The sequence below is a fragment of the Canis lupus genome, chromosome 21 (assembly GCF_003254725.2).
Source record: "Canis lupus dingo isolate Sandy chromosome 21, ASM325472v2, whole genome shotgun sequence".
NCBI classification, from domain to species: Eukaryota; Metazoa; Chordata; class Mammalia; order Carnivora; family Canidae; genus Canis; species Canis lupus.
In genome coordinates this window covers 44,616,217-44,750,550 of record NC_064263.1, presented here as the reverse complement: position 1 = coordinate 44,750,550, position 134,334 = coordinate 44,616,217, and the positions used below count along the sequence as shown (strand labels likewise).

Sequence of the window (134,334 nt, the reverse complement as noted above, 5' to 3'; positions counted from 1 at the left end):
TCCAGTTTCAGTATTTTCTGTAACAAGTGCAAAAAAATACATTCAAGTATTTTTAGTTTTTCACCTCAGATTGAGTTCGTGTGCAATGGGAAATATGGGGCTAGACAGGAGTGCTTGCATTACCAGAACACTGCAGTTTATTTTTACCCTTGGTTCTACGTTCAACTTCTAAGTTCCTGCCAATCAAGTTATGAAATTTAAAACAGCACAGTTATTTTAGACATTATTCATTCTATCGCTGGTCCAGCTCTATAGTCGTCATGTGAGCTTACTCATCTCAGAAAATGAGAATGCAAGCAAAAGAAGGAAATGATTTTTTAAAGTCATAGAGACTAACTATATTTTTTGGTGCCATATTTTGTTTCATCGTAGTATGTCCTTTCTGGAAATTTTTTTCCTTTCTGGTCTACACCACTAGGTTTTAAGCAACTTGACTACAGCTAATCTTTGATCCAAATTTTATATGTGATGTATATGTTTATCCCAATTTCTCCGTACGTTGGTGCTTACTAACATTTCCTTCATCTTGCTTGATTTCACTAGTTCTGGTTCTAAAGAGTGATTAAAAAAAGAATAAAACAAGACAAGACTTAATGTTGAAAAATCAACCGGACTTGCAGGGAACAGTGGCATTTCTGTTTAATGTCTCCTAATAAGAAGCCGTAGGCATTGAAAGAATCAGAGAAGAAGAACTACTTTCATTGCTAGCAGTTGTCCTGGGAAGGTATAAACAATAAAGTTGCCTTTATAATTTGATTTCCAGTGGTCTGGCATCTATCATCTTGTGTCCTCTCTCATCTTTCTGTAGGGTTTATCTTCAAACCTCAAGGACCTGTGGTTCTTTATTGAAAGACTGCTTTCAGGCGCAGGGGCCTGCTTTGTCAGCGCTTGTGGAGAAATAGAGATGTGTGGAGATTTAAATTTATGTCTTGCACTTCTCAGGGGTAGCTTGAAACCAGTGAATACAAAGCCAGCTCGCTCTCCTCAAGTCAAGACATCTTTGAGGCGAAGTTACACTCCAGGAATTTCCCGAAGATCTGGCTGGTTTCCTTCTGTGAGACTTTGCCTGCGAGCTGGTCCATCTCTGTTTGGCTTTCTCCTTGTCCCTTATCTGCTTCCCACACTCTTCCCTGTTTTCCCCGAGAAGAGCTTCTTTACTAAACCACCTTCATGGATCCTTGTCTCACCATCTTTCTGGTGCCCAACCTGACCCAAGATGACAGGAGATAAAAGCATATCAAATGCCATTTTTATGTTGTGTACACAGTTCCCATCTTCCCCATAAAACAGAGTGTCTCTGTATGTCTCTTCTCTAGCCCCTTTTCCTTCTTTATTTTACTATAAAAACACTGTTTTCCAATAATTAACTCCACATTACTGTCCGGTGTCTTGAAGTCTCTGCTTTTCATTAGTCTTGCCTTCTCACTCAGACCTACCTCTCAACCCTGGGCCTCCAGCATTTGCTATCAATTTCTGCAGGGGGCCGGGGGAATCAAATTTGGCAAGACTGGCTTGAGGTTTAACCTCACTTAGCCTGCAAAGACGTTTTGAAAGTACGATCTTAGGCCCGGGCAGGGAGAAAAATCATGAGAATGCACATTGAGTGCTTGCCATATGCTAGGCATTCTGCTAAACATTTGCAGACATTATTTCATTAAACTATTATGATGCCCACAAAATTTGATATATTTATCAAAATTTTTATGTATAAAGAAATTAAGGCATGGGGAAATTAATAATTTTCCTGGGTTTGCTCAGTTCAGAAGTACAGGAGTAAAATTTAGGCTCATGTCTCTTTGACTCCATTTCCAGTTTCAACTGTTATGCAGCATCGCTTCACAGAAATAAGACCCTTCGGGAGTGAGTGAGATCCTCATTTCTGAAAGTCCGGGCTGAAGAACAGCAGCATCTAAGTAGCTTGGGAGCTGCTCAGAAGTGCAGAAACCCCAGCCCTACCCTCCATCTCCTCAATCAGAATCCGAATTGTGACATAATTCAGGTAATCCTTCACATTTCTTTTTTTTTTTTTTTTTTTTTTTTAATCCTTCACATTTCTTTTGAGAGGCACTTGGCTACAGCTCTTGATGCAATCAATCTAGGTGGAAGGCAAATGGTTAAATTCATTCCACAAACTTCCATTGACATTTTACGGTGGCCGAGCAAGGCTTCTTCTTTGGCAGACGTGCTAAGATTGATGGTTCCCTGTCTTTAAGGTGTTTATGGATGAACTGGGATTCAAATGAGTCAACCGCTGAGATAGAGCAGGAATCTCAGCCAGAGCGCCAGTGTGCGAAGCACTGCAAACTATGGAGTTGTTCACAGTGAGTGGGGAAGTCTAGCATCTAGAAAGGTTTGAACCTGATCTTCATTAGGCTCACTTTTTACTTAGATCTACCTCTCAACCCTAGGCCTCCTGCATTTGCTATCAATTTCTGCATGAGGTTGGCCGAGTCTAACTTGGCAATATTTAAGCCCAAGATTTAACCTCACTTAACCTCTATCTATCTATCTATCTATCTATCTATCTATCTATCTATCATCTATCTATATATTTATCTATCATCTATTTATCATCTATCTATCATCTATCATCTATTTAACTATCTCTCATCTATCATCTATCTATCACCTATCAATCTATCCATCTATCTATCCATCTACCTATTTATCTATCATCTATTTATCTATCATCTATCATCTATTTAACTATCTCTCATATATCTATCATCTATCTATCTATCTATCTATCTATCTATCTATCTATCATCTATCATCTATTATCTATCACCTATCTATCTACTATCTATAAAATATCTTAAAACAATCAATGAATGATACATCTGATCTTGGATTCTAGACCAAAACTACCATGTTTTAGAGGACTTTAGCATTTTGCCATTTGTTTACAGTTGATAAAATGTACTTGGCCTATGAGGTATGTACCCTAGGTTACCAGTGGGGGAACTTGTTGCTACCTTGAGGTGGAAGTGGAAACTCAGTATCTATTTTGAAGGAAGAATTACATTAAAAATAATGAGAACTTGATAAAACAGTACTTTTTCCCAAGAAGTGAAGTAGTCCTAAGTTATTTCGGTGCTTGCTTTTACTAACTCCCTTGTGGTTTAAACGGAATACCTGACAGTTCTAAAACTATCTTTACCCAAGTAGGTCAAGGATTTATGTAAATATTATCTTGTTAGGTGTGAATATTTATTTTGGACACAGACTGATTCTTTCCATTTTATAGTTTTAAGGCAGGGGATGCCAGATGTCCAGAAAATGACTAGATTATCAGAAGAACAATAAAAAAAAAAACCAACCCTCTACTCCCTACTCCTCAGTCTAGTACTGAAGGCGAACTTTTTTATATGATCACCAGGAATTTGTGAATAACTGATTATTGCCTTGTCCATGACCCAAGAAGCCCCACAGAAACGTCCACATTCAAATAATAGCAGGATAGGTATTGTTTTTTTATTAACTCCTCAACGGCCTGCAATCACTAAATGTAGTTCAGTTGGGTCATCAGCTTAGATTTGAAATTGAAATAGAATCTCTATCTTTCATCTTAGTTCAGCTGAAAACTCACCCCAGCTGGCCTCTGAGTCAGAAGAAGTGACAGTACTGGTGCATGTAGCAGAGAGCACAGGGGAGATGGTTGAAACTGCTGTCAAAACCAGACTCAGTTTACCTCCCCCCCGCCTGACATGCACACGTGTGCCCTTAACTCTGCCAGTAGCCAGTAAGTAGTAAATGAGCCCAATTAGTACCCATAATCCACCTATTTCTTTTTCTGTCTGTGTCTGTAACTGTATTTGTATCTATATAGAAAACATTCCTTTGGAAGAGTGAAGAATTTTTCTTGGCTGGGAGGACAGCAGAGAATTCCCTCCCCATTCAAGGATTACAGCAGCCTTTTTCAAGTAGAATTTTTGACATCTTTACTCAGAGTATGTTCATTTGATCAACTCCACCAAAATCAGTAGGTGAATCAAGGATATTGAGTAGGAACTTAACCATGAAGCCATAAAGTGACCCCTCCCACAATTAAAATAATAATGATGATGATAATTATATTATTATTATAATCACTATTATTATTATAAATGATTTAATAAGGAGAAAAATATTTTATTTTACCCTTAAAGTTATAAACATCTACCAGTTTTAGGATTCTATTTCTGCTTTCACCCTTTAAAAGTTCAGGAATATTGAGTTTACTTTGAGCTAAAAAGAGGCTTAAATGGAGCTTCCATCTTTCATCTTCATCCAAATTGAAAATTTACTGCTACCTGGTCTCTGAGCAGAAGATTTGAACCAGCCTCTTAGGTGCTTATGAAATCACTACAAGGGCTAGAGGGGCAAGCTCTAGCCTTGATCTCTTAGGAAGGACTCCCAGAATGAACTACAGGAATGGTTTATTATGGGAATCGTTAGCTCTTCCACAATAAGGAAGCTGGGGAATCAGGAAACCGTTATATCAACTATTGGCCCTGGCACTACATTACCTCATCCACAATCCATTCAGGAAGGTGCTACACCTACTACATCATTGTCCCAGGAAATCGTTTCTCAGCAGTGATATGGACGTCGGGAGGAGCCTGGAGGAAAGATTGGCTTCTGGGCTTCCCATGCATGCTCTCTACCTGCCGATCTGCACCTGTAAAATGGATGCTCCAGGTCCTGATTCTCTCTTCAGGGTTCACCTGTTTGGCAGAACCAATATCACATCTGGAACCCTAGCCTCAAGGGAGGCTGGGAAGTTCCACTTTCGCATTTCCAGATTCTGTCTACAAGAAAACACTATAAAAGAAGAGATGTTGAGTAAGTCAATCTAGAGAATAGGACATGGTCCACTCCAGGCTTAGAGAACCCTGCTACAAAACCAAGAATGTCTTAATGACTAAAATATAATATTTCTATGTTTATTTTTTTCTTATTTCATTTACTATAAAGGAGGTTAAAATGACAAATTATTATTATTTTTTTAAATAATAAATGTATTTTTTATTGGTGTTCAATTTGCCAACATACAGAATAACACCCAGTGCTCACCCCGAAAATGACAAATTATTAAGTTAAAGTTCAGATACCTGGCAAAAACACATAGCATGGGAAATTTAAGTAGCAAAATAAAAGCTACAGAAACTGTCAGTGACAAAACTATAGAAACTGAGAATAAGAAACATGTTTCAAGTTCTAAGTATACTGCTTCCTTAGTCATAGAAAAGCGTATGAATGATTAATAAAAATATTTTTTATTCATTTTACTTTCCATGATGAGTTCTGGGCTTTTGGGAACATCTTTTCATTTTTCATGATTTAATGATTTCTGTAATGTTAACTATCTTAATGACTGGCAATGCTGGATAAATGTGGATCATATTTTAAGATGCAAATCTGAGCCATGAATCTGTTTTCTCAGATAACACCCTTACTAACCACCCTTACTCCACAGTTCTGAAATATATGGTATAGCCATGAATACCTAAACTGAATCTTTTAACAAAACTATCGTGTCTTCATTTTTTTCCTATTAAGCTTTCATTTTTCCTTTAATTAAAAATTCTTTGTATCCTATGCAGATTTCTAAGGAAGCAAAAAAAAAATGGATTTGCAATTCACTTTGTTCCCCTTTGGTAAAATGGCATCCATGTTCTACTATGTGAAAAATGAAGTGGTCTTCTAGCTGGATTATTTAATCTGTGGTTCCTCACCTCTTTAGAGAAGCTGTGCCCTACTATTTCCTACAATTTTGTATTCACTATAAGCTTAGCATGGTGGTAAGGCAAAAGTATCATACTCTCAAAGGATGTAACTGAAGCTTTATCAAGTCACACAGTCACGTAGTCACACTCTAAGATGTATACTGCCCTGAAGATTCTAGGTGCCCTTGCTTGATTCCTTGAGGTGGCTTGCCAGATATGGAACTTTGCTATGGGGGTGAACCTAACTATTAAGGCAAGGAATTAGAAAGGATGACCACCAGATCCAGGCATCATGAGGTTTCAAGACTTAGAGAGTCATAGGCTGTTATATGAAAAATAAAATGGTAAAAGGCTAACATAAAAGCAGAGGTGGAGCAAAAAAGAAGTATGCATAATTTATGCCCCCAGCTTTTGGCATATCTGGCTCTTCCTCAACATTTAGATCTCACTTCCGTCTTCATTTCAGCGAGCTCTTCCAGAAGTAAGCTACTCATACATTGACCACTTTATATTGTATCGTGTTTTATTTTTTCATATACCTTAGCACTGTCAGCAGTTCTCTTATTCATTTATTGCTTAGGTGTATATTATCCAATTCCTTCCAATAGAGCATTATCTATCTAAGCACAGATGCTTTGTCTCTCTTGTTCCCCATTTGTTTCTCTGGGGCCTAGAACAAAGTGTGACATACAGTGGTCACTCAATAAATATCCCTCAAATGAATGAATACATGAATCTTTAGCCAGGTGCTCTCACTTTCTCTGTGAAAGCTTTACATATACACCTTCATACACATGAATTTATAATATGTAGTTGCCAGGATTATCTTCAGGCTTCAATGGAAAATTCCATAGGGTTGTTCCAATACCAACTTGTATCCCCTGGCTATATTGAATCTGCTAAAACCAGTCTATAAAATCTCAAAACTAATAACTTGACACTTCTGGTTAGAGCCAAAGTTGCAAATAAAATATGCCTCATGATTAGATGCTCTGTGAGGGTTTGTGTCACAGCTGTGATTTATTGGATATTGCTAATGAATCAGGTCTTCATATCAAATCACTCTAGGTCCATTTTACAGAATATATATTTATACAGAAAATAATAGTAACATTATAGACCTTGGCGTAAAGCTTGGAAAATTCGCTCCCTAGATTCCACTTTTCTCATAACAGTGATTATTTTTCCTGCGTGATGTTTCTGGCCAAAGCAATGAACATTCCATTTTACCCTGGATTGATTCTCCATTGTTGAGTTTGGGTTCCACGTCTATGGCTTTCTCTGCCCACCCATTTCCAGTTTATCTTTATTACTCATCATTTTATTAAATTTCTAACAGAATAGTTATGCTTTCCAGATTATAAGGTGTTTTCATCGGGTGGATTTTCTTTTTTGATCAAGCATTGCATTAGTAAATGGAGGCGCATCATTAAATCTTTGATGATGGCGATTTTATAGTGTTGCAGGTCATTACTCTAAATATCAACTCCCATTTCAAGTACCTTAGATGCTGAAGAAAATGATTTGGGGAATTATATAAAGCATTTTTTAATGATACCTCAGAAAAAGGACAACTGACAGGTTGAATAGCTAATTTCTTAGAAAAATTGAAAGTGGGAGAAAAATCTGATCTATCAAAATGCTGGTACTTTGTAGTCTAAACCATAGACAGTTTTTTGGAAAACCAAATTATTTTAACGATCTGGATTATTTTTCTTAAAGATTTTATTTGTTTATTCATGAGAGATACAGAGAGAGAGAGAGAGAGAGAGAGAGAGAAGCAAGCTCCAGGCAGGGAGCCCGATGAGGGACTCAATCCTGGGTCTCCAGGACCAGGCCCTGGACTGAAGGCAGCGCTACACTGCTGAACCACCCGGGCTGCCCTAACAATCTGGATTTAATCTGAGAGAGAAAAATTATTCTTTTTTAAAATTTTTGTTTATTTATTCATGAGAGACAGAGACCTAGGCAGAGGGAGAGGCAGGCTCCTCACAGGGAGCCCGGTGTGGGGCTCAATCCTGGGACCCCAGGATCATGCCCTGAACCAAAGGCAGATGCTCAACCACTGAGCCACCCAGGCGTGCCCCCCCAAAAAATTATTCTTAACATCCATTCAAAGTCATTCATAGCGCGAAAATATTTAATATAATTTGTAACCATTTTAAAAATTCATTTGTGAAGCAAACCATCATTTCCCTCACGTTGTGAGACTTGGGAGGATCATAAAGTGGCTATCTGAGTACTCAGTCTAAAAATTATATATTGTCTGTGCAGGCTCAGTGTAAGCATGTGAGACACGTATCTATATACTAGGTCTTAGAAAGTTCAGATCTTACAGCAATATTTTAAGAGCTTAGATTTTACAGTTGGATCAACCTGGCTTCGACCCCAAGCCTGATAATTTGATTTTGAACACATTGCTCAACTCTGAGTTTCCTCATTTGTTCAATGAGAAAAATCATAGCATCTACTTCATAAGGTACTGTAAAGATTAAATGAAAACTGTTAGCACAGTAAATGAAGCAGAATAAACTCTCTCTTACATTAAGTATTGCTCCTCTAGGTTTTATTATTCCTTGGACCCAGAAAAAGTTGCTTCTAAACTATCCTCCCTTGTAAAAATGCAACAACCAAAATCTTTATGATGCATTGTAAGATCTGTGGATGACAGACTAAATATTTGAACCTGGGCTAATCTCAGCAGTTTAAGATCTGTTGGTAGAATCTAGTGACTTGTAAAATTCCTCTCCCTACAAATTTGTTTTATCTTCTACCTACCTGAGTCAATCATTTATATTACCGACCAGTCCTCTGTAGTCTTCTCAGTTTTGACCTCAGGTATATAAAATAAAACATCTGACTTAAGAGCATAATATACTGTTAGAATATCTATGTAGATAGGTGTAGATAGATAGATGTAATTATATATGACCTAAGAGTATGTCTCTATATGTACATATACACGCAGGAGAATATGTGTGTATACACTCTTAGAAATTCTAAGCCATGTGCATGTATTCGTTTCAATTCTAAAAATGTCAACAAAGGCAATGTGGATTTTGTGGGGTTATGGTTTTTTGTTTTGCTTTGTTTTAATTTTCCTAAGGTAATAAGGGAAGTTTATAAACTTATCTGATTAAAGTGGTGTCTCTTCCTATCTCTTCCTATTTCCTTTTCCTGGTCCCAAATATTAGGTCTAGTCATAATTTATGGAATGAACAGTATGCAAATATTAGTTTTCTATTATCTCAACTCTCATTGGTTCGACAGCCGCAGCCAATTGTTATTTTGCCTTGGATATGAGGACACCAGTTTAATTACAGTCTTACACAAAAGGGAATTTGTGAATGTGAAAACAGCATTCCACATAAGACATAACTGACTCTTGGAAGCTTTGTGCTGTGTTGATGGAACATACTAGGATTCCTCTGACGGAATCTGGCCGGGTGATGGTGGCCGATGGTAAAGAAACTACCCAGGGACTCAACCCAGATCTCATTCATTTAACACAGGAGCTATGGATGGAAATGCCTTGAAATATATTTTCTGGTCTATAAACTGTAATAAATCAACTCCAGAGATCATCTGAAACAAACTTCCAGAGCGCAATGTCATCAAAGGTGAAGATTTATCATTTTAAGACATTTGACAAGAACAGATTTTTCAAGAAGGAAGAAACACTGAAGAAACCTGAGTTATATCTAGTCTTAACTTCTCTGAGAAGAGTGGTCTGATGGAGTGGTAGGCATAGTTCTGTGCTTTGTGGTATACTTCAATATGGGCTATGAACAGACTCAATATAATTTCTTAAATCTCACTATAACTACCTTTCAAACCTTTATGCGGTACAGAAATGTATTTGGGAAAGATTCATCTAACGGGAAGGGGAAAAGGAGAACTTAGGTTTTCACTCATGCAAAAGTGAGCCAGGTAAATTGTTAAGGTGACATAATGGCCTATTGCCCTCATAGCAACACATCTCTTGGGATTTAACCGAGTTTTTCTTTAGGACAGAAAATGTGCCAAGTGTTCAATATGTCTTCCCATATTTAATGCCTTTATAAATTCTGAGGCAGGTAGTATTAATATCTTCATTTCACACACACACACACACACACACACACCACATATAGTTGAGGTTCAGAGAGGGTAAGCACCTTATCTTGAAGCTTGTACACGGCTAAACTGGAATTTGAAGCTAGCAAGTCAAATTTCAAAATACATGCTCTTAACCAGGAAGCTCTACTGACAAACGTAGAGCATTTAGCTGATGGATATATTACAAGATTTGACCGATCTTTTCAAGTATCTGATAACCTGCAAATAACCCTTAGTAATTTATAGAAACCTCAAATTAGGACCACTACAGGTGGTTTACCTGGGATTCCTGAACTTTTTAATTGAAACAATCTAAGCCTCCTATGTTCTAAAAGACTTTGATCTCTCTAAAAAGAATAAAAGGTAAAACATTTGCATGTGGAGGGACAATTAAGGGGAAATGTGCAATTCTTTGAGTTATGGGAAGAGTCCCCTTAATAATCGTTGCCACTTGTAAACTATCCGGAACTAATTTTAAATCTTGTCCCCATTACAAATTTGGATGGCAGGTATTATTTTACTGATGAGGATTTGAAGCTGAGAGAGGGTAAACAGCCTGCACAGAGTCACACAGGACTCTGATCATATGTCTCCTGTGGCTTTTTTCTCTGTAGCCTACTATTTATGACCAATCAGCTAAAATTTAGTGATTAAAGAACTCCTAAGGCATCTTAATTGGCCTTTCCAGGAACCTTTAGCCTTTGAACATCCTAGACATACAAGGAGTATGTGGAAAATTGCTGCACAATCTAAGAAGAGTTTTGATATGATCCAAAACAAACAGGAAATAATTGAAGCCAATAAAGAAGCACAGAGTTCTATCTGGCCCATGCTGGAGAACTCATGACCCTATAGAATGGAAGGATAACCACAAATCAAACACATGAAAGCCCTGGAGTAATATATCCCCCTCCTTCAACTACTTCAATGTGCTCGTAAGAGCCACTTTGAGCAGAATGATGGCTGGTGGGATATATGTTCCGCATTAACATGGCCCAAGAAAGGCTAAGTCATGAAAAGGATATGGGTAGAGTATGATGTTAAAAGTTTAACTCACCTAAATCAGTATAAAAACACAGGAGTAAAAATAACAATGACTTAGAATTAAGTATTAGCAGCAAGATGCAGCCTGGTGATGATATTAATTGGAAATATTCTACGTCCAGAGAGAGACCCTTAACATGAGATAAGTATAAAAGGTCAAAGATCCCTCAAGAAATGGGGTTGCTTCCAGCAGAAAATAATAAGGAACGCAAAGGCTGAGATGAGAGACCGTGGCTGGGTTAAGTCCCTCTCGTCTGCATTGGTTATCTATGATGGAATAACACGTCAGCCTCATAAGTACCTGAAAGCAACAATAATCATTTATTTATCTTGCAGTTTCTGTGGGTGACAAATTTGGGAGCAGCTCAATTGGTCAGGTCTGGGTAAGGGTCTGCCATGAGATTATAGTCAGATGTCAGCTGGGGCTGCAGGATCTAAAGATTTGGTAGCTGGGAGATCCACTTCCGAGGTGGGTTATCCAGTGCTTGGCCGGTTAGCGCGGGCTGTTGGCAGGAGGTCACTGTGTATCCTTTGCAGGATCTCTGCGGGACTCGTCAGTGTCCTCATAACAACGTGTCAGCAGAGTGGAATTCCAACAGACAGAATCCCAAGGCAGGAGCTATTCTTTATACGACCTAGCCTTGAAAGTCCCTCACCTTACAGTTGTTGTATCCCATGGATCACACATGCCAGCCCTGATTTATGCGGAGCAGAACTACAGAAAGGTGTGAACACAGGGAAGTAAGGCTCACTAGAGGCTTAGGAGGCTAGCTACCCTATTTGCTAACCTCTCCACAAGTTTGGAAAATGGCTTGTTATCTATTGCTGACTACTAATGTCAGCCAAATTCAGAGTTATGAAAATGTGACGCAAGAGATCTGTAATTGGTGGCATGGGCCTTCAGCAAATCTTGTCACTGTCTTATCTGTATTGTGGTAACGGTGAGGTAATACTATTTTCATTGAATACTTTTTCACTATGAAGAAGCTTATTCTATTCCATTAAAAATATCTGAATGATGATCTTTACCGGGTGTACCATTTATCGAACCCTTAACTATGTACCAGTCACATGCCAAGCACTTACCTGGCATTACCTAATTTAATTCTCACAATGATTATATTATCCTCATTTTGCAGAGCCCAAAAGACCCCAAAGAAGGAGAATTTCAGAAAGACACTCAAGGCATGAGATTTGAATTTATACTGATCTGAATCCAAAAAGTTGCATCTGCACTGTTCTTGTAGGTCCCTCCAGTACCCCGATCAAACTTTGTGTCCTAACATTAGTCAGGGGAAAGGGGTTACAGTGATAAGAAGGTGTACTAGGGTCGCTGGAGGAAAGATAGTGGAGGTAGAGAGAGTACAGGCAAGGATCGAGGTATCAAGGGAGATATGCAGCAAAGGGAAGCATGGCAAGTATAGCGATCAGATTTACAGGCCCTTGAAACATCCAGACAGAAATAAAAGTGAGTATCTAGGAATATCTGGGTTGCCAAGGAGATCTTGAGGGTCGCACAGTGCAACAGAAAAGGCAGGCATGTACTTGATTAATTCAGGCTGACCAAGGTTCAGGTCTTGACTGCACCACAGCTAGTCTCTGGTGATCTGAGACCAGTTACTTGAACTCTGAGCCTCAGTGTTCTAATCTTTAAAATGGGAATGATAATGATAACATTCAACTTATCGGGCTGTTGTATGGACTCAACTAATTGCCATTATTACTGTACCTAGGAGACTGTGTGGCACATCAAAAGCCAGTAAGAACTTTTACCCTGTTTTGGGTACTCTTCTCAGTGCTTTATATGTGTTATTTTATTTAATCATTAATACAAGCTTGAATACTCCCATTTAAAAGATCCCAAGGGACGAAAGGGAAGGTATCCTTAATGCCGGAACAGTTTTAAAATGAGCTCAAACAAACCGGTAACAGAAAATAACCACACAAATTTTTTCAATAGAAAATGAGTATAGATAGATATTCTTGTTTTTTTTTTTTTTTGGATTAAAGACTCTTAAATATACTCCTTTAGCATTGTGTAATTCCAAATCTATAGCACTTAATTTGCTGCTTCATAAATATTTGTTAACTAATCCACACCCCCTCTGCTTCCCCCAATGAGTCATGAATTCTGTGAGGACCAACATTTTTCTTTGTGATTATCCTTGTATCTACAACACTTGGTACAATACCTGGCACAGTGAAGCCTCAAATATTTACTTGATTAAATAAAAGAATTTAAAGGGTTATGCTGAAGAATAGACATGAATTAGCTTTGTAATGATAAGAAAACACACATATATACACGAGGTTTTATTACAAGTGATTTTTTGCATTATTATATTCAGATATCACTTAAGCTTTAATCCAGGCTTATAGGATGGATTTGAGCACTTCTCCAGAGGAGCTTTAGGCAAGAGTCAGATGATAAATACTATCTTTCATGAATAAAGCCATTTTTTTTCCTTTTAAAACCAGCCTTCTTTTATTAAATTCTTTCCCCAGCTTTATTGACATATAATTGACAAATGGAATTGTAAGATATTTAAAGAGTACACTGTGATGATTTAATATATGTACCCACCCTAATGATGTTTTATCAGTAATAACGACGTTGTTATGTTGATTGGAGAAATTGTCTATATGGAAAATTGATCTATAAGCCCGATGTATTTTAAGCAAACATTGGAGGAGCTTGCTATACACATATTAGTCCTCGAGTCCCTCCACAGACTGGGAAAAACAACGGACTGGTTTTTGTTTGACTCTCAATAAACACACCTTTTAAAATACTCTTGACTGGCTATTGTGCTAAACCTAGAGATATAAAGATGAACACACATAGGCCTTGTCTGCCCTCGGGGAACTTAAAATCCAGTTTGAGAGAAAGCATTGCCGGTTAAACCATGAAAAACAATCTATTTAGATGCTATAGGATTCTTAAGAAGAAGAATATTTTTATATAAAGAATTAAAGGTAGCCTAGAGAGAAACTAGGATTTTGAACATCAGAGAAGGAACAAGGAAAAAAACATTTATTTTTATGCCTATTATTTTTACATTATTTTAAGTAAAATAATTCTTTCTCAGTGCTGAGCAGTTATACTGATATGGAGAAGACAACCCTCAAGGGTTTTTTTTTTTTTTTAATGCTTTATATTTTTAGAGAGGAATGGGGGGCCAAGGGAGAGGGAGGGAATCTTAAGCAGGCTCTATGCCCAGTGGGGAGCCCCAGGTAGAGCTTGATCTCACCACCCTGAGATCATGACCTGAAGCGAAATCAAGACTCAGCCACTTGAGGGTCTAGACTCAGCCACAAATCAACGGTGCCACCCAGGTGCCCCTATCCTCCAGGCATTTAGCACTGAGAGGTCACGTATGTCTTCAAACCCTTGAAATGGGATGTGTCATTTGTATTTTCCTGGAACGACATGTTTGAAGTTCATGTTGTTAATGTTGAGATATTTATGTTCTTGTACAGAGAAATAAACCAGGTGTTCATAGCCCATATTGGCTGCAAGCTCTTTAACAATGGTTTTGTCAAGATTCACAATGCGAATGAATTTTTTGTAAAAAAAAAAAAAAAAAACAGTAACATTAGAATTTCTGACTATAAAAGCAATACACCCATTTGCTCGCTACAGAGCTTCCTCAGCTTACAACGGGGTTATGTCCAGATAAATCCATCATCAGTTGAAAATATTACAAGTTGAAAATGCACTTAACACCCTGAGCAAGGCACGTCACAGCTGAGCCTCGCCTCCCTTAAGCGGGCTTAGGACACTCAGCTGTTGGCCCACAGTTGGGTGAAATCCTCTAACACAAAGCCTATTTTATAATAAAGTGCTGAGTAGCTCAGGTAATCCATCGAATACCGAACTGAAAGTGAGAGAGATTGGTTGAATGGGTCCAGAATGATTCTAAATGTGTCATTGTCTATCCCTGTGACCATGTGGCAGACGGGGAGCTGCGCTGGCCGCCCTGCCCAGCAGCACAGGCTGCGGCCTGCCACACGCGTACCCTCTAGACCAGCAAGGGGCCAAAATCCAAAATTCAAAGAACGGCTACTACCGAGTGCATTGGCTTTTGCACCATCATAAAGTTGAAAATTGTGATTCCAACCATCTCCAATCGCGGCCTTGTGTCTGGACTCATTTTCTGAGGATTTGCTAGGTGGCCTCCACCAGAAGCAGCAACGTAAGCGTGGCGGTCAGGAGAGAGAGCTCGCTGCAGAAAGAGGGGACAGGAATGCAACGAGTCTTTGGTTCACCAGAGTGAGAAGAGTGGCCATCAGAGGTGAAGCATCCAGATACCCATGGACATGCGAGGTTATGTGGAGCTGCGGAAGAGCGTAGACATCCTTTGAAAAGGAGGGATGGAGGAGAGAAGGCAAAGGCTAGGGGTTTAGGAAATGGCCCTGATGAAGGAATGAGCTTGAACATTTTTCCCTTCCATCACTGGGACCCACAGTTTTCACCTGCTAACTTCCTCTGGCGTGGTCAGGGTGAAATGTGTTCCAGCTTGCTTCTGTTTCACTGCGCTTTGGGAGTCCTATCCATCTTTGTGCTGCTAATTACATTACATATTCAACAAATAGTCCTTAAAAACCTACCCTACATGCATGGCATGGAAATACGGTGGCAAACAAGGAAAAGGGCCTCTTTCATGGACTTAACAGTGTTACCGAATTGGCAAGTAAACACACATCTCAAGCTTGAAATACTGCTTTTGGCATGAGAGATTTATCAGGGAGATATGGATAGTAACGCCAGGTCTGTCTACAGGCAGCAATAAGTAAGCCTCTTTTATTTGAGTTTAATTCGTTAAACTGTAGAACAAACAGATGATATTATTCCTGTTTTCACTAAAGTGATTTTTTTCCTCATTGCAGATCTTGTAAGTAAGTGTTCACGTGGTATAGTTAAGTAATGATAAAATGTACGTTTCTAGCTATTTTTTTTTCCCCTATCAGCCTTCCTCCTCCAGACAAATGTACATTTAAGGCAGAATTTAAACGTAAACCTTCAACCAACTACTCAGAATTCAGGCAGCTCTTCTGTGTTTGCAGCCACATAAAACTATAGGAGAGTAAGGCCTGGGAAGTTGTTATAATAAAATGATTTGGTGATGAGAAGAAAATGAAACAGCTGGGGCAAAATGAAGCCATGGACTCCAGGGAAAATCAAATTCATGTCCACACGAATGCTCCTACTAGCTGATGCGTTGCAAAACAAATACAATTTATTAGATAAATTTTCTATAGTGAATGTTTTTGCAGAAGCACTGGTGCACCACTACTGAATATTATAGCAATAGACAAAATAATAAAGTTTTTAATCATGTTGATTACCAATTTTTTTTTTTGCCATTTACTTCAGAAGCTGTTAAAAAAGAAGCAATTACTTGTTGTTTCATTGGGATTGATGAAAAAGTGAAATCCAATATATAAAGAATTATGAGTTCATTTTCTTTCTTTTTCCTGGTGCAGACTTTCAACACATAATAATTTATAATGCATTTCCTTCTAATTAGACTGAACTAAGATTTCAGCCAAAGCAGCCATGAGTCCTCTATTGTTTTATTTAAATAATGACTGGATGGAAACTCAACTTTTCATCCAGGGCAGAATGGAAAGCAAGTCTAGAAGGTTGCCGTGAGAAGGGCAATGACTGTTTTTATTTAAATGGAAAGTTAGCATTTTGTGACCTTGCTGTCTAATTTTTTTTTTTTTTTGTAAAGTGTGCGTGCATTTTTTATTTTTTCACAGGGAGGTGAGACTGTGCTCTGGGGTTTTCTCTGGAGGTCTATTCTCCTGGCTGGATGTGTATGACAGGTTTAGACATTAAATGGCTTTAAGCTTGTCAAAGAAAGGTTATTAAAAATGTCCCTGCCTTTCAGGCTCCGTGCTCAGTAGGAGCCCAAATGCAGTCCTATGGGGCTGTCTTTCTATTTAGTCATGTCATTTGGATCTTTGCCTATAGCAAAAAATGAGACACCATCTGTTATTTCTCACTAATGGCTGTCGGTGCTGGGCTTGCCTGGCTCGCTGTGCTTCTCCGCTTCCCACCAGCCGCTGGATGCAGCTCTGCTAACACGATTCTATTGAGAAGTGTGCTTTATTATCGAATGGGCTTAGAGATGTGGGATCGCTCACTCATATGCTCTCAAACACTATTCAAATCTAAGGTATTGTCATTATTTTGTCACCCCTGTGAAATCTATCAATGTTTTCTGTATCAGGGCCATCCAGGTTATATGCAGACATTGCCTTTGCGCTGACAATCATAGCTCCTCTTAATTCAGGCTTCTGTGAGTTAGCCTTTGAATTTTCACAAAACCCTAGATCTAGGCATTATTAGAGCCGAGGGAACAAGGAAAACAAGTTTACGTAACTTCGTTAGTTTCATGGTGATAAAGAGCAGAATTAGGATTCACCCCACTTAAGTCTTGGTCTCAACTGCTGTACTCTTCCTTCTCCAGCTAACATGCTGGTCAATTCGGGGTCCCACTTGGAAATTTGAAGCCGAAAAAACACAATATGTTGGAAGCAAATTATGTCTCCTTGGGTGATTTTCAGTGTCTGCGTTTATAAGTGCAGAAACCCCTTCTGTTCAGCTTCAGGACCATCGAGGATTTCCAGCTCCGCAGTGAGCTTTACTAAAAATTCTCCTCACTTTCCAAATGGGTATTCAGAATCCAGGGAAGATCATGTGATGTCAGCCTGTTGTCAGGTTCTCATAAGCAGCACTCACTTAAGAAATATTGGCTGACACACCACTTATCATCTGGTCCCTGATGTCTTTTTCATTTCAAAATCTCGACATAGGACAGTGCTTTGGGGGAGGGGCAAACATTTGTTCTATAGCAACAGGTAACTCTTGTATTAGGCTAAAAAGTTGGTAAATTTTTCAGCTAGGAAACATTTTTATTCCCCAGGGTACAAATTTTCTTGGCGTAGTTTAAAAGACCTTATTATGTATTAGCTCTGATAGAAGGAACTACAAATGCCGAAAGAGCCAAAAGAATGAAGCTCATTTTGATTTTTTTTTATAAATTCCAAGAAGTATTGGCTCTTAAAGACTTTGCTGTGTCTCATGTGAGGCTGAAGAAATTGGTGACTACCTTGTTGCAATGCCATTTTCGGCAGTTTTTGTTGGGTATTTACTGATGGGTTGAGCAACTTGTAAGTTGTTATGAAGTGTCAATTGTTACCCAGAATGCTAGGTTTGCAATGTTCGTGGAGGTTGAGCAAAAGGTTCTATTGTCAAATATTTTTGGGAACTATTACCCTGAAAATATATGGGTCTCTTTTGGAAAAAAAAAAAAAACCAGAAAACTTTGATCTTTAATACATCGATGCGCATTGTAAATCTCCAATGGCATAAGATTCATAGTATTTTCTAAACCTACTCATCTGTGGAAACTGATTTTTTGAAGTTTTCATGTGTGTGGTTTTCCAGGACATACATATTGAAAAATAATTATCAGATATCCCAAACTCATATTTATGCTTTATCACCTCCCCAGATAGAGCCTTTTTTTGACAGTTTTCCAGAGTGAAAGCTCATAAGCTTCATTCATGTCTTATTTTCTTTAATCTCTCACATCCGTTGGTTACCAATTCCTATACATTTTACCTCCAAACACACCCTTGGAAGTGAACTCTCCATTCCATTCCCTCGGTTCATGCCCAGCTCATGTCATTATTGTGTCTTGTCTCCATACCGGTGTGATAGCTTCCCAACTGAGTTCTCAGCTTTCCATCTGTAGTTAATGGACAAAAAAATATTTCTAAGGTATAAATTGGGTTTTAAAATCAGGTCCTTACATGACTTCACAGGTTCTCCACAATGAACAATAAAAGTCATCCTCACTGGCATAGCTTTCAAGGTCTTCTGTGATCTGACCCAGGCTTCTGTCTCTCATTTTTCCTATGCTTCAGCCATATTGGCTCTCTTATGATTTCCCAAATACGGGGTGAATTTTGTCATGTAACTATGCTTTTCCTGCTTAATCTATTTGTATAACCACCTGCCTCTCTATCTTACCCACTGATAAAATTATCACTCTGTAAGGCTGTAATTAAACTCATACCTTTTGCAAAAGCTTTCTGGCTTCTCTAGGCACAGTGATATATTTGGCCCCCTATTAGTATAGCATTTCTTAGTTCAAAGTTTATGGTGTATTTTCTGGGAAGAGGTTCACAGAGAATGTGATAGTCACCTCTGAAGATGGCCCCCAAACTCTCTGCCTCCTGGTACTCAGGTCTTTTTGTAGTCTTCTTCCAATTTTTGTTAAGCTTGGTCTACAGACCAGTAGGATACTGCATGAGTGATGGTATGTCACTTCTGATGCTAGGTCACAAGAAACATCGTGGCTTTCTTTTCTGCCTCTTTCGTGGATCACTTGCTCTGAGAAGAGCCAACGGCCATGTCATGATCAATCCAATAAAGAGGCTCGTATGGCTGGGAATGGAGTTTTTCTGACATGGCCTATAGAGAACTCCTAGAGGTCTCCTTCCAATAGCCATAGTGTGAAATGAGCCATATTGAAAGTAGAGCCTCCAGCCCCAGTCAGACTTTCAGCTGGCAGCAGCCCCAACAGAAAGCTGGACTGCAAAGTCATGACATACCATTAAACCAGAACTGTCCAGCTAAGCTACTTCCAAATTCTTGACCTTTAGTAAATGCATGAGATAATGTTATTTTAACCTGCTAAGCATTCAGGCAAATATTTATTGTATAAAGCAGATAACTAATTCAGACCATTATGTTCTCGGAAGGGTCCATGACCCAAAAAGGATTGAGAATCCTGACATGCAAAATGTTCATACTTCTATTAGCGTTTATCACTGTATATCATTACTTCTTTGCCAGGTTCTCCTTACTGTAAGCCACCTCAAAACAACAAAATTGCATTCATCATTATAACTTCAGTACCTACCACATTCCTGGAAATACAATAGGCAGTTTTTAGAAAGATTTTTTCTAATTAAAGGAAAGCTTACCTTTTATCTGGAGCTTGAAGCAAATACTGGCTTATAGAAAAGATTCAAGTTACTGGAAGGCCCTCTTAGGGGCTTTAGATGCTGTGGCATGTTTACCAACAAGGCTTAGAGAATTCCAAGGTATCTGAAAATTTAAAGATGCTCTCCTGGTAAAAGATACATAGGAAAAACACATGAAAATGAGAAACATTGGCATTAAAGGGGGATGATGGCACTTTCTTTGTCCTTCAAAAAAATCTAGACCAATGACTTCTATGATATGAGAGTCAGGGAAAAAAAATCCCATAGTCATTTTGAGGTGAATGGCTTATCCATAAAAAAGGACATGATAAACTAGGGACATCCTCAGCCTACTGTGTGTGTGTGTGTGTGTGTGTGTGTGCGTCCGTGTGTGTGTGTTTCAGGTGTGTGTGGTTGAGAGACAACTAGAAAGTGTTATTTCTGTAAAACTCAATGTCTGGCTTGAAGACATTTTTATGAGAGTCTATAAAAGGCACACAGGGCTTTTGCATAGAGTTAACCAAAGTATGTCTGCCTTAAAAAAAAGGGTTCTTCATAATTGTCCAAAACCACTGATTAAGGTACTTCATATCAATTCTAGTTTACGATAAGAAACAGATATGAAGAATATTACTTCTTTTCCTTGTTGTTTTGCAAGAGAAAGAACTCTCTTATACAAAAATGACTGAGTGGGCCATCTAGCAATGACGACTATACAGTACGCTGTACACAAAGAAAATATAGAAATTCCAGATAATTCAAAAATACAAAACCAGAAGGAATTAGAAGAAAAGAATGGGTTTATCAGAAGATAGCTGCCTTACAAGCACCTTTGTCCATTTATAGTTTTTATTCAACAGTTGAGTCAAAGTTTACAATTTTGGAGGTAAAAAATTGGTACTATCTGCTCATACTCTTGTTTTCTCACTCTTCACACTTCAGCTGCATTCAGGTTACTTCACTAGCCACAATCAGCAATAGGGAGTCAGCATTTTCAACATTTTGACATCTCTAGGGGTGGGTGGGGGTGTGGTGAGGAACAGGAAAACAAGATAAAAAACAACTTTCTTAAAATGTAAATGCTGTACTTCCAGGACATTATAACTAACTTTAGCCAGGACTGAGACTTCTGAAAATCTTACTATTATGTCATCAGAAAGAAATCACTAAAACTTTGCTTTTTCCTTGGGCAACTTGTAATGGCATCCTTTCATCAGAACTTTGCCTCTGTGGAGGACTAGTTTGCTTTGCTCTTATTTGTTTTCTTTTGTTCTGTGTTGTTTTGTTTTAAAGAGGGAGGGGCAGAGGGTGAAGGAGAGAGAGAATCCCAAGCAGCCTCCATGTCTGGCACGGAGCTCCACCCCGGGCTCCATCTCACAACCTGAGATCATGACTTGACTTAAAATCAAGAGTCAGATGCTCAACCAACTGAGCCATCCAGGCGCCCCCGTTTGTTTTTAATTGAAAGTATGTCATTCACAAAGTCCTTTCATTGAAATGGACTTAAATATTCAACATCTCCAATACCCTTTTAACATCTCTGCAAGATTCTATCCAAAGTGTGATCTAGCTTACACTTACACAGCTCCAAAGACAGAAACTGGTTGCCTTCAAAACATTGACACAGGAAGTTCTTTTTTATTTTAAACTAAAATAGTTTTCTATACCTCCACCCAATGGTACTGTAGCAGGCCAGTTCCCCTTCTAGAAGACAGGGTATCTGGAAAGCTCTCACACTGCCCAAGTCTACCCCACTTTCATCCCACCATTGCCATCTGCTATTGAAATTAAGCATAAGACTTCTCTGGGTTCGCATTTCTTTTAGTCCAGGAATGGGCTCCTCCTTCCTGATGCAAGAGTTTAGTGCATGCCCTTTCCCAGCCCTGCATGTTCCCTCATCATTTACCTAGTTAACTGTTAACTCGTCCTCGGAGCTCAGCCCAACTGTTGCTTCTTCAGAGAAGCAGTGTCATACACTGCCCACAGATCCCCAGTTACGCCTATTTAAAGCACACAGCACATCTTCATTGCTTTTGTTACAGTCAGTAATTTTATATCTGTGCGACTGTTCGGTAAATGTCTGTGCCCCCCAGTGGACTCCATGCTCTATAGGGCAGAGAACTCTGGATCCCCAACACTGGCACATGCCCCACCTCGTACATAATAGGCATTCAATAAATAGTTGTTGAATAAATGAATGAAAGAATTCCTCATAGGTCATGGGCTTGATCATCTTAACAACCAAGGAGCTCTTCTCTTTAAGAGAAGAGAGTTGCCCAGGATTGTTTTGACCAGCAAACCATAGAATGGATCTGTTGCATTTCTTACTTAGATATATATTATGATTAGTTTAATGTGGCTCAGGACCTCTGGTAGTCACAACACCCTGCATGACCCTATTGATCTGCAGAAAGATTTTTCCTCCGGTGGTGCTGGTATAGCTTCACCCTTACCCTACCCCCCATTTTTGTTTTTGGTTTTTTAATCCAGGCATAGGAGCTGACACCAACCAGACTGTAACCAAAAACATCAAGGGCCTTGTCTTGTACATATAGGAGATTTCCCCAATCTTTTAGAAGCAATAAGAAGCTAGTTTTGGTCCAGGGTTTGGCCAGTATTAATCAACTCTGCTAGAATCCTAACTACTTAAAGACAGGTCCTTAGCCCTATAGAAGGTCTGAATACTAAACTAACTGACAGGAGGCGCAACCTAGTCAAAACTCAAGTTTCAAAGTTGGCCCAAATCAGAATTAGGAAAAAAAATGCAATTTGGTGTCTAAAGGGGACATTTAGACCCTATACCATTTCTGTACTAGATTTCCTGCCTCACTGGAAGTAAATAAGACTCTAGATGGGAGATTAAAAAGGACACTAGAACCCAGCGGAATTACTGGGGCCACAGAATTCCAATTCAAACAAGGATGATCACCAGGGTCATCATATGACTAACATTTGAGAGTGCAGGAGAGGGGGGTTATTAAGAATAATATGAAGACAGTGAGTGTCACAGGGGGCAATCTTTGTAAACCAAGATGTATGGTCATCGTAGTGATAGCTTAATTTTTCAGTCCTACCTGCTTCTGACGCTATTAACTATTTCCTGCTTTATTTTTCTCATCTGCAAAAAGAAAGCAGATCATATTTACTTGATGAGTAGTGTTTAACACACCATTGACACAGTGTAGATGCTCAAATTTAATTATTATTGATCACTCTACTCGCCCTAATACTGACTCAGAAATTGAGGTATTGCTTCTGGAAAGAGAGTCAAAGAGGCCCCAGCAGACATAGCACTGTGCCAGTAGAGACAGAGAAAAGTAGGTGTAGCAAGGCAGAGATTTGTTTTAGCTTAGCTGTGTGTGGGCTGGGGTGTTGGCTTTCTAATTGCCATCAAATGGTAGAACTCAAGAAATTGTCTTGCCTACTCCTGTGCCCAGTACTAACCAGTGAGGGCAGTACTCCTTCCAGGGATGTATTTTTAACAACTAACACTAGAGGCCTAAAGCAATTAGTGGAGCAGCTGTTTGATTTCTGAGCCAAGTACTCAGGAAAACCTGTGTATGAGGAGAAAAGAAGAAGGCATGATTCGTCTGTAGATTTAGAAGCCCAGGCCCCATCCCAGCGGAATACTCCCAGGCAATAACACTCAATTCTCCCAAACTCACACTTCATTTTCTTGGTTCATGTATGTAGGATTTCCATTGTTCTTCATTCTTTCTGAATATTTTTCCAAACATTAGAATCTTGAAGGCAAGTTTCCAGGGAAGGGAAAGAAAACACAAAACAGAAGAAAAGATAATGGACAATGGCTGGTTCTCTTTCTTTCTTTCTCTTTCTTTCTTTTTCTTCCTTTCTTTCTTTCTTTCTTTCTTTCTTTCTTTCTTTCTTTCTTTCTTTCTTTCTTTCTTTCTTTCTTCTTTCTCTTTCTTTCTTTCTTTCTTTCTTTCTTTCTTTCTTTTTTTCTTCTTTCTTTTTTTTCTGAAAGTTTTCAGGTAGTTTGCCAACTTCAAAACACAGTGATATGCTAAAGATATAGCAATCAGATAAAATAGGAGCCAACTAGCACAAAATTAGCATCTTCCTGGGAAGTCAGAGAATGAGGGAAGCTTCCAGGACTCGCTTCCAATTCCTCCTCATTATTCACAAGATGGAGCTGGCAGTAAGGCCGCGTGGGGTGGAAAGTGTTGGTGATCAAGACAGCTAAGTTCGCATTCACAGCTCCTCTGGAAGAAAGTGGAGGGGTTTCTGTCCTCAGCCTTGGGGAGGTGGGAGAGGAGATAAAACACTGGAAAACTGTCTCAACACTTTCTCTGTCTCTTGTAGTGAGAAGAAGAATGACATAGTGATGAAGAGTCGACTTTGGAGCTAGACTGTTGGGCTCCGATCTCTGCTCTACCCTATTAGCTATGAGACCTGGAACATATTATTTCACCTCTTTACACCTCGTTTTTCTCATCTCTAAAGTGAGAGTAATTCAACCTCATAGGATCTTTTTGAGGACTAAATGACTTAACACATGTCAGGTTTTAAGGTCTGGCTCAGAGTAAGTATTCTATGAGGGTGGTCTGTGGTGATGGTGATAATGACGATGGAAATCCTCTTGCCTCCCCTTGTCCTCACTTCAGGTGCATCAAGAGCCCATATCCTTTCTTACACAATTCAAAGTGTCTTACCATTGATTCATCCACTCAATAAGCAAACTTGTGCCTTATCATCTCTCTGTGCCCAGTGTCTACCATAGTGTCTAGGATATGGCATTTCCTAAATGTTTATTGAACTGAACTATTGTACATGCTTATGTACAATATAGAGCAATGCACACTTGGGATCCCAATTTGACAGGATCTTAAGTTTACTTAAGATGTCTAAATGAAAAAAGAAATCCCAATACAGTGCATACCCTAACTACATGAGATGCACTGTGACATTTTTTTTTTCCGCATTGATTTCTGTTATGTCCTGTTTTAGTCTGGTGGAGTTGATTTTATCACCACAATACGTGTTTTTAGGCACTCTCCCCTATTGCTGCTATCCTTGTTTGCATATATTGAGTTTCATGGTCCTCATCTGTGGAAATGCAAAGTTCGATCAATGTTCAAATGTTTGGTTCCAAAAGACATTGACGTTTCCAGTGAGCTAGAGGGCAAAAGTCCAAGAGTGGCTAAGTTACATGGAGATTTAGACCCCTAAAAAACAGTCGAGCATTGTAGAAGTAGTCAAGCTTAATGGGTTGCTTGAAACCAGTGACTGTTAGTTGAACTTTCCTAAAAAGTACCAAAAAGAAAAGAAAGGAAAAGAGAAAAATAAAACCAAGAGGGGCGGGGGGAGGGGAGAGTAAAACTCCAAGAGAACCTGAATGACCTCCATTTAAGAATTCAAATCTCAGGGATCCCTGGGTGGCACAGCAGTTTAGCGCCTGCCTTTGGCCCAGGGCGCGATCCTGGAGATCTGGAATCGAATCCCATGTCCGGCTCCCGGTTCATGGAGCCTGCTTATGTCTCTGCCTCTCTCTCTCTCTCTCTCTGTGACTATCATAAATAAATAATAATTTTAAAAAATTTAAAAAATTCAAATCTCAGTCTCTTTGGGTTAATAACAAAATCACCTTGGGTGGAGTCATTATCTTTCTAAAATCATAAATTTGAGTGTTAGCTAATCAGCTAATCTCAAAACATGGTACCTTTTATAAATTCGTATTTAAGTTTTATTCAGGTAGCTCTCTTACTGCTTTCACCCCTCTAAAGAAAGATTTTATCCACAGTCTTGGCAAATGGGGATCTGGAGCCCCACATGGTGACATCATTGTGCCAGGGCCCTTCCTTGGGTTAGGGTTGGAGGGGGAGTGTTGAGAGGGGGTAGATAAAGGGAGGGTGAGCAATTGCAGCAAAAGAATACTTTGAACTTGCTGATCTAGTCTGGATTGTATGAAGATGAGGAAATTCATTAATAGGTAGGGCACATCAGAATGAACCGGTCATCCATAAAATCCAAACATATGCTAAAAGCTTGCCTTTCCATCTGTACCTTGTGGATTTGGTTTTAATATCGTGCTCCATTTTGAAGGATTTGCTCAAATCAACAGTTCAAAAATGATTCACAAGGGAAAAGCTTGGATGAAGAATTCCTGTTCATGTTTTATTAATGGAATTTGCCATTAAAATGAAAAAAGCTCCCCCCCCCACAACAAAATAGCCCCTTATTTCTCAGATTGCTTTTATAATTGTTATTTTGGGTTTTATTTGAGGTTGCTTGAGATTTGTTTTTAATTTTGAACACAATCTTAATAGAATTCATCATTTTTGTCTGCTGACTAAACTCTGAGGAAGCATCATCTGGTGGTTGTCCCCTGTGCCTCTAATTGCTTAATTAACATTCAAATCCAAGGTTTTAGGAAAGGATTGGTATTATTATAAGTTATGAGATACTTAATTGCTGCCATGACACCTTTGAAGCTGTCATATAGTATCTATAAAGAGATTCGTGGGAGATGGGTCTAGCTTGAGATGAAATGAAAAATCACAGGTTTTTAAAGAACAATGTGAATAATAACTCAGAGATTAGCATTCCTCTTCTAGAAAAAGAATGCTTAACCATGAAATTTGTAACTCAATGCTGTTTATTCAATCCAATAAATGAATAACTTTCTAAAAATACCCATGGATTTAAAATTTTTTAATGTCCTTTTCAAGCAATATTTAAACCAGTTAGGTGCCAGTATATTTCATTTTATTCATGAATTTCAGAGAATTTCATAAATAACTAGTCCACTTGAGGAAAATATGGCACAAGAGAACTCATTGAGGCACATTTAGAGAATATGCCCCATAACCAAGTACAACTTCTTTGATGTGTACATGTAAAATATTTTATCTGGAAAATATTATTCCCCCCAAATAATTACAGGTACCTCTTCCTCCTATAGGAATAATTTAATTTGTAACATAATCTTTTAAATTTTGCAAAAGAAAAACAGAAGTAACAACTTATGGAATTGTTTACACAAACTCAAATCAGAAAAAAAAGTGTTTTGTTGGAAAAATACAAATCAATAAAGGAAAAAAAAGTCAAGATTATAGTGGATAGATGGATAATGAGCACACATAAATAATTCAAAAATGTGGAAATGTTAAATAAATATTAAATAAGAATGTGTAAACATCCTTAATAAACAATCAAAAATGCAAGTTGAGGGGCACCTGGGTGGCTCAATAGGTTCAGCACCTGCCTTAGGCTCAGGTCATGATCTTGGGGTCCTGAGATACAGTCCCACATTGCCTTGCCAGGCTCTCCCTCTGCCCTTCCCCTCCCCCGACTCATGCACTCCCCTCTCTCATGCATCTGTGCTCTCTCACTCTCTCCCAAATAAATAGAGAAAGAAAATCTTTTAACAAATTATTTTAACAAAGAATAATAATATTTAATGTCACAAAATGGTGGGAAACCTGTACATTCACCACTGGTCATAGAATAGATTGATATAACATTAAAAAAATAATTCATTAGTATCAATCGACTGTAAAATATTTTATATAATTAAGGTGACTAATCTTGTGTTAATTTTTCCAAAGAAATTTTTCAAAGGAAGTAGAAAACGTAGAAACATGCTTATGTTGGTATCATCTGTTAGTGCAAAGAAATTGGAGACTGCATTAGCACCTAAAACCAGGGGAAAGTCATTCAGTGGTTTCGTCGGCCAAGAAGGTTGAAAATTGTTAACAACTTTAATAATATTATTTATAATGTAATACTAGGTGAGGAGTAGGATAGGAAATTATATTTATGCCAAAATAAGAAGATATGCATGATGAAAGAGCACAGAAATAGAGAAATGGTTGCTGTGTTGGAGTAGTGGAATTATAGGCGGTATTGAAGAGACAACGTACTACTGGAGAACGAAATAGGTCAAGGTGGGGCTGGTGTTTGTTGGTTGTGCCATCTTTTAAAATTATAGCCTCTATGAGTCTCATTTTTCTCTATTGCAAAATGAGGTCACCCCTACTTCATAAAGTCGTCGGTGCTGAATGACATTATGCGTATACAGCGTACTATGATCACGCTATTCATGGCAGTCCTGGCACCAAACAGTATGTAAAAGTCCAAGAAGAACTTTCATAAATCATTATAGGAACGTCTTCCTGACTTTAAACACTGTGATTAGACACTGTCATAAATGCAGTTGTATCAAAAGCTCTGGTGATGACCCCGAATGGAAACACACACGCATACACACACACACACACACACACACAATCTTGTTGGATCTTGAAAGGTAATTATGAATATATCCCTTTCCCTGGCAGGCTGAGAAACTCAATGAAGGTATAACCACTAGCAACAATTATAACTGGACATTTACTGAATGCTCATATATGCTATGAACTGCCTATTCACCTCATAGCCATTAAGTCACATAAAACTCCGAATAATTCCATGCCGTAAATACTATTTTTATTCTAACTTCAAAAGAGAAATGGAGACCAACAGAAGGTAAGCGCCTTCTCTCAGCTTTGCACTCAGTAGCCAGAGCCAGAATGTAAATCAAGCCACTTGTTCTATAAACCCAGAGAGCAGACATTCAGAGAGGAATATGAGTCATAGCACAGTTTTTGATAGCTACAAAGACAGTGACTTTCTTTGCACAAAAGGCAACTCACAAAGTGGGATGTTTATGAATGGCCGAGGAAGATGTTTGCTCCATAGGGTTTCTTTCTGCTTGGGATGCATAGTTTGTAGGAAGATGCTTCACTACCTTGAAGGAAGTTACAAGCACCTCCCAGGTGAAATGATCTCTGCTGCGCTGCAGGTTTACCATAAAGGTCACCCAATTTTGTAATGGTTAATTATAGAATTGAATAACCAAAACTTTAGAAAGTAGGAACTAATTGGCCAGTGTAATGTCCTTGCCTACCACGTCTGCGAGGAGACAGATGCCGAGCACATAAACATGTGAGAAGGTCATAGTTCTCTGACCAAAAACAAAACTCCATGAACTTACAGTGGTCCTTAACCTCTTTTGGTGCCCTGGTGCTGTTAAACGGTTGAAAGCTATGGAATTTTTCACGAGAAAAATGAACATTTGTATCCCATTCACAATTTTATGCATGATTTCAAAGGACTGGCAGTCCCTGCTCAGGACCGTTCAGGAGGGGCCCCTGTATCCCAGGACAAGCATCACAGGCAGAGGGATGACAGTGACTGGGTGGTGATAATGTGGATAGATTGCCTATCCCAGGGAAGGCCTCTGCTAAAATAGCATTTTAGCAGAAAAGTGAAGAAGGTCAGAGAGGGAGCTCTGTGCGTATTGAGGGGAAAGTTTCCCAGGGAAAGGGAATGGCAAGTGAAATACCTTGGAGTGGAAACTTGTAATAGCTTTTGCTGACAATCACATTCATGGTAATAGCATCAGTCGGTACTTAACAAGCTTCTGCTAGCATCTCCTGAGTGCTAGGCCCCAGCTGAGCAAACTTTTAACACAGTCTTTCTCCTTGATGGGCTCAAAATACAGGATTGAAACCATTCACTTGCAGTCTGTCTGCTAACATCCCAAAGGGCAGGGATGTGCACCTTGTCCACAGTGGGAGAGCACTACAAAGATGCAGGGCAGAGGGTATGGATAAAGGGAGGGTAGGCAATCAGGATTTGGCAATTGAGACTTGGCAATCTATTGACAATAGGTGTATAGTGAAACATAACCCAATAGGTCTTGAATGGTGTACACTTTAATGGTGTTATGAGAAATGATTTTTTATTGTATTTGAAACAAAAACATTATTTTTATGTTACTAGTATATACTGGTTTTCATGAGTTGAATAATACAATAGGTTTTTTAATTGGATTTTACAAGCATTATTGCAAAAGCGAAGTTGAATTAAGTAAAAATAATGAGTCAATGTAATGCAAATTGTACCATTAATAGTGGCATAAGTGGAAGTGGCAGAGATGGAAGAGAAGTATCATCCGGATGGAGAAAGCAGCATGTACGATGGTCCAGAGGAGTAAAGTACATGATACGGAGTATGACAATATACCCCATTGATGGGACACCCAGTGGATCCCACCCTATGCTAGACTCCTGCGCGGTATCTCTAATCCCCTGGGTGGTCAGTGAACTTCAACTCTTGCCCTGGTACCATAGGCAAAGGATAGCACACAATAGGCCCATAGCCGATATCTGCTGGTTAATAGAATTACTCATAGACTCATTCAGAGAACTTATATAAATATCTTCATCCAGAACCCAAGTCTCTCAAAATCAAGTCTCATTTTCAGTATTCTTACTCCTTGGAAGGAACAATTTTACCTTTTTAAGGGCTGCCTCGATTTGCTTTTTATGGTGAGCGCTCAGATTTCCAAATGACTAGCTTCGCCCAAGGCTACGAGAGTTGAATGTATACAGACAAAGCAGGCCCAGATTCACAGTCAGAGAGAAATATTTATAAACTAAGATACTGGGAACTATATTCAGAAAAATAAATGGAAACTCTTCCCTTAAGCCTAAGCCTGAGGAACAGCTACCATCTGCCTCTCTTGGCCCAAGAGCCTGTGTTTGAATCATGCTGCTACTTTCCCTCAGAAAACCCAGTCAAAACAAGGTTTTCAAGGCAATTGCTCTTTTAAGTAGAGCTTGATTTAGTGTGGATCTGATATATGTATACTGTATGCATTGGAATTCCAAAACTGCCCTCTCTCCAGCGTTCACCATAGGAGTAAGTAGTATCACCAGTTATTCAAATACTCAGAACAAAAACCCTGGCCTTGACTCTTCTTTATGTAACACTCCACATTCAATCCACCAGGAAATACTGTAACTCAATGTACAAGTTATATCTGAAATCCTATTCCATTCCATCTCTACTCTTGCACCTTTTTTTCCAAGCCACCGTCATGGCTCACCCACACTAGAGTAAGAGCTACCCTACAAACTCCTTCCTTCTGTGCTTGCCACCATGTGATTTATTTTCTACACTGTAGCCATGGGACTCCTAAAATGCAGGTGGGACTCCCAAAACTCTTCAATGGCTTCCATTACGGTGAGTCTGTCTCTCTATAGCTCAGATAAAATAATGGGCTAGGTCAAAGGGACATGAGAACCCACTGAAAGAGCTCCCAATGGCTACACTTAAAACAAGCTGAGCAATGGATAAATTATGTAGTATTGGATTATAACGCACAATATAAAATCAGTATCCACAAGTCCACACTGATATAAATACATGGTTGATTAAATGAATGAATGAAGAATAAATAGAGAAGAATAGGCAACTCTCCTATGCAGACAAGTTTCAAATAAGTTATGTAGATATTATCCCCCCAAGAAGATGGAACATAACTTCCCACCCCTTAAGTCTGGGATGCTGATATTTACGCCCTTCTAAGGAAGAGTACTATATGAAAATGGGGGTGGGGGGGAAATAGTGATGGAAATTTGGCAAAATTACCTTAGGTGAAAGGTTATAGCAAAATCAGTGATAAGTCGTGTTAATAACATGTACCCGTGATATGATAGGAGGAGAGGGGCACTTTACTTCTGTGATTTTCCACTCAAGAATCCATAACCACATTATAAACAAAGCAAACTGAAGTGGAGGGACATTCCATAAAATATGTGGCCAATACTTCCCTAAACTCTCAAAATCACCATAAAAAAAAAAAAAACAGAGAAAATCTCAAAAATGGTCATACAGGGTCAAAAAGGATCCCAAGGAGACACAATGCCTAAATGTAATGTTGTATCTTGAATAAGATTCTGATACAGAAGAAATTATTGTTATATAAAAAAATGTGGACTCTAGTTAGTAATAATATATTAATATTGGTATATTAGTTATGACAAACACACATACTAATGTATGATGTTAATAATAAGGGAAACCAGGTGTGGGGCGTGTATGGGAAGCTATTCATACTCTCTTTGCATCTTTTCTAGAATTTAAAGCTATTGTAAAAAAGTTATTTTGAAAAGCTCTTCATGGCCTTCAAGACATCGCCTAATATGACCCCCCTGGCTACCCCTCTATACCCTATTTCCTTTTGCTCTCTATTTTGCTAACTCACTTCAGCTACAATGACATTCTTGATTTTCCTTGATCCCATACATGCATTCTCCTACCTCAGGGCTGATGCTCTGTTTCCTTTGCCTCAGATGCTTCTCCTCTAGGTATTCACATAGCTCACTTCCTTGCTTCACTCAGGGCTTGCTGTAAATGTCACCTCTGTAGAGAGTATTTACCTGGCCACCTTTTATAAAATTGCATCTCCTATCATTCTCTCTCCTGCCTTAGTTTTCTTCACAACACTGAATTTGTTATGTTCATATATGTTATTTGCTTATTTGCTATTATTTTCTCTCACCAAAATACAAGTTCTATGAAGGCAGAGGAGTGTGTGTTTTGCTCACATTATATTTATTTCCCATGCCAAGAAAAGTGCCTGGCACGTAATAGATGATCCACAAAATATTTGTCAATTAAGTGAATGAATGAATTCAAATGTTTCCTCTAAGGTTGTATCATGCATGATACCCCCAAAAGCCAGATGGTTAAAACAAAAGTTAGCTCTTAGAGCCCTGTTTTCTCTGCCAAACACTTCACATCTGTTGTTTCATTAGAGTATGTGTATTACGGTTCTACTTTGATAAATAACATACCTGGGACCTATGGATGAACCATTACTTGTCTTAGACCATGCGGTGAGTTGGTTGTAGAGCATCCACATCAGTTCTCTAGATTCCTAAACCTAGGCTTTTTCTACTGGACAACATAGAGGTGGGTGTTGTGCCCCTCTCACCCTTGATTATGCATATACTCACACACATACTTTTAAATTTTATAAGGTAATTTGGACACCAAGTTGTCTGAGTGAATTTCCCCTTCTCCCTTAAGGTATCCAAAGTTAGAAGATCCTGCTGGTCCCTTAGAAGGAAAGGAATCAGAGTGAAATTAACTCTTGTTGGCATGCCACCTGGTTCTCAAAGGGTAAAAACTGCGAAGAGGTCCAACCTCCCTGCCATCTAGCTTTTGGGACTGAGCTGGGGACTTCAGAGGATGCAGGCTTATGAATATAATCCATCATTATAATGAGTCTCTAAAACAGCAGGTCAGGATGTTCATAAATTTGTTCACTCATCAGATATTACCAAATGCCCATTATGCACCAAGCACTGTGCAGGGTGTTGGGGGATGTGGCAGGGATGATCAAGCACAGCTGAGTCTACCAGAAATTTACAATCTGTGGAGATACAAATGATCAGAAAAAGGGATTAGCAGCAGCAAGGAAATAAAATAAGAGGCACCCGAAGGAGGTTTTTGTGAGCCAAGGAGTGAATAATCAGAGATCTGGGAGTTAGAGTTGATTACAGAGAGGAAAAGCCAGGGGCATGATGGGGAGATAGGAAGAAACTACAAAATCATCTAAAATGAACATTTTTTCAATGTGTGTACAAATGTATAATTTACATTTATGACCACTGTTGTCCTATTTGCATGCACATACCCTAGTCCCTGGCAGCTTTTTATTGAAAAATACATCTTACTCTCCCAATGGGAAGATAACAATGAACTCCACTCGGTCAGAAATAAAATGATCACAAAACACAGGACGCCTTCAGCAATACATATTGTATTTCTATTTAAACGGAGGTGCTCTATTATTAAAGCCAGGTAGTCATTCTCCTCCCGGTATTTTCTGGGTGGGAAAGAACAAAGTTCCTATGTCAATTCTAGCTTTTATGTGAAACATTACTTTGGTCATGGATTGAGACCCACACCTGGAGGCACATTTTTCAAAGTGATAATCACGATTCCTAATCCTCTTGCACCTCCAAGTTCCCCAGTCTATCTCCTTCCACCACTAGAGTGCACCAGAATATTTACTACCAGCATGGAGAGCTCAGTGACTGTGGTTTGAGTATGGATTCTTATCCTTTCTTGCTATTTGACAATTCTATCACATAAACATTTACATGTGTTTGAGAGATTACACTAGACCAGGACCCCTGGCTGATAGGGGGAAAACAACAACAACAACAACAACAACAACAACAGTCGTTTGAATCAAACAAAGATTATGACTTCATCCAGTGACCAAAATGGTAATGAATCGCTCTTCTTGGTGTGTGTATTTTGAATTATAAGTTTGTACTGGAAGTGGAGAAGGTAGTCTGTTTGGCAAATGTAACAGAACAGCTTGAAATACACGCAATCCTGGTATGAAATTTGGCAAAAGATCCTTTTGACATGTCGGTGAGCCAGCAGTGTTCTGCAAATTCCTAGAACACTCTAGGGAAGACACAATTTAAAAAATCCAGACTGTGGTCAATATATTTTAATGTTAGTTCAGTCCACAAATATTCTTTTAGCCCCTACTATGTGCCAGACACTGCACAGAGTGGATTCTAGGGTGGCTTAGATTATTAACTCAGCATTCTGATGGAAGGCTACAAAATATCCTATTTCCAAGAGTATTTTTTCTATAGTAATTTTCCATGGCTGGGGTGGGGGTGTGTGCCTGGGTGGCTTAGTTGGCTGAGTGTCTGCCTTGGCTCCAGTCATGATCTCTGGGTCCTGGGATTGAGCCCCACATTGGACTTCCTACTCAGTAGGGAGTCTCCTTCTCTCTTTCCCTTTGCCCCTTCCCACTGCTTGCTCTCTCTCTCTCTCTCAAAGGAGTAAAATCTTAAAAAAAATTTCCATAGAATATTTGCCTTCACCTTAAATTTTATTACAGAGTCATTATCTTGGCAGTAAAGTAGTATTTTCAGGGTACTTTAGTCAAAAATAAAAATTTACCCAAGAAAGGTAACCCATCAAGCTGTTGATGATGATCATGATCATGATGGTGGTGGTCATATGGTGATGATGATGCTAGCAACCAGCACTTATTTAAGCTTAACACAAGCAGAAATTTTTCTAGATTCTATACATGTATCAATTTATTTACATAAGGTAATTGCTAGCATCATTATTATGGTTTTATAGATGACAAATCTGAACTACAGATAACATGCTCAAGATGACACGGCTACCGAAGCCAGATAAACTCAAGCAGTCTTGATTCAAAACCATACTTTTGACTCCTATTCTATATGATGGCAATTCCCAAATTTGTATCTCTAATCTATACATTTCCTCTAAGTTGAAGGTTTGTATATATAACTATTAACTTGACATTTTCTCTTGGATGTCTCAAAGGCATCTCAGTGATAATATGTCTCAAATTGATCTCTTTATATCCACAACCATTCCCTAGGGTCACATAGATATACCCCCAAGCAAATATTCTGTTCTCTCTATAGCCCTATTATCTCTTTCATTTCAGTTAAAATTACCAATCTGAGACATGACCATGAGAAGCCTACCTGACTCTTTGGTTTCTCATCCCCCATGTCCAAAATACCTACAAGATGTGTTAGTTTTACATCCACAATGTATTCCAAATCTGTCCACTCTCCCCAACTTAATCCAAGCCACCATATCACTCACTGCAACAGTATCCTGTCTTGCGTCTGTCTTTCCTCTCCCTATCTCTCCACCCATCAGATCCAGTTTCTACATGAAAAACGTTGGGAACTTTTAGAAACGTAAGTCAGAAATGTTGCACCCCTCTGTAAAAACTTTCAGTGTTTTTCCATTATACTTAAATACAAAATCTTTATTATAACACAAATGTTCTGTATCTTCTCTCCCTCTGCTCTCTTTCTAATATCTTCTTAGGACCTTCCAACTCCTTGCTCAGAACGTTCAAGGTAGAAAGCTGTTCTGCAGATTCCTAGAGCATGCTATATTTATACTGGCACAGGATATATGCATTTTCCCCTCAAGTATGTGTGATTTCCTAGCTTCTCACAAGGTTGGTTTCTTCTCATCTTTCAGGTCTCAGCTTAAGCTTTGCCTTCTTTTAGCTATCCTCCTACCCATACTACCTAAAATTGTCTGCATCCATTAATCCCTATCCTAGCACTTGCTTCTGGTTCCTCATAGGACTGAGCATAATTTACAACCATTTAGTTGTTTATTATTTGTGTACATATTTATTTTATTTCCCCCATGTCCTGAACATTCCATGAGGTCAGGGAACTTATATGTCTTATTCTCCATGGCATCTCCAGTGCCGAAACATGAATCTAGCTTCCTGAGGACAGTCAGTAAGTAACTGCTGAATATTCTATTTACAAGGAATGCATCTAAAAAGTAAGGACATGAAAAGGTTAAGATTCCAAGGATAATAAAAGATATACTAGTTAGAAATGAACCAAAAGGCTTTAAGTAACTGTCAACAATACAAAAATATACATTCAGAGACTTTCATAGAAAATAATATATAATCCACAACATTGACTGATTAAAGGATAAAACATATGAGCATGCTCAACAGATGAAGAAAAAGCCTTTGATAAAATTAAGTGCTTATTTCTGATAAAGACTGTTAGTAGACAAGGAATAACAAGTAATTTCCTTAATCTGATAACAGTCGTGTTCAATAAATTTTCAGCAAACATCGTTTTTAATAATACAAGTGTAGAAGCTTTCTTTTTAAATTTGCATAGAAAACACATTTGTTCACTATCACTGTTCCAGACAGTGTGTTAATGATTGAAAAAAAAAATTAGAGGTTTTAAAAATGGAAAGAAAAAACTTGTCATTAGCCACAAATAATGAGTGCTTACTTTATAAGTAAGTCAAAGGATCCCACATTGAACACTTAGAATTCATAGGAGTCAAGGAAGCCGTCCATCAGGTGAATATACCAAGATCAATTGCATTTCTATACAAAGAATGCGAATGGTTACTTAGAGATTCTTTTAATGTGATCCGACCTATTAAAATGCCATCTTTTTCCCTTTTTACACAACTGACTAAAAGTCAGAAGGCTATTTGAGTCCTCATGCTGTTCTCATCTAAGTCAAAGAAAAAGGTTTTGGATTATAGGGTCATTAATTTTCTTAAGAAAAGAACGAATATAAAGGAGAATAATTATATCTCCTAAAGATGAATGTGTTCTGCAGAAGGAAAATGAGAGCCTAATGCCATTACATTTAACTTCCCCGATTCTCCTTACTCTACAAATAACCACGATTTTAAATATTAATACTTCCTATGATGATAAAACTTGCATAAGAAGTTACCAAAGACAGGAAGACTAGGTAAAAGAAATGCACAGGGTAAGTCACTGAAACTCACAGACAAAATTTTGTTTTGAAATTTCCCAACACAAATCTTTTTCTCAACATTTCAACCTGAAATTGTTTTTGGAAATATTTTTGGAAAACGTAGAAAACATAATCATCCCTGTCTTTTTAGATACAACACCAAGACACAACCCATGGAAGAAATAATTGATAGGCTGGGTCTCATTAAAATTAAAATGTTTTGCTCAGCAAAAGGCAATTTCAAGGGAATGAGAAGACAAACTCTAAACTAGGAGAAAACATTTCCAAAGGCCACTTGTGATAAAAGGCTGTTATCCAAAATGTACTAAGAGCTCCTGAAACTCAACAATAAGAAAACAAACAACCTAATTTTAAAATGGACCAAAGACCTTAACAGACATTTCACCAAAGAATGTGTTCAGATGGCCCATAAACAAATGTTTCTAAGAGAAATGCAAATTAAAACAATACATACTACCACATGCCTATTAAAATGACCAACATCTGGAACACTGGCAATGACACCAAATGCTCACAAGGATGTGGAGAGACAGGAACTCTCAAACATTGCCAATGGGAACGCAAAATGGTACAGCCACTTTGGAAAATAGTTTGGGTGTTTCTTACGAAACTTAACACACCGTTACCATATGATCCTGTGGTTGCACTTCTTGGTATTAACCCAAAGGGGTTGAAAACTTACTTTCGCCCCAAAATCTGCACACACAAAAATCTGTTGATGCAAAAGTTTGGCTTTATTCATAATTGCCTAAACTTGGAAGCAATCAAAACGTTCTTCAGTAGGTGAATGGAAAAATAAACTGTGCTACGCATAGACAAAGACATATTATCTCGTGCTAAAAGGAAATGAGCTATCAAACCATAGAAAACCATGCAGGAACCTTAAGTGCATATTATTAAGTAAAAGGAGCCAATCTGTAGGATTCCAACTGCATGACGTTCTGGAAAAGGCAAGAGCTATGGAGGCAATAAAGAGTTCAATAGTTGCACCAGGACTAGATGGCAGAGAGGAATGAAAGGCAGAGTGAAAGGATTTTTAGGGCAGGGAAGACACTCTGTATGATGTTTAAAATGATGGACATGTGTCCTTATATATTTGTCCCAAACCAAGGAATATACAACATCAAGAATTGAACACTAAGGTAAACTATGTAGTTCAAGGGATTATGCTACTGTAGGTCCCTCTTTGGCAAACTGTACAAGGAAGAAGGGAATGAAGCTGATCTGGGGAGATGGTTCAGCCAGTTAAGAAGCTGTTGTGAATTAAATTGTGTCTCCCAAAGAGTCATGTTGAGGTCAAAACCGCGGTACTTGTTAATGTGGCCTTATTTGGTAGTAAGATCTTTGAGATACGATCAAGTTAGAATGAGGTCATACTGGATTAGTTTGGGCTCTAATCCAATGACTAGTGTCCTTATAAAATGAAAGAAATATATACAAAGACACGGATAAGGAAAAATATCATGTGACTCCATAGGCAGAGATTAGAGTGATGTGTTTGTAAGTCAGGGAATGCCAAGGTTGATGGCAATCCCCGGAAGCTAAGAAAGGGTAAGGAAGGATCATTCCTAGGGCCTTTGGAGAGATCATGGCTCAGCTAACACCTTGATTTCAGACTTCCAGCTCCCAGAACTGTGAGACAATAAATTTCTGTTATTCTAAGCCAGTTGATGGTCACTTTTAATGGAAGCCGTAGGAAACTAATACAGAAGCAATTACAGGGTTATGCATTGTATGTCCCCCTTGGTTTAGGTGTTGAGGCCTGAATGCACAGTACCTCAGAACATGACTGTATTTGGAGATAGGGCCTGCAAAGAGGTGATTAGGTTAAAGTGAGGCTGTTAGGGTGGGTCCTAATCCCAACTGCCTGGTGCCCTTATTAGAGGAAATGTCAACACAAAGAGACCCCAGAGGCATGTATACACATGGAGGAAAGACCATGTGAGGACACAGTGAAAAGGCAGCCATCTGCAACCCAAGGAAAGGAGCCCCAGGAGAAACCAACCTTGCTGGCACTTCGCCTTGAACTCCTAGCTTTCAGGACTGCAAACAAATAAATTTCCATGGTTTAAGTCATCCAGTCTGTGGTAGTTTGTTACAGCATCCTTGGCAAACTGATATACAAACAACGCAAATAAAAAGGCATGATGGCTTTGCACACAGGGTTGAGATTTAGCAATGGAGACAGAGTTAACACAACGGGGCGAGTCATTCAGTGTGCTGAGAAGGAGGGTGAGGGAAAGGAGGTGCCAATGGTGAACCCACAAACTCTGATTCAGCTCCCTGGGTTGCTGGTGGTGCTTTTCCCTAAGAGAAGGAGGAGGATGAGCTATAAGGACCCAAGAAGAAGATACAGACTTCACCGTTAGGCACATTGTGGGTCTAAGGTGTCATGCCTGGGTGGAGAGGCAGGTGTGGAGGTGGAAAGAGAGATCAGCTCTAGAATTACAGATAGTAGAGTCATTACATATGGAACGGTAGGATCACGGAGAGAAGGGAAAGCAGAGGGCCGACGATCTGAGGCCACAGAGATGTATGGAACAGGCCAGGGCAGACGAGACTGTGAAGGTGGCCGTCGAGTGATGGGGGGATAATGAGGGGAGCAACGGTAGAGAAAGAACCTGTCAAATCTGGCAGTCAAGACACCACTGGCACTCTCTGCCTGAACATTTTATTTGAGTCATTGTGGCAAAAGGAGACTCCAGGTAGGTAAGTTGTGAAGTACACGAGAGACAAGGAACAGTGAATGCGGCCGACTCAAGATAGGGAGCATATGATATTGCATCTGAGAATCTTTAGCATCAAGGGATGACTTAGTTTTTTTAAGGTTAGAGATAACTAAATATGGTCAAGTATTGTCAGCAGAGAAGAGAGAGAAAAGGAAAATAAGTAGTAGGGAAACACCTGCGGAAGGGGACAAGTTTTGAAATCAAAAACCCAATTGAAGAAATTAGCCTTTCATAGGAGGGATGACTAGTCCATTGGGAGAGCAAAAATGGAAGTAAGAATGCGGGGCAAGGCTGTGTTGGCAGGGGAATGCAAATAAATTGGTGGATGGGGTTGCAAAAACCTGGGTTTCTATTTTTGTTGTGAAATGGGAAGGCACGTCACACATCATGGGTGATGGGTAAAGGGAGGGAGGAGACAGAAACAGAGAGTTTGGAAAGAGCTGAGAGGGTTTCAAGAGCTACCGTGGGGAAAGGGATGGAGCGCTGCCCACGGGCAGATGGCAAGCTAGCAGGGCTGTGCGAGGGATTGATGCTTGCAGCCCCAGAACTCCTCCACTGTGTAATTTTTTCTCCAGCAATGGTCAGTGGTTCAGGACTGGATGCTGAGAAGACAGCTTATTCTGGGGAATTCATGGATCTAAATTAGTTCTTCAAGAATGTATGAAGCACCTCGCTACTGCTGGGCAGAGAGCTAGGGGATACAGAGGAAAATGAGGCATGGTCCCAACCCTAAGGGCTTTATGTTCCCTAAAATATTTGCTATGTAGCCAGAGGAGTAAATCATAAAATTTCTAAAAATACAAAATACCGGGGTGCAAGAAAGGAACAGATACACAACTATAAAGGTCCAAAAGGGGAGACACGAAAGAGGAGTTACTCTAGCACAAGTCTGTGTGTTTGATATTAATATGCCCATTTACCTGATGAGGAAACATGTTCATAGAGGAATATAATTCAGGAGCATAAAGAAATTCTTCATGGGGTGGTTGGTATTTAGAACAGGCTTCAGAAGTGAGATTTTTGCCAGGCAAGGATAAAGACCTGGAGATATCAGTTCCTGGATCTATTTTGGGAAGGGAAAATTATTCGGTTCAATCGGATTATAGGAAGGAGAGATGAGATTATTTTGTAGTTGGTCCTTGAATACTAACATCAAGAGTTCGGATTTATTTTGCAGGCATTGAGAAAAGATTGAGAGCTTTTAAACAGAGATTGATATTTTCGAAATTTCCATAACCTTAGGTAACACAGACTGAAAAAAGGAGAGATTGAAATGGTGAGACGAGCTGAGAAAAGCCAATGTAGATACTTAAGGGATGGTGTCAAGGAGAAATGAGACCAGGGCGCAGTTCCTGGCTCCCTCTCTGTCTATTTACGTGCTTTGGACATGTCACTTAGCCTCTTTCAGTCTCAATTTCTCATCATAAAATCTAAGAAATTAGAAGAAATAACCTCTATGGCCCTTTTGAAAAATATAGTTTCATGATTCTGAAGTCTTGAAAAAGGAGTTTTGGCAGTGAGAAAAGAAAGTATGAGAAAGAAAAGAGGATTTATTTAGTGATTTTTGAAACCAAGTACAATATTAATACAATAAATTATTTTTCACTTTACTGCCCTATATAACTGCCACTCCAGTTGGGTGAGTTGATTACTGGGTCACCTCTTGCATCAAAACACACACTGACATTATACATAGGCAGCCTCTCCTCCTCACATGATGATGATACTTACTATTTCCTCCTCTGGTTCAGTTTCTACTGGTGTTTCCACATTCAGATTCATCCCCTTTTTAGGACGTTTTCTCAATCTCAAGATATCCAAGGAAGAACTCATGGTTTCAGCTCTTTTCCCCATCCCAATAAGTTTTCTCTTCTTCTAATATTTCATCTCTTGATACTGTCTTACTAGCCACGCAGCTGCTGGAGTCCTTCATCATGACTGTCTCCATCCCCTGACCTTCCCGTAGCCAATCACCCTGTCCCACAGATTCTAGCTCAAGTATTTCTTGATTCAATCTTTCCCTTTTACTCCCCCTAGCGGAAGCTCCCATCACCTTCCATTTGGGTCATTTCAATTGTCACCTAATTAATTTGTTTTTCCATGTCAACCCATTTTCTATATTATTTTGCTGAAAAATTTATTTCTGATCATTTTACTTTTTAAAAAAGATTTTATCTATTTATTCATGAGAGGCACAGAGAGAGGCACAGAGACACAGGCAGAGGGAGATGCAGCATCCTTGCGGGGGGCCTAATATGGGACTTGATCCCAGGACCCCAGGATCCTGACCTTTAGCCAAAGGCAGACGCTCAACCACTGGGCCACTCAGGCTTTTCCTTTTTACTTCCCTTATTCAAACAGTTCAGATATTTAATTTAGAAGTTCATCCACATTCCACAATATATTTGTAGGTATACTCATTCTTTCTTAAAATTATTTTTAAGCAGACTTCATATGCATACTATGTATATCTCCAATAGAAAGACACATGTTGGAATGTTTATAGAAGTATAATTTGAATGGCTCAAGCTGAAAACACCCAAAATGTCAATCAACCCTTGAATGGTTAAGTAAATTGTGGCATATTCATACAGTGGAATACTTTAGATCAATGAAAACATTCAGACCACCACTACACAAAGAAACAATATGGATGAATCTTACAAACATGTAAAACTGAAGGTTTAAAAGCCAGACACCAAAGAATACATACTATATGATTCCGTATAGGTAAAGCTCAAAACCTGAGAAAACTAAAATGGGGATTAATGCTTGAGAAGAGGCTCAAGAGATGCTTTCTCAGTGCTGCTAAGGCATTTCTTCATCTAGGTGGTTGACAAATATGTGTATTCACTTATAAATATCACCAAGCTGTACTTTTTTCAGTGTGTATGGTTAATATAGTAAATAATGTATTTAAATGAATACATTTTTATGATTCTATAAAATATAGCAAAATTAAAGGCTGAAAGAGTCAGGCCAAAAGGAGAATGAGAGCAGGAAAGTAGAGAGAATGCCCGTGTACAGTGTGTAAATCATGAGGTCCGCATTAGTGGCCATAGTTACCTGGCAATTCAACTCTGGGTTTTCTAATACATCTTTTTCCTAGTGTTTCAAACCAAAGTCAGCAACATCATGCTCAATGCTCCCCTTGGTAAAGAATCAGTCTATTCAAATGTCCCACAATGCAGAGTGTTACCATCATAACCAGTGGCAATTTAGTAAGAACAACTCGGTGATGGGGTGAAACAATGCCATTCAGCTACACAGCCCTCTCAGACTCTGTCTTGATCCAAGAATCTAGGAGATAATTTAGAACATTCAGAGAAATTAGACTAAATATCTTTCAGATGATCTTCCACGGATGTTAATTATTTTAATTGGGCTGTAAGTAAGCGATGGATGGCAGTAAGTCTGAGGTAAAACCTTCTAGCAAGGGCCAGGAATACAATTAGATTTAAATTAATTTAATTTAATTGTCTAAATTAGACAATTTAGATTTTTAATTGCTAGCAATTCCATATATTTCCAAAGACTCTAGAATAGAGTAAGGTTTACATACAATATGAAAAGTTGAGGAGCTTACCTAGCACATTTGGCTATTTGGCCATCATGATTCTAAACAGAGGTTCAAAGGAATACCTAAGGGTTAGGACCAAATTTTCCTTAGGAAACAGATTTGGCTTTACTCTAACACAGAAATAAATCTGTAGCCAAGGTTCAATGTTCTACGCTATTAATCACAACTGGAAATTTTTTGAAACAGGTGTTACTAATCACTCACCACAGCCATAAAAAAATTCACAATAGAGCAACTTCCTGGCAATCTCTTAGAGTTAAATTAATTGCTAAATTGCTAAATGTACTTCCTTGGTAGCTGAGAGATTTGACCTGATGCATCAAGCTGTTAAAGGTAAGTGAAGTAAATATTGGGAGATTTCTGCCATAAAAATTATTTTAGTTTTGGAATCCTAAGGCATTCTTTTCTGAACATAATTAGAATGTGTATGTGTGACCCATTGCTTTCTAGGACACTCCTTAGTACTCCGCTTCATATCGTGTTTCTGTCACAGAGAAAAATATGTAGTTTCCTTTTTTCAGTGGCAGAATGGTAGTCATCTGTATGATCCAGAAATCTCAAGACATTAATATAAAAGTTCAAATGAAGAGTAATAAAGAAAACACATTCCTGGGTTTTGTACTGCTTAAAATTGTCATCCAAGGACCTTGACATTGTGGTACTAGGTGCCTCTGTAAATTTGGGTTAATAATGAATTTATTCAATTAATTTCATGTATGGAGTCTCCATCAGACTTGTATTTATATCAATCTATTAAATGGTATAAAAACTGGTTTTTAAAAAAATATTTTTATTCAGATATTTAGGACAAAATAAAGGTAGAATGTAACCATAATGGTTGCCTTGATCACATCTAGAAAAATGAAACAAAGTAAACATTTGCCTTGGGTGATATGAATTCAGTTCAATAATACATATCTTTCAGGTTATCCAGGGTCAAACACTCTGAATAATATTTAACTCTCTTTCTTACTCTATAAATGTAGCTTTTGCAAATATCCTACTTACTATTATTCCCAAAATGTCTTTGGCTTGGGGTAGCCTAGCATAATGTTTAAGAGCATGCTTTCTGAAGGCACGTGATCTCAGTTTTAGCTTTGAGCCGGCCAATTCCCTACTTGCACTTTGTCAAATTACTTAAACTCACTAAATTTGTTTCATATTTTGTAAATAATTGAAACACTCATAATACCTATTTTATGCATTTATGTCAGAGGATTCCATACAATAATTCATGTAGAAGGTTTAGTACAGAGACTGGCAGAGAAACAGTGCTTGGTATGCATGATCTGAATGAATGAGTAAACACATAAACTATTTTAAAAAGTCAACAGATTCCATTTTCTTCTCTATCCTTGACATCTCTGATTTGTACCAACACTTATTAAAATGGCAAAAGAAGGAAAAATCAGAAAAGTTATAATGAATAATATGTCCTTGTACACTGCAGTGGAAAGTTACATGGACAAATTATGCATGAAGAATTCAATAATTCTCTTTTCACTAGGTGACACATTTAATGGATAAAAGGTCTCCAGTTAATATCAACTTTTTGTGTTCTTCAAAGATATGTTGGCTCTAATGCTTAACACGTGCTACTTTAAGCAAAGCTATAAAAACGTGCTTAACAGTTTCCAACCAAGATGAAGAGAAGTCTACAAAAGACAAAGATAAATTTAAAAACTTTAGAACTTGGAACATCGATTTTTTTAGTTTAATAATTGTTTTCAAATGGTAATGATGATGCAATTCACTCATTAAATATTTATTAAATACTATATTTCCATTAATGATAAATATTTTCCAATATTTTTACATACTCTACATAATTTATCATTGAATCCTCACAGTAATTATGCAAAAAGATATTATCATCCTTTAAAAGTTTGATAAATTATGACTGGTACGCACAAGACCAGAATTTTCTTGAATGCAATGCCCTAATCATACTTCTACACCTCAGTCTTCAACACATGATGTTATTTTATTTCCTATTCTTATTTTTATTCTTATACTAGATTAGGTATTCAATATTGTATAGATGATTATGAAATGCATTCTTCCTTTTAAAACATTTCAGTTTACCAAATAATTCCATATATTATCATTTTTAATCTTTACCACAATTCAGTGAGACAGAAATTTTTCCTCTTCCCATTACACAGATAAGTAAAGAGGCTAAAGAGGACAATTAACTTCCCCAAGGATTCACATCCATTAAATGCAAAACTAAACCTCAACTGAGCTCTTCTTTATTAATAAAAAGCTAGATAAAATATTTTTATTTTTTAAAAAAATTAGGTATAATTAAAAAAAAAACAACATACAGCTTTCTCCTGTCAAATTGCCACATATAAGAACATGATAATGTGCAATATTTATAAAGCTATGTGGAAATCACTACTTTCATGTGCTGTGGTGGAAATGTAAACTGGTACAACCAGTCAGAAGGGCCATTTGGCAAGGTATTTCTCTCTATGGGATGATTATATTTTTCTACCTCCTTGAAGTCACATTTAACCAATGTGACTTGATTGGGCCAATTAATTTTTGTGAGTTACAGAGAAACTTGGAAAGCCAACAAGTGCTTCACTACTCTCCCCTCCCTGCCTCCATAACCAGCAATGTCTGAGATAAGGTCTACTCTGATGGCTTGGTCCAGAGTGAAGGTGACATGGAGCAGAGCCCAAGTAACTGCCAAAGAACCATTATCATGGACCGCTGACTTAAGCCTCTGGTATTTTGAGTTGCTGTTAACTCAATATAATGTAATATATCAGAAATTTTTCCACTAAGAATTTATCCCAAAGAAATAGTTAAGTATGTTCACAAAATTTTAGCTGACTTTATCTTCATGACACTGAACTTGGAGAGAAACTAAACTTTCAATAAATCAAAGTACATCTAAATGCAGCTAGAAATTTGAGGTGATAAGTGAAAAAGATCAAACCTTAAGTATTATATGATCATAATTTTCAAATTATTTTCAGAAACAATATACAGCAAGATAACAGGATTATTTCTAGATGGTTTGTGTTTAGTTTTAAATCTTTTTTCTTACTTCTATTTCCCCATTTTCTTTAATAAACTCTTTAAATATAGTAATGAGAAATATATAATGAGAACAGCAGCAAAAATAACAGAACAAAACATCTTATACATTCTGATCCCAAGCCCTGTTCTCTCTGTGTTATACCACGCTACATCATTAATGGTAAATCTATGTATTTTTATAATGAATGGAGAAAAATCCACAAAGTCTTGGTTTTGGCCACTGAGCTCTATTTCTCCTCTGGAGCCAATAATTGAACACTGCTTTGAAAGAGCCCATTCATATTGGCACGTTTTCTCTGGAACGCTTGCAGAGCTGCAATATGATGCCACGGCAAATTAAGAAAAGATTTTGCTTCTCTGACTTTGTTTATGGGCTGTAATAATAAATGCGATGCATACTGAGTAGTGGCAAACAGTCAAAAACACTGTCATTTGGCATTCTTAAAACCATAAAGATCAAGAAAGACTGAGGAATTGTCACAGATTAGAGGAGGCTGGGGACACATGACAACTAAATACATTGTGGTATACTGGATCAGACCTCGGAATAGGAAAAAGACACTAATGGAAACATTGGTGAAATCCAAATTAATTACAGGTTTAGTTTTTAGTTATGTACCAATGTCAGTCTCTCAGTTTTGAAAAATATACTAGAAAGGGTAATGTAGGATGTTAAAGGTTGGGGGAACTGGAAAAAGGGTGTGGTAGGCAGAATGAAGGTTTTCCAAAAATGCCCATGTCCAAAATTCTGGAACCTGTGAAATAAGCTCAATGTATATGGCAAAGGGGAATTAAGGCAGCAGGTGGAATTAATTTTGCTAATCAGTTGATTTTCTATTAAGGAGATAATCCTGGATTATGCAGGTGGCCACATGCAATTGCAAGAGTCCCTAAATGAGGGAAAGAGAGGTAAAAGAATTCAATGTCCAGGTGATACAGTAGGAGAAAGACTTGATTGTTCATTACCGACTTTGAAGACGGAAAGGGGCTACACCTCAAAGACACATGGCAAGTCTCCAAGAACGGAGAAGGCAAGGAGAGGGGTTTTTCTCTAGAACTCTCATGAGGAGCACAGTCTTGCCAGCACTTCCATTTTACCCACTGAACTTGATTCGGGACTTCTGACTCCAGAATTGTAAATTGTGTTGCTTGTGGTAATTTGTTACAACACCTACAGAAAACTAATTTAAAACGTATATAAGAGCTCTGTGGACTATCTTTGCAGCTGTTGTATAATCCTGAAATCATTCCAAAATAAAAATTTTATTTCTAAGTAAAACTACTATGCCTTCAAGAAAAGTCATGGTGCATTTTTTTTTTTGAGATTTTATTTATTTCAGAGAGAGCATGAGCAAGGGGGGGGGGGTGGGCAAAGGGAGAAGCAGACTCCCCACTGAGCACGGAGCCCAACATGGACTCCAGGACCTTGGGATCCTGACCTGAGCCAAAGGCAGATGTTTAACCAACTGAGGCACCCACGTGCCCCAATCGTAGTGCATTTAGAGAGTTAGAGTCATTGGAAGTATTCCTCAGCTGAACAGAATACTGAACTCTCAAGTATGTTTAGGCTTCCGGCTCATGGACCCTAGTTTTTGGTCCCAACCCTTGTTTAGTCTACCCTAGTTCTGACACCTAAGTCGGATACCAAGACCAGACATGCTTCCTACCTCTCAAAGAACTCTGACCTCTTTCCTAGTTCTGGTTTTGCCACTCCTGCTTGGGTGCTGACAGCTCAAATAGTTGCCACCACCTCCCACAAGGTTGGGCAAAAACAACCCTTTTTTATGTAACATATTTTACTAAGGGTAGAAATTTAGAAAGGAGCTGAGCTGTATTACCATAGCAACCAGATACAAGTGAAAACATGTAGTCAGCTTTGCCATTGAGACTACAAAATATCAGAAGAGTGTGGGATCATCAAGGCCATTTGAATGGTCCTCCTTCCCCACCAGACCCCAGCCAGTCCTCTGATTGTGTACCATGCTGTCTGTATGACGTTTCTCAGGTGGAGGACAGTGTTATCTTAGAGATACAAAGAGTTAGCATACCTTAGGAGGGATACTTTAGGAGTAAAAAGATCACCTTCCGGAAGGGGGCATCCTCAACCAAAGGCTTTTCTCAAAGGAGAGTTAGCCTTTAAAAAGCTGCCTTTTCCACAGATTCCAGGAAGCCTTCTCTATCCTGAATTACTGTTCCTAATTTTATGTCTAGGTACCTGGAACGTCCTCACTAATGCTTAGGCATTGTGTTTCAATCAATCTCAGCTCTATCACAAATATATACACATGCTGTGTGCAGGTTAGTAAATCTTGCAGAGTATTCCTGGGACATAATCTCTACTTCTAGATTTTTTATAAAGTATCAATGCCACATAACAGGTTCAGTTATTGTTAATTTTCCTCTTCCCTTTCTTCTTTTCATGGGTCTTGCTGGTCTTCAAATATACCCTATAAAGATGCAGGGGAAATAAGATGACTAAGTTCGTGAGCTTTGTAGAACTCTAAACATTCTTAGGGATGTGTAGTTCAAATCTTCACCATATAGACATGGAAACTGAAGCCTACATACACCGTGAGCTCTTCCCAAAAATGGAGCATCAATGACTGCCAAACCCAGGAACAAAGGTTGGGTCTTCCAACACTTTATAGTCCTTCCTTCAGCAGAAAAGGTACTAGATAACACCCTGAATATAGGGCTTATGACGGTAATTTTCAGCAAATCCCTAGATTCGGACAGAAAGGACACAGTCCTAAAGATTAGGCTGGGTTATGGAAAGAAGAATGGAAGACATCAAGTACCCAGTCAGTCTCCTCCTCCGCCTCCTCCTCCTCATCCTCATCCTTCTCCTTGTTCACCATCAGCCCTGTTCATACAATGAAGAAGAATTTGTCTATTCACCCCTTACTTCACTCATCATGTTAAACAATTACAATGCATCCAATTATCTGGTTTTTCCATTATTTTGTATGTGCCCTGGGTGCAGGGGGAGGGGAGGGGCGAGGGTGGGGGGGCGGGGAGGGTAGGGACAGAAAATATGTTAATCTTGATTCTTTTTCTAATGCCAATGCCTAGCAGTTTCTGTCCCATATCAGGGGCAAACATTTTACTTTTCTTTCTGCAGCTAATTTAAAAGCTTCTGTAGTGAAAACCTCCCTGTAAAGGGAATACAGCTAATTATTATAATTATAACTATGTATATGTATATATACATATATATATATACATTTTGATTCCCTAACATGGAAATTAGATGATTTATGAGATTATGTAAGAATGTGTATGACTAAGAAAATACCCCGAGGGCAATTAATAAAATAAATCTAAGAGCAGGACATTGGTTTTGGTAATTTTTCATCATTATTTGTCTGTTTTCTGTGATATTTTGAAATCTTTTTGGTCAATTAAAATAACCAGGCTATGTGGGATTAAAACTGTGAGAGATCAAAAGAATTCCTGTCTGGCATGGCCTAAAATTTGCAGCTCCTTAGATACCACAGTGTCTTGGAGGAAGAAATCATTCAGCATTCTCCAACTTCATCTTCTCAGGGTCAACATTAACGGGAAAAAGCACCAAGAACATTCATTTTATCCAATTATTAGTGGAGAAAAAATAAAGTATACATGAGAAAATTTCCACTGAGAATACACGACGTTGTTTCATAGGTGTAATTTTACAAGGAAAGATTATATGCAATGATCCACTTGACCCTTATTGTTTGTTCTAGATAATCACCTGCATTCTTTAATATGGTTTTATTTTTATTACCGTAAAAGGAAAAAAAATCAAGGTATGGAGCTATAATTAGTTTTTCACTCTATAATCTTTCCTAGAGTGTGGGGGATGGAAGAGAAGGAGGAATGGATTTCCACAGCCAAACTCACATCAGTCTAAATCTTAAAATAATATGTCCTCTGGCAATCGCTAAATCTTGTTACTGGTTTAAAGCAATAAATCTTCTGAGACATTGAAAAAAAAAAAAAAGAAAGAAAAAGAAACCGCCATTGTAGTAATGAGATTACACTGAAAATAAAGCGGTGGATTAGTAAAATCTAATTTGGAAGTGATGAAGTACATGTGATGTCCAAGTAATTATTCCTGCAGAGTCCACACTGTGGGGAGCTCAGAGTTATTGGACACTGCACTATGTTAATGATGCGACTGCCTGACATTTGGGCGAATGTGCTGACCGTCTGCTGTGTCGCCTCTCCTATTGTCAGTCCTCACGAGTGGGCCCAGCAGCTGCATGCACACGTGATGCTGCCACGGACACAGCCAGAGCTGGATGCACCCACCCACACGTGCATACCTGTGTGTGTATATATGTGTGTACGCATCCAAGAGTCTTCTCTTTCTTGGGCCAGTGCTTTTATTCGTGTTAAAATCTGGGCTGGGACCACAGGGCCTCCTTGAATACTGCTAAATATGGAATTGAAAATCCAAATACATTTCTTTGAGCCTCATTTAAATACTTAGACCAGCAGATTATTTGAGTTCTGCTTTACTCTTACCTTCCAAAAACACAAACCTGGGCCCACACTGGACCAAAAGCAGAGTGTCAGGGAGTATCACCTCACACGCTCAGTGGAAATATTTCTAATAGAATGTTCTGCTACTTTATACTTCGATAATGGAAATCTCAACTATGAGACATTGAAGGATGATTTTTCCGTTAGAGAATTCTTGGGCTTTAATGCATAACTAATCTGTTTTCAAGTTAAAGGTGTAAAAATTGCACAGGGAAGATGAAGGATTGGCCAGACTCAAAGTAAAGAAAACCCAGAATACAGAAAAGCCTTTTTATATCCAACCCATGAATAGTTTCATCAAGCAACCCATGTAAGGGAGAGCCCAGAAAACTGACATCAGACATGGTCAGGGGGCTTCTCAGAGGAGGAGACTTAAATGGGCAGATGGCAATAGGTGTAGACAAAGGACGCAGTCCCAGTCAGGAGAATGACCGTGATGATGACAATTTGCTTGGTGTGTTTAGTTGGGCAGTTTTTTATTACAGTGACCAAAGTTAGCATGACCGCCTTAAATAGAAATAGCTTATTATAAACATAAGGGACGTCTCAAGATTCCAATTTTGTCAGATCTTTTCCTCAATTTCACCATATTTTGTAATCCATTCTTCTCTTTCTCAAAAGATTGGCTTATTTCTTCTTGGACATGTCCAGGAAAGACCCTGATCATTTTTTGTATACCTCAAATCTCAAGTCCAAGAGCCCCGAAGAAGTTCTTTGGCCCAGTTTGGGTCGGCTTCCCTCTCCAGGTCAAATAATAGTGGCCAATGGACAGGAAAAAAATAAAGTATAGCTGCTGCCACTGCAAATACAAATTTGGGAGGAGAAGTGATTCCTAAAAATGTAGTATTGATCAAAAAAACCATGGGTGCCTTCTACACACATTATTTCTTTAATTGCTTCATTCCTAACCATTTGAAGGCCACAGGAACCCCAGAAAAACCACTGCTTCCATTGGGAAAGAATTGTTCTAGTCTGCACCTCCCATTCTCTGAAATATCTTTACTTTCCATTTTTAATGGGTCTCCAGAGAGACCCTGCAATGCTTAGCTTCATGCCCTGATTTCCTCTGAAAATCATCCTCCTTCTGATGCCAACTGATATGGAAAATCCCACTTGCTATGTCATTTGACTGAAAAACAGCCTGTTGGATGGTTTCAGCTTTATGCTTGACCCCAGGTCCCAGATGTGACACCTTGATTCCCTTTATCTGGAGTGTTAATCTACTGATCCATCAATTCCGGGGAAAAGGTGTTGTTTAATCAGAAGGATGGTCAAGATTGACAACCCAGAGAGGTGGCAACATATTGGGAGCAAAAGAATAAAGCGACAATGAAACAATAGAGAAATGAAAAATTGGTAACCAGAGAATTTAAGAAAATGTAGTGCACATGCAACAGTCAAGTTAGGGATTCAGGGAATCAGATGTCCACGTGCAGCAGGTAATCCCTGTTCATACTGAGCAAGATTTCTGGGGCAGGGAGAAGGACATTCAAAAGGCATCACCAATTCTCTGCCATGCACACAGCCCATTTTCTTTGCTCGTGTCAGTCAAAAGTGAGATTATCAAATGGATATTATGGGTGCAGTTAAAGTAAGAATTCAGAAAAGGAATTTCCTCCCTCTATGGGCAGAGGAAGTGCTACATCCTGGAAAAAAAATTACAGAAGAACGGTTGGTGGTAGGTGATGGAGCAGTAGTGATGGTCCACAAAGTCAAAATTGTCAAGGAATCTACTGGAATCCCTGTTATTGGGAAAAAGCACCCCACATTTGTTGATACAGGCGCTGCTCTAGTTGCATTATGTTTTCCATGTCACTTATTCATGAACCAACTTGGCAAAGCAGATATCATTAGTCCTATTTTATAGATGTGCAAAATCAAGGCTTGGTGAGATTTGGGAGTGGACCAAATGTCATGTGTGGTGGAACCGGGATTTTACACTAGGTCTGTGTGGTCACTAAATCTCTAAGCTTCCAAACATGTAACCCCGGAAGGCTAATTAAATTCTTACTATGTCTGAGGCGTAGTGTGGAATTTGTATCTTAATTATTCTGTAGCAATCCTGTGTGTGTGTGTGTGTGTGTCTCACTACTTAGAATCCTTGAAGTGTTTATGCCTAAATAATAGACATACAATTGCTTTCCTACCTCTGCTGTCTTTCCAAACAAGAATGTTTGGTCGGGGAGGGGAAGCTGCAAGGACACCTTGGCCTTCGCTGCTCATGAAGGAGAAAAATAAATAAATCAATCCTTTATTCCAGCCCAGTTCCTTTGTCCCATTCCTCAGGTCTCCAAGGTGTAAATTCAGGCCATGGGTACAAGACTGTTTCTTTCTTTGGAAGGTACTTAAAAGGCACACACAGTAGGTGCAAACTACTTCATCACATCGCCATCCTGACCTTCGATCCCTCCTACCTACCTCAGGGTCTGACTGATTTGCACACTGGCCAGCGTCAGAGCCCTGAGCCAGAGTCATAAACCCGGGACTGCCTGCTGACTGCCAGCCAACTTCTCACAGCACCTCCATGTGAGCAGAATAATATCCCACTCCTCAGACTGCACCAAGCACACACACGCAAGCACACACGCACACACCCTCCTGTGAGATCAACCTTTATTTTTAACAAGCTACACAGATCCTGCAGGTATCATGAGGGACCTACGATATCTCATTTAAATCTTATGGCAAGATCGGGAGGAGAAACCATGACCTACATTTCAGTGGCAAGGGATCGAAAACTCTGCAAGCTCAAGTGGCAGTAGCGTGACACGGTCATGTCCTAAATGACCTGGGTTTGCATTCAGGTGCCACTTATGACTGCCTTACTTTGACCAACTTGTTTAACCTTTCTTTCTAAAACTCAGTCTACGGAGCTGTGAATGGAATGGGAATAATAATAGCAACAAAACAATTTCTTGGCTTCTATGAGGTTGTTTTAAGAGTGAAATCAAACCGTATACACGTGTGCGCTGTGTCTACCATCTTATAAAGATTCAAAATGGTAAATACGCATGTGAGGCAGAGTCAGTGACTAAAGCCATAGATAGCAGTGTTCTATTCACTCTGTGCTATTGATTCCCTCCAGCTGTTTAACTATTCCAGAAAGATCTTAAAGCAGTGGAGTAATTTTGTAAAAAATGATGAGAGGCTGTTCTGCTCTCCTAGGCCAGCCTCAGGTTTCATCCTCCTCCAGGGCCATCGTCTCGATCTTGCCCATGGCAGGTCGCTTTGCTCCCAGCGTGCTCCATGCATCCAGCACAGGCTGCTCTATGAATGCCTCTCCACAGACTGGGCCTGCCAAGCATCCCATTCCTCTCCCTGCCTCTTACCTCATTTAGCCCTCGCCATTCATCTGAGCCCATTCCATATCTGAGGACCTCAAAGAGGTTAAAAACATCCACCAGGTGACAGGCTAGGATTAAGCCCTTCTTTTTCTGTCATACAATGCAGCACAATGCAACATTTCTAGCAAAGACTCTTTCTTCACGTCTGGAAGCATATAAAGGTATCAATCAATGATCCACTTGTAAAATATTCCAACTAATTTGACTGATGATTGCGTATTTTGAAAATGAGGGAGAAAAGCCATTCTACAAAATCTTATGGTATTAGACATTCTTGTAACACTTCCAAGTCAGTAATTACGGTGTCTAGCAGTTAATCATGGGGAATGTACCTTAATTAAATCAGATTCCTTGTAAATATTCCTCTTTAACACATTGAGACGTTTGGCCAAACCAATTTTCTGCACAGGAACATGCTCCAAAATACCATAAATCTTTGCAGTCCTAGAATCTCTAACAGCATTTGATGCCACAAATGCCTCTGTGAGGATCTGCGTCCATAACCAACAGGAAGATTTTTAGACTCTGGATAGTTTCTAAGAAACTAAAAAGCTTCCTAAACAACTATGTTTTAGGAATTACACTCTATTCAAAGGATGCCCGGGGTGACTAAAAAAATGATTAATGTTCTCAAAAGTCACTTTAAAAAAATTATTTATTTATTTATTTATTTGAGAGAGAGAGAGAGAGAGCTTGAGAAGGGGGAGGGGCAGAGGGAGAGGGAGAAACAGACTCTCCATGGAGCAGAGAGCCCAAGGGGAGGCTCCATCCCAGGACCCCCAGAGATCATGACCTGAGCAGAAGGCAGATGTTTGACTGATGGAGCCCCACAGGCACCCCTAAAAGTCACTTTCTAATGTTGGAGACCCACAGGTCAACAGGTAACTGCAGCAGAGAGCGACCAATGCCATGCAGAAGTCTGTACAGGAGACTGTGGGCAAAGAGGTAGGCCAGTGATTACGGGAAAATGAGGAGAGACTAGGAAGAACTCCATTTTCACAGTTATTTCTTAAGGCTCTGTGAGAATTCACCAGAAGATGGAGATGAGAAGGGCACAACTGAAAACCCTGAGCCTGGCATCAGCATGGCCAGCTTTACCAGGCAGCCTTCTCTGGGGTCTTGGGGTAGGAGCCAGGGCAGGCGCTGAGCCATGGGAGAGACAGCAACAGAGGCACGGTCTACCTGGGGGAGGGTGTAGGCCACTTAAAGAGTCTAGACTTCCTTGTCCATGGCAAAGTCTTTAAAACCCGGGTTCTAGTCATGAGAGGTTACGTAGACCCTCCAGAATTGCACAAAATCCAGCCTAGGGGTGTTGGGAGTCCTGAGCACGCTGGCTCGGGGAGAAGGAAAGAGGGTTCACGGCTTTCCTCAGGGTCTCGAAGTGTCCATGACTTACGAAAAGGCCTGATACAATAAGATTTATTTTCTACTCTTGGCGTTCCTTGGGGAGAGTAGATTCTTTTTTTTTTTTTTTTGGAGAGTAGATTCAAAAGAAGTTTGGAGTTGCAGGTATTGCTTTAATCTCTTTAAGCATCCTCGAATGTTCCAATTTATGACAAGGAGGAGAGGCCCCGTGAGAGTGGCTCTCTGCCAGGCTCACCCCTGGGTAGAGCTGCACAGGCGTGAGTTAGGGCCTCGGGGTCGTACAGCGCCAGCGGCCCCTGTTGGGACCCCCGCCACATCTCCTCAGCCTCTTCTGCAACTTGGCTTTTCACAGCTTGAGCAGCACGGAGGGCTCGTTCCCGCTCCACTGTAGCTTCGGGCCTGGAAGCAATCACCGAAGGCCAACATAAACAGCACCATTCTTCACGACAGTCTTTTAAAATAGCAGCTCCACCCTTCACCCTCGATTTAGGGGATTACCAAAACATAGCTGCACTGAGTCCATGTATGACCTGGACCTCTTGGCTTACCAGTGACAATGGACCCCAGTTTGTCAGAGGCACTGGGGACAGAGGACTGCCTTACTAGTATTTCCCTCGTTTCTTCCCAACAGATGGTTGACATTTCATTCCTGAATGAACAGAGGGCATCAGAGAGACGAGTACCTGGACTGTAGTGTCTTGACCCCTCTTCATAAAATATGGCTTTTTACAAAATTGTGATTGGTATTAAAGAGATTAAACTTTTCGGAGGGATATTAAGGAATCAGTCATAATATTGATTCTAGGAGTGTGCACGAGGACGCTGATCGCTGTACATCTTACCGAAGACCCCCTTACAGAGACCTCTTCATGTGCAGCTCCAGGAAAAATGCATCTTGGAACTTGATGCTGGCGACAATATACTGCTGAGAAACTGGGCAGTTTGTATCTCACGTCTACAGTGAATTTTGAAATTTACTTTAAGTCTTTGCTGTGGCTACCGGGAAGCTTAGAGTTGAGTATATGACCTACTTCCAGCAGTGATGTAAGATCGTACGGCATAGACTCGGGGAAGAACTCATTTTTGTTCTTGAATTTTTCTATTTTTTCAAAATTTCAAAAGAATATTCCTATTCTTTTGTCTCATATTTATTTTGCCCAGTGACATTATATGTATGTATGTAAACTGACATGTTGCAGCAGGTTGGATGTCACCAGAGTACACGGCAAACTGAAAATGTTTTAAAGTAGTCTGTTTTGCTTGAAATTTGTGAACTGAAGATGGACTAAATAAAACTCTAGGTGTCAGGCCTGGATATTATGTTTCATCTTTAAATTCCAGAAACCTTGCATCTGTAATCACTCCTCATAGGTGTCTTTCACAGTCCAGTGAAGCACCCAGGGGTCGTCACAAATGACCTGTGAATTGACATCCCCATAAATAATAATTCACAAGCAGCCTATGTCTCCGGTGCTCACCCCAAGCAGAGAGGAACCTTGCATGGGTTAAATTAACCAGCCAGGAGAACATGTGAGCTGAACATATGGTGAAGTGTTTTGAGGTTTAGAAAAGCAAGTTTCTGGTACAAACAGAATCCGGCCTCTGAGACCCCACTGTCAGCATGAAAAAAGATCTCCTTATTTACCAGCGTGAAAAGAAAGGGGCGCTTTCAATTACATCACCTCTGTAGCTGTGCACAATGCAATGGGAGGAGAAATCTCACATGAATGGAGAGGAAAACAAGTGTACGTCCCTCGGGGACCTCCGAGAAGGCTGCAGAAAGCGTGTAAGGAGTAGTTTGTGGCTCTGATTGAAAGTGAAAAGAGAAGAAATCGGAAGTGAAGGACCACAAATTAAAATTAAAATTGCAATTCCTGTGAGCTCTCTGGTCTTCCCATTACCAGACCATCCCCCATGCCACTCTAATTGTAGCACTCGAAACCTAATGAGTTGGGTTGGGGAAGTACCGAGGCCTGTAAGTGAAACCGTTTGTCACTGCAACACCCTTATTCAACATTGAATCGAACACTTGTTGTGAAAGCTTTGGAATAAAACATAGAAATCAGCCGTTGGAGGTATTACCTCCCATATTTAGAAAAAAAATGAGCACATGTGCCTGCCCTAAGAAACAGGGTGTTGTTCAAGACATGATTTAGCTGACTCCTTAATTTGTCTTTAGGAAGATTTCAAGTCGAAGTTTCAATTCCTATCCCATTAGCTGGGACTGGCATTTTACTTTGGTTGTTGGTTGATTGGTTTCAACATGTGGGAAATATGAGCAGCCTCTTCCTAACACAGGGAGATTAGGCAGGTATCTTATTTCCGCCATCCGTTACCTATGTCCTAGAGTTGTGGTGACAATTAAATGGTATGATATGAGAAAAGTGCTGAGGGCAGTGTCTGGCACATGGTAAATTCTTCTCAAGTGATGGCTGTTATTATTCTTGTGCATACAGTCCTCACATCCAACCTTCTGGAGCTGGAATAGCAAATCAGCACTTGTTTGATACCATAATATCATTCTTCATCATTCATAAAGAAAGGCACGGTCAGTCTTAAAACAAGGAACTACAATGCCTGTCACACTGGCAAGGATTTAAATGTCTGCGGTATTGGTGAAAGTAAAAATATTTTTAATAATTATAGGTAGGAATGTTTACTGAATCCTTTTTTGGAAGGCAATTTGTCAATATCTGCCAAAACACTAAATGCACATATGCTTGGACCCAGGAACTCTAGTTCTAGTAATACTGCTTAAGAAAAAAATTAATTTACACAAATGTCAGAAACGAGTTATAGAATATATATAAAGTGTATGAATTATATTAAACATTTTTATAGTACATACCTATGTAAATCACTCTAACCATCATATTAGCAGATTCAAAGTAAAAACTATATGATAATCTTAACAAATTCAGAAATACTATTTAACAAAACTCAATATCCATTGATAGTTAAAAAATTTTTTAAAACCCTCTCAGCAAGCTAGGAATAAAAAGAAACGTCTTCAATCTGATAAACCATATCTATGAGGGGTCCCTGGGTAGCTAAATTGGTTAAGCATGGCCTCAATTTGGGCTCAGGTCATGTTCTCATGGTTGTGAGATTGAGCCCTGTGCTGGGCGTGGAGCCTGCTTAAGATCCTCCCCCCCCAAAAAAAAGAGATCTATGAAAATCCATAACTAATATAATTATTAATGGTGAAAGAATGAATGTTTTTTCTCTAAGATTAGGAACAAGACAAGGTTGTTCTCTCAACTTTTATCCAACATTGTATTAGAAGTCTAAGACAAGAGGAACATACAAAATTGTATTGTATCCAATTGACATAAATATTCACATAGAAAACCCTATGGAACCTAAAAGAAAAAAGTTACCAGAATTAATGAGCGAGTTTAATGTTACTGGATATAAAGTGTATATACAAAAATCAATTGTATTTCTCTTTACTAGCAAAAAGCAGAACTTGACATTAAAATACAACACGGGTTATTATATAAGACTGATGAATCACTGAGATCTACCTCTGAAACTAATAATACATTGTATGTTAATTAATTGAATTTAAATTTAAACATTTATGAATACAATAACAATAAATAAATAGCAAAATTAGGACACATTTGGGTATACATTTAAGAAAATATGTGCAAAAGCTATACACTTAAAACTATTAAATATTACTGAAAGAAACTAGAGATCTAAATAAAGGAAGAAACACTATACTCAAGGGCCAGAAGATTCAATATTGCGAAGAAGTCAGTTTTCTCCAAATTGACCTACACAATACCAATTAAAAATCTCAGCAGCCTTTTTTTTTGGGTAGGAATTAACAAGCTGAATTTGAAATTTATATGAAAATGTGAAGAGCATAAAGAAATAAGTTTGAAAAAGAATTAAGTAAATATCATTGCTGGATTTCAAGACTTCATATAAAGCTACAGTAATCAAGACCGGGTGGTACTAATGGAAAGATGTAAAGATAGACTATACATAGATGGAACAGAGGAGATAGTCCAGAAATAGGCCCCCTTTTATGTCACCTATTGATTTTCAACAAAGTCACCAAAGCAATACGAGATATAATCTTTTCAACAAACTGTGTTGGAACAATTGGATAACAACACACTCTTCTTCACTCTTACCTCATGAGAAATGAAATGTCACTCTTACTTCATGGCACATACAAAAGGTATTTGAATTGGGTAATAAACCTAAATGCAAGAATCACACGTACAAAACTTGTAGAAGAAAATACAGGAGAAAATCTTTGTGATCTTCAGTTGAATAAGATATCTAGGGCACAAAAAGCCCTAGACGATAAATCAGATCACATTAAAATAAAAACAGGGGATCCCTGGGTGGCTCAGCAGTTTAGCGCCTGCCTTCAGCCCAGGGCATGATTCTGGGGTCCCGGGATTGAGTTCTGCATCCCGCTCCCTGCATGGAGCCTGCTTCTCCCTCTGCCTGTGTCTTTGCCTCTCTCTCTCTCTCTCTCTCATGAATAAATAAATAAAATCTTTAAAAATAAATAAATAAATAAAAACAATTTGCCTTTCAAGACATATTGTTATGAGAATCAAAAGGCAAGCCACAGACTGGGAGTAATATTTGCAAAACCTGTATTTTATCTGATAAAGAATTTGTCTTTAGAATATATAAAGGGTTCTTACCAATCAATAACAAGAATAAAAATAACCCAATTAAAAATGGGCAAAAATTTTGAAGAAACATCGCACCAAGAAAATATACGAATGGCAAATAAGCAGATAAAAAGGTGCTCAACATCATTAGTCATTAGAGGAATGCAAAATAAAAATATCACGATGAGGTATCACTACGTAGCCACTAAAATAGCTAAAATCACCAGGTTTGACAAGGATATAGATTAACTGGATCCTTCATGTACAGTTGGAAGAATAGCTTGGTGGAAGACAGTGTGGCAGTTTCTCATCAACACACACCAGCTTCCATGTCTAGGTGTTTACCCAAGAAATGAAAACATATTTCCACAAAGACTGGTGTGGAATGTGAATGTTCACAGTAGCTCTATTTACGATAGCCAAAAGCTGGGCAGCGTCCAAATGTCCATCAGATGATGAATGGATAGACACGTCTGGCATATCTACACAATGTAATAATATTTGGCAATAAAAGAGAATTAACTATTAATACATACAGTAACTTGGATGAACCTCAAGGGCATTTTGCTGAGGGGGAAAAAAAACTAGCCACAGAAGATTACTAGCTGAATGATTTCATTTTTTAATTTGAATTGCTAAATAAGGTAAAACCAATAGAAATGGAAAGCAGATCAATGGTTTCCAAAAGACTAGAAGGAGCTTGGTTGCCACTTTACACAGGGAAACTTCTGTAGTAATGTAAATATGATTATGTCAGTGACTATATGAACTGTGCACATATGTGGGGGCGCCTGGGTGGCTCGTTGGTTATGCAGCTGCCCTTGGCTCGGGTCATCATCTCAGGGCCCTGAGATCAACCCCTACATCAGGCTCCCTGCTCAGTGGGCAGTCTGTTTCACCCTCTCCCTCTGCCTCATGCTCTCTCTCTCAAATAAATAAATAAAATCTTTTTTTTTTTTAAAAAAAAACGTCAAAATGTGCACTTAAAACTGGTGAATTTTATGGTAAATTATATCCCAATAAAATTGATTTCAAAATAAGGTAAACTAATATGTTTTGATTATTGGAAGATAATCAAGATATAGAATCAAATGTCAAAATCATTGTGGAATAATATGTATAAAATGATCTATTTGTTTAAAAAAACTGTCTATATGCATATGCGTGTGCCTTTCTAAAAATATAAGCAAGTAATAGGTAGTTGACATCTAAAGAAAGGAAGTAGTGTTGGAGGGTAGAGAAAGGACCCTTTAAAATTTTTCATCTTGTTCTCTTCTGTTCTCTCATTGTTGACTTCCTTTTTACCATGAACATGCATTTCTTCAATAATAAAAGTATATAAATTAATGAAAAGTGAACAGTAAGTGGCTAGTTTGAAATTAAGACCATATATTTTAATAAAAAATCAGGACACAGGGACTAAGTAGAGAGTGTGGAGTTGAGACTGTCCCAACAGAACTATTTGGTTAATGAATATCAACTGGGTTTATTTTTATGATAATGAATTATGATTTCTATGATTTAGAAACTCTCTGACACAGTTGGAAACACCCCTGGATGATGCAAATGCAAGAACGGTAATCATTGATTTGTGGCAAGCCAATCATTTACTATAATAATGCTCATTAATTGTTGGCTTACTATACCAATAATCTATCATTTTTTGCATAAAGACTAATTCAGGGGGAAAAAGAAAAATAATCACTTGAATTTTAATTCTGGTCATAGCTGACAGCACACCGTTGTGAGATGTTCTAGTTTTCTCACTCAAGACTTGGCCTCTAACGCAGCATTTCCAAAAGTCCAGGACTAACTTAATCTTGGATCTTAATCAATCAATAATATTTAACAAGAGATCTTAGAGGCTTAAGAGACCAACAGACAAGGAGGATTTTCAAAAGAAGTATATGAGTTGCAGAGTTTCCTATATGTTTGTTGACCATTGAACCTCTCATCGGCCAATAAATTGAAGAGTTAGAACTTTGCAAAATATTTGTTAGTCAACACTGCTCTAAATTCTGGTCATGACGCCTGGAGAAATAAGAGTTGAAATGAATGGCTACTGACATTTTCAAGATAGGATAAATTGTTCTCTTCTCTGCTCCCCACAAGCATCGTGGTCATAGCTCGATTATAGTACTTATCATTTTGCAAGCAAGATACAGTGGAAAGAGCATGGGCTTTGTCATCAAATAAAGCTGTTTTATTCTTGTTTCCATCATGGAACAGGGGCTCTTTGAGCCTTGGTTTCTACACTGTAAAAGTGGAATGTAATGCTGACTGTGCGTGGATAAAACGACGTATTTACAGCACCTGTCACTGTGCCTGGACTTGCGTGGCTCTTATAAACACTGGTTGGCCTTCGTTTACAGCTCAGCATTTCAGCAGATGGTAAACCCCTTGAGACGGGCACCAGGTCTCATTCACCTGGGTCTCTAACATAGAGTCGTCGGCACCTAGTTGGAGTCTAATCTGTTCATTGGTTCCACACAGTTAACTTTAAGGATCAGGTTAAAAACAAAACAAAACAAAACCTCCCCCCAAAACCCAAGTTTCATCCTTTTCTCTTTCTCTGCTTTTCTTCCTGCTTTCTTTCTTTTTTTGTGTTCCAGGTTCTTTTTTCTTTCTCTTGGTTTCTTTCACTTCCTTTCTGTTTTCTTCCATTTCCTTTCCCATCCTGCTACCTATTTTTCTCTCCAACATTTTGTTGTTGTTGTTGTTGTTGTTTGTATGGCCTGGCTTCTGTTAAATAACTAATCTTTTCTGTGCTTTAAGAGCTGATAAAAATTAACACCTTATATGTCTGTGTGTCTAAAAATAAATACCATGAAATAAAGATCTTCAGTTCATTTGATTTAGTTTTACTTTCTGTGTAACCCTTAAAACGTTGAAATCTGGGAAAGAGTAGCTTATGGTAGAACAAAAGATCCGTATCCTGGTTATACGATGTGACTATTTAACTGTGCTGGTATCCTCCGGATGACAACTGGCAGGCTTGACAAATAGTCAACCCAAACGGTATGCCTAGAAGTTAGAGATGGCGTGAAAGTGACAAGATCTGAATTCTGTTCTTGTTGATCCTCTGGTTTTATCTCTTTACCAGAGGAATACTTTCTGCAGGCCTCAAAGAGAGAAGAGATTCAAAAAATTCTAAAATGAGGATTGTCATCTCCCTGGCCTCTTGTCTGATGACCATGGCTCTAGATGATTAGTAACTCGGTGGGAAATTCATTAGTTTTGGATCACAGCCCAATTCCCAGAAACATTTTATTTTCACCTTCACACCTTTTGAGAAAATTCTGCTTTTAGGTGCCTGGGTTTTGGATCTGAGTGAAACTGTCATATCTTAATTATATTCAAAGCTACCCTCTTGACTTCTATTTCAGCTGTGACATTAGCCTTCACACTTGGATTGGCTTGAATTCTCCTGGCTTGAGAGTGAGAATTTCATATGTTTTCTTTTCATCTGCAGACATCTGTATTCTATTTAACTCAGGATTGTAAAACTCACAGAGCAGGAAGGGCTCGAGCACGTTGTGATCACTATGGGACTTGTTCCTTTCAGGCCAAAAACTACAAAAACGCTTTTACTGGTGCTTTTAAAAGATATTCTCGTAATAAAGACCAAAGATAGAGAATAACAGATTATTACAATTATGAATTTTAAAACCCTTTCTCTTTAAATATGTGTTTTACTTATAATTTCTTATTTTGTCAACATCAGCTCTGTAAACTGAATTATTTAGAAGAAACTATATGTATTATCTACAGTAATGGCTAATCTCCTTTGGTGCTGCAGAGACAAATATATTACTTATTAACAAATCAGATGTATTTACTAAATGTTTTTGGCGAATGAGGAAGAATCACAGTTCTATAACCTGTAGAATTTTATAATCCCTAACATACATTTCTATGTGTTGCCTCCCATGATTGTCATTGCAGTTCTTTTGGGGAGGGGATGAGAATTATAAGTAAAGTATATGGAACCCAGGCAAATAAAAACTAAACTGAAAAAAAAAGATAAATGAAATAATACAAAATAAAAATCTAAAAGATATCATAAAACTCCATTTTGGTAACGAGGTGATGTCAGTCCATTAACCTGGACTTGTGTTTTCAATTTTTGCCTGTGAATTTTGCCATTAAATTGGGTATTTGACATCTTCACTAATCCATGCCATATAGAGCTGATAAAAATTAACACCTTATAGTGTTCGTGTGCGTAAAAATAAATACCACTAAATAAAGATCTTATTTTATTAGATGCAGTTATAAACACCACCTAAGATCACATTATTCAATAATAATAGATGCTTTGGTCTTTGGTGGGGGCCCCCATTGCTGTTAAATTCTGAAATACCCAGATGTGGGGTTAATGAATTAGAAAACACTCGTGTGAAATATAAAAAATATACAGAATTACAGTATATTTATTAGCATTCTAGGTTGTGAATTACAGTAAGTAAATATTATAGTAAGTTGACAAGTGTTAAGTATTGTTGATGTTCTTATGGCAAATTGCAGAAAAGATATTTTAATGTCATACACACAAAACATTTCTGAAAACGATTATTAAATGGGAGACCGTTAACTGCTATGCATGGTGCTGTCAAACATGGACTGTGATAAAGTAAATTATTTTGAAACTTTTCATTATTTTGTTCAAATCCATAGCAGTAATTGGACAAATCTGAAGTGATTTACACTCTTGATGAAGTACTCAATCTTAGATAAATTGTACTTCCCCCCTGAATATGTAAAAATGTGGAATAGTATTTTACTCATTAAATTTATATATTTGCCAATTATAAAAATATAATAATAGTGTGTTCTAACATAATCAGGAGGTACTGGTGTTTTCCAAGCTAATCACATTCCAACTGGAGCTGTCTAGTGAATTCAGTTGATAAACTAATGAGTGACCAGCTGTGCATCTACCTTGAAAAAGTAGAGGACATGAGCATCACGTTAAACATGTGAATGAGCATCCTGCACAAGGGAAATAAATTTGGTCATATATTCTCCATATTTGCAAAACAGTGATAAACAACGGTTTAAGTACTTTCAGAAAAAGTAGGGTTTATAAGATTTTTATATACTAGCATCCATTTTGTTTTCCAAAATTAATCTCCACAGTAAATACCTTACATTTTTTAATGCTCTTGAATCATTCAACATTCAGTGGAATGTTTGGACTTTTTTTTTTAACCATTTAAAATTTTACTTTATTTTCCATCATTAACGTTCATTTTCATGGAAAGATAATGCTAGATATGCAAAATGCATTTCTCAATAAATAACCTGTAGTCTAAAAGAAGATGCATGTAATTGCAGGTTGGAGTGAGCAGAGAATTGGGATTTCTCAGAAAGTGGCCTATGCACAATGAAATACTAAATATTCAGGATGTCTTGGTGGTGTTTGCCTCTCTCTGTGTGTCTCTCATAAATAAATAAAATCTTTAAAAAAATGTTTGTCCTTACGTGAACTGTACACAGTGACTAGTGTATGTGGAATGCTTCTTACGAGCCCCAGCGCTTATTGCGGATTACTTTATCAAAACCTCACAACTACTTTATATGTGATGAATACTACTGTCATCCCCACTTAATGAATGGGAAAAGTGAGGCCTAGAGTAGTTGAAACACTGGCCTGAAATCCCATAGATGGTGCAAGGTATATGTGGGATTCTACCCAGGTTCTGACCATTATGTCATGCTAAGCCTTTCCCATGCTTTACTTTTCCATTTACCCTTGTTTCCTTCACATCACTGCACAAAATATAATTATTCTTGTAACACAATAAATGCCCAATAAATTCTTATTGGATTATATTTTTAGAAGGATCTTGAAAGTTTATTTTGGAACACCACATGTATCTTTGTTTTTCTCCATTAAGCCATATCAGATTCCATGGAATGGTGTGTAGGAGGGAAAGGAAACAGAACGGAAAGAAAAAAACCCAGAAAGATATTTTATACTAGTGAATCTCAATTATTTTAAACATCTGGAGAATTTTCTAAAGGCATCTATTTTCCAAGTGCCAATCTTAAGTGCTCTGGGTGCATAATACTGTGTAAACTTCAAGATAACCCGATGAGGTAGGTGCTATAACTATTCCTTTTTTAAGGGTGAAGAAAATGAAGCTTTGTAATATTAAGACGCCTGCCTAAGCTACTTATTCTGGACATATTGCTTTAAAATACCAATTATCGCTACATATTGCCTTAAAAATACCAATTTGCTTTACTCCTATTAAATAAATATAGGAATATTGCTCTCTTTTCTTCTCATTCCCTTTCCCTGCTTCCTAACTGAATTGTAGTCTCCAGCACTTGTGGCTTATTGGTGTTATATTATTCTTTGCTGCAAGGAATAATAGCAAGAACAAGAACAATTGACATTTACTATGTTCCAGGCAATGTTTTAAGCATTTTATGTATATTAATTTAATTCTTATAATAGTCATTTAAGGTGACTACTATTATAATAATGCCAATTAAACAAAATACTATATGACACGTGTGACTGGTATGGCTTAGAAGTTCAATTAATATTACCTAATATTATCATACATATTATAATTATTAGGTATATTTGTATTTTGGGCACACATAGTTTTAAGCTTGTTATGTTACCTCATCACCATGAGGACTTGGGGTGTATGTGTGCATGAGTGTGTGTAGTCTCTCTTTAATTGATAAATAGTCATAAATTTTAGGCAAAGCGGGAAATCCATAAACTGGAATTCCAACAAATAAGGTAATTTCCTTTCCTCTGACCTCTGGTTGAATTTTGCTTAGTGAATTCACTATGTTTTGAAGACGTTTATTTATCCAATAGCTTTAATTTTTAAAGCCTTGCTTCACATGGAGTTGAGATCAGCTTTCCCAGAGGGGTTGGTGATTGTACAGAAAAAAAAAAATAGTGCACCCTTGGACCTTGAAACCAACGAGGTTTGGCCTTAACCCCTGACTCCCTCACTAACTAGTAGTGGTCTCACTTACGTGGCTCGGTCTCTTGGTACCTCATTTTCATTCTCTGTAAACAGGGCATCCTCATCCTTACTGCTGAGGGCTACTGTGATGTTCAGGGATGTTTACATCGTCATGAAGTGCACTCACAGAGTGCTTGGCACTCGTTGGTTCTGCCCCCAGTTGTTTCATATCCAGCAGGCAGTGTTCTCTCATCTGAGCCACATTAGGTTAGCAGGAGGCAACGTAGCTCAGATAGATGGAGAACAGGGTCTAGAGTGCTTGCCAGGGAAATGTGTGCTGGCTTCATTAGCTTCTATTAGGTCCAGTTTGCCATGTTGCTCATAAGCTGGCCCTTCACAGTATCAAAAGAGCAGAAACACTCACCGAACTATTGACCTTACCTCCAAGTGGCTACAGGGGTTTCACTCAGGCACAAATCAAAACCGGAAACAAGTTCCCTGGAGAACTCAGCTACCAAGCTGTGCAGCAGAATAGTCACCAGGGTAAAGGGAGCAGGGGAGAAAGCTCTTTGAGACCGTGGACCAGGAGACTGAACAGCGCACGATGCCAGAGATGATCTGGAGGAGGGTTGTGAGTATTGAATGTCTGAAAAAATGAGTCCTCTCAATGATATGATGTAAAGAATACTTCTAGAAAAAAAATATGGTCTAATGATATAAATAGGACTTCTAAACAATAACATAGGAGGTATTTGATACCTATTTTGTGGCCAACTAAACGCATGCATGATTGACTGAATTAATGAGTGACTAGAGAGTGCGTGAGAGTGATTCAAAGGTACTTACTCATCATTCATCCTTCAAAGCATCCATTCGTTGATTTATCACACATTGGATGCCAGACATTATGGTAGATGTTAGGGAGTCAAATATGAATATGACCTAATGGCCATCAAAGAATTCTTAATTGAGTAGAACAAGATGTGAATGTAATTATGAAACAACATGGTTAGAGTAGTAACATGACAGTGGGGACTATGTTGGAGAAAAAAGTTGTTTCTGCTCGATGGTCAGGAATAGAAATGAAAGACACGTTGAAGACATTTCAGTTGAGTCCTAAGGAACAAGGAGGAGTTTTCAGGAAAGGAGGAAAAGAGGGTGAGAAGTGCATTCCAGGTAGAAGACATAACATTCACATTTATATGCAGTTTGGGGAAAGAACAAATAATCTAGGATAATCAGTTCATTGAGAGAAAGCAATAGGATGTGAAGATGGAAAGGAAGGTTCAAATAAGACTTGAATGGACTGCAAGTTGGGGAGGGAATTGATCATGGTAGATAATTCCAACGTTTGTCTATGTCTTGTAGATTTTGTGCACTTTCCACCCACGTTCATCCTTTTGACCTGCTACATCCACTGGCGGCTCTGTCCATCCAGTGCCCTGCGACATTCAGCGTTGCCACCTTTGGCCTAAAAGGTGCTGTCCTGACTGGGAATCTTTAAATTCTTGCTAACCCTGCCAAACACTTGAAGTGTCCGAATAATGTTACTGTTATGACTTTGTTAAATTCACATTTATTAAGTGGAGCACAGGATGCCAAATGGAGAGCCATGGTTCAAGAAAAGACTGCGAGGGAAATTGCAATAGAGCAGCTTATTGCTCGTAGGTTCTGCGGGAAGTACGGGGCATGCCTCGAGGGACCACACGGGGTCAGAGGTCAGAGCAGAGCACACACAGAGCAAGAGCCAGGCCCCGGGCACCTGCCCTTAGGAGGGTCTGGGAGGAGAGTGCTTTGGGGTTCCTAGGCTAAAAGTGGGTTGGTCAATTCAAACCAAAAAGATCAAGGGTTTGGGGGGCTCCACGCTGCTCTCCTCTAAGGCACACAAGGGGAAGGCCCGCTGAGCTGGGGAGACTTAGTCGCAGGGTTGTTGGAGGAATTGTGCCAGGAGCACTTACACCTATATGTGCCTCTGCAGGCTCTGGCTGGGGCGGGCACTGGCTGGAGGGCTAGCGTCAGTTTGGCCTCTTGGCCTGACCAAAGGCACGGTCAGCAGCACTACCAGGGAGTAGTCGAGCTAATCTCTTGACAGTTGGAGTCCCCTGGTCATAAAGTCTCTCTGTCTTATTCCTTTTGTTTAAATTCCTCAGCAAGCTTTTCTTTAAAGTTTTCTTCTTTAACCTTTCCTTACCAAGTTTGAGAAGACATGACTCATTCATTCATTCACTCATCCATTCATTCATCCATTCATCCCTTTATGTGCTTATTAATTCATTAGGGATTTAGCAAATACCTGTGAAGAAGCAGGCACTCTAGTAATCCCTAGATACCATCACATCCCCACCCCGTCCTTCATATCTGCCTTCTTGCTTCCCAGATATCTCTCACGCAGTCATCTTCGTGTTTCTGAGATACAAACAAAAAATTTCCTCATGCATATTTGTCCTCTGAGTTTTTTATCTTCATAGGAAGTTTACAAACTCTCAGTCTTGGGATTCACCTCCCAGATTAACCCTTTAGCAAAAAAGCTTACTGTAGAAAAAAAACTCACTTTTAAGATTGAGAGAGCCAGCTGGACTTTCAGACTCCTTTCTGAGGGGTATGATTGATTCACCAAAGGCTACCAAAACAACTCAGAATATTTAGTATTTCTCTGTTTTTTTAAGATTTTATTTATTTATTCATGAGAGACACACAGGAAGAGGGAGACATAGGAGACAAAGAGAGAAGCAGGCTCCCTGCAGGGATCCCCATGTGGGACTTGATCCCAGGACTCCAGGATCACAACCTGAGCCCAAGGCAGATGCTCAACCACTGAGCCACCAAGGTGCCCCAAGGGCTAAGTTTTCTAAACATATATTAGGATACGTTGTCTGACAAATCTTAAATGCATTTATAGTAACAAAATAAAATATTGAATATCAAAATTGACATGGAAATTCTGAGATTTAAGAGCACTCCTACACAATGTAGCTTCTAAGAAATTTATAACTTTGATGGGAATACAATACTTGCACATAAATTACAACCAAGACCAATAAAAAATTATGAATATTCACATACTGACATGTATAAAATTGTAACTCTAAAAAAGGGTGACTCCAATATACAATGCATACTCCCTGGATATCGCCCACCCTAGCAGCTCCCTACGGACTAAGACTACAACTCTCCCATTCTGCATTTTACATCCAGTACCTCACACGATGCCTATCACAAAGTCCTTGCTCAGTATGTATTGATTGAATGATAAAAACATACAAAAATAAAGGTTGTAGAATCTATTGTAGCACCATGAGAAATGCTTATGTTACTCTATTTTTTTAAGACATTATCTATTTATTCATGAGAAACAACACAGAGAGAGGCAGAGACACAGGCAGAGGGAGAAGCAGGCTCCATGCAGGGAGCCCGATGTGGGACTCGATCCCAGGACCCCAGGATCACGACCTGAGCTGAAGGCAGATGCTCAACCACTGAGCCCCCCAGACATCCCTATGTTACTATATTCAAGAGAAAATCCCACCATAGTATCTAACTCCAGATTATTAAATACATGCGTTCATCTCTACAAACTCAGACTGAAAGGAATTACAAGAAAAAAAGACAGTTGATTTGTTAATCCCATCACATGTTGTGTTTTGACCTCCAGAGCCCGAAGATATTTTAAAGAATACTGGTCCGAAGTGTTCAGACAAAGGAATGAGGCATAGAGAAGTGAATTATGTTTTTCCGGGATCAAATAATCAAATGGCAGGATTCTTAATTCTCAATCCGTTGTTCTTTTGCCACTAGACGACATGGTTTCATTCTACTCCTTACTTATATTCACCTCCCATTCCACTGTATCTCAATCGCTTCATGAACTCTGGGAAAATAATCCCTCTGTATTGCCCCACATAATATAGGGCACACAGAATTTTTACAATTAATATGAATTTGAATGTTGGTCCCTCTAATGAAATTCATATAGGGCTTCAAAATATAAGATTTTTGAGATCTGAAGGGAGAGATAGAGGCCATTTCAGCTAATAGGGACTCAACAACATTCTCATACAAATATTTATACCACAGTTACCGTATTAGGCACTAGGAATAGAGTGGTAAACAAAAACTTAACACAAATATCTGTATTCACAGATGTCTGAAAAGGAGCAGAGGCAAATATTAATTAATTAAATAGCGGTACTGGTGACGTATGATTACAAACTGAGAAAAGTCTTAGCAAGTCAAAGAACATGGCCTTTTGAAAGCATATAATAAAGGAACCTTTCCCTAGGAAGCGGTACTTGACTTTGAGATCCGAAGAACAAACAGAAGTTAGAGGATGGCCCCAAGGAGAGTGACATGGTGAGTGTGAGGCTCAGCGAGGAGACTGTCTGATTAAAGTGATGCACACATGGTAGGGAGCAGAGAGGTGTGGGAAGGATGATATTAGAAATAAGGGTGGACAGATGGATGGGATGGAGGCCAGATTATGAAGGACCTTGAAAATACAAGGAAAAGGTTAACAAAACAGGAGCCATTAAATAATAGTAGTGAAAATTAAGTAGCAGATATATGTGTTGGGGTGCCTGAGTGGCTCAGTCAGTTAAGCACATCAGACTCTTGATTTCAGCTCAAGTCATGATCTCAGGGTCATGAGATTGAGCCCCAAGTCCCCCTGAGTGTGGATCCTGCTTAAGATTCTCTCTCTTTCCCTCTCCCTCTGCTCCTCTGCCACCCCATGCACACATTCTCTCTCTCTCTCTCTCTAAAAAAAAGATATATGTGTATATATAATTATACAATAAATATAATATATATGCAACATGAGCCAGATTAAGCACAGACATTATCTCCTTCAACCTAATTATCTCCATGTTTACAGATGAGGAAACAGGCACAGAGAGGCAAGGCAACTTACCGGAAAATGCCGATCATGAAGTACTGACTTCAACTCATGTCTGCCTGTATTTCAGGAAAGGTTTTCCAGAAGAAGATTGAAGTGATGACAGCTGATGATGGCTGATAGAATGCATTCAAGGAACTAGAGCCAAAGGCGGTTTCTGAATCCAAATGTGAAGAAATCTGGGCTGTAGACCAGACTATATGGGTCATGAGGATAGAGACACAGGGTCAAAATAGAGGTGGAGGCAGAACCAAAAGCAAAAACAGATGACTGGGTGCACTGGGGGATGAAGACAAAAAGTTAGTTGACTATGGCTCTAATATACTGAATTTGGATGATGTGGGAATAAAAAATGCCATTGTGTCTAGAAGGAAATACGTGAGAATTGGTCAGAATTGAAAAGAAGCCGGTTATCAAAGAGGCGGGTGTTAATTAGGAAAAGTCTATTGAAATTGTGCGCATAGACTGGGCTAGTAAGAATATAAAACTGATCTGAAACAAAACAAAACAAGTTAGTAACGCAAGGTTCAAGCTTCTCTGAAATGGGCTTTCAGATACTCATCAGAATTTCCGACTAAACGCCAAACGTGTTCAACTAATACATATGTTAAAATGCACACTACACGTCTTACTTTTGACTAATGAGATTTCAAATCCATCCTGATTCACTCCCGTTTACAGAAGGAAATTAAAAAATTGATTGGTTACTTCCTCCACGGCTGGTGGACACCTTGATTGGCCAGCTGCCGGTGGCTAGGCAACCGGGCGGAGAATCTTTGGAACAAGTAGGAGTCTTCATCCCAGCAGGAGCCATGAGGCAAGAAGCTCTGGGATCAATTAAAATGCCAGGCTTTTCCAGGCTGGTTTCCAGCGCATCTGTGCATGATTCCACATAAATTTAGGGAATTAGAGATCAGACAAAGGTAAACATTTCTGTGCTTTGCTTAGCCTTGATTTAGAATGAGAGGATGAAATATGCCGCAGTCATTCAGCCTGGAGGGGGTTTACACTTTCAGCTGATTTTTCCCCCCTCAAATGCTTTATTATTTTAGGTATGTTGTAATTCAAGTCTGTTTAAATCATCTGTGTGTTCCTTTGAGGAGGGGAAGAGAAAAAGAAACAAAGGAAAAACCAGTTCTTAGTTTCATAGACTAAACAGTAGAATATGACTCATTCTTTAATTTTACAGTCACACCTCTAAAAGAAGACATTATTAATGCTCTTCATTTTGCAGCTATTCCATCTCCGGAGCTTGGTTTAGATAAAAAGCTCATTCATGTCCCCATAGAGAAAGAAAGACATTTTCTCCCTGAGCGTCTGTGGAAATCTGACCTTTTGCAGAACCTTCTCCCCCTTTTGTTTTTTGTCTTTTTATTTTATCTGTCCCTTGGAGTCTATAGTTCTGGCTGTTTCCTCAGAGCAGAAGGTTGTGTATTGGCTGTGCATGGGGGAGGGGTTGAACTTCCATCCACAGAATCCTTTGTACCTGGGCTGAGGTGAGGGACTGGAGGTGAGTCTCTGAGGTAGCTAGCCGCACAACAGAGCAGTGCACAGAGAGGGGGAGAGTGCAGACGAGACACGAGCAGCATCACAAAGGGCAAGTGATATTATTTTAAATCTGACAGGAAAAGACATCCTCTGATTTCACAGGGCTAACACAAATTTCCTTTGTATTAAACAACAATAGAGAAAGCACAAAGCCATTAGGTTTGGTGACATACGCAGGATGGAATCAGAAGTGGGTCCAGGAGGTAATTCTGCGCCAATGTGCTCTCCTCTGTATGTCCTAGCTTCCACACCAGTTAACAAGTGCTGGAAAAGAACACCTCTAAGGGTTCTTTTCAGATTTCCAGGTGCAAAATTTTATGAATTAATTCAAAAATTCTCAGGTACAAAAACCAGTTTACTTAGAATGAGATAAGCAACCACACAAATCACAGATTTGTAAAAGCTTACAGGAACTGCAATTTTATTGCAAAGAATTATTATCTTTTCTAGCGAGTTCAACCTTCTATCATGAAGTGGTCCACTCTAATACAATGCTTTCTATCTGAAAATGTACTTGTCTCATGAAAACGACACCAATTTTCTATTTCCATGGCATATCTTTTTTTTTATTCTTTTATTTTCAATCTTTTTGAAACCATGTTTCCTGTCTTTTTCTTGTAAACAGCCCACAATGGGTATTTCTTAAATTCCATCTAAAAAAGTCTTTGTCTTTTAACTGGAACACTTAATTCAAATTTTTAGGAAAGCAAAGAAGGAAATTGACATTTATTGAGCACCTAGGGCTAGCGCAATGATGTGCACCTATTTTATTTTTTAAATTCTCACAACAACCCTGTGAGGAAGATTCCTTCTCTGTTCTCCAAGTAAGGAAGCTGATAGTCTCTATAACAGGACACACAAAGGGCATCTAGTGATGAATGACAAAGCTCCTGTCTTTCCAACTCCACCACATATTCTTTCTGCCGACCACACATAATTCTCTCACTCCCAAGAAATCTTATACAATGAGGATTATCTGCCTAAAGTTCGACTTAAGTTAAATAAATCATTTATTCTGCATGTATTTAGGCATATGTGTGGTATAATATAAATCCATAATGACCATTTCCAGCAAAATATAAAAGCTTGAGAAAATTTCAGTTTAACTCTCCCCTGCCATTTGGCCTCAATAAAATCCATGAGAGAAACAGCAGTCTCCCAATGGACCACAGTATATAAGAAGGTTGAGGGTTGGACTCCTGAATCTGGTGTTCCAGCTCTAGGTACCTTGAGTAATGTCATGCAGCTCTTGCCAAAGTACACAGTGAAGTATTTTAATAAAAGAGCAAGTGGAGGCTTAAAACTCAAGCAACTTGTAGAAGGGTATTTTAATTTTCTGTCATTCACAAGTGCCTCTAATTAATGCTGCTTATATGCAGTTGGCATATTTATGACTTGAGTTTCCTTCTTATATTCACTCTTTACTTTTTTCCTACTTATTAGCAGTGCTCAGGGACCTAGGAGCAAATAACTAAAATTCAGTGGAACCTTAAAAATTTGTCAAAGAAGACATTGATATAACGATGGGAAAGCAACAATTATTTCTACCACATTCTTTAAGCTGATTTAAATCTAATTTAGGGCTCTTCATCTGTTTAGAAAAATTCTGGCTCGTCCCAGAAATTATTATTAAAGGAATTATATTTTTTTATTAAAGGAATTATATATTTTTATTATTATTAAAGAAATTATTATTTTTTAATCGTTTAAAGGAGGGGATTCCACAATAATATGACTCTAAATGGTAAATGGGGATGGTAGATTATAAATTTAGTACGAGATAAGTGAGCTGATTGTAATAACATTAGCCATTGAGTTTTCAATGATTATCCATGGAAAGCCCATTGCAATGGAAGCTAATTATGCACAAAATGAAATATATAAGAACATGTGAAAGGAGACTTGTGATTTTGGCAATATGAATAACTGATCTAATATAGGGTCTTCTCCTCAAAATGGCATAGTAATGTTACGTAGAATTTAATAAAGATAAGTAAATAAACAAATACATAAATGGCCGAACTCAGAAGAAATAATGGAAATCTTAGATTCCAGAAAAGAATAAGAGAACTCATATTGAAAAAAGGTAAGCAACTGCTTTAGCCTGTAACATTCTGTAAGAGAGAAAACCCTGAAATAGGTCCTTTAATCCAAGATCTAACATTTATTCCTTACCGAGGGGCAGAAGAGCAGCAGCTTTAGGCTGGAACTGAGGGCCTGGCATAGGGCATGGATGTAATTGTAGCGACCTCCTTCACCTGTGTGAGACTAAAACACTCCCAGTCAAGAGAAAGGCAAGATGTTTGCCTTTGAGTGGAAAAGAATGTCTTCCACCAAAAATAAAACTTTGGTTAAAAGAAATTTAGTAGAAGGGGTTTGGGTTCAATATAAATTTCATACAGGTCCTTGAAGGGTGAATAAAAGGAATGGGAGATAATTAATAGTCAAGAAGACAATGATTGAGGTTATTTCACAATTGATGAGAAGCATAATCCTTATATTTACAAATCACATTAGGGCAGAACTAGGGCAAATACAAATAAGTTCCTGCATAGACATGTTATCACACAACTGCAGAACCTTGGGGCACCTGGTTGGCCAAGCATCTGACTCTTGGTTTTGGCTCAGGTCATGATCTCAGGGTCCTGAGATGGAGCTTATGTGCTCAGCAGGGAGTCTGCTGAAGATGCTCTCTCTTCTTTTCCCTCTGCCCCTTCCTCCAGGCTGGCTCTCTCTCTCTCTCTCTCTCTCTCTCTCTCTCTCAAATAAATAAACCTTAAAACAACAACTATTGCAGAACCCTGAATTCAAAGAGAATATCATAGAAGCAACCAAAGAGAAACACTAGATTACCTTAAAAGAAATAATAATTCGATTTTTCAGCAGCAAGAAGTCAGAAGGCGATGGAATAATATCCTCAATAAGATGAGGATTAAGAAGCCTCTGTCAAAATTGCTAAATCAATTCAACAAAAAATTATTAAGGATATAAAAGATCTCAACAAATCCCAAATCTGTTTCTTTGAAAACACTTAATAAAGTTAGATAAATTTTTGGCGGACCAGTAGTAGTATGGTGGTGGTGATGGTAGTTGTAATCATAGTAGAACAAGATGAGGGAAAGGCACATAAATGAATTTAAGAGGCTGCTGATAAAATAAAATTTAGAAGAAATTACTTGAAAATTTAAGAACTTTTTTTTGAAAATTCTTTTTCTTTAAAGATTTTATTCACTTCAGAAAGAGAGAGCATGAGAGCATGAGCAGGGGGTGGGGCAAAGGGAGAACCAGACTCCCTGCAAAACAAGGAGCCTGAGGCTCATCCCAGGATTCTGGGATCATAACCAGAGAAGAAGGCAGATAATTAAGTCACTGAGCCACCCAGATACCCCTATTTAAAAAAAAAAAATTCTTATCAAAATTCACTCCAGAAGGAAATGGCAATTCAAATGGACCTCTGAATTATTAAAGAAACTAAATCAGTAACCAGAAATTCACTCACAAAAAAAGTTATCAAGCCCAGAGGGTTACAGAAGTGAGTTTTAGCAAACTTTCAAATAACTGGCAGTTACTACTTCATATTATTTTGTCCTGTTAAAAAGAATAAAGTTGAAACAAAGAAAACCTTAATTCACAGGGTGCCTGGGTGGCTGAGTCAGTTGAGTGTCCATCTCTTGGTTCCATTCAGGTTGTTGTCTCCGGAATTGTGGGATCAAGCCTGGAGTTGGACTCCATGCTCAGCACAGAGTCTGCTTGTCCCTCTCACTGCACCCCACCACCCAACCTCCACCCTACTCATGCTCGGGCTCTCTCTCTCTCAAATAAATAAATAAATAAATAAATAAATAAATAAATAAAATCTTAAAGAAAAAGAAAACTTGAATTCATTTTATAAATTTGCACATGCTTGGTATTTACTCTGAAAAGCATGAGAAAAAAGTTATAAGTCAATTTTATTTATAAGACTATGCTTAATCCTAGTGGTCAGGAGGCCATGCATAAAAAAACACATCCTTCTTAGTGATGAAACTTCCAAAGTCCCTTTAGAGTCAGTAACCAACCTGAGAGCTGTTTTGCTGTTTCTTTTAAAGTTGTAATGTTAATTCTATAGTGCAATAAGAGAATAAAGAAATAAATAGGTGGTAAAACAATTAGAAAGCCAGAAAGGAATAATCACAGGTCAGATGATGTTTTATAGCAAAAAGAACCAAAAGGAAGTTAGAATTCTCCTAGAAATAAGAAGGGAAATCATCAAGGTGGCTGGCCAATAAATTAATAGAAAAAAAGTGAGTAGCTTTCTCAAAACTTATCAATAACCAATGAGATATAGTGACAGATAGAAATCCCTTCATAATAACCTCAAAACTAAAAGTTACTTAAGAATTATCTATCAATATAATACATGACTTAATTGAGGCAATTGTAAAAGTTTACTTAAAAGCAAAATGTAAGATCAAATTGTGTAAAGAGATACCATGCACATGGATGTAGTGATTTAATTTTCTAAATATGTCTATTTTCCTTATCAATCTATGAATTCAATGCTATTTCAGTCAAATTCCAACAAAGTGTTTAAAAAGTTGATCACATATTTACATGGAAAAGTAATGAACCTAGAAAAGTCAAGTCCAATATTCAGGCGGGAAGGCAATAGGAATCATTCTATCAGACTACTAGACATCAATATTATTTATAAAACTAGAGTAATTCACACTTTAAAACCATGTGGCAAAAATAAAAATAAAACCATGTGGCATCAGGACAAGATAAAAACATGAATGTAATAAAAAAAGAAAATCAAAAATAGAATACACACAATGTTTAGATTGAATGCTTTCCTTAAAATCAGATAAAAAGCATGCTATTAGCATTGTAGTGTACATGCTAGCCATTGACAACAATAGAGGGAGAAAGGAAGGGAAGAAGGGAAGGAGAAGGGAAGAGGAAAGGAGGAAGAAATTAAAGGCATCCAGATTGGAGGATAAAAAGTGAAATTGTCTTTAAGACGGATAAAATTGTTCTACATATAGAATATATTAAGGGAATATTTTTTAAAATATAAGAACTCATAAATAGTTCATCAAGGTTTCAAAATATAAGATCAATATACATAAATTGTCTCTATTTCTATATACTGACAATGAACAGTCTGAAAATGAAATTAGAAAACAATTTCATTTACAGTAACATCAAAAACAAAAAAATACATAGGAATAAATTTGACAAAGGAAGCAAAAGACTTACATACTGAAAATTACAAACGTTGCTGAAAGAAATTGAAGGAGATCTAGGGGTGCTAGAGGTGTCTGGATGGCTCAGTCATTAAGTATCCGACTCTTGATTTCAGCTCAAGTTCATGATCTTAGGGTCTGAGATCAAGCCCTAAGTCCCCCTGGGTGTGGCACCTGCTCATGATTCTTTCTTTTTCCTTCTTCCTCTGCCCCTCCCACCCCTATTTCCCATTCAAAAAAAAAAAAAAAAAAGAAAGAGACAGAGAGATCTACATGAATAAAAGATAGATTGAAAGACTCAACATTAGTAGGGATAAAATTCTCTAAATTGATCTACAGTTTCAAAATAACCCCAATCAAAATCTTAGCAGGAATTTTGTAAGAATTGACAAATTGGACCTAAAACTTGTAAGGGAATACAAATGGTCCTGAATAAACAAAACAATTTTTTTTAAAGATTTTATTTATGTATTTGAGTGCAGGGGGAGAGGCAGAGGGAGAGAGAGAAGCAGACTCCGCACTGAGCAGCCTGATGTGGGGCTCCATCAAAGGACCACAAGCTCATGACCTGAGCCAAAGGCAGATGCTTAACCAACTGAGCTGCCCAGGTGCCCCAACCAAAACAATTTTAAAAAATGAACAAATTTGGAGGACTTAAACTACCCAGTTTCAAAATGTACTATAAAGGTGGTACAGTAGTTAAGATAGTGTAATTTAAAAATAAGGATAAGCAATCCTAATGAATGGATTGAAAATATACAAATTTATATTATATTATATTATATTATATTATATTATATTATATTATATATAAATTGAAAATATAAAAAGTAACCTTTATCTGTATGATCAATTAATGTTCAACAAAAGTGCCAAGGCTACTCAGTGGAGGATATTTTGCTGGGACAGTTAGATAGTTATATGAAATAGCATGAATTTAGAACCTTATCTCACATAATATACAAAAATTAACTCAAAATAGATCACAGACCTAAACATAAGAGCTAAAACTATACACCTTCCAGAAGAAAACACAGGAGAAAAACCTGGGTTAGGCCAAGAATCTCAGGTAGGAAAACCACAGCAAAATCCATAAAAAGAAAATGTACATATTGGACTTCATTAAAATTTAATTTATTTTATGCTTCAAAATGTATCATTAGAAAAGGAAAAGATAAGGTGTCTGCTGCCCACAGATATCTGTAAATCATGTATTGACAAAGGACTTTTGTCCGGACTATATAAAGAACTCTTTTGACTCAATATGAAAACATAGCACAATTTAAAATGGTCAAAGGCATGAGCGGATATTTATGAAAGAAAATAAAGAAGGTAGATGGCTTAGTATGTGAATAGATGCTCCATATTATGAGCCATTAGGGGAATGCAAATCAAAACGACCACACCATACACTTTACACCCACCAGAATGTTGAAAATCAAAAAGGCGACTGGCATCAGGTGTTGGTGAGGATGTGGAGGAAACAGAACTCCCATATATTGCTGGTGGGAATGTCAAAGTGGTACAGTTAGCATAGAAAACAGTTTGGCAGGTTACTAAAAAAGTTAAACTTTCTGAAATAGTCTCCTAGGGCCTCCATTAAAAAATTACCACAGACTGGGAAGCTTAACCAACAGAAATGCGTTTTCTTGAAGATCTGGAGGCTGAAAGTCCAAGACTAAGGTGTTGGCAGGTTTGGTTTCTCTCAAGGCCCCTCTCCTTGACATGCAGATGGCTGCATTCTCATTGTGCCCTTATGTGGTCTTTCCCCTACACTTGAGGAGCTCTGGGGTCTCTTTCTCTTCTTATAAAGACACTAATCAAATTGGATTAGGGCTCCACCTTTACAATCTCATTTCACCTTAATTATTTCCTTAAAGGCTCTCTCCCCAAGTAGAGTCACATATAAAGTTGAAAGGAACGCAATTCAGTCTATAACATGTAGCACACAATCTGGCAATCCCACCCCTATTTATCCACCAAAAAGAAATGAAAATATGTGTTTACACAAAGACTTGTATGTGAATATTCATAGTAGTGTCACTCGTAAGGGACATAAACATGACACCATTCTAATGTTCATGAACTGGTGAGTGGATAAACAAAACATAATCTATCCATCCAATGGAATAATACTTAGCGATGAAAAAGGAACACACTACTGACCTGCCACAGCATGGATGAACCTCGAAAACCTCTAAATGCAACCAGACTCACACACACACACACATGCGTGCACACACGCAAATTATGGGATTACATTGATGTGAAATATCCAGAAAAGACAAAGCTATAAAGACAAAAAAATAAATAGATGATTGCCTGAGGCTGGGTATGGAATTGGGAGATTAAAAACTGCAAAGGAACACAAAGGAACTTTTGGGAATAATAGAAATGTTTGAAAACTAGATTATGGTGATGGTTGTATAACTATAAATGTATCAACAATCATTGAATTGTCTACTTAGGTGAGTGAATTTTACGTTATATAAATTCAGCCTAATAAAGCTATGAGGGGGGGACATTAAGAAAAGAAATAGTAAAGAAAAAAAAAGAAAAAAAGAAATAGTATAGCAAGTCATGATAGAGTTAACCCATGAATCCTAACACTTTCTCCTCCCTCGTAGGTCATATTCCTTTATGGAAATGATTAAGTTTATTTTACAAGTATTTCTGGTCATTAGAAAACAACTCTGAAATGAGCTATTGACAATAAGACATTGGTTCTCAGGAGAACTCAAACATAATCCGAGGTGACTTTCTAATATGACTTTCTAACAATCTTTTTTCAGCACTGTTTGGTTTTGATTCAAGACCACAAAGTTAATTTCTTTCAAAATTTTAAAAGGATGTTGTCAAACATTTTTTTTCCCCAACAGCCAATTAGGAGCAAAATACAACATACCATTCTCATTTTTATTAAAGATCAAGGCCACATAGAAATCATACTATAGGTAAGATGTCAATTAGTTGTAAATTGCCTGTTGATGGCTGAATTCATTTATGAATTTTTCTTCCAGACTTTTCCCCTTATGGGAAAAACAATAAACAATGAGATGTTCTTTGTTCTTTGATTGATATTCCCGTTTTCAATCAGAATTTTTCAAGCATCTGTGGAAATGTTAATGTCGCTATGATGCTTTCTCAAAGCCCGGAGTCTTCACAATCCCTTTGGACCTGGACCCACTTCCCAAGCCAAAAGTCATTTCCAACTTTATGCTAGTAACTTAATTGTACCTTCTGATTTGTATGTCGTTGCTTAAAATTCCGTACAGTTTGGATAAACTTCTGCATCTAAAGCCAGTTCCTGTCTTAGGCCAAACTCTGAACTAAATTAACTTACCATAAACCCTGTGACCCCAGAGCTATATCAAACCATAACACCAGTGCCCAGTGTGCAAAATCAAAGTAAGACATGCAGTAAGAATGCCTTCCTGTGTCAGCTAATGAGGCATTTTTTCCCTAAAGTCAAAACCTCCTAGTAGACAGACATTTTTAATCATTTCATTTTTATACTCCAGGTTTCAAAGTTCAAATCCTAATTGCCACACGACAACCAGAGGAATACGATCTTTTTCTCTTTTAATTTCTCTAAATTGAAAGAAAAAAATGGAGATAAGCCAAGTGATAGAGAAAATCGAAAAAGAAAAAAAAATCACTAGTTATAGCTGTAGGCTATAATTTAGGGAGTTATATAAGTTATAAGTTAAAGAGATCAAATTTGGACCCAGATTGATCTGGGTTTAGTTTCCGTGTTGCTCCTCATCAATGATGTCTCTTTGAGCAAATGACGTTCAATCTCTAATCTTAATTTCTTCACTGGTATATGGGTATAGGCATGACTCTTCCTCAGGATTATTCTGAGAACGAGGTGAGATACCACGGGGGGTTCACAACCTGAGATATTTGAACCGCCTTCGGGCTGACTGTGAAGTCCTTAAAAGTGCAACAGAATTTTTGTGTATAGAGTGTTCATAGTTTTCCTCAATTCTCAGAGGAGTTGGTGTGCTCAAGAGTCACTGACATGGGACCCATACGTGTTCAATGAGTGTAAGTTGGATGATCAGGTCTGAGAATGCGTTTATGAGGTCAGTAATCTCTTTTCTTCTCCATTCTGGAATAAATGGTTAGATTTAAAGTTGCAAAAAGAGTAAGATTCCCTTCTGAAGCCTCCTTTATACCACACGTGTAGATGCACTCAACGGGCAATGAGAGGCAGTCCCGCTTGGTGGTGGAGAACGTGGCCTTTGATTCCAGACTTGGCTCCCCAGTTACCATGTTTGACTTGGAAGGAGCCTCTAACTCCATGCGTGCTTCAGTTTTCTCATCTGTACAATGGGGGCAATAATAATATACACCTCATCGGGTTATTCTGAGCAAACCTGCGAGAAGTGTGTGAGCCAGTGCCTCTGTCTTGGCAGACACTAAGAACAGAGGGAAAAAAACAAACAAACCAAAAAATGAGCTGAGCCCTATCCTCTTGGAACTCAGTTGAATGGAGCCTCCTTCAGTGATCTAGCCCAGGGGTCACCAACTTCCATTACGATTTGCTGTGGGAGCTGCTGGGCATTTGCTCCACTTGATGCTGGCTGGCTGTGGAAATGTGAGACCTCTTACCCTTTTTTATCTAAAGGATAATGCTACTTCCTCTACCTAAACAGCTTCTGCCCCTGCCCGCTCCCCCCCCCATTTTTTATTAATCTTATTAATCTTTGAGCATATCAGAAGCTATTAGAATAATTTCAAACAGAATCAACTTTATATAGATGATAACAACAGCAATGATACTTGTTAACATTTAATGATTACCACGTGTTAGACTTCTGCTGGAAAACTTCTATTCATGAGTTGACCTAATCCTTGTGACACTTCTCTAAGATGGACAGTTCTCTGAGATACTGTTATTCCTATTTTACAGATGAAGACACTAAGCTGAGCTACTTTCTCATAGAGCGGCAATTACTTACCGGAGCCAAGGTTCAGATTCAAGTTCATCTCTTAATTACTCAAGGGTTTATTTTAGGTTCTGTAATTGAAGGGCTACCTTACAGAGGCTGTTCCTATTGTAAAATGCTGCCTTGGAAAATCCCACCATTATGTTTTTAATGCCAGCATTCCTGATAAAAGTGACGTGTTAAATCACTAGCACAAAGTGTTAGGGTTCTCCAGAGAAGCAGAACTTGTATGTGAGTGTGTATGTGTGTGCGCGTGCGTGCGCATGTGTGTATACACGATGACACAGATTTATTGTAAGGAGTTGGATCACACAATCATGGAAGCTGCTGAGTCCCAGGACCTGCCATTTACGAGCTGGAAACCGACGACAGCTAGTGGCATAGTTTCAGTTCAACGAAGGCCCTAGACTCAGGAAAGCCAGTGATGCAAGGTGTGATCTGAGTGCAAGAGAACACTGCTGTCCCAACCAGAAAACAGTCAGCTAAAGAGAGGGGATTGTCCTTTACTCTTTTTTGTTCTATCAAGACATCCGAAGGGTTGGATGAGGCTTACTCACATGGGTAAGGCCAATTATCACCACACAAGGTCTCGGGAAATAACTGTCCCTAGAGGCAAATACACATTTTCAACAAAGTACAGATACTGCATAACATAATTTACCAGCTATTAGTGAAATATTTTATTTATTTCTAACGTTCTACCTCATAGAACGCACAATTAAAACTCAAATTCTCAGGACGCCTGGGGAGCTCAGCGGTTGAGCACCTGCCTTTGGCTCAGGTTGTGATCCTGGGGTTCTGGGATCGAGTGCCACGTCGGGCTCTCTGCATGGAGCCTGCTTCTCCCTCTACCTGTGTCTCTGCCTCTCTCTCTGTGTCTCTCATGAATAAATAAATAAAATCTTTTTAAAAAACCCTCGTATTCTCTGTTAAACTCTTTCATGGTGACTAAAATTTGTGGATATCCAAAAAACTTGTGTTTTTCCTCCTGCTTTCTCTTCTTTTAATCTGAAATGATTTTCTTGTAGAGTTAAACTCAAGTCATTCGGGTCTAAGAGGTCATTTGATCTGTGCTCTAAAATTGCATTCACGTTTGTCTATGGTTTCTCAGAGTTCTTGCAAATAGTTCAGCAATTTTCTTGAAACTTTTAACCTATTGATTAATAAAGAAACCCTCAGAAAAGTACAGTGTTTGCACTTGTGTGCATTGAATTAATTTCAAAGTTAGTAACACGTTGTAGAATTTTCAAACTTATTTTCAGTGATATTAAGTAAATGAATACTCAGCAACACACAACATTCTTGACTACTTTCCTGCTAGCACAGGTCAAACTACCCAAGATTTCCAAGATTTGCCTGTTTGCATGTGCAGCATTCGCAGCTGCACCTGGTTCATCCAGAGACATCTGGGCCTTGGTTGTCAGGTCTTTGCTGTTACAAATACTTTTTGAATGAAACGTTGTTTTTCAGATTCTTTTCATAACCGGCTCTTTCTTATCTTTGAGTTCTTAGCTCCAATTTCACTTCTTTACAGAGGCCTTCTTGAAACATTCAGTGTAAAAGCACTGAACCTCACCCCCCAGGAAATTCATACATCTTAGTGTTTTCTTCTTCACTAAGAATCTCCGGTCTGAATGGCTAATTTGTTTATTTATTAAAACCTGTCTTCTCTCTAATGAAAGCTCTTAGTGCCTGCTCCATAGTAGTTATGCAATAAACATAAAATAAATAAATGAGCTAATGAATGCTTATGCTTTTGTTGCCTGAAAAGATCATGGGGAAAAACCCCTTAGAATATGTTCTGAATATTTTATTGCCTAAAATGTGTTTTTTAAACTTCTCTTTGGTGATAGGCGGGAGTAAAGAGCTTGAAAACCCTGAAGCCCCCAAGGGAATGGAACACTAGGGTGAAACTGTGGTGAGGGGTGTCAGAGAGAGTAGGGAAGAGGACCATGATGGTAGAAGGTTTGGGGAGATAATACTTTATGGACCTTTCTTATTTTTGCACTGTTTGCAAGCAAAGACAAAACTAGGCTGCTTGCCCTAGTTCCATGTTTTCTCTTGGAGGATATTTGTATGGTCTTGGAAGATAGAGATAGTGTCTCCGTTCAGACCAACAGTCAGGTTTGGTAACTGTCCACTATACCGAAAGAGATGTCTCCTTCCTGGGCAAAGGTCACAGAAAATCTGGATGCTCGGTCAAAACATCTGGGGAAGATATCTGGTTTCCCACTGATTTGTAAGGTATTCTGCTCACTTTGAGTTTCAGATTGCTGATTTTGTAAAAATGGTTTCAACAAAATATGCCTGAAGAACAGTGCTGAGGAATAAATAAGATGACATAATGACTTGTATCATAACAGGCACATTTTACGTGCTCACCTCTCGCCTATTTCTTTTCTTTGCTCCCCTTCCTTCTTCCTGTATTCCATCCTGCATTTCTTAAACTGTCTTCAGAAAATCAAAATGCCCACAGTTCTTTGGAAGATCTCGACCCACCTCAAATTGTAAAAAAACTGATATTCATGGAACTCATCCACATAGAATGAGCCTAAATTCCTCTCTCTCAAAAAAAAAAAAAAAATCCCAATCACCTCACAGAGGCCTACATAATCATAGTCAAAGTCTTCTAACACGAGGTCTTTCACCCTGATATCTTTCTCCACCTTATTAAATATATGTGGGTCACCTCACCCAGTGAAAAGAGGAGAAGGGATGTGTCAGTGTGAAATAAGTTCAATTGTAAATAAAAGAAAACCCAACAAACAGTTTTAAAAAGTAAGGATTTATTGGGCTCATATGAAAAGAAGCCCCCAGGCCAGTTAGTTTAAGTGTAATGATGATATCAAAGTTCTTTCTAAGCTGCCATCCTTAACTTGCAGACTTTTGCCTCAAGCTTGTGTTTTCTTGGGAACATCAGATGAATTACACCAACAGCGCCCATTTAACTCTCCAGTAACTCTTGAACTCTTCCCCTTAATGTTCTTTAAAATTTCCTTAACAGCATTTACGGACCCAATAGCTCTTAGCCTCAGAGGAATCCTACCCAATGGGGCTCCACTTCAGGCCCAGAACATTGAAATCTGCCACCAGCCTTTTGCCACTTTTTCTCTATCAGGAGGGCACAACGACTCTTGGGTGATATTTCCATACCCTGCTGTGGTACCAAACTCTTTCTTGTTCCTGGTAGAATGCTCATTAGATTGTGTTACTCCACTGACTAATAGGTTTGTTATGTTGAAATTCAGCATATCAGTACCACTGATCTCATCTTGGGTCAGACCCTTTTATTCCTCAGAGAACCCCAAGAGTAGTTTGCCCTATTCAGGAATAACAGTCACAAGGGAAGAAATGCCATGTGCCCCTATGTCACCACCCCCCTGCCCACAGACATGATGAGGTGCAAACAGATGTCAGTCCTAAAAGTTGGGGCACTGGAAAGGAGTGGGTATGAGGAAGAAGGACAGAAGGAGTATGTCCCTTAACTGCAGAATTAGACAACTGCTTACATGTCAAGAAGATGTAATTCACTGTCAGAAGACAAGAATACCATGCCTAAGCAGTCCAGGGCGGCTGCATCAGCTCCACACAGAATCAAGAATCCAAGTCTTTCCATCTCTCCATATCACCATCATTTCTGTACCACTCGTTTCTCCTGCCTCATAGTTACAAGATAGCTGCTGATTCTCTTGGCCACCATCCACTCTTTTTGTTTTTAAGATTTATTTATTTGAGAGAGAGAGAATCTCCAGCAGACCCCGGCTGAGCACAGAGCCAGAGATGGGGCTGATTCCATGACCTTGAGATCATGACCTGAGCTGAAATCCAGAGTCCGATGCTGAACCAGCTGAGCCACCCAGGTACCCCAGCCATCATCCTCTCTTATTTTTATCACGTAACAGTGTCACATGGCCACCTCCAGTTGTGAGATCGTCTGGGGCATAAAATGTTTTTGTTGCAAAATTTGGCTTCTGATAGCAAGGAAGGAGGGAATGGATATTGTGCAGATAACTAGCAACATCTGCCACATGATAAACTGGGAAGTGGAGACTATGCAAGCTTTATAAATTACATCTGTCTCCATTTACTGGCTATGGTCACATTTTGAATTATTTTCTATTGAATCCAATGAATGATCTTTAAGTCTCATTTAAGTTTTAAAGTTGAGACAAAAATCCTGTATTTCTTCCACAAAACCCTGATCACTTCCCTCACATCCTGAACTCCTCCATCGCTCACTGTTGAGTCCCATGCCATTATGTCTAAAGTCTTCGGTAACAACCCACTGAAACCTATAGCAGTCAAATGGTTAAAACCAGAGTTCCTAGAAAATTCACCTGTAGGTGATTAGCTAAAGCCATCTGAAAAAGTAAGGTATTTCACTGCTTGCCACATAACATTTCTCCAGCCCCAGCCCCCGTAAAAATAAAATATCTTTAATGGAAGCCAACTCATTACCCCATAAAATTACTACAACACATGTGCTTGAAAATGTAAGACAGATATTCTTAACTTGGCATTCCGTAGTGAACCACAGAAATGCTCTCCAAGAAGTGATTTCATTTTGTTAGTTTTATATTTAAAGTCACATTTTTGGCAGGCAATCCCAAAGACAAAATTTGGGGGGCAAAGTGGCCTGTGGGATAGATCTCAGACTTTTGGTTGCTTTCCCTCCTTGGTTTGGATAGTTTACCTGTCCCGTGTACGTGACACATTGAAGTGTCTCGAAGCCTGGCTCTGTGCTTCCTAGCTGTCGACCCTCTCTTGCGAGCCTTCCTCCTATCCTCCATATTAAGTATAGTTTATTACTTTAGCACACAGTCTGGATATAAAGCAGTCTGGATCTGAATTGCTACTTTGGTACTTAGTAGTAGTAGTATGACTTTGGACAAATTACCTAGCCTACTTTTGCCTCAATTTACTCATATATAAGGTAAGGATCACAATAACATCTACCTCATAAAGCTATTATGAGGAATACATGAGCTAATATATGAAAGCTCTTAATAGTGCCTTACATGTAACTTATGTAAGTGGTAGTTATTATTATTATTATCATCCAGCTGGATAACAGGAAATGACCTAAATTAGCCAGCAGAATGACTCCCCAAAGTAAGCCTCTTAAAGCCAGAATGAAAGTATCCTGTAGAAATATGTGCAGAAGGGGGCAGATATGGGTAGAAGAAGGGACTCAGGAAGCTGAGTGATCGTGAAAAGTTGCCTGGGATCAGAAACGTTATTTCCTCTGAATGCTTAGCGATGATAACATTTTAGAGTATAGAAGAACCTCGGAGTTTATCTCACACAGTTCCTTTATCTTATAGAGGAAAGACTGGTACGCAAGTTACTATAAGGTTACATAAGAAATTAGTGGAGCATCTGGTACTATAATTCATGTCCTGGCCCCTGATGCAGTGATCATTTTTCTACATCAAGGTGAGAAAATTTCTTCGTTCCTTCTCAGGTGAGAGTGAGAGGAGGAACGGAAGTGCCATCTGACATAGGCCATGAATCCCAGCGATATCTGCTTACGAAGGGGCCCATTCCAACTCAAGAACATTTACTTAACACAACATCTTGATATTCCAGAAGTTTTTAGGCTTGGATCTCTACAGCTATTTATTCAGCTGATTGTCTACCTCCATTTCTTATTGTGAAATATGCAACTTTTAAACAATAGTGTAGAGGTAACTTGAAATCTTCGAGAAAGGCCAAAGGATGTGTTACTTTTTCTCATCTGGAGGCCAAATTGATGATCTCTCTTGTTCCTGTTCCCATCTCTGTTCCTAGAGTGTAGCTATTGATTTCAGAATAATGCCCAGTACTGTGATATATTCAGTATCAATATATACATTAGTATAGCATTTCATTTCCCAAAGTGACTTCACAATCTCCTTTAACTGTCCCAGCTATGCTTTATCATCAGAAGCATCCCCACTTGACAGATAAGGAAATCGAGACTTAAAAGGGATTCAGGGACTCTCTTTCAAGATCCTATGAGTGAAGGCGAAGCCTGATTTAAGAAACAGGTTGTCTGAGTCATTCCCTCTTTCATTCAATTATTCTACCAATATTAATGTGTGCTTTCTATGTGCACTGAGAATACAGTGGTGAAAAGGTCGCTCAAGGTCCTTGCTCTTATGAAGCTTACCTCATGGCTGGGTCAGTTCAGTTCCATTTTAACACACAGTGAAACTATTCATTGCCATCAGTGCATTTACAAACTAGGTAAAGAAGCAAAATATACCTAAGGGATCAGGGTTAGGGAAATAGGGTTATTTGCAAGATAATTTAATGTAAAACAAATGATAAATGGGCTAAAGTGAATAAGGTAGTGACCGGGGGTAATCACAATGGTGGAAATAACTGAGAAGGACCACCTGGAGAAAGTCAGTCTCACTGCCTCCCTTCCTGCCTCCCTGCCCTTGTCACTCAACACATCCTAGTCCCACCCACACTGGATTGCTTTCATTTCTTAGCACACCCCTGTGCTATTTTATCCTGCCTTGCTACTGTTCCCGTTCCCCATACACCTTTCCCATTATTTCTTTTTAAATAATTGACATACTTTTCATTTTATTCACTCTTCAAAGTCTCATTCCCAAAACTGATAAAATCAACACTTTCTTAGGAATTTTCATATTTTATCCAATAGCTGGGGCCTCCTGAGAAATAAGTGTCTCTGGGTAATAAAAAGAAAAAGTCAATTTATTATAAACTGGAAAATTTTTTCATCCTCATGAAATCAAAAGACTATAAGAGAAAGAGATGCAGTAGCTCACTGATTCAACATATATTTTTTTTTATTGTGTACTAACTATCCTATTTTCCTAAGTAAAAATACATCATTGAATATAAGGGCCATCCTCTTGTGAAGCTTTAATTACAGTGAGGAAAACAGATAATGACCATATATAATAATATAAATATATAGCTTAAAATTATTGTGAGTGTAAAAAATTAAAAAGGTAAAGGGATTGTGCCTGAGAGGAGAGTGGACATTTCGGTTGACTCCCTAGCACTTAATCCACCTTCACTAGAGAAATAGCAACAATGTGATTTGAGGAAGGGACCTCAGGCTCTTAATACTATGAATACACCCCACTCACCTTATTAATGATTGGGTCAAGCATAATCAGGTGACACAGCTCTAGCCAATGAATGAAAAACAATTTTGATGCAGGCATTTGAGAGTTTTGGTTTTATTTTAAAGAAACAGTCGTGAGCAATAAGTAGCCTTCTGGTATTAATAAGAAACCGATAGCCCAGATGTTTCCTGGCCTCATTGTACAATCATGAAAGAAACCAGCTTTAGAAAGAAGATGATGCTGGGGCGCTTGGGTGACACAGTCAGTTAAGCGTCCAGCTCTTGGTTTTGGCTCAGGTTGTGATCTCAGGGTCGTGAGATGGAGCCCTGCCTGGGGTTCTGTGCTCAGCACAGAGTCTGCTTCGAATTCTCTGTCTTCCTCTACTCTTCACCCCACCCAGCCTCTCTCTCTCTCTCTAAAATAAATCTTTTTTAAAAAGAGAGAGAGAGATGATGTTGTAGAAGCTAGAGTGAAGAAAAGGAAACATGAAACTCAATCCCATTCAGGATTTCCTTTTGTGTGTTTCTATTGTTTAAGTGGATTTGAACCACATTCTCTTTCACTTGGACCTGAAAGCAAATGGTTGGGTGGTCAGGTAAGACCACTCTGAAAATGTGGCATTGGAATTGAAGCCTAAATGAGAGAAGGAGGCAACTGGTCACCTAGAGGATTTGGAAACAGCCAATATAGAGACCCTAGAGGGGGGAAGAAATAATCATCAGCCTCTTGAGGAACAGAAGGAAGGCAGTGTGGTCAGAGAAGAGTGAATGAAGGGCAGTAGGGGATAAACACACATGGAAAGTCAGGCGAGAGTCAGACCATCTAGAGTGTTGTAGACCACAGTAGAGGTGTAAGCCAACATTCATCCAGAATCACAATATCCCTTCTCTGAAAGGTACAATAGGAAAATAATTTTTGATACTCATTCTTTCTGAAGTCATAGATTTTTTTTTTAAATGCCCTCCATGGCGAAGAGCACCTCAAATGTGCTTTAGCCTTCCTCAGCCGTTCTGGAGCTGAGACCCACATCTCGATGTTGAAGATCCTAAGCTATCCAATTCTGACAGAACACTGAAAAATGCACATCCTTTTTAGGATTACAAATGCCCATAGGCAAAGAGGTGGGCAGAGAAGCTATGATTGTAAAAAACTTGTTTAGACAAATGGAAAGGGAGAGAGGAAGGCCAATATCCATATTTCTGAGTATAAAAACAATTCCTCCATAAGGTAATTTTCAAATACTCAGAGATGATTCGAGAATAAGTGTTAAATGTCACTGCTCATCTTCACAGTTTGTTTCATCACTATAAAATTGTCTCTAAATCCTTAACATACAGTAAAAATAATGGTTCCTTACTTTATTTCACCTGTATAGCAATGATTTGTACTTATTCTACTTCAAACCTAATATTTCAGTCATGTCCATACAAATCTATCTTCCCCAGTTGATTGTGAATTCCTGAAGGAGAGAGACAACTTTAAAAACTTTTTGTTGGGATCCCTGGGTGGCGCAGCGGTTTGGCGCCTGCCTTTGGCCCAGGGCGCGATCCTGGAGACCCGGGATCGAATCCGATGTCGGGCTCCCAGTGCATGGAGCCTGCTTCTCCCTCTGCCTGTGTCTCTGCCTCTCTCTCTCTCTCTGTGACTATAATAAATAAATAAAAATTTAAAAAAAAAAAATAAAAACTTTTTGTTAAAAAAAAAGAAAAAAATATATATATACATATATTTTACTTCCTCTTCACCTGAGAGCTCTAACAATATAACAGAAGCTCAGTACATTTTTCTGGTAAATTAAAGGCTCATTAATCGCCACTAAACACTGACAGAGACGCTACAATTTCATTCTTCAACAATCATATCACACAAAATGCACACTGCAGAAGCTCATTCCAGCATTTTGTGACAAAATTTCATATAAAGGAAGGATTCTCTTTCGACTTTGGAATAAATGCATTTTGCTATCTAGGAAATTGGACAGCTGTCTGAGTTTCTGAACCAATAGTTCATTTATTTCATAGACGCAACTACTGGAAATTGCAAAAATTATCACAATATTCTTCAAGTATCAGTTTCTTTAACCAGTCAGTTCCTGGCATCCCAGATTTGGTTTTAGTGTCCCTCCTCCCATGTGTTCCTGCAGCAGCCTGGTTTATATGGCTCCACCATATCTGGTAGATACACACAGTACATGTTTGGCTGGTTGACTAAGAGAAATTAACTGACATCCAACTCCCTTCCCACCTCCAAGCTCTTACCAAGGAGTTAATCTAAATAATGTCTTCCTCTTATCTTTGATACAATAAAAAAAATACACACATGTTGTTGACATTTATAAGTAGCATACACTGTGCTAATAACATTCACACGCATTCGTTCATTTCATTTCATCTCAAGACTTTCCTATCCACATCCAGCGATCCTTCTCCCATCCTTCCCCATCTCCATCACGAAGCAGTGGAAACAGAAACACAAAACGATCAATCTGGAAGGCCCAGGAACAAATGCTTGTCAAAACTACTCACTGATGTTCAATATACTTGACACTTCGAGTCTAGAATCCCTTGACAGCAGGGGGAGCATTCGTTCGGTGGTCTTTCTAGCCTCCTACCGTCATGGCCAACAAGCATGAAGCTCCCCAAAAAGGCCAATTGAACTGAAGGCAGAAGGATCATCTCTCTGGGAAGATCTCCAATGGGAAGGCTACAAATACAAGAAAAAAGAGTTGGTTTTCCAGCCAAGCCAAAAATTTTCCTTGCTCAGGTATCTCTTTTCCTCACTTCTCCCACTTAATCAAGGTTTTACTGAAACAATAAATAATGCATTCATTAAAGTCAGGTTCTCTTGCAGACTGTTAACATTTTTAGTCTCTCTTTTGATTCTTCCTTAATAGCTCTAACGTCATCTGAACTTTTCAGTTCAAAATGGGATATGTGACCGTGTTTATTCTCCTATTTGCTGGACATTTCAACAAGCAAACTTGGTTCAGCTTTAAGCTTTTGACAAAAAAAAAAAAAAAAAAGTGTTCTTGCAGCTGCTGAGCCATCCTGGGTGAATCAGGACGAGCTCCCACAATTAATTTCTGAGGCTTTATACCTGTCAGAGAGAAACTGCAAGTGACTTCATTGGAAGAATGTCAGTGTCGGGCCTATCATTACATGCCAGGAAATAGCCTCGGTCCCTCTCGTCAGTTCCACATGAGGTACAAACAGAAGAGTCTGGATCTGTTTCTGAAATGCCCCATTTTCAGAGAGAAAAATTACTAAATCACTGTGATCTCAGTTGGCCCCATAATGGATCTATTTTTAAGGGTGTGTTCACTTTTGTTTAAAATATTGCTGTCCCTTTACAAAGGTGATACCCTCCTTAAGAAAATCCTGTGAAAGCGCAGGTTTCGATTTTTGTCATTGGCGGGTGATGTGACATTTCGCAAGGTGGAATTAAAAGATCTTTACCTGTCTGGAGCAAATGAAGCTATAAAAGCCACTGCCATTTTTCCCCCAATTCATTACGTAGTTGCTGCCCCACAAAGAGAAATGAATTCGCCATCAAACGTCCATACTTCAGTGTCAGCAGACAAGCAGAAATGAGTTCATGATTCATGGGGAACTTGCAAGTTTGGACTGCATGTTGGACCCGTTTCCAGATTCCTTCTGAAATTGGAGCCAATCGTTCTGGGAAAACCATTTGTGATCTAAACGATGAAAATAGTACACTGTTGTCTGTTCAGTGTTCTCGCTTGAAAGGTGTCCTCGGGTTCCTGAGGACTAGGAAAGCGGCTAAGGTCACAGTCACTCAGGACCACATCCTTAGCCCTCAGGCCAGTCTGGGGGCCAGGGATCGCATTGTCATCTTCTCATTCCAAGCAGCTCTCCAGCTAAAGCAACCTTTGTAGATTCCCTTCACTTTTTTTTTTTTTAAATAAAGCTACCCAGAGATGTTTTTATTATCAGCCGAGCTACATCCTCTGCCTCCCCTAAAACATCTCAGGGCCTCACAAACGTAGCCTACTTAGGTGCCTCAAGGTGTACGGTGCTATATCTCTGGAGCACCCGACGGGTATGCACAGCCAGTGTACCAAGCCCCCACCACAGGGATCATCTTGCTCAATTTTTCACTTTACACATGGAACACGCTGTGCATCAAGTTGGTTCAAGCCCTTTCCCAAGATCACAGAGTCAATTAGTGGGTGAGAAACCATGTGTCCTGGCTCCCAGTTTCTAAGCTTACGCTCCCCGATCTTCTCCTTGCCATTCCTATACTGTCCTGTGAAGGGCTGCCCACCTCCCCCCACCCAACCTCTGTTGTCAGTGGGCTTCCACTGGTTCAGACACCGAGAGGCGCTGGTGGAGGTTGGGCTGTTGGAGAAAGAGAGAAGCAAAGAGGGTGTTGACGTTATCCATGGGCGGCAATGCCCCCATATTGCATCTTCCACCCAGGAGTCTCATGATGAAGCAAATTAAGACTTAATCTTCACATTGAGGATGGAAGACTTCAAGGCTTGGGGGGGCTGCGTCGGTCACGTGGATGAACAAAGCAGGGCCCGAGGGCACCACAGGGCACACTCAGCCCAGCGAAAGAGGCGGCCACACAGCTCCAGCCAACCACTGCCATGTGCAAAGCTGGCTTGCGCTGCCTCTTCCTCTGAGGTTTTAATTCAGAGAAGACATCCAGGACTGTGTGTGAATTTTTTTTTTTTTCAGTTTTAAGTGGTACAGGATATTTTGTTTGAATTTTTTATACTCTACGTGTCGAACACAAACTAGCTGTGGGAAGCACTTGGCAAAGAGTTGGTCATGATGGCTTTGGAACAGCACCTTACCTGGAAAGGAAACACGCCTTTAAGTGCTGACAATGAAGTGCAGGGTGACACGACCGTCCAGGTCGTCTCTCTCCTCTGCTGCCCTCGACATCAACCACTTGGTTATTCCAGACCCTCATTTTATCTTGCTAAAAGATCTCGGCCCAGTTGCTTAAACGTTCCTCTCCACTTGGTGCATTTAAACACGGGCCAAGCATGATCCTACAGAGTTTGTGGGAGTCAAGAGGGCAGCGTTTGATAAAGAACATGAAACAGGGGTGGCCAGAGAGCAAACAAATCCTGCTGTAAGTACATGGCATACCTTCAGTTATTATCTCCAAATAAACCCTGGTAATGAGGTTTGGGGTTCCCCTCGGTTGCATGTTGATGATGAATTCTCTGCGGAACTGACTCCAACCCATTAAGCAAGCTTGCTCCTGCCACCGTGGCTGTTAATTTGACAGGACACTGTCACATTAAGTAGAACAAACATGTTTTCGCCCAGTCGGCCATCCAGAACCGACATGGCTGTTACTCTAACAACTGGATATTGATTGGAATCACTCACCCCTTCCGACCCTCCACTGGGAGGTGGGGACCAAGGCCCGGCTGCTTGAGGATTTGCTTCTTTGGCACACGTGGGTAGCATGTTAAGGACGGCCACAAATTTTAAGCCGTTTAGCTCCTTGTCATGTTCATCCGTCAGACGCTGTCTCTGGTTCTCATTTTCATCAGTGGGACAATAGGCCCTGAATAAATCACTCCGTGTATTAATTTTATGGGTCTACACCTCCACGTGGGAGGAGCATTGTTTTCAGCATTTACAGCCCTATAAATACACAGCATCAGAAGGCACAAAAAAAGAATTCTATAGAAAGTCCAAAACGAGAATCAGAAATGTAAAACCCCTGGATTTTTAAAATTCAAAGAAATTCTCTGGCCCTTTTTTTTTTTTTTAATCTGTGTGACTGAAAGACATAAGACATCCACTTGGTTTTTGAATTACTGACCCATTTGCCAGATATGATCTTAAAGTCTTCCTGTAAATCAAACCTGCTAGACTAGAATTTATGTTTAACTAGTTTTTAGTTTCTGCTTATTTATTTTATTTTATTTTATTATTTTATTATTTTATTTTATTTTATTTTATTTTATTTTATTTTATTTTATTTTATTTTATTTTATTATTTTTTAGTTATTTTAAACGTGCTTGTTACTCTACGTGCCTACTGTTTAGCAGAGTTGGCGTCTCACCCAGTAGTTGATTTATCACAGATAAAATGTAACCTGTGCGTTTCCCTGTGGCTCCGTGCCCACCTGAACCTGCTTTGTGCCCTGCCAACGTGCGTTAAATCCATTAGGGAATCTCCTGAATGACAAGGACCTTAGAGAACATTTAGTCGAATTGTTGATCAGTGTCCTTTGCCTGTTCTGGAACATTCCTAAGTCATCATCTGATATTTGCTTGAACACCTCCGGTGATGGTAAACTCACTACTGCCCTCGAGGATTCTAGTAAAAATGCTGTTTTACTTGGCAAAAATATGTTGACATAAGCTTCCATGTGTTGGTTACAGATCCTCGGTCATATAATAGAGGTTAAATCTCTTTTCTGTATGGCATTCATTAGAATATTTGAAAATAGATGTGGTGTTCTTCTTCGGTATCCTTCAAACTGAATGTATAGGTTCTTTCAACTGTTTCTCCTATAGCAGGGGTCTGCAAACTGTAAATCCAACCTGCTAGAATAGAATTTATGTTTACCTAGTTTTTAGTTTCTGCTTATTTTATTTATTTTTTAGTTATTTTAAAGGGCCACCTTTATTATTTAATTGAGGGCCACCTCTAGACTGCCACTTATGCACGTGAATAAACTTTCATTAGAGCACGTCCGACTATTTACGGATTACCTGTGGCTTCTCCCATAATTCTTTCACAGGAATGGCAGACAGAATTGGTCAGTTGTGATAGAGACCTTGTGGCCCACAGAGCCAAAAATAGATTTAATTATCTGGTCCTTTTTATATGTGTACAAAAAGTTGGCTGCCCCTGCCCTACACCGTGGCAGGTCAAGTCCCCTCATCATCTTTATTCCTTCCCAGATGCCTGTCAGTTTTTCCCTCTCCAAGACTGTGACCCTTCCAAACTTTAGAAGCAGGTGTCCCTTCTTTCTGTATATTCTTTCTCCTAATGCAGCAAAAATCTGCTGGCTTACAAAAATTTCAAGGCACAAAGCCATCCTCAGTTAAACTAGTGAGATTAGCCTCTAAAGATAAGTTTCTGTAGTTTTCCTCCAAATCAAGTCTTATTTCGATGTCTTACGGCTGCTTTAAAATATATTTTGGAGGGACGCCTGGGCGGCTCAGTGGTTGAGCATCTGCCTTCGGCTCAGGGCATGATCCCGGGGTCCTGGGATCGAGTGCCCCATTGGGCTCCCCGCAGGGACCCTGCTTCTCCCTCTGCCTGTGTCTCTGCGTCTCTCTGTGACTCTCATGAACAAATAAATAAATCTTTAAAACACATATATGTATGCTTTTGAGTCGCTATTCTTGCATAGCATTGTTCTAGACGCTACAAAATACTAAATAAAATAGTCCTTCCCCAAAAGAGTTCATGCCTGGTTATATAGAGGGAGAATTTACAAAATAACTGATTTTACTTCTTTATCTCCCTTCATTGGATTACCCTCTCCACAAAGGCAAAGAGCTATGCCTGCCTTGTTCTACTGTCTCCCTCATGCCTGGAACAGTGCCTGGCACATAGCAGATGCTCAGAATACATTGATTGGATGAAGGAACTAGTTAAAAGAGAAAGATAAAATATCAACATTTAACTAAGGTGGTTTTTTTGTTTGTTTTGTTTTTTGTTTTTTAGATAGAGAGAACACATGAGCAGGGAGGGGCAGAGGGAAAAGGAGAGAGAATAAAATCTTAGGCAGACTCCACACTCAGCATGGAGCCTGAGGCAGGGCTTGATCCCACGACCCCATGATCATGACCTGAGCCGAAATCAAGAGTCGGCCGCTCAACTGCCGGAGCCACCCAGGTGCACCTTAGCTATTAAATTGTGTGATGCAGATTATATGAAAAATCTGAATTCTGGGTAGAGATAGATCAACACGATGAGGACATAGAGCTGGATGGAAACTTTGTCGTGTAATCTAACCTCCGTCAAAATGGAAATTCTGCTTATGGTCTGCAGATTCATATTTCTCATTTGCATCGGAATCTTCTAGTACACTTTTATCAAAAACAAGAGATTCCTGATACCCACAACTGACCCACGAATTAGATCTCTGAATGTGGAGCCCAGAAACTAACAGTTTTCAGCAAGCAGTGCAAGTGAATCTCTTGAACCCTCCAATTTGAGAACTACCACTCTCAACAGAAGGTGGCCCACCTCTACGTGAACACCTCTAGCGATGAAGATCTCATCCTACCGGGGACCAGCTTCTATGTTTGTCAGCTTTAGTGGTTGGGAAAAGTATTTTTCAGGCTGCAATCTGTCCCCTAGAATTTCTGGTCGTTGGTCTCAGTTACGTTCATTAAAATCATAGAGAACAAATTTTATTTTTTCTCTTCCCCATGACAGCCCTTCAGATGGGTGAAGATACCTATAAAATTCCTTCTCTAAGCTAAACAGTTTTGGATTGTTAAATCCTTCTCTAAGCTAAACAATTTTGGATGCTTTAACTTTGTTGTTGTTCATTGGCAGAACCACCCAGGGTCTATCAGTTACTCCAGGATTGAGTCTCATCAGACCCATTGGAAGAGGAGAAGAGGAGACTTGCTCATAAATCATGAATTCCTGTTTCCACATCCTTGCTGCTCTCCTGACAAGTTCCATATTCCTCAATATCTATCTTAAAACATGTCTCCCAGAAAAGACTAGTTTAGTGGTCAGGCTGCAAGTCACAGAATCAGACTTTAACATTAATTAGCTCTGAAAAAAAAAATAGCTCTGCAACCCAGGGTGATTATTGTTTCACCTTTGTTAGCTTCCATTTACCTGTTTTTTAAAACAGACTGAAAAAAAATCACTGGTAATATTTGTAAAGTATTTTAGGCAGCAGTTGGTATATGGTGAACTTTCAAAAAATGTCGATTACTACTATTACCCTCCTGGCGGAATGAGACCATTTCTTCCCAGGAATCCTGTGAGTGTTGTAATTTTTTTATTTACATTCCCGTCTCCTGTGGCAGGTGCTGAACTTCTCAAGGCGGGGACCACATCTGACTTATCTCTAGCCACAGCTTCTAAAGGCCCACTGGGGAGAGCTCAAATAATCCAATACTCTCTAAATAAGTTTTCAACCTTTCCAATATTTTGTGTATTGCCAACCCTCTACGCTGAGCCTCGAAACTAGGCCAACGCTAATAATACACCCAACTCTGCGGGCAACCAGTTGATAAAAGGCACCTTCCCACCAGCCCGGGTGGTGGTAATTGTCTCAGATCCAGCTTCCCTGCCCTTGCCCTTGCTCCTGTGTTGAGTCTATATCCGTCTCTTACACATGATCCTCTGGCTTGGTCACCAGGCTTTCATTTTGCGCTTGCCTTGTGGACTCAAGGACTGGGTTTGAGCTTGCTCTCTGCTTCCCCATGCTTCTGACCCCCGGGAGCAGCTACCCTGCCTGCCTTACTTGCCGTCTCTAGGGCCTCGAGCTGCACCCCCTGTTGGACATCTGGCCAGCATTTTAGCCATGCCAGAGAAGAGCAAAGCAGAAGAATGAGAAAGATGCCACGATGCAGGGCCGGCTACACATCGGTCTGCTCCAGCCTCACCACGTCCTTTTGGTTTCAACCGTGTGCTATGCAGTCAGAGGGTGCAAGTAGCACATCATTAATATTTCAGGGATTATTATCGGTGATGAAGTGCGGATAGAGCTGGCTCAACCGAGACACGGGGTTATGTAAGTAAGTCCCGGAAAATGTCATCAGTGTCAGCTCCAGAAGTCAGAAGGGAGGATGACGGTATCGGGCCTCAGAGCAAACCGCAGGTGCCGAGTTTGACCTCCTTTGTCTTTGCTGCGGTGGCCCGACGCCCAATCAATCTTTGAACGGGTGTGAGGCTTTGCACAGAAGAGGCTGGCGCGGTCCAGCGGGGCGGGCGGGTTGATGGAGAGTGAGTGTGGCATTGCTGGGTTCAGATGGAATTAAGGATTCATGAGAGCACAGGCAGGCAGGCAGGCAGGCAGCCCTGAGCGCAGACACAGTGAGTCACAAGGGAGTCCCGGTGAGCCTTCGGGTCCCAAATAAGCAAGGAATTGCTTTCTGATGATGCCAAACTATAAATATCATCACCTCAGAAAACCAGCTTCTCTTTCACAACGTCAGGAACGAGCGAAGTAAGACTGCGAGGCCGGATGTGTTGGTGGGTAAAGAATATGAAGAGCACTGGCCCCCCCGTAGCCACTCTGGAAAGAATGGTCAAGAGGCCTAGTTTTCTTAAGCTATTATTTGAACCGTATTCTAATCACACTGAGAGTCGTGCATGGGATGCAGACGAGATCCATCTCTCTGTGTCCTTACTGGGTGCTAAAAGCTGAGGCGTTGGCTCTGGCTGTGGCCCTGCCCCGGGGTTGCTGGCCGCCGAGCATCACCTGCCCTCAGCGGAGGACACTGTGGTCTGGATTCGGGGTGATGCTGACCCCTCCCCTCCTTACACTCTTCCAGGTTTCACTCTCTCAACGGAAGACAGAAAGCTGGAGCATAGTCATTAATTAGATTTGGGCCAGAATTTTCTGAAAAGCCTGGGAAGGAAGCGTGTCCAGAATCCTTGGGCCTGTCGTCTCTGACTCTGCTGTGCTGGTCACTTCTTGCGGCCTGTCCCCCCGGGGGCTTAAGGACTCGGTGCTTACTTAAGTAAGTGCTTAAGTAAGTAAGTACTTAAGTAAGTAAGTATTTAAGTAAGTACTTACTTAATCCTACTCACACCCCATGAGGGGTTGAGTCCGGGCACCCCGGGAGCTGTCCGGTCCTGCCAGGGCGGCCCTACTTTCAGCAAAGTGGTGCCCTAGTAAGGTGTCCAAATAGAGGAAGTGGGATCCGGCTCCTCCACGGCCGTGCTGTCCCCCCTGGGTGCCCCGGGGGGAGGTGCTGCACCTTTGCACACTCCCGGGAGGAGTGTGAACACCCGGAGTCTGCCCAGACACACGCGTAACCTGCTCCGACCCTGCAGGCCGCGGCTGCAGCTTGCCAGAGTGTGTCACACAAAGGGAAGCAAAAAGACCTAATTTGGGGACACAGGCTACCACGTAGGGCCTGCATCAGCACGGCCGCACTAGACTCTAACGTTTGGAAGCTGATTAAACCAAAGCAGATCTGAGCTGTGCACTACGTGACCCGAATCCCATTAAGGCGACTCTGTGCATCATCTGGGAAGAGCTCATCCACTTTCTCTGAGCTCTTCCAATTTCTAACTGTTCTGTCCGGGGTTATTTGTTGACTAAATGGAAGGAGGCAGTGCTCCTGGCTATTTTGTGTTCCTATCTTTACAAACATCAACCAAAAAAAAAAAAAAAGATTCCAGCACCTAACCAGATGAATGCAAATAAAACATTATCTCTTTGATTAATCGCAGCAATATCACAGAACATTCATCTTTTATTAAAAAGAATTGTCGGCTTTCCAGAATCTGGGGGGAGTTTTATTGTTTCCTCCGTTTTTATGGTAATGTAAAGGAAAGCAGTGTTACATCAATCTAACACTTTTCTTTTCCGTGGATGTAATTTATACCATGTAAACTTCGCAGCTTCCTTTCAATGCTCTAAAATCACGCTGTAGGCTCCTCATCTGGGATTTTTATTACATAAATACAACTCTGAGTTTAGACTTAAGTATATATATATTTTTTTTTCTCTTCTCTAAGAAGCATTATAACTTGGAAGGCACAACATGGATATATTTTTATTGTTTCTATCTTCGCTCACAATATGCCCATACATCAGAACCAGGTTTGGGCTCTACTAAAATCCATCTGTGGTTATGACAGATGTTAATGAAAAAAAAAATCATACAAATTTTTTTTCCCCAGAATAAAAGCCCGTGAGAAATAGCGTGGAATCTGTGGGTGAAAATAATAATTTAAAAAAGTTGCTATCTAAGAAAGCACACGGAATATCAGAATAGCATTAAAAGCCCTGAGATTTAGGGGGAAAATGTCCCTCCTGCAACAAGGTGTTTATAGGCTCACCCTATAAGTCCATTCACCACCTGGCCTCAGTCTGTCTTCTCAGGCCTCCTTCCCTTTCTTACCCACCCCCACCCCGACTAACCTACCACTCTAGACTCTTTGGTTAATCCCAATTCCCTGAATATATGTACTTTCATACCACCTTGACATTGCCCATGCTGTTCCCTCCATCTTCCCGCCTTCTCGTTTCTTCTCTAGCTGCTAAGAGCTACTTACTCTTCCAGACTCGACTCAGCTATCACCTCTCCAGGGAAGCACTCCTAATGCACACTTTGTTGACTGTACCCTCCTCACCCAGCACAGAACACTATCAGCACCTGGCATGGCTGGCACAGTTTATCTAAGTCCCTTAACTACCCTGGCATGGTAACTGGCATGAGCATGAGCAGTGAATGAATGAATATGCCAACCAATCAATTCTCAGTGAACAGGCCTGGAAACTTTCTTCAGCTTCTATGACCTCCTCTGAGTCACTTTCCTGTTTAAATTATTCTTGCCCTAATTTTGCAGTGAACCCAGCTGTTCATTGGTGGTTCCAAAGCTCTTGTCAAGTCCTGCACTTGTCCTAGTAATATCTATATTTTTCCCATGACAAGTCCACAATATTTTCTTTGGGAACTTCTGACATGTTTTTAGAATATAAATTGAGCACCAGACTGAGTAAGAGTCAGGAGACGGACAATCTGGTCCTGAATATTCTACTAAAAATGTACTGCAAAGCCTGAGCGAATTTTTATCCCTTTCTGGGTCTTTGTATCATCTGTTGTTAAATTGGGAGGGTGCCCGGAATGTCTTAGATCCCTTGCAACTTGAGAAAAAGAGCATGATTGATCATGTTCTAAGAGTAGCCCCCCTGAAAGGAGTAATTATAGTTTAATAGAGACATTTCATCTAATTAATATTTATTGATTATTATATATGATTTTTTTTCATTTGTTCTAAGATCTGGGGATACAGCAGTAAGAAAAACAGTGGAAAAAATGCCATCCATGTAGTTTACTTCCTGGTAAACTGGAAAATAGATGATAAACAACTCGTCAGTGTATATGTATGCATATATTTATCTATTTACCTAACAAATCAGGGGGTGGTAAGAGCTATGGAAGGAAAAATTTCAAAAACAGATTAATACAGAGAGTGAGACTGTAGTTGAGGTGAAGGTGGAAGGATAGATGGTTTATGGTTTTATATAGTAGGTCCAGGTTTATGATATTATATATTATGTCCTGTATGTCCAGAGAGATGGCCTCACATATACAGTGACAACTGAGCTGAGAGAGAGGGGTGTTCCAATTAAAGGGAACAGCAAGTGCAAAGGACCTGCGGTGAGAATGTGACTGGTTTGCTAGAAAAAGAGGTTGAATAATGTGAGAGGATCAGAGAGGATGAGAAATGAAGAGGTTGGAGAAGAGGAAAGAGATCTCAAGGGCCTTGTCGGCCGCTGTGAGTGCTTGGCTTTGAATATGATGAGAAACTGCTGGAAGAACCAAAGGAAATGAGTGACAAGATCTCAGTCAAAATCTTGGAATGCCCCCCCACAAAACGGCTGAGTTGAGAACAGACGGGAGATGGTCAGGGCAGCACACACAGAGAGAGGCTATTACAAACAATCCACATGTAACAGTGCAAGAAAGTTGGTCTTGGGCAGAAGCAGGGGAGATGAGAAGCTGTTGGATTCCATTTTTACTAGAAGTTAGTGCTGATAGAATTTCCGATAGGTGAGTCCCGCACAGAGTGGGACAAAGAGCTGTGACCGACTACAGCATTTGTGGCCTCAGCAGGTGGAAGGTTAGAGCTGGCACCCCGGGAAGGCTGCAGAACGAACGGGAGAGGCAGGGGTAAGTTGGTGAGAACACTCAGGAGTTTCGATTGGGACACGAAGTCTGCGAGGCCTCATACATCGAGTGGTTATGTCACGCAGGCCGTTCAGCTAGATCCTGGAATTCCAGAATGAGTTCTGAGTTGGGGACATACATTTTAGAAAGATCGAGATAGAATTACCTTCAGACATAGGGGAGTAGGTGAGATCACCAAGGAGTGAACATGGACAGAGAAAGAGTGGTCCAAGACAGAGTCCCGGGGAGCTCTAGGAATGAGACGTTGAGGCGATGAAGGGAGACGGCCAAGGAGCTCGAGAAGCGGTGATCAGTGAGGTAAGAAGAGAACCGAGAGACATTAGGTCCAGGAGCCAAAGGCAAAGAGTGTCTTAAGAAGATGACAGGCGATGTCAAATGTCGCTGAGAGGGAAGTGTGGTGGAACTTGAGTCAGCTCTCGCTTCCTATTGCACTCCTGGGAGTCTATTTCCAATCAGGGTCATCCTAGACCTTGTGCCAAGCAGGGACCCCGTCTTCTCACCACGGTCTGTATGAATTTGCACACTCTGCGGCTACACCGGGCAAAGCCTGAGAACATACCCATGGCAGCCTGAGCCAGCTCTACAGGGCCAGCAGAGCCTTCCGGCAAGGCCTCTTAAGTCAGCATCATCGGGTGCCCGGGCCATACAGGGTCTGTCTCAAGTGCACACCAGCACTTCTGCTCTGTCGCAGGCCCCCCACCCCACAGTATTTCTCATTCTCAATGCAAAGGTGCAAAGGATGACATATCGACCCTGCTCTCCTTTTGAAAAACAATCAGGTTTCACATTTAAAAAAATTGACACTAGTTGTTCATGTTACTGCTGTTATTATTCTTAACCGCTTATATTTACAAGTACTAGGTATCCTTTTAATCACTTTAACGTGTATGATTTTGTTAAATCCTCACAACATCCTATGTGACTGGTATTACTATCACCCTGCCCGCAGATGAGGATAGTAAGCCCCAAAGAGGTGAAGCGGCTTATCTAAGGTCAAACAACAAGTTAATGGCAGATTCTGTTGTCAAACCCAAAAGTCGTCTTCTGGAGGTCTCAGGCAAGAAATAAAACGGGAATATTCTGTTTTCCCAAACGCCCTGTTCCCTGGATAATATATGTATTTTGAACTCCGTTCCCAAATGCTCCCTTTTGTAATTCTCAAAAAGGTTAAGCTATCTGGAACTAGCCCCAGAATTTTCCTGATGCTTGAAATGAAGCCAATATCTACATTTTCTACCCCCTTAGATGGTTATGCTACTGCTTGAACAAGGTATCTCATGATCACACTGACCAGTGAGTAAAGAGCCATTTGAGTGGTGGCCTTCTAGTCCTTCAGGATTCTAAAACTGATTCAAATGATTACCAGCATTTCTGGAAATGTGGCCATATGATAATTAGCTTCTGGGTTTACTTTTTTGGGTCATATGCCGAATGTTAGACACCAGACCCCTGTGACTAAGCAGTAGTTAGAACTTTACTAGCATCTTGGTTATGAGAAGTATCTGTTTGGTAAGAAGTAACAGAATTCTTTTTCTTTAAGTGAATGGTGGCTGAGATGACTGTTTTAAAAAAATAATAAATCCATAAATTTGAAATGTCATTTGTTAGAGAAAGGATCATTCAAATTCCTTAGTAGACAGAGAGACTGTTTTTTTTTAAGTTGTCCATGCTATTGAAAAGCAACCAGATTAGAGCCCCTCTCCTCCTCCTAAAAATAGATATACATGCAAATTTAGGCTGTAACTTTGTCTCCTTGTTCAGTGAAAAAAAAAATCCATGGGAAATCTTATTTCACGGAGAATGTGGCTAAATAACACTAAATCTCTATATTTAATGGACACCAGGATGTGTTGTGTTGAACTGTTTCCATTTTCCTCTGTGCTCTCCATTCGCTCTGACACCCTGGATCACTGCAGGCAGATCTGGGAAGTGTTAGGGAAGAGAGGGATGCTGAGTCATCCGTAGTCTCCTCTGGCCTCCTCAGTTTCTCACCCAGAACCTTCCACAGACCTTTGAAAGTAGTCACAGCGGGATCAGGCTTGTGGTCTCTACTGTGGTTTACTACGTGTGTGGGGGTATGTGTATGTGTGTGCGCTTGCACACATGAGAAAGCAGGACCACCAGCTCCCGCGGGGAACAAGCCTAAGTTCCTTACTTCATTAGCAAAACAGTCTACCTAACAGGGCTTCCTGATGCAGTTGGAACCTGTGCTCTGAGCCCATCTTTCCTTCTTCAATGGCATGAGGTAGCAAAAACATGCTGAGAGGAGTCCAGGAGCAGCAGCTGGGTAGCTCTGGCTCAGAGTCTTTTATGAGGTTATGGTCAGAATGGTGACCAGTCCAGTCATCCAAAGGCTGAGGATCTGCTTCAAACCTCCCTCACAGGGTGATGGAAGGAGGATCTGGCTCCTTGCTGGCTGCTTCCTGAAGGCCTCAGCTCCTCACCAACACACCTGTGCCTTGGACAGCTTACGTACCCTAGCAACATGGCATTTGGCTTCCTCCAGAGCCAAGGATCCAAGGGAGCAACTAAGACATCATGCCGAGCATCAGGGAGATGATACATCATCATTTTCTCTGTGATCTATTCACTGGGGGTAAGTCACTAAGTCCAGCCAGCTGTCAAGGGCGTGGAGTTGAGCTCTACCTCTTGAAGGGAGGAGTATTAAAAACTCCGTAAACATATTTTAAATCCACAATGAGATCCCACCTCACACCAGTGAGAATGGCAAAAATTAACAAGACAGGAAACCACAGTGTTGGAGAGGATGTGGAGAAAGGGGAACCCTCTGCATTGTTGGTGGGAATGTGACCTGGTGCAGCCACTCTGGAAAACTGTGTGGAGGTTCCTCAAAGAGTTAAAAATAGACCTGCCCTACGACCCAGCAATTGCACTGCTGGGGATTTACCCCAAAGATGCAGATGCAGTGAAACGGCAGGACACCTGCACCCCAATGTTTATAGCAGCAACGTCCACAATAGCCAAACTGTGGAAGGAGCCTCGGTGTCCATTGACAGATGATGGATAAAGAAGCTGTGGACTGTGTATACAGTGGGATATTGCTCAGCTGTCAGAAAGGACAAATACCCACCATTTGGTTCGACATGGATGGAACTGGAGCGTCTTATGCTGAGTGATGTAGGTCAGTCGGAGAAGGACAAACATTATATGGCCTCATTCATTCGGGGAATATAAAAATTAGTGAAGGGGAATAAAGGGGAAAGGAGAGAAAATGAGTGAAAATATCAGTGAGGGTGACAAAACATGAGAGATTCCTAACTCTGGGACATGAACAAGTGGTAGTGGAAGGGGAGGTGGGCAGGGGGTGGGGGTGACTGGGTGATGGGCAATGAGGGGGGCACTTGGCGGGATGACCACTGGGTGGTATGCTATATGTTGGCAAACTGAACTCGAATAAAAATTACTTACTTACTTACTTACTTAATTAATTAATTAATTAAAAAACCAAACCAAAACAAAAAACATATTTTAAATCTACGACACTTAATATGCTAGAAAGTACTCTAGGCATATTACCCTGCCCCCTAACTCTATGAGTTTAGGGATTACTCTAGTTCCCACTTTACAGATGAGGTCAACGAGGCCTCAAAGTTTCAAGATACTCCCAGGGATGTGGTACTACTGGGATTCCAAACCAGCTGAATAATTTTGAAACATCAAAAAAATTTTTTTCCTCAGTAGAAATCTTTTTTTTCAAAGAGTAAAAAAAAGAGAGAGCATGTGCATGTGAGTGGGGCGAGGGAGGGGGAAGAGGGGCGGAGGGAGAGGGAGAGAGAGAGAACCCCAAGGGGACCTCATGCCCAGCGTGGAGCCAGACATGGGGCTCAAGGTCACAACCCTGAGATCACTACCTGAGCCGAAATTAGGAGTTGGGCACTTAACCGACTGAGCCACCCAGGCGCCCCCAGTGTAAATCTTAACAAAGCTTCCTTCTTCTTTTAAATCGATGATCTGTACATAGAATATTTGGTAATGCTTCAGGAAATAGAATTTTGAATTATGCAGAACATGTCAATCTCTGACATTGTCAAATAATTAAGAATGTGCTACTTCTGAATCAGGACCAATTGTGACAGGTCAATAAAGTCTACAGTATTTTACCATGTGAGTTGTACTTCATTCTCAAACACCATCAGCCCAGAAGCATAGTTTTTAAAATATAAGAAGTTTATTTGGGAATTTGGCCATTTTTTCAGTTTATTTACCCAGGATGGTTAAAAGTTCTAAGAGATTCCCATAGAGTCAGCTGCAAAATTATCTCAGTGTCTTTTTCACCCCCTCTATCTTTTATGGTCTCAGATTTATTTCCAATTATCTCATCAACGTGGGGGCTGGAGTCGGGGGGAGCCCCACCATGAAATAACTCACACTGCCATTTAAGAGCTGCTTTCCTGCCAATAATGGCCGGGGTTTAATTTACTAGGGAATAAAACTGCAGTTGTTGACCGAGTCAGAGCAGAAGGGGGAAAGACTCAATGATCCGGATGACGGCTTCACTAACAGGCAAAGAACAAATGTCAGCAAGATATTAATCAAATAAATAATAGATGAGAGGTAAAGAGGGGGCAGGGAGGGGAGGAAGGAAGGAGCATGAACAAATAAATGAATGAACAAAAGAATGAATAAAGAGACGTGGGTCTGAACCTGAAAGAGGGGAAGAATGGGCTTGGCATGATCTGCCATGGGGTGGAGAATAATGGTCTCAGAGCTTTGTGCAAAAGCCTTCCATGGCTTTCTGCTGTGTAGAGCAAGGAGCAGCAGCCTGCTGCCTAAACTGCCTGACTTCCGCTGCTGGTCCCCCAAAGGGGCCAGCCTCCCACCTGAGGGCTGGCAGTCGGAGCCTCCTAGCAGCTTGACTAGGAGCTTGTGTCAGTCCCAGAGATCCTTCTCTGGGGCTGACACACTTCAGTCCCACAGAAGGACCTTGGAGACGTTGCCCTGAATCCTTTCCCCTCTCCAAGCATCCTTTGCTGCTCTTAGACAAGTACAGTTTTTATCCTCCTGTGTCAATAAAAGGAGCTACTCCCATTCAAAGATACTGGACCCACACCTCAATCGTCTATCTCGAAGCTAAAGATAATTTAGAAGTTCATCAAAAATATTGCAATGAGGGTTAAATGAGATAAAGCAGGTACAGCATTTGGCATAGTATCAGACACTGTCAGCTGCAACCATTGCTATTACTATTGCTATTATTATTATTATTATTAACTATATTTCAGGCTTTAGGAGCCCATTATTCCATCAATTGCTCCAAAGTTCAAAACAAACATGTAGTTCAACAGATAAAAATTAAAAAAAAAAAAAAAAAAAAAAACAGGGATCAAGGCTATTGAAATCTTCAAGCACACTCAGTAAATGGCACCTCTGTAATCACCTTAGGGTCCGAACAAATAAAGAAGAACAAAGCCAAGGAGCGGCAGATGGATGTCCAAGCATGACATTTTGACAGATAAAAGTTGGGCTGGGCCAGCCCGTGTGTGCACAGAGAATTAGGCAGGCTGTCCGCCCAGGTTCAGCCCCACGGCGTAGGGGCCGGCCTCCTCCTGCCCCACAGGGGGGCAGAGCCAACGCCCGGAGGAGCCCCGCAGAAAGACCACATCAAGACCTGGACCAGGGCGGCTGAGCTGAGTCTGCTGATGCCTCATTCATTCGTCACAAGTGTATTAATCAGATCACTCTTCCTCCTCCAGGTCAGAGTCAGCAAGAGGCAGACCAGGGGAGGGTATATACGCCCCGAGTGCCTCCCACATAAAAGAAAGCATCTCGAGGTAGGGAGGAGTGTTCCCCTGGAGGAGTGGTTTCATAGAGAAATCCTGACCATTGCAACCCAAGGTCCCGGCCCATCTGTCCAGAATGTTGGCTCTGGGAACAAAGACACAAAAGGTCACTTTGAAAGTCATCACACCCTCTAGGTATGGGATATGCCCTATAACAAATTGTTTCCTTTACGGATGCATTTTCCTTTTTTTGCAACATATTCTTATGGAGGGGTTTCCTACTTTCTTTCAGCCTAAGGAGTTGCTTCATAAACAAATGATAACTAAAGCGCTTAACCAGAGAACTGATTGTAAGAATAGTTACCACAGTCCTGGAAAGCCCTGGACTCGTAACCTGAGGATCTGATTTTCAGTCCCAATCCAATCATTTTCTAGCTAAATATCCTTGACTGGTCATTTAAGTTAAATCTCAGGCATCAGGTCTTTCCAATGCGGAAGATGGTCTCATGTGATGAGACCTAAAATGTCTCATGTGATGCTGGTCACATCGCCAAAGGATATATGTCAAAGCACTTTGAAGGTGTTGTGCACGTAGGTGTGGCATCGCCAAGGGCTTCACACGTATTTTAATTACACAGATAATGAGAGGATCTTATGCCTTAGGAGTTCCAGGCAAAGGAAAAGAAACCATCCAGGTTTTAACAGTATATGACAGTGAAGCAGAGAGGAAAAAAAAAAAAAAAAAGATTCTGTTTTCTCCCACTCGTAAATCCATTAATTTTTCATGATGGGCTTAGCCTTGGAGAGATTTTACATATTAGTTTTTTTTTTTTTTTTATGCCGTCCAAGGGCCGAAGATTTGGGAACCCGTAAGTTGCCAAACAATTGGATATTTCATATAGATGCAAAGCCACTATATTTATCCTTTTCAAAAAAGTCAGACTGAATCCAACACAAGTGTCTTCTTGTAAATGCTTTTCATTCAAAAATGAAACAAAAGATGTGCTGCTGCTAAGAGCCTCAAGGTCTAGAATGCCTCTGCGCTCCTTATTAGAATTCCTTTCTTCAAAATAGGCATTTTGTGTCCCCGAAGGACAAGCCCTGCGTTGGTTCAGCTCTAGGAATTGATTAATGTCGCAGGATGTGATGTATATTTAAGCCAGACTCGTGGTCTATTAGCAATTCACAAGCCGTGACTGTGCACCGTTCTGTGCTCAGCTCCTTTTTGCATCACAAAATGTTTATAAATCTGCCTCCGTCCTCAGAGCGGTATATAAACCCATCAGCAAATCGTGTGTACATGGAGGGAAGGGAAGTAGAAGGTTATGAATTTATCACAGCCGCCGGCTGCTCTGTGACAAATTAAATAGCACCCTGGCCACTGGGGTCCCCACCAGACAGTCGGTCAGAATGAACTGTGGATAGATTGAACCTCCCTTATTGGTGACAAGTCAGCAGCTCACCCAAACATTATAAATCGTACCCCCCAGTCCCTAAAGAGAATTACACCATGCTCAAGGCAAGCCTCTCCTTGCTGCAAGACTGTAGTCTTAGGATTTCCTTAGAAGACAAAGAGCATTAAGGCAAAAAAAAAAAAAAGTCATGAGGCATAGGTGGAGAGCAGGAAACACAGGTGGGTGAGGAATGGTGGGAACATTATCTCATTTCCAGCCCCAGCAACTGCAGGGAGCATTCAGATTAACTGAATATGTATTATATATATATATTCCAGAAACGCTATAGCGTTTCTGGAACGTGAATTCTTTCCCTTCCCATGCTTGGGACTTTAACAGGCAGCAGAAAGTGAACAGAAAATGGGTCCAACCAAAGCGCTCACAAATACGCACTGACCCCTCCTCCAAGAGGTGAGTGTCCAGATTCTGTTTTCAGCAGGATTTAGTTGCAGGAAGACCTCAGTTTCCCTTTTAATCGAAGGGTATGTTGGGGTATGTTGGGGTACCTGGGGGGGCTCAGTGGTTGAGGATATGCTTTTGGCTCAGGTCGTGATCCCAGGATCCTGGGATCTGGTCCCACACAGGCTCCCTGTATGGAGCCTGCTTCTCCCTCTGCCTGTGTCTCTGCCTCTCTCTCTCTCTCTCTCTCTCTGTGTCTCTCATGAATAAATAAATAAAATCTAAATAATAATAATAATAATCTAAGGGTATGCAATTGTATTCAAAATATAAATGTTCAGTGATTGGAGGGAAGATACGCCATGACCAGCTATCCTAAAAGATCCTACAGTCGACTTAAAATTTCATCTTTTAAAGGTTTAGCTTATAAAATAAAGGTATTTCTTGTGTGTTATATGTATTTTATCCCAATAAACAAAGAAAAAGAAATAAGGTATTTTCTCCCAGAGAAGCACACATACGAACTAGAAAAAAGGAGAGGTTTTCTGCAACTGCATTATAGAATCAAAGACTCTCAGAACTGGAAGGGCTCTTAGAAAAATGCATTCACTACAGAATTTTCCAGAATGTTTTTCTAAGTTATAGCTTTTGCACTAAGAAAGGATTCCAAAGTCAGAGTAGTCATTAGTTCTGCTCACTATAATCCAGCTTTCCTTTCCTCTGTGCAGTTTCTACCTTCCAGATAGTTGACTAGGGTCGTGTGACTAGTTCTGGCCAATGAATTTTGAGTGGGAATCAGATGTGTCGTATTTGGGCTGTAACATTTAATAGCTGGTTTGAGACCCTCCTAAACTTCCTCATTTCTTTCTGCCAAAATGATCTGCAATTTTCATGATGATGTCTACTCCATCGGCTGGTGTCCCTGAGTGACTATGAACATGAGTCCCATTAAACCACACTACAAATGTGATGAGAGAGTGAGAAGTGAGAGTATGGGGAGGGGGGGGGAAGAGAGAGAGAGAGAGAGAGAGAGAGAGAGAGAGAGAGAGAGACTTTCCTATTGTAAGCCTATGAAATTTGGTTGTATTTTTTCTATCCGCATAACCTGGTCTACACTGACTGACGCAAAGGCCAGTGGTGTTTGAAGGACGCAGATTTATACAGGTTTCTGTAGCACAGAAATGTTCAATAATAGAAAATATGAATCTTCAAGGCAGGCATATATTGGAAAACTTTCTCACGCGTATTTGACCACAGAAGTTTTTACTTTATTTTAGTTTAGTTTTTGTGTATTGTGCGGGGCCCCGACTGCCTTGTCGAACGAAGAGCACAGTGTTCCACAGAGCAATTAGGGAAAGAACTTCTGGTCCAATGTCTGCGGTTTAAAAAATAGGGAACAAAGCCCTAAGAGATAAAGGTCTTCTCCAAGGTCACATTCAGTCATATCTGGATGCAGCCATGGGGGAGGGGGGGACAGATGGCCACGGTCCATCGTGGACCTGGGAAACTGGGGTAGCTTCACCAGTGGATCAAACGTTTGCGATGTTCTGGCCTTTCACTGGGTCTTTACAAAGCTAACCCTGCTGGAAGCGCCCATCCCCACCTGGCCACACAAATGAAAATCAACACAAAGTTACCCACAGAAACTACATTTTCCCACAGAAAATTAAAACAAACAAACAAAAAACACCCCTAAGAAAAGCTCTAAAGATTTCCCAACCAAGACAAAAGCTAGAGGTAAGTAACACTTTTAAGAAATGTGAGGGAAAATAATTTCTCAGGTGGATCTTCTCAACCAGGACTCTGTAGACTGCTGTGGGGGAAAGGGGGGTGTGTGTGGGGGGGAGAAAAAAATAAAAAAGAAAAGAAAAGGAAAAAAAAAAAAGAGATCAGTTCTCTTGCTAAACCCTGGCAGTGAGAACCTCAAGGACATGTTGTACTCCTTTTCCTTGGGGAAAGCTTTAGCCAAAAAATGAGATTTCAGTCTGAGATGAGGGGGAAACTAATTCACTGAGGCTGTTGTTAAGCCGTCCAAGACATCTCTCTCCTTTGAAACAATTTATTTTGACTGTGGGAGAGGAGAAGCCCTAGTAGAATTTCTTTCTCTCTAACAGAATCACAGAAGTCAGGCTGATAGCTTAGACACTGTGGGAGCAAAGGTCTACCGAAACATTATTTGGATTTAATCACAGTATCAAAGGAAGGAGTAAAACCTGTTTCAAAACAAAAACAAACAACAAAAACCAAAAGCAAACAACAACAACAAAAACACTAAAAAAGTAAACCGCTTCCTGAATATGGATATTGCCAGAAATTAACAAAAGCTCTAATAATTTTTTTAAAAAATTACCTTTGGTAGCAACTCCAAACTGAGTCTCTGAGCTTCACCGAAGCACTTTGTCTCATAGATTCGGGAGGATTCTAAATGGTGGGCTGTGTCTTCCTTGAAATATGTCCCCCAAATGCAGGTTCTCTGTGGCTGGTTTGAAATGACCCAGATTGTATTGGATTCTTCACTGGAGTGAAATGAGATCTTTAGTTAAAAAGTAATGAAGTGTAATTGGAACATAAATAATTTTTAACCATAATAACATTTTGGTCTAGGCCAGAACACTGGCATGTGAATAATTTTGCATCCTGCCCCAGGGAGAGTATTGGTAGACACAGGTGGGGAGCATGAATTCCAAATACTGCCTTGAGGGTTCCAGACATAATGGCGAGGGCAGACAGGCCTCTGGTTTTTTAGTCAAAGAGCCTCTACAGAAAGCCTCCTGCTGCACTGCTCACCCCCATGGAGAACAGAGAGCCCCGCCGCTCCCCCAGCCAGCTGCGGGAGCAGGAGCAGCTCAGCTCAGCTCAGCTCGGGAACCCTCTGCCTCAGCAAACCTCCAAATAATTGCAGGACCCCGCTGGAGTGCCCCTTCCCCCCAGAGCAGGAGGTGCAATTAGAATAGACAGGACTTGGGAAAACATGAATTTAAAGCTACTGTAACAGCTCCCTCAGGGGACTGCAGTACAGAGGGAGGTCCCAACTCAAATGCACTGGGGCGTAGACCACACCTGGACACCAGAGGACCCTCCTCCACCTGTCACTCATTTGCATAACCCCAGCCCTTCAGATATAGGATGTCCTTACTCATGAAAGGGGCTGCTTGTCACGCAGCAGCAACTACGCAATGACTAAGCATCATTCGTCGTCTGCCTCCCGCATAAAAAAGTGATTTATTTATTTATTTAAGATTTTATTTATTTATTCATTCATGAGAGAGAGAGGGGGGCAGAGACCCAGGCAGAGGGAGAAGCAAGCTCCATGCAGGGAGCCCGACGTGGGACTCGATCCCAGGTCTCCAGGATCACACCCTGGGCTGAAGGCAGTGCTAAACCGCTGAGCCACCAGGGCTGCCCTAAAAATGTGATTTAAAAAAAATCTGATTGGAGCCTGTTTCCTGGCTCCTCGGTTGTCTAAACCCCATGAAGAAGTTCATCCCGCAGGAAAAAACAAAAAAACAAAAAAACAAAAAAACCTGTACTGTCATCTTGTCATCTTACCTTCTTTTCTTCCTTGTGGCCCAGTTCCTTCATTTTCTTTTCATCTCTGATTTGATAAATACATTCTAAGGAAAATGTTCTGGATTTAACAGCTCCTTTCTTTCCAGAGCTGGGGCTTCTGCAGAGGTCACAAGAACCATGAAAAACACATGAACCTAAAAAAAAAGAAAAAAAAAAAAAAAAGCATGGATGGAGGGATTTCTGGATTCACCACCATTGATTGACCAAGGAAGAGGGATGTCTGCCAGCAAATCGGAAGCCAGAGCACTGCCTGCAAATCAGTCACCGTCTCACTCCTATATTCATTTAACAGACACATTATAAATGTTGATAAGCAGAACACTGTGCTCGTTACTGACTCAGACACAGAGATGAAAAAGACACATATCCTAATTTACAGAGACTTCCAGCCTGACAAAAAGAGGCAGGCCTATCAACACATATCTATAACACAAAACCCAAAGACATAAAATATGGGCTAGAAGAGGGGCGTGGGTGGGGGAGTGGGTGAAATAGGTAATGAGGACTAAAGAGTACACGTATGATGAGCACCAACTAATGTGTAGAACTGCACACCTGAAACTAATACGACACCGTATGTTACCTATGCTAGAATTAAAATGTAAAACTTAATAAAAAAAAAAAAAACTATGTGATAGAGGTAACAGCCACATACTATGGAATACAGAGAGCACCGCTGATGCGAGCCTCCAAGCAAGAGCCCTGGTTGCGTGCATGGGATGCAACCCATCCCCTGGGGATGGGGAATGGAGTGCGGGCCTGCTGAGCTGAGCAACCAGCCTGGCTGCTGGGCGGAAAGGCTGCCCATAGAAGAGTCTGGCCAGGGCACAGAATGTCAGATCACTGCGTGCTATGTTAAGTTAAGGTGTTTGGAAACGTCTACTACTAACTATCTTCGTTTCCGAGGGCTTCTGTAACAAGTCAGCACCAAGTGGTTAACTCTAATCACAGGAACTTATTCTCTCGCAGTTCCAGAGACCGGCATCCAAATTTAAGGTATTGGCAGGGCCAGGATCTATCTCTCTGAGGGCTCTAGGAAAGAATCCGGCCTTGCTTCCTCCTAGCTGGCAGTTCTTGGCATTCCTTGGCTTGTATCCGGATCACTCCCATTTTTCATGGCTGTCTTCTCTCTGAGTCTCTGGTTTCTCTGCTTCTTTTTCTTATAAGGATGCCAGTCAAAAAAAAAATTAAGTTAAATTAAAAAATAAAAATAAAAAAAAATAAGGACGCCAGTCATTGGATTAGGGCCCCCTTAATCCAGTAAGACCTCTCCCTGACTAATTACATCTGCAAAAAAAAAAAAAAGTATTTCCAAATAAGATCACATTTTGAGGTTCCCAATGGACGTGAAGTTTAGGGAATACTATTCAACCGGATACAGTAATCGATGTGATTTACCATTTTTGAGGCGAAGGTAGGATAATGTGTCACAGCTCCAAGTAGGCAAGCTTTGTTATCTAACCTTTCTAGCTAAAAGCTTCCTAATAAAGACAAGTTCAACAGCTATTTTAAAAGTACCATAGACTGAATAGCCAGGCAAATTTGGAAGGATGAAGAAAGAGGACCGATGACATCACTGCAGGTTTCCAGGAAAGGTTGATAGCGACACTGTTGCCAACGATAACAACACCAAATATTTGTTGAGTGTTGCCTCCAAGCCAGGCATCCTTCAAGCTGCAGGTACTTCGTTAATGCTCATAATAGCCCCAGCGAGAAAGATTTCACCACATTGCAGGTGGTAAACTGTTTGCCACTTGGCAAGTCTTAAAACTGAGGCACAGAGAGCTTAAGTGCCTTGCCCAAGGACCTGGGCACGCAGCGCATCATTGTGAGAGATGGAAAATGAAGCAGGGAGTCGAACTTCAGAGTCTGTGACTTCCGCCACTGCAGTAGAGCTGCCTCTCTAAGATGGTACGTCCTTAAGCCAAGCAAATTAAGGAGAAGAGTTCTTATTACAGCAGAAGATGAAGAACGGAGGCAACAAGCTCGGTTGGAAGCATGGTTAAAGAAATGTTCTTCCCAGCACTTACTTAGGAATCTGAATTGTATTTGGTGCATCAGGATGTGCCTCATACCTCCCTAACAAGTCTCGAAAAATCCAAATATGCAGAATGAACACCCTACTACAGAACAACAATGCAAAAAAAAAAAAAAAAGAACAACAATGCAGTGCCTCAGAACGTTGCCATAAATTATCAGAGGGGGAGACTAAATGTTGGAAAACACTCTTGCATTTCTCTTTGGACTCATTAGTCGTCTTTATCTCCAGATCAGTCTGAGTCAGGGCCTCAGTGCTCTGCTCCTCCGTGACTCTGGCGGGAGGCTGCAGAGCCCTTGGGCCCTGGGATGAAGCAGGAGGGCACCGTGCCCCAGATCGCCTTATTTCCTTCTTTGCTACTGATACTGCACGGCCAGATAATCACCATAGAGTGTTTCATAAGTTGCATCTTCATTAAAAAAAAAAGTATTTTTTTTACAAATAAATTTATTTTTTTATTGGTGTTCAATTTGCCAACATATAGAATAACACCCAGTGCTCATCCCGTCAAGTGCCCCGCTCAGTGCCCGTCACCCAGTCACCCCCACCCCCCGCCCTCCTCCCCTTCCACCACCCCTAGTTCGTTTCCCAGAGTTAGGAGTCTCTCATGTTCTGTCTCCCTTTCTGATATTTCCCACTCATAAAAAAAAGGTCTTCTTTAGGCATAGATCATCTTTAATTAGCAACCACTCTCCTCCTTTTACAATACCCTTTTTTTTTAAAGTCACTTCTTCTCACTCTTTTTGTTCCTTGACTCTACGCTTTTATCCACAGGAATCTGGACAACGATGCACTGCAATTGCCCCTGCCTGTGTTGCCAGTGATAGATCTGAGCGTGGCTTCTGATACCAACATCGTATTTGACAATCTTGACCTCTCCTTCCTTCTTGAAGCATCCTGGTTTTGTTTTGGTGGTTTGGAGGACATTCTCCCCATTCCTGTTTCTTTCTTACCTCTATAGTTTCTCATGTCCCAGTTTCTCTTTTGATTTCTCTGCCTAGAATTTAAATCAGCGATTTTCAAATAGGGCATTATGATCACGTTGTAAGGGGATGGGATGGTAATAAGAATTTTGATAGGCAGCCTCAAAGATGAAACCCTGTGGCTTGTTCCTCATGGTATTTATCCTTGTATGATCTCTTCCTCTCAAGTGCAGACTGGATTTACTCACTCATTTCTAGTGAATGGAATGCTGCAGATGACATGTGACGTGTCTTTGAGATTAGGCTATAAAAAGATTGTGCTGGGGTGCCTGCCTGAAGCATCTGCCTTCGGCTCAGGTCATGATCCAGGGGTCCTGGGATCCAGCCCCCACTTCAGGCTCCCTAAACAGTAGGAGGTCTGCTTCTCCCTCTCCTTCCACCCCTCCTCCCTGCTTGTACTCTGTCTTGTGCTCTCTCAAGTAAATAAATAAAATCTTAAAAAAAAACAAAAAAGACCATGGCTTCCATCTTGAAAGAGTCCTCTCTTGCTCTTTCTTGGATTCCTCAACCCGGAAGAGCTGGCTGCGGGGTCATGAGTGAACCCTAAGAGACGGCCCATGTGATGAGAGACAGACAGTGGTCTGCCCAAACCCAGGCGCGTGAACTTGAAAGAAAACATTCTTTTGGTCAAGCCTTCAGGTGAGACCACAGGCATGACCAGCAACTTGGTCGCCAACAACCTGAGAGACCCTTGAGCCAGAGGCACCCAGCTAAGCCTCTCCAGATTCCTGACCCAGAGACACTGAGGTAACAGATGTTTATTGTTTTATGCTGTGAAATTGGGGGGTAACTTGTTACGCAGCAATAGAGAACTAATACAGACACTTGACTGATAGGCTTCACTGACTACCCACCGCTCCCTCTCCTACCACCGCGGTCCTCGCTCGCAGCCTCCAGCCTCCACGCACAGCCCCCTTCTCTGCCACTGTCAGAACCACTCAACCAGAGAAGTTCTGTCTTGATCTCTCTTATAAATTGATTCTTTATACAATTTTATTGCACTTACTACACAACTTTTTCCCCAGCTAAAAATTGATTGGAACGCCAATGTTCTCAGTGTGGGTGTTTCTCAGGGTTCCATCCTTGGCATGTATCTCTTTTCAGATTTCCCACTCTCCCTTAAAAACCACACTTAAATCCATATCAATAACTACCTTTCTCTACTTCTATAGTTCCCAAAGGCACATTCCTAGACGTATCTCAAACCTTGACTCATCATTGATCATCTCCGTTTGTCCCACAAGCATGTGAAAGTCAAAATGTCCAAAACCGAACTTATAAACTTTCTTACAAAATATGTTTTTCTCCTGTTATTTTCCACTTTAATTATTGGTGCTACCATCACTCAGGTCATCCTTAATTTCTTGTCCTCACTCCCCACCATTCTTTCAACAAACATTGAAAATCCTATAAAATCTCCTTCCTTACTGTGCCTTGGATCTATATCCTGTCCCTCCGTTGTCACTCTTACTTTCAGGCCACCGTGGTTTCTGCTTGGATTATTTCAACTCTCATCAACAATCTATATCCACACAACACAGGGGTGGAGAGCTCCGGTTGATGTTTCAGACTTATTTCTAATCTCAAATCATTTGAATTCCAGCTCTGAATACTTACTCCCTGGGCTATATTGCATAAATCATTTAATCTCTCTCCTTGTAGTTATATCATCTATAAAACAAAGATAATAAGAATACATGCCTCAGAACGTAGTTCTAAATGCCTTAGGAGACTCATATGACGTGTTTAGACTGCTGCCTGGCATAGGGACAGCTCTCAATAAATGTTAGTGATTATTGAAGGGTAAGCTAACATAGTGGCAAGGGCTTGGACAGCCAGCCTGATGAGTTTGAATTCTTGTTCTGCCATTTATTATCTGAGTGGACCGAGGCAAGTTACTTTAGTGTTCTGTTCCTTCGCTTCTTCATCTGGAATACCAATACTAATCAACACACAAAATTATAATAATGTTAGTGCATGCTGAATACTCATCAAATATTTCCTCTTATTGTCCCTATTGTGCCACTTGTAGATCCATGCATTTCCCTGCCAAAATATTTCTCAACCTCAGGTCTCAACATCATGACATTTCCCTGCTCTTTGAAAGTCCACCCATTACTCCTTAGCACAGCATCTTGCAACTTTCGTGATTTGGCAAACATCTCCAGCTTCATCCCTCTCCATTCTTTTCCACTGAAACTTAAACTCCAATCAGACTAAGATATTGATCTTTAAGTATTCCATATTCTCGCGAGTCTCTCCGTCATTGCAAATGCCATCCCTCTTACCATAAAGACCCCTTCTACACTACTCATCGGGCTAACTGCTACCCATCCTTTCAAAATTTATCTGATAATATCAAGTTTTCCAGGAAACTTCCCCAACTACTACTGATACCCCATGTAACACACACATACACGCACCCCAACACACTCACGCATATTGGTCAATCTTCTGTGAGTGCCCATAGTTCTCTCTGCACATTTCTATATCTAATATCCAGAAAACCGTTAACTAACCTTGTATATTTATGACTTTTCAGTAGACATGAGATGTGTGCTCCAGCAATGAGCAGGGACATATGGAACATTATAGGGACACAATAAATATTTAATCAATGAACAAATGAGGTCTCTAATCTACCAAGTCCTTTTTTTTATTTTAGAGAGTGCATGAACTTTCTGTATTATGTTCCTACAGTAGACTTTTGATAGAGTTTGGAAACAATTAGAGAGAGTCTCAGTTTGAGAGAAAAAAAGTACATGGACTCTGAACAATGAGGAACCCCAAGAGGCTCCAGAGACTTTGTACTAATGTCTCAACTGAGCCCAAGTGAATAAAGTCTTAACAATCTCTCCAAGCCTGTCTATCCCGTAGCTTCAGGCAAGTACATACCTGGTTAGAGTCTTCTATCTTTTACTCCAAAATTCCACAATACTTTTTATGAAATTCAAAGTTTTTGAATACTTCAGTTTCAGACCAACAACTCCAGTAAGGTAGGACTCGTGTCCCATATTTTAACAGTTTTCTAAGTACAATTCTCTAAGTCAGTTGCTTAAACTGGGGCTCCATTAGCCAGTGTATTGATTTCCAATTGGTGGGAGGGCCAAGGTGTGAATCACTTCACTAGAGTGCCAAGAAAGGTAACTGAAGAGACCAAAGAGTTTCCTGTCTTTTTAGGTTTAATCAAGGAACTGATAAGTTCCCAATTCTTAAAAATATGTGAGAATGAGGAAGCTATGCTTTTTTTCTTCCTATACAATTTTCTCTTTTGATATATGCTGAAGAAGCAAAATAACTATTGAGAAACGACAGGTTCTGCTGATAGAAATGGAAGAAATGGGAGAGATAGTCTTCAGGTCTCAACACAAACAAAAATGAGCAGTATCCATGTTACTAACGAGATCTCCTCCTGAACCCACTTATTTCATAAAGGGTCTAAATATGTGAGATGAGCAAAGATAGTTTTCTCAAACAGAACATTTTCCTGTAGCTAGGAAAGAGAATTGGAGGGAAAATTACACCTATAAAACTGATTGAGAGGATAAAGAAAGAACTCTTTATATTTCTTACATTTCTAACACAGAGAAATGGAATCATTTTTCCAGAATGTGCTTTCATTACTGGAGTAAGGCGGCAATGATCAAGGTAAGATTGAGAGAGAGAGTATATTTTTATTTTTTTGTAATGTATACCTATGGGGATGTTTGGCATTTCTCCTGACATAAATAATTTTTCCAGAAACTTTGGCTGGAAGTTTCTGTGCTGCTTTAGAAATAGGAGCTAGAAGAAATAAACAAGTGATAGGAATATGTAAGAATACAGAACCTATAAAAAGTAATGACAAATAACAGCCTAAAGTCTTGACCTGACTGGGAAAAGAGATGTCAATTTCAATTAACAACTGAGAAACTATGTGTCTGCAAATGTGGGTCCAGTAGGGTATATCCAGGGCTACAGGGTGTAAGCTAACTTACCCTGCGCCATAAAACCACTCTAGACTTCAGAGGGAAAGTAGTAATGTTTTTTTTTTTTTTTTTTTTAAAAAAAACTGCTTCAAAGTCTATCTTCAAACCTGTGATATGTCCTTGTTAACTGATCTCCTAGTAGAAGATAGTACTTTAGGGGCACCTAGGAGGCTCAGTCAGTTAAGCATCTGCCTTTGGCTCAGGTTATGATCCTGGGGTCCTGGGATAGAGCCGTGCAAAGGGACTCCCTGCTCAGTGGGGAGCCTCCTTCTCTCCCTCCCCCACTGTGCACTCTTTCTCTCTCTCAAATAAATAAAATCTTTAAAAAATATATATAGTGATTTTATGAAGTGATGTATTAACGAAAGCCCATCTTGTCTAGTAGAGGGTTTTCCCAAGATACTTACCTGCCAGGGGACTGATATCAAGGATGATAGAAAAAAAAAAAAAAACAGTGGAGGGATAGACAGGCCTTTGAATAGATAGACCACAAGGGAGGCCCATAGGCACAGGAAGGAATTGTTCATTAGGGAAATGCAAACTAACCAACAATGAGACGCCATTATGCACCCACAAAAGACACCAAAACCTAAAGGAATGACTGTACTAAGTGCTGGTGAGGATGTGGAGCAACTATGACTCCCATAGTTTGTGGGAATATAAAATGATACAATCACTTTGGAAAAAAACTGTTCTGATTGTTTCTCCTAGTCTCTGGGGGATAGTAGGTGCCCAAGTTTGGTGAGCACCTTGCTACAAGTTGCAAGACTACATCCTGCCATAAACATGTGGGAAGATTTTTCTTCCTTCCAATTAAGCCAATTAGCAAACACCGGGGGCCTGGGACTTGCCCCGAATGCCTTGTAGTACTTTTCCCCTCGCTTCCCCAAACACCACTTAAAACCTCTGCCACTCTATGTTTCAGTGGAGTTGAGTTGGGACTGAGTTCCGGCCTCTCTCCTTTATTGTTACAGCCTTTAAGAGTCATCCGCCTGTTTAAACTTTGTCTGGTCCATATGGGGTGACTGGGTGACGGGCACTGAGCAGGCCACTTGATGGGATGAGCACTGGGTGTTATACTATATGTTGGCAAATCAAATTTCAATAAAAACAAACAAAAAAAACTTCACTCTCAAAAAAATTATATATATATATATATATTTTTTTTTTTTTTTGCATTGGGTAATTGTTACAGAGTCTTTCAGAGTCACCTTAATTGTCTGCTTTTTTTAGGAGCTCCTAATGATCTCCAGGCTACTTTCTCACGCAAATATTTGATTGTCGTTCTTCTCAACTTCCACACCATGGGGGAGGTTCACACCTCAAATAAAACAGGTTTCTCTTTGCTTATATGTCTCATCTTCCAGAATGGGAGTTCCTTGATTTGTAAATATGTCTTGCATTGTATCGCTAGCTTCTAGAATAACCTTTAATCCACAATGGACACCAATTAATGATGGTTAGATGAATTAATAATCAGATGGACAGAGATGATATCAGGTCCAGATCTTGCCATAAGATGAGGCTGAGCAAAGCATGGCCAACAGGCTACTTGCTGCTTATTCAATGTGTAAGGATCTGAGGCAACCATGCAGAACTGATTATCTGATAATGTAACACACAAAAATCTCTACTAAGCAAGCGAGAGAATATCCCTCTTCCTTCTGGAACATATCTCTTTTTATGTCCTCAACTAGTTTCTAGCATTTGGGGATCTCAAATATCTCCAAATTCATTCAGCTAAACCTTTACCTCGAGAAACATAACGATGCCATATTTTTTCTTTTGGATAAGGAATAACCATATTCCTTAACTCAACTGTGGAAACTGTAAATTTTGTGAGCTGAATGTTAGAATATTGTGAGTTTCATGTCAGCCTTGGCACTGTTTTGCTAAAAAAGGAAGACCATAATCTTGCTCTTTTATGTGTCAAGGCCTGTGCATGCAAGGGCAAAACATCCTCGGGGTTTATAGAGCACTTCGATTCACCACATGCCTGAGGAACACAGCTACCATTTCTTGGGTGCTAATTAGGGAAAACACATGAAGCTAACCACTCTGCAAGCGTTGTTTTATTTAAATACCACTTCTGTACTTGAGCTATTGTAATTATTTCCACTGGCCAAACTCATCTTGTTGAAATCTCCCTTTGCCCCTTTGTCCCAGCAACATGACCTCCTTTCTATCTTTGAGTTTCCCATCTCGGAGCTTCTTGAAATTAGCTGCTTCCTCCATCTGAATTCTTTTCATTTCAAGTCTCTGCTTGGCTGGTTCCTTCTCATCCTTCAGGTGTCAGCTTAAATCTCATCTTCTCAGGGAGGCTTTTCTGGACTATCCAAGCTAAAGCCGCTGTCTGCCCCCACCCCTGCCCCGGTCACTCTCTACCTCTTCCTCTTGACTTATTTTCCTTATAGCGGCTGCTCTCAAAAGGTACTCTGCAGTCCTGTGGGGATCTCTGAGATCCTTTTAGGGACTCCCTGAGGAGAATGATATTTTCAGGATAATACAAAGATGTCATGTGCTTTCTCTGCTGCATTGACATTTGCACTAATGGTGTAAGACCAATAGTGGATGAGCTCCTTGGTGTCCTAGTATGAATCGAAGCATTGGCACCAAACTGTACGAGTGGTCATTGTACTCTTCCATACTATGCAGTCACAGGACACAGAAACAAAAAAATGAAAAGAAAAAAACCAAAAACGTCACTTAAGAACATCATTAATGAAGCAGTAAAATGTATTCTTATTAAAACTCTACTCTTCAATATGCGCTCTTTCAATAGTTTATGTGATAAAATGGGAAGTACTCATAAGGCACTTTTGATGTGTACCAAAGTATGATGATTATCTATCTCAAAGACATGCACTAGTATAACTGAACTGGAAACAGAATTAGCTAGTTTTTCATGAAACAGCACTTCAACTCAAAAGAACAACCTTGGTTGTTTGGCAGATATTTTCTAAAAAATAAAAAAGTGAGCCTGTCACTTCAAGGAAAACAACTGACAATATTTGTTGCCAATAATAAAATTTGAGTTTTCCAGGAAAATTAGAATTTCAGAAAATTTCTATGTGCCATCAGGAGCCTGAAGGCTTCCAAATGCTGAAGACTTTTCTGATGAAAGTTGTGGTAATATCAACAAATGTGAATTTAAAAAAAAATTATATCATGCAATATGCCAATACTGGGGAGATGCACATGACTCGGTGAACCAATATTTTCCAAATTATCAATGCAACGCATGATATGACAAAATCATGAACAGATGAAAGCTCCATTCGAAGTGCCAGACCGGTGGCTTTTATGGCAATGGTATGCCAAGTTCATGTATGATTTTAGATTCTACATCACCATGAACATTCAAGAATTTACCACTTCTTAAGTCCTTACCAGCTTACATTCTAGTGTATATTTTTCATTATTGTTTATTGTCTATACCTATCCATCAGATTGTTGGCCATGAGAGATGGACCTACCTCTGGCCTGTTTATCGACGTCTCCTATGCCTATAAGAGTGGCACATACTAGGTGCTCAATAAATATTTGGTTGCATGAATGAATCCCTATTTGAAAGATGAAGAAACTTTAGTCTTAAAGACTTAAGGTTAAGTACCCAAAGTGACAGACATAGTGAGTAGCTAAAGGATTCACATTCGACACCAATGTCAAAGCTGATACTCTTAAAAAAAAAAAAAAAGTATTTATTCATGAGACACACACACACACACACACACACACACACACACACAGAGGCAGAGAAACAGGCAGAGGGAGAAGCAGGCTCCATGCAGGGAGCCCAACGTGGGACTCAATCCCGGGTCTCCAGGATCACACCCTGGGCTGAAGGCAGCGCTAAACCGCTGAGCCACCCAGGGATCCCCAAAGCTTATGCTCTTAATTGAATCGCTGCACCAAACTGCCTCTGCAGCGAAGATTTGTTAAGTGGTCTTGTCACATGGATAGCTAGTTTTAATATCGAAGGGCTTCTAGCCTTTGTGAACTTTTCTAGCATCTTATGGTTGAAGTGAAATCATTATATTTCATTTTTTATGATTTTAACACTTATTTTATTACAAAAATCTTTAAAGTTTATTTGAGAAAGAGAGAGAGCAAGCATGAATTGAGGAAGGGGCAGAGGGAGAGGGACAAGCAGACTCCTCACTGAGCAGAGAGCCCGACAGAGGGCTCCATCAGGACACTGCACTTAACCCATGGAGCCACCCAGGCACCCCTAACTGTTTTTTCAGTAAGCTCTAAGCCCAACATGGGGCTTGACCTCACAAGGGCATGATCAAGAGGCACGCACTCCCCCTACAGAGCCAGCCAGACACCTCCATGTGAAGTCATTTCTATAGGACCCCTTCCAGGGTACTTCATCCCATCTCTCGCAGACTTAGCCCGGGTCACAGAGTTCCTTATTCATGTAGCTGGGAAACAGCCCTCGAGCTTCCATTAAGGCAATAGGTGTGGCACCACGGCCCTGGAAATCCCGGGAAATTGCTCTCCTTTCTCCTGCATCATCCCCAGCACTTTCTTTTCTAAAACCCCAGATGGCGAGGAAGGAACAAAACAAAACAAAGAAACAGAAAATCGAGAGGCAATGGGGTGGTGAAGGAGGCCTGGCACGCTAGTTGAGGTTGAGGGCTTTAATTTTCTGACCACAGCAGAAATTTTTCCAAAGTTGACAACTAGGTCACACGTCTTTCAGAGGTGAGGCTTGACGACTGACACCCAGCTACACCCGGCAGGCCCCAGGCTATCCAGACTGCAGCACCTGAAGTGGGGTCACATTCGGGCATTTCCAGCACTTGGTAGAGGCTGCAAGTCTTTCCAGAACAAAGGCTTCGGAAAGCCCCTTGCCAGGGCTCTTTTGTAAAATTTAATTACTTTTCCTTTACTTATGACACTTAAGCCAACAACAGAAACACTTTATTGGTAACTCATTTAAAATGCTGCAAAGCAGATGTGACATCAAACTGTCACTCAAGGATCTGTTCAGGGGTGTGTTCACGGGTAGCACAGCTGGGGAGTTGGCCAGGGACCTAAAAAGGGGTCATGCCTCCTACACTTCGCCCTAACAGTGCTCAGGACCATACTTCTCTCACCCCAGGCCCAGTGCTCAGGGAAATTCCCTTGCTCAAGCCATTCTTAAGTGCTGAGTGGCTACTTAGAGAGCTAAGCTCCCCAGCTTCTAGCACAGAGCAGATGATCAATACATAATCATCGAATGACTAATTTTCCAAAATGCCAGTACGTATTTCAGGCATTTACCTTGAGTACGGTTCCTCTAATCTGGAAACATTATGGGTGTAAGGAAGACCGAACAAATCCTGCTGCCTGTGGCACAGAAGGTTAGATTTATAAATCAGGTGGTTTTATACACTTCTATGATATTTTGCCTTTAGAGAGATCTTATGTCCAGATCACAGCTGTCAGATGAAAATAGTGTCTTAGCCGACAGCCTGACGACAAAATGTAAAATATGACATGTATTTCTTCCGGAAGAAATGCAAAGGCAGTATCATTTAGTGGGGTGAGGAAGATATTAAAGAAGCCAGATAAGTTATTAAGTTATTAATAGAGGGCTTAAAATTATCCTAAATAATGCATTTGCTGATTATTTATTAGCCATCTGTGTTATATTCAGACACTGGCACAAAACAAGTGCTTAATAAATTTCTGTGCCATTCATTCACTACAGTGATTCCCAAAGTCTAGTCTGAGGACTCCTGGAAGCAGTGGTGTGCTAGGGCAGCTTCTCTCCTCTCACCGACACCGAGGTTTGGAGAACTTTCTGACTCCTTGTCAAATATCATCTTATCACTGACGATATCAAATGATATCATCAAATATCATTTTAATGATTACCATCTAATTATTAAAATTAGATGGTAAAAACATACAATTAAACACATTATATTAAAATAAGGGTAATAAATACTCAAAACCCGTCACTTCCTAAATATTTTACTACATTTTACTATCTCTAGGCTCCTGAGGTTATTTCCATCTATCGTATTTATATGGAAGAGACCTCATACCCTGGTATGCCTCCGTGCATTTCTTCCCGGCCCTGTGTTATCAACCATGTGAAGAATATTTACACTAGGAAAATTGGCAAATGATGCACATTGGGTTCCCCCCCACCCCTGGTGAGTTGGCAATCAAGATCTTTACTGGCACCCTTCTGAGGGTTCCCCAAACTCTCTCAGGCAGCCTAGCAAGTACTCCCCCTAATGTGAGAGGCCAGATCTTCTCCATGGATGCCAACTAAAACATCATAAAAGATTGAACGCAGAAGTAGCTGTGAGTTAACTGCAAACCAGATCATAATTTTCAAAAAGTGTTAAAACTATGCCCTCCCACTATTTTCTTTCATCTTTTGCACAAAAATGTACTGTTAACATGTGCTCTTTTTATCTCTATTTTTAAATGGATCAATAAATATTTTTATTCTTCTAAGTTCTCATGATAAATATTGATGGATATGACGCACAAAAGCAAAAGCTCTCTGGCGTCCTTAATAATTTTTTGACCGTGAAGGGGTGTGAGATGAAAAGTTTGAGAACCCCTGGTTGAATGGAGTAGAAAATCCCATATAGTGCTTTTTTTGACTTAGTGTGGCCCAACCAGAAAAGAAGGTCCGTATTCCTAGGCCTTTGTGAACCAGGGAAATGAATTCCTGACCTCCTCAACTCTTTATTTTTCCCTTTGAAAAACTAGTGCTAGACAAGATGATCTCACCGAACCGTTTTCTAGCCCGTAGATTCTGTAGGTATAAGAATTATACATGAGCTTGGCTCCTAGTTTGAAGGCAGGAGAAATGTTGGTGCTTTGTCATCGTTTTCATACCTCCCGCCCACGTCATCCCTGTCTTTGATAATCTTTTCCACCTAAGCTCCTGCCCCCCAAAGGACTTCCCTTTCCATAACATCACTGTAATTACAGAAGTCCCAGTGTCCCAATTGTCAAAAAAAAAAAAAAAACAAAAAAAAAACAAAAAAAATAAAACCCCCAAAAAATCATACCAGTCTTGAACTAAAGTACATGCCTTGCAGCTGACCCCAAAATGCAGTGCAGACCCTCAAACTGCCACGGCTGCGTGTCCCCCACCCGGTGGGTGGAAAATGAAAAGCCTGAAGCGGGCCGAGTCTGATGTTAATACAGCAAACCGTCGTGGGGGCCCCGCTCTGCACCCCCAAGGCCCCGAGGATAACGCAGGCGCTGGGGCCACAAGCCAGGGTGCGCCTGGTCCCCGGGAGCCGCGAGGGGAGGGGAGCGCCCAGGCCAGGCCGCGGCGGGGGCCCCGGCGGCAGACACAGGCCCAGGCCCCGCCTCGCCCCTGGGAGTCCGTCCGCGCCTCCGCCCGCCCCGCCGCCCCGACCCGCCGAGGCTGCGGCCCCCCTGCCCCCCACCCACCGCGGGGCGCCCCTCGCCCCTCCATAGCGGGGTCCCCTCCCCATCCCCCACCCCAGCGCGGGGCATCCCCTCGCCTCCACCCACCGCGGGGCGCCCCCTCACCCTCCGATCGCGGGGTCACCCCCTCATCCCACATCCACCGCGGGGGCTCCCTCACCCCCCCATCGCAGGGTCACCCCCTCAGCCCCCCACCCCAGTGCGGGGCATCCCCTCCCTCCTCCCCATCGCGGGGCGCCCCCTCATCCTCCATCCATCGCGGGGCCCCCCCTCACCCTCCGATCGCGGGGCATCCCGTCCCTCCTCCCCATCGCGGGGCACCCCCTCATCCCCCACCCCATCGCCGAGTCCCCCCATCCCTCCACCCCAGCGCGGGGCATCCCCTCGCCCCCCCACCGCGGGGCGCCCCCCATCGCAGGCTGCGGCCCGATCCCCGCCCGCTGGAGGCCTGGACGTTGCTGACGGGGCTGCCAGCCTCCCGCGGGGGGGCGGGGGGCACTGCCCCGGGCGGGGGTGGGGGCAGCCCCCTCTTAGCGGCCCCCGCCCGGGTTAGCTCGGCCCCAAGGCCCGGGCCCCGCCGCCACGCCCCCCCTGGGCTGCCCCCCCCCCCCCGCGCGCCACGCGCGGCCCGCGTCGCCAAGGCAACCGCCTCGCTCCCCTGCCCTCCCGCGCCCTCCCGGGAACCGCAGGGTGGGGGTCGCGGAGCCGTCCCCGCGGGGCTTAGGTTCCTGCCGGGGCTCAGCGCCCCCGTCCCGAAGCTACAGAACCTGCGGGGCTCAGGGCAGGTCGCCCGAGGGCCCGGGCGGGGTCGGGACCGGCCTGCTCCTGGGGGGGACCAGCTCCCCTCAGTGCCGCCACCCACCTTGGAACCCTTCTCACCTTTGGGGGCCTCGGCTTGCTTTTTAAAAAATATTTATTATTTATTATTTATTTATTTATTTATCTATCTATCTATCTATCTGTATTTTTTTATTGGAGTTGGATTTGCCAACATATAGTATAACCCCCAGTGCTCATCCCTCCCGCCAGGTGCCCCCTCGGTGCCCCTCACCCAGTCATCCCCTCTCCCCCTACCCTCCCCCCCCACCTCCCCTTCCACTACCCCTTGTTTCCCAGAGTTAGGAGTCGCTCATGTTCTGTCTTCCTCCCTATTTCCCACTCAGTCCCCCTCCTTTCCCTATGATCCCTTTCACTATGTCTTTATTCCCGTATGACGGAGACCAGGTGATGATTGTCCTTCTCCGACCTCCTTCACTCAGCATCAGACCCTCCAGGTCCCTCCACGCCGAAGCAGATGGTGGGTGTCCGTCCTGTCTGACGGCTGAGGAATATCCCACTGTATACGTGGCCCACAGCTTCTTGATCCATCCTCTGTCGGGGGACACCGAGGCTCCTTCCACAGTCTGGCTATTGTGGACATTGCTGCTGTGAACATCGGGGTGCAGGTGTCCTGCCATTTCACTGCATCTGTATCTTTGGGGTAAATCCCCAGCAGTGCGATTGCTGGGTCATAGGGCAGGTCTATCTTTAACTCTTTGAGGAACCTCCACACAGTTTCCCAGAGTGGCTGCACCAGGTCACCTTCCCACCAACAGTGCAGGAGGGTTCCCCTTTCTCCACATCTGCTCCAACATTTGCTGTTTCCTGCCTTGTTAATGTTCCCGGTTCTCACTGGTGTGAGGTGGGATCTCATTGTGTTTTGATTTGTATTTCCCTGATGGCCAGGGATGCGGAGCATGTTCTCATGTGCGTGTTGGCCATATGTAGGTCTTTGGTGAAATTTCTGTTCGTCTTTTGCCCATTTCATGATTGGATTGTTTGTTTCTTGGATGTGGAGTTTAATAAGTTCTTTATAGACCAGCCCTTTATCTGATAGGTCATTTGCAAATACCTTCTCCCACCTGTAGGTTGTCTTGTAGTTTTGTTGACTGTTACTTTTGCTGTGCAGAAGCTTTCTATCTTGGAGGCTTCAGTTTTAAGAGATGCAAACCCTCAGTACAATTATTATATATGAAAAACTACACGAGTACCTTCGAGCTCTCTGCCACCTATAGTTAATGTTTGAAGGTGAAATAGTCACTCTAGCCATGACCTCTCCGGGTGCCCAGCAGAGTGGCATTCAAGGAGCTAAATGGATAAAAGAGCTACTCCTTTCGATTGTGAGTGATTACCAATAATGACCCTGAAGGACAAAATTGTGTGTGCTCATTCACAATCGAAGAAAACGTATATTAAAATAGCAAAGGTATGCTATTTTGTAAGGATTTGGTTTGTTTTTAATAATAGCCAGTGCAGCCGAGGGTGTGGTGAAACATTCATAGGGCTGGTGGATGAATGGGTTGGTACCATCTTCCTGGAGACAATCTTTTCAAGAAATAATTAGACACTTGAACAAAATGCAGCTACATAATGCTCGTAGCAGCAATGTTTATAACAGTTTTTCTTTAATCCAGCTAAATGTAACCTAGATGATTGGATAAATCAATACAATGAAATAAAATAAAATGAAAGAATAATTTCTTGAAAGACACTTTTAATGATGTGTTGCTACGTGAAGAGTAGATATCAAATAGTGATTAATTTATCCTATTTTTATTTTATCTTAATGTATATAACAAGGGAAATGTTAACAATGGCTATCTCTGGGTGAAGGAGTTACAGGTGACTCTATTTTGTTCCTTACTCTTTTGGTGACAGTGATAAGCATTATTATCTATTAACAGTAAAACAAACAAAACAAACAAAACATGTTGTATTTTTTATTGTGTCAGCAGGTCCAACCTATTTTATAAATAAATATACATATTTATAGTAATAGAATTGTAATCTATTTTCACATAGACAAATATATTTTTCTCAAAGGAAAGTGTGAAAATTTTATTTTTTTTATTTATTTATTTTTTTGAAAATTTTAATAGAGAAAAGAGCTCTGGGTCAATCACTCTGATCATTTGTTTTTTTCCCTTCCGTACTTACATTTGGTTTGGAAAGGAAATATTTCTTTAATTCTTTATGTCTATCAAAGGAAACAAAAATGGATTTCCATTTAAAACATAATGATATTAAGGAATACACTCAAAAACATTTTAGTAAAAAAAAAAGAAAAGAAAAAAATATTTTAGTATCATAAACCTTCATTAAGGATTAAGACTTTGATTTTGTTCTCATTCTCTGGCTGTAGCATCACACATTGAAAGGCAGTTGTTGGGGATCCCTGGGTGGCTCAGGGGTTTAGCATCTGCCTTCGGCCCAGGGCGTGGTCCTGGAGTCCCGGGATCGAGTCCCGTGTCGGGCTCCCTGCATGGAGCCTGCCTGTCTCTCTCTCTCTCTCTCTCATAAATAAATCTAAAAAAAAAAAAAAAAAAAAAAAAAAAAAAAAAAAAAGAAAGAAAGAAAGAAAGACAGTTGTTGGTTTAAAGTGAAAATTCTTGAGTACTGCCGAGAGGGCAGGCTTCAGTGCAGACCATGCTCATGATGGAGCCCTTCCAAACCACCTTCTCTGCGGCCCCTGCACCCAGGCCCTGGGATAGCGGGGAATGGCCCGTCATCTCATTCACACATGAGGAGTTGATCCTTCAGGGAAACTGCTCTCTTCCCAACCTGGTGAGAATGATGCAGGCTGCTGTCAAGGAGTTTGTGGCCAGCCGCGCATCAGTGCACTCAAGGAACCTCATTTCAGAGGAAAGCTCGAGAAGAACCCAGGCCCAAGGGTCACAATGAAATCGAGCCTTGTGAAAGCTTGAGAACGGCTCCCTGTGAATTATCCTGAAGAAAATAAGTCATAGACCTGGGCAAAGACAGAGTTACAAGACTGTTTATTTTTATACTATTTTATAACAGTAAAGCTTTGGAATGTACGGAAATGTCCAGGAATTAGAGAAATCATATTATAGCTGGATGATAAAACTGTCCGCAGCTGTTAAAATTGAAAATAGAGAAAAATATTTGATGATGCAGGAAAGTGCTCACACTGCAGAGTTAAGTGAAAAGAAAGACGT

At 40.2% G+C, this 134,334-nt stretch overlaps 1 long non-coding RNA gene across 2 annotated transcripts; it reads right to left on the bottom strand.

Annotated features, from left to right (window-relative positions):
* Positions 1-13,148: 13,148 nt before the first annotated feature.
* Positions 13,149-116,061, bottom strand: LOC112667761 (uncharacterized). 2 transcript variants are annotated; one of them, XR_003141303.3, is made up of 5 exons: positions 115,911-116,061; positions 114,712-114,877; positions 93,443-93,620; positions 19,857-20,002; positions 13,149-18,613 (listed from the first exon to the last, which is right to left on the bottom strand). It is a non-coding gene; the product is annotated as an uncharacterized LOC112667761 (long non-coding RNA). The 2 variants fall into 2 exon arrangements; XR_003141301.3 differs by lacking the exon at positions 93,443-93,620.
* Positions 116,062-134,334: the final 18,273 nt, after the last annotated feature.